Below are 144,179 nucleotides of genomic sequence, written 5' to 3'. Positions count from 1 at the left end.
AGATTACTTCAATAAGGAGTTAGAGATTCTGCACAAAAAAAAGAACAGAGATACTTGAAATGAAGGAAACAAAAAACCAAATTAAAAACTCAGTAGAAAGCATCTCCAACATAATAGATCACTTGGAAATCAGAACCTCAGACAATGAAGACAAAATATATAATCTTGAAAAACAGAACCTCAGACAATGAAGACAAAATATATAATCTTGAAAAACAAAGTTGACCACAGTGAAGATGGTAAGAAACCATGAGCAGAGGTTTCAAAAATTATGGGTAACATGAAAAGACCAAATATAACAATTATTGGGCTAGAGGAAGGCATAGAGTTACAAATCAAAGGAATAAACAATCTACTCAATGAAATGATATCAGAAAAAAATTCCAAACATGAAGAGTGATTTGGAAAATCAAATACAAGAGGCTTACAGGATGCCAAATATACAAAATCACAACAGATCCACACCAAGACACCTTATAATGAAAATGCCCAACATACAGAATAGAGAATTTTAAAAGCCACAAAAGAAAGGAATCAGATTACATATAGGGGGAAACCAATTATGATCTCTGCCGATTTCTCAATCCAGACTCTGAAAGCTACAAGATCTGGCAACAATATAAACCAAGCTTTATAAGAAAATGGATGCCAATGAAGAATCATATCTAGCTAAATTAAACTTTAGATTTCTATTTAGATGTTATTTTTATGACAAAATAAAAACCTCCCATGATACACAAAATTTTAAAGAATTTACAGCTAGAAAACCTGCACTACAGCACATCCTTGGCAAAATATTCCATGAGGAGGAAATGAAAAACAATGAAAATCAGAAAAGGGAGGTATTATTCTAAAGGAAAAACCTATCAAACAGAAAACAATTTAAATACTAAAAATAAAGAAAAAACAACTGGGAATACAAATCATGTCTCAATAATAACCCTGAATGTTAATTTCTAAAACTCAGCAATCAAAAGACTGGCAGATTGAATGAAAAACAAAAGACCCAACAATACGCTGCCTCCAAGAGACTCATCTCATAGGAACAGACATCCACAGACTGAAGGTGAAATGTTGGGAAAAATCATACCATACACATGGACTGCAGAAACAAGCAGGGGTTTCCCTCCTTATATCAAATAATGCAAACTTCAAGGAAAAGTTAATAGAAAGGTATAAAGAAGGATATTACATACTGTTCAAAGGAACCATACAGCAATAAAATCTAACAATTATAAATATATATGCCCCAAACAATGGAGCATCTATGTTGAGCAAACAAACTCTTTACAATTTCAAGAGTAAATAGACCACATCACCATAATTCTGGTGATGTTAACACACCTCTTTTACCACTCATAGATCTTCTAAACAAAAGCTAAATAGAGACACTATAAAGCTCAGTAATACAATCAATATCTTAGACTTAAATGACACATATAGAATATTTTATCCTTCAACAAGTGAATACACTTTCTTCTCAGCAGCACATGGATCCTTCTCTAAAATAGACCATATACTATACCACAGGGCAACTCTTAGCAAATACAAAACAGAGATACAACCATACATTATATCAGATCATAATGGAAAGAAATTAAATATCAATGATAAAAATAGAAGGTACTCCAACACCTGGAGACTAAACAATATGCTACTGAATGAACAATGAGTTTCAGACATCAAGACATCAAAGAGGAGATTGAAAAATTCTTGGAGGTGAATGAGAATGGTGATACAACATGTTATAATCTCTTGGACACTATGAAAGCAGTACTAAGAGGAAAGTTCATTGCATGGAGTTTATTCCTTAAAAGAAGACAAGGTCAACAAATAAATGACCTAAAATTACATCTCAAAGCCCTAGAAAAAGAACAAATCAACACCAAAAGCAGAAGACAGGAACTAATTAAAATTAGAGCTGAAATCAATAAAATTGAAACATAAGAATCAATTAAAAATTTGACAAAATGAAAAGGCGACTCTTTGAAAAAATAAATACATTGGATAAACCCTTATCAATGCTAATGTAGAGAAGGAGAGAAAAAACTCCAATTACTAAAATCCATGATGAAAAAGTAAATATCATCATGAACACTACAGAAATACAGAAGATAATTAGAAATTATTTTGGAAATTTGTACTCCAATAAAACAGAAAATATTGAAGACATTAACAAATGTCGGGAAACATATGATTTAGCCAAACTTGAGTCAGATGATATATACAAGTTAAACAGATTATTTTCAAGCAATGAAATAGAAGACACCATTAAAAACCTACCAACCAAAAAAAGCCCAGGACTAAGTAAATACAAGACCTTCAAAGAGAACTAACACCAACACTTGTGAAATTATTCCATGAAATATAAAGATAGAGAACACTTACAAACTCATTCTATGAAGCCAAAGTCACCCTGATTCTAAAACCAGGCAAAGACACAAAGAAAGGAAACTTCAGACCAATCTCTCTAATGAACATAGATGCAAAAATTATGAATAAAATCCTAGCAAATCAAATACAAAAACATCTCAAAAAGATAGTGCACCACAATCAAGTGTGGGGCTCATCCCAGGGATGCAAGGTTTGTTCAACACACAGAAATCAATAGAGTTAATTCATCAATAGACTTAAAGATAAAAATAACATGATCATCTCAAAAGATGCACAGGAAGAATTCAAGAAAATACAGCCCCTTTACATGTTCAAAACACTAGAAAAATTTGGGATAACAGAAACATCTCTCAACATCATAAAGGCTATCTATGCTAAGCTCCAGGCCAACATCATACTAGATGGAGGAAAATTGAAGATATTCCCTCTAAATTTTGGAACAAGACAGAGATGCCCTTTTTCTACTTCTATTCAACATAGCTCTTGAAACACTGGCCAGAGTAATTAGATACATGAAAGAAATGAAAGGAATAACCATAGGAAAAGAAGAACTCAAACTATCACTATTTGCTGATGACATGATTCTATACCTAGAAGATCCAAAAATTCCCACCAGAAAACTACTAAAAGTAATAAATGAATTCATCAAAGTAGCAGGTTACAAAATCAACACCCATAAATCAAAGGCAATCTGCACATCAGTGGCAAATCTTCTGAAAGAGAAACTAGGAAAAATTACCTCATTCACAATAAACTAAAACAAAACAAAACAAACTTGGGAATCAACTTAATGAAAGAGGTGAAAGCCCTCTACAATTAAAACTACAGAACACTAAAGAAATTAAAGATTACTTTAGAAGATGGAAAGATTGAGCTTGAACTTAGATAGGCAGAATTAATATTATCAAAATGACCATACTTCCAAAATCAGTATTCAGATTTAAAGCAATTCTGACCAAAATCTCAATAGCACTCCTCATAGAAATATAAAAGGCAATGATGTAATTAATCCCAGAAAAATAAAGAGACCCAGAATAGCTAAAACAGTCCTTAGCAGAAGAGTAAAGCACGGGGAATCATTATATGAGATCTTAAACCATACTACAGAGCCATAATAACAGAAACAACATGGTATTGGGACCAAAATAGAGACTAACCACATAAATACAGTTATCTCATAGTAGACAAAAGTACCAAAAACATGCATTGGAGAAAAGATAGACTCTTCAACAAATAGTGCTGGGAAAACTGGAAATCCATATTCGGCAAAATAAAGAGATCCAGCTCTTTGGGATGCAGTGTGTGGCTGGCAGCTGTCTCTAGACCCTGTCCAGTATCCCCAGGTACAGGCTACCACATGTAGCACTGTTTGCAGTGTCCCAAGATGGAGGGACACCAGGGGAGCTCCATGTTGGTAATGGGGGTCCACACAGGAATGGTGGCTGGGGATCCTGCAGGGCAGTGGCCACCAGGATTCCTGCATGGGTGGGCATCTAGGAGTCCTGAGTGTGTGCTAAATCTGGTCCTGCTTGGGTGTGGTGGCTGGAGGACCAGTGTGGGCTTTGTGGCCAGCATTCCTGCATGGGAGTAGTGTTCAGGGATCCTCTAATAACTCTCAGAGAAACAGTATATCCACTGCTTGAATCTTAGGTTACAGAGCAAAACAGCATGCAGCCTCCCTCTAGCCCCAATCTTGGGTTTATCCTGTTTTCTGCAATTTAAATTAAATTGCAATTTAAAGTGGCCAAATGCTCTTCTAATATGATAGCTGCTAAAGTTGGATAGTTGTGAAAGTTGTGCAAATATTTTCCAAAATATGATTGAAGATTACTAGATTTTTTTTTGTAATGAGCAAGACCTTGGGCACACAACTCCAACTGAAGTATTAATATTTCATGCTTCTTTCCTTAATTGCAGCTCATTTGAAATGTGAATAGCCCTTCTTTTGTCTAGATGATGTCTCATAACTTGTGCTGTAAGAAATATTCTGAAGGTAAGTGTGACAATTTTTAAAATTTGCAGTGAACAACCCGATTTAAACAAGGGGATATCTGATACTCATTTAGATTTCCTGATAACACTTGTTTTAGTTTTGGGGATGGGTGGATTCTTTGATGATTCTGTCTTCTAAATTGAGAATTGGAAATTTGCTGGCTGGTGTATCTCTCATCTCCTGGGCCTGGTAATGTGTGTTTGCAGCAGATTGTGGTCTTGTTCTCTTGGTTTCTGACTTGGAGAGAATAGTTTTGCTGAGATTCTCACCAGTATCTTTGCCTTTGTCAAGGGATAGTGCAACTCACTTGTGTTTATTGATGTCTCACTTTTGTAGTCTTTCAAGATGTGATATGAGATAGAAGTGTTTTTAAAGTGGATATTTTAAATGTAGGAGTTCAGTAAGTACTGTTAGAAGCAACAGATGAGCTCAGGTCAGTAACAAAATTCTAGATCAATCAGTTGTTTGTGTTCATAAGAAAATAAATAGCAAACATAAAATTAAAGAGACAGTTCTAATGACCATGATATCAAAAGCAAAATACTTGGGAATTTTTTGAAAGATGTGAACACTTGAACATTTAACATGACTTGCTTAGAAAATATAACATCACTCCTAAGCCATTTCCTTATTTGTGAGGACTTTAACTTCATAGAAAGAAGACAGGAATTAAAAATTTCCCCCTTGTTGTCCTGAGGAGAGGACCTAGGTGTTTTACCAGTGAGCTCTATTATCCCAGTTATATTTTTCTTGAATATGGTCTTGCCAAGTTAGGCTAGACTCAAAGTTGTGAGAATTTATCTATTCCTCCAATGTTCCCCCTCCCTACCCCACTATGAGTCAGCCTCCTTATATCAGAGAAAACATTCGACATTTTTTTTTGGTGGGGTGGTTGGCTAACTTAACTTATCATTATCTTCTCCAACTCCATCCATTCACCAGCAAATTCCATGATTTTATTCTCTTTATAGCTGAGTAAAATTCCATGGTGTATATATGTGACATTTCTTTTATTCATTCATCCACTGAAGGACATATAGGTTGGCTCCACAGTTTAGCTTTTGTGAATTGCACTTCTATAAACATTGATGTAGCTGTGTCCCTGTAGTGTGCTGTTTTTAAGTCCTTTGGGTTTAAACCAAGGAGAGGAATAGATGGGTCAAAAGTTGGTTTCATTCCCAGATTTCCAAAGAATCTCCTCCATACTGCTTTCCATATTGGCTGCATCAATTTGCAGTCCCACAAGCTGCACCAATTTGCAGTCCCACCAGCCTTTTCCCCACATCCTTGCCAACACTTATTGTTGTTCATCTTCATAATAGCTACCATTCTGACTGGAGTGAGATGATATCTTATGTAATTTTGATTCGCATTTCTCTAATTGCTAGAGATGATGAAACTTTTTTCATATTTGTTGATTGGCTCTATATTTTTTTCTGAGAAGTGTCTGTTCTGGTCCTTGGCCCATTTTTTGATTGGGTTATTTATTTATTTTTTTTGGTCCTTAGACTTTTGAGTTTTTTATATACCTTCGAAATTAGTGCTCTATCTGATGAGGGGTAAAAATTTTCTCCCAGAATGTAGGCTCAATGTTCACCTCACAGATTATTTCTTTTTGCTGAGAAGAAAATTTTTAGTTGGATTGTATCCCATTTATTTATTCTTGGTTTTAATTCTGGTGCTATAGGGTCTTATTAAGGAAGTTAGGGCCTAATCATTCATGATGAAGATTAGGGCCTACTTTTTCTTCTATTAGACACAGTGTCTGTGGTTTAATTGCTAGGTCCTTGATCCACTTTGAGTTGAGTTTTGTGCATGGTCCAGTTGCTCTTTAAAAGTGCCAGTGTTGATGTAAGAAATTCTTTCTATGGAATATTCATTTTTTATATCTTCTAAGTTTGCTCTTTTCCTTAGGATTTTCTTTCCTCTATACTTTAAGGAAATTTACTTTTTCCAATGTATTGAGATGGATAATTTGCTAATAAATTCTTAGCCATTTAAGGGCTATTGTAAGTGTATTTTTCGTTATTAACCTCAGATTTCAATGCATCTCACTTATTTTATAAACTTATGGAGGTTTAACTGACACACATTAACCTGTACATATCTAAGGTCTATATTTTTATCTTTTGTCATATGTACACACTCGTGAAACCAGCACCACAATCAACAAAATTATCACATTCACAACTAAAATGTGCTTTCTAATGTCTTTTTCTTCCCCACAACGTGTAGCCCTGGAGGCTACTAATGGAAGCCACCAGAAGGTAGGGAGGAGGAGGAAGAAGAGGAGGGAGCAAAGGCAGAGGGGCACTGGGGACCAGCGTGAGGCTCAGATGGGGCAGGACAGAGGCACAGCAGCAGCAGTAGCATCTGAAAAGGTGAAGTGAGAAGCTCTTGGTGAAGGACGAAGGTGACACCCTGGGGCAGACCCTGAGCCACAATCAGATGAAGGAGTGGCATCCTAGTGTTTTTTCAACCTTGCTTCCCAAGGGTGTCCCTTCCCAAGCCCATGTTGGCTGTCAGAACACCATGTTCTTTTTTGGCCAGCTGGGATCCACATTATCTTCATCCTCCATTTCTTATCTGCATCCCACTAACTCCCTTGTCATCCTTTGCAGTTTCTATTCCTTCATCAGCCCCCTCTCCTTCTGCTCTTCCACTTCTTTTTTTAAATATATTTTTATTAGTTATTGATGGACCTTTATTTGCATGTGGTGCTGAGAATGGAACCCAGTGCCTCACATGTGCCAGGCAAGCACCCTGCCCCTGAGCCCTGGCCCTTCTGTTCCATGTCTCTACTTTGCTCTTCCCAGCCTTTTCCTTCACCTCTTATCAGCAGGTCCTTGGCACTAAGTGACCACGGCCTTATGATCTTGTCTGAGCTGGGGCTAAGACCATACTTGGGCTGGTGTTAAAACTGGATTCCTGTGTCTGGATGGAAGGGTCCTGCAGTGTAGAGTGTGGTGGCAGCTGGAGGACTTTTCAAAGTGGTGAAGGTGGCAGTGGTGGGGGCTGGTTAAAACATCCTTATAGAACCCTTTCCCACCTCTCCTCTGTCTAGGGTAGAGTTGCTGTTTAATAGCACACACCTGAGAACAGAGCACCACACCATCTTGCAAAGTGCTTTACCATTTACCTTTGTTCATACAGGCTTGGCCTGTCCAATCACTCAATGTCACTGTGGCCATCAGTCTTATAGGTGTGTATGTTGGGTGGGTAGCGGTAAGCATGATTTGAAAAAAGTTTCATCATCTCTAGCAATTAGAGAAATGCGAATCAAAATTACATAAGATATCATCTCACTCCAGTCAGAATGGTAGCTATTATGAAGATGAACAACAATAAGTGTTGGCAAGGATGTGGGGAAAAGGCTGGTGGGACTGCAAATTGGTGCAGCTTGTGGGACTGCAAATTGATGCAGCCAATATGGAAAGCAGTATGGAGGAGATTCTTTGGAAATCTGGGAATGAAACCAACTTTTGACCCATCTATTCCTCTCCTTGGTTTAAACCCAAAGGACTTAAAAACAGCACACTACAGGGACACAGCTACATCAATGTTTATAGAAGTGCAATTCACAAAAGCTAAACTGTGGAGCCAACCTATATGTCCTTCAGTGGATGAATGAATAAAAGAAATGTCACATATATACACCATGGAATTTTACTCAGCTATAAAGAGAATAAAATCATGGAATTTGCTGGTGAATGGATGGAGTTGGAGAAGATAATGATAAGTTAAGTTAGCCAACCACCCCACCAAAAAAAAATGTCGAATGTTTTCTCTGATATAAGGAGGCTGACTCATAGTGGGGTAGGGAGGGGGAACATTGGAGGAATAGATAAATTCTCACAACTTTGAGTCTAGCCTAACTTGGCAAGACCATATTCAAGAAAAATATAACTGGGATAATAGAGCTCACTGGTAAAACACCTAGGTCCTCTCCTCAGGACAACAAGGGGGAAATTTTTAATTCCTGTCTTCTTTCTATGAAGTTAAAGTCCTCACAAATAAGGAAATGGCTTAGGAGTGATGTTATATTTTCTAAGCAAGTCATGTTAAATGTTCAAGTGTTCACATCTTTCAAAAAATTCCCAAGTATTTTGCTTTTGATATCATGGTCATTAGAACTGTCTCTTTAATTTTATGTTTGCTATTTATTTTCTTATGAACACAAACAACTGATTGATCTAGAATTTTGTTACTGACCTGAGCTCATCTGTTGCTTCTAACAGTACTTACTGAACTCCTACATTTAAAATATCCACTTTAAAAACACTTCTATCTCATATCACATCTTGAAAGACTACAAAAGTGAGACATCAATAAACACAAGTGAGTTGCACTATCCCTTGACAAAGGCAAAGATACTGGTGAGAATCTCAGCAAAACTATTCTCTCCAAGTCAGAAACCAAGAGAACAAGACCACAATCTGCTGCAAACACACATTACCAGGCCCAGGAGATGAGAGATACACCAGCCAGCAAATTTCCAATTCTCAATTTAGAAGACAGAATCATCAAAGAATCCACCCATCCCCAAAACTAAAACAAGTGTTATCAGGAAATCTAAATGAGTATCAGATATCCCCTTGTTTAAATCGGGTTGTTCACTGCAAATTTTAAAAATTGTCACACTTACCTTCAGAATATTTCTTACAGCACAAGTTATGAGACATCATCTAGACAAAAGAAGGGCTATTCACATTTCAAATGAGCTGCAATTAAGGAAAGAAGCATGAAATATTAATACTTCAGTTGGAGTTGTGTGCCCAAGGTCTTGCTCATTACAAAAAAAAATCTAGTAATCTTCAATCATATTTTGGAAAATATTTGCACAACTTTCACAACTATCCAACTTTAGCAGCTATCATATTAGAAGAGCATTTGGCCACTTTAAATTGCAATTTAATTTAAATTGCAGAAAACAGGATAAACCCAAGATTGGGGCTAGAGGGAGGCTGCATGCTGTTTTGCTCTGTAACCTAAGATTCAAGCAGTGGATATACTGTTTCTCTGAGAGTTATTAGAGGATCCCTGAACACTACTCCCATGCAGGAATGCTGGCCACAAAGCCCACACTGGTCCTCCAGCCACCACACCCAAGCAGGACCAGATTTAGCACACACTCAGGACTCCTAGATGCCCACCCATGCAGGAATCCTGGTGGCCACTGCCCTGCAGGATCCCCAGCCACCATTCCTGTGTGGACCCCCATTACCAACATGGAGCTCCCCTGGTGTCCCTCCATCTTGGGACACTGCAAACAGTGCTACATGTGGTAGCCTGTACCTGGGGATACTGGACAGGGTCTAGAGACAGCTGCCAGCCACACACTGCATCCCAAAGAGCTGGATCTCTTTATTTTGCCGAATATGGATTTCCAGTTTTCCCAGCACTATTTGTTGAAGAGTCTATCTTTTCTCCAATGCATGTTTTTGGTACTTTTGTCTACTATGAGATAACTGTATTTATGTGGTTAGTCTCTATTTTGGTCCCAATACCATGTTGTTTCTGTTATTATGGCTCTGTAGTATGGTTTAAGATCTCATATAATGATTCCCCGTGCTTTACTCTTCTGCTAAGGACTGTTTTAGCTATTCTGGGTCTCTTTATTTTTCTGGGATTAATTACATCATTGCCTTTTATATTTCTATGAGGAGTGCTATTGAGATTTTGGTCAGAATTGCTTTAAATCTGAATACTGATTTTGGAAGTATGGTCATTTTGATAATATTAATTCTGCCTATCTAAGTTCAAGCTCAATCTTTCCATCTTCTAAAGTAATCTTTAATTTCTTTAGTGTTCTGTAGTTTTAATTGTAGAGGGCTTTCACCTCTTTCATTAAGTTGATTCCCAAGTTTGTTTTGTTTTGTTTTAGTTTATTGTGAATGAGGTAATTTTTCCTAGTTTCTCTTTCAGAAGATTTGCCACTGATGTGCAGATTGCCTTTGATTTATGGGTGTTGATTTTGTAACCTGCTACTTTGATGAATTCATTTATTACTTTTAGTAGTTTTCTGGTGGGAATTTTTGGATCTTCTAGGTATAGAATCATGTCATCAGCAAATAGTGATAGTTTGAGTTCTTCTTTTCCTATGGTTATTCCTTTCATTTCTTTCATGTATCTAATTACTCTGGCCAGTGTTTCAAGAGCTATGTTGAATAGAAGTAGAAAAAGGGCATCTCTGTCTTGTTCCAAAATTTAGAGGGAATATCTTCAATTTTCCTCCATCTAGTATGATGTTGGCCTGGAGCTTAGCATAGATAGCCTTTATGATGTTGAGAGATGTTTCTGTTATCCCAAATTTTTCTAGTGTTTTGAACATGTAAAGGGGCTGTATTTTCTTGAATTCTTCCTGTGCATCTTTTGAGATGATCATGTTATTTTTATCTTTAAGTCTATTGATGAATTAACTCTATTGATTTCTGTGTGTTGAACAAACCTTGCATCCCTGGGATGAGCCCCACACTTGATTGTGGTGCACTATCTTTTTGAGATGTTTTTGTATTTGATTTGCTAGGATTTTATTCATAATTTTTGCATCTATGTTCATTAGAGAGATTGGTCTGAAGTTTCCTTTCTTTGTGTCTTTGCCTGGTTTTAGAATCAGGGTGACTTTGGCTTCATAGAATGAGTTTGTAAGTGTTCTCTATCTTTATATTTCATGGAATAATTTCACAAGTGTTGGTGTTAGTTCTCTTTGAAGGTCTTGTATTTACTTAGTCCTGGGCTTTTTTTGGTTGGTAGGTTTTTAATGGTGTCTTCTATTTCATTGCTTGAAAATAATCTGTTTAACTTGTATATATCATCTGACTCAAGTTTGGCTAAATCATATGTTTCCCGACATTTGTTAATGTCTTCAATATTTTCTGTTTTATTGGAGTACAAATTTCCAAAATAATTTCTAATTATCTTCTGTATTTCTGTAGTGTTCATGATGATATTTACTTTTTCATCATGGATTTTAGTAATTGGAGTTTTTTCTCTCCTTCTCTACATTAGCATTGATAAGGGTTTATCCAATGTATTTATTTTTTCAAAGAGTCGCCTTTTCATTTTGTCAAATTTTTAATTGATTCTTATGTTTCAATTTTATTGATTTCAGCTCTAATTTTAATTAGTTCCTGTCTTCTGCTTTTGGTGTTGATTTGTTCTTTTTCTAGGGCTTTGAGATGTAATTTTAGGTCATTTATTTGTTGACCTTGTCTTCTTTTAAGGAATAAACTCCATGCAATGAACTTTCCTCTTAGTACTGCTTTCATAGTGTCCAAGAGATTATAACATGTTGTATCACCATTCTCATTCACCTCCAAGAATTTTTCAATCTCCTCTTTGATGTCTTGATGTCTGAAACTCATTGTTCATTCAGTAGCATATTGTTTAGTCTCCAGGTGTTGGAGTACCTTCTATTTTTATCATTGATATTTAATTTCTTTCCATTATGATCTGATATAATGTATGGTTGTATCTCTGTTTTGTATTTGCTAAGAGTTGCCCTGTGGTATAGTATATGGTCTATTTTAGAGAAGGATCCATGTGCTGCTGAGAAGAAAGTGTATTCACTTGTTGAAGGATAAAATATTCTATATGTGTCATTTAAGTCTAAGATATTGATTGTATTACTGAGCTTTATAGTGTCTCTATTTAGCTTTTGTTTAGAAGATCTATGAGTGGTAAAAGAGGTGTGTTAACATCACCAGAATTATGGTGATGTGGTCTATTTACTCTTGAAATTGTAAAGAGTTTGTTTGCTCAACATAGATGCTCCATTGTTTGGGGCATATATATTTATAATTGTTAGATTTTATTGCTGTATGGTTCCTTTGAACAGTATGTAATATCCTTCTTTATACCTTTCTATTAACTTTTCCTTGAAGTTTGCATTATTTGATATAAGGAGGGAAACCCCTGCTTGTTTCTGCAGTCCATGTGTATGGTATGATTTTTCCCAACATTTCACCTTCAGTCTGTGGATGTCTGTTCCTATGAGATGAGTCTCTTGGAGGCAGCGTATTGTTGGGTCTTTTGTTTTTCATTCAATCTGCCAGTCTTTTGATTGCTGAGTTTTAGAAATTAACATTCAGGGTTATTATTGAGACATGATTTGTATTCCCAGTTGTTTTTTCTTTATTTTTAGTATTTAAATTGTTTTCTGTTTGATAGGTTTTTCCTTTAGAATAATACCTCCCTTTTCTGATTTTCATTGTTTTTCATTTCCTCCTCATGGAATATTTTGCCAAGGATGTGCTGTAGTGCAGGTTTTCTAGCTGTAAATTCTTTAAAATTTTGTGTATCATGGGAGGTTTTTATTTTGTCATAAAAATAACATCTAAATAGAAATCTAAAGTTTAATTTAGCTAGATATGATTCTTCATTGGCATCCATTTTCTTATAAAGCTTGGTTTATATTGTTGCCAGATCTTGTAGCTTTCAGAGTCTGGATTGAGAAATCGGCAGAGATCATAATTGGTTTCCCCCTATATGTAATCTGATTCCTTTCTTTTGTGGCTTTTAAAATTCTCTATTCTGTATGTTGGGCATTTTCATTATAAGGTGTCTTGGTGTGGATCTGTTGTGATTTTGTATATTTGGCATCCTGTAAGCCTCTTGTATTTGATTTTCCAAATCACTCTTCATGTTTGGAATTTTTTTCTGATATCATTTCATTGAGTAGATTGTTTATTCCTTTGATTTGTAACTCTATGCCTTCCTCTAGCCCAATAATTGTTATATTTGGTCTTTTCATGTTACCCATAATTTTTGAAACCTCTGCTCATGGTTTCTTACCATCTTCACTGTGGTCAACTTTGTTTTTCAAGATTATATATTTTGTCTTCATTGTCTGAGGTTCTGTTTTTCAAGATTATATATTTTGTCTTCATTGTCTGAGGTTCTGATTTCCAAGTGATCTATTATGTTGGAGATGCTTTCTACTGAGTTTTTAATTTGGTTTTTTGTTTCCTTCATTTCAAGTATCTCTGTTCTTTTTTTTGTGCAGAATCTCTAACTCCTTATTGAAGTAATCTTTTGCTTCCTGTATTTGGTTATGTAGATCATTATCAAAATAATGCTTTGCTGCCTGTATTTTCTCTCTTGCATCATCCTTTAATTCAGAGCAAATTTTGCCCCTCTACTACTTCTCTATCATTTCTTCTGCTGTTGTGACCATGGATCCTAATAATGGAACATCTCTGTTTGGGGCACATTCTTCCCTTGGTTTCTCATGTTGTTCATGCATCTCACCTTCTAGCTCTGGATTTTCTAGGTGTTACAGTTTTTATCTTGTAGGCTTATAGTGTTCCCAGTGGGTTCCAATACATCTCCTTTAAGTGGGAGATCAATATTCACAGATCTCAATACAATCAAAATGCAGCCTTAAACCAAATAGCTGTTGTTAAGGTGTTTGTGGTTTTATCACAATATACGAAATCATTAACTACAATATAAACAGTAGGTTTGCAAAAGGGTCTGCAGTTTCTGGTGTGGAGAAAGAGAGCCAGGGGTGGGGTGTAGGATAAGATGTTGAGGGTGTAGGAGGTGAAGATATAGAGTTATTAGGTCTTAGGAAGAGTGAAAGAGGAATGAAGTTGCATACTAGCAAGAGAAGTGATAAAGTGATTTTGGGGAGACATGTAAGTGGGAAGACAGTAGAGCAGATAAAAAAACCCATAAAATAAAAAATACATAATTTAGAAATGGGAGATAAAAGAATATACAACACAACTGTAATATATGGTTCAGACCTCCCAGACCTCAAAGGCCTAATCCATGAGAAGTTCCTCGTTTTTACAAATGTTGGGAATGTGAAAGGGAAAGAAGAGGGAGAAAAAAGAAAAAGAATGTCAAAGATAAAAGGATTGGTTTTTTTGAGGGGGAGGGGAGATTCAGTATCTTTCCTGCTTCTTATGTACCATGATATAAAGCAATTTACTAGCTGCATGATTTCAGGAACATTCTGTTTAAAATGCCAGAGGGCTGGGGATGTGGCTCTAGCGGAAGTGTGCTCACCTGGCATGTGTGCATACCGGGTTCGATCCTCAGCACCACATACAAACAAATATGTTGTGTCCGCTGAGAACTAAAAAATAAATATTAAAATTCTAAAATATATATATATATATAAAGTATCCAGTCTCAGGTATAAAAAAATGCCAATGTGAGAGACAGAGTTAGGGTTGTCTGGTGTTTGCTGGTGTCTCCACCCTTAGGATGGTGAAAGTTATTAGGGTGGGAGGGTTGGTCTTGGGGGTGGCATTCTTGGAAGTGGGGTGTAGCACTTGCCAGTCCCCATGGGAGCCTGCACCTCAAGGTTCTGGTCTGGGGCCCACCTGGAAACCTCAGAATTCCTGGTCTCTAATTTAGTCTCTGAACTCTGTCTCACGTGCCCCTCCCTTTCTGCTTCCCAGTTAGAAACCTCTCTCCCCAGAGGTCTTGTTGGCTGTGATCTGGTAGCTTCGCACCTGTCCTGGAAAGCTGTGGAGCAGATCAGGACCAGGCTTTGCAAGCTATGGACCAGCCATGTGGCCACAGGCACTGTGCCAGGTTAGTGGCTCCTGGGGAGAGGAGGTATTTGGGGACTATAGGTACCTTGATATTGCTTGTAGGCACCAGTCTGTGTCCCAAGCTGTAATTTGCCCTAACTAATGAGGGTGACAAAGGTGTCCCAAGTTGGACGTGGGTGCTTTCAGAGATGGGGGTGTCAGTTGTGTCGGGCTAGGTGGTGGCATTGGATAACATGTGAAGATCCAGTTCTGTGGCATGCAGTGTTTTGGCTGGTGACTGTTATTTAGACCCTGTCCAGTGACTCCAGGTGCAGGCTACCACATGTAGGGGACTATGGCAGTGGTTGCAGTGTTCCAAGAAGGAGGCAACTGGGGGAGCCCGACATTGGTAATGGCGGTCCACACGGGAGTGGTGGCTAGGAATCTTGTGGGCCAGTGTCCACTAGGATTCTTGCATTGGTGGGCAGCTAGGAATCCTGTGTGGTTGCTGGTGCTGATGGTCCTGCTTGGGCATGGTGGTTGGAGGACCTGTGTGGGCTTTGTGGCTGGTATTCCTGCATGGGAGCAGTGGTCAGGGATCCTCTAATAACTCTCAGAGAAACAACTTTTCCACTGCTTCAATCTTGGTTCACAGAGTGACACAGCATGCAGCCTCCCTCTACACCACATCTCAGATTTCTCCCCATTTTCTGCAGTTGAAATTAACCATGTGACCAAATGCTCATGCTAATGTGACAGATGCTAAAGCTGGGTAGTTGTTGTCAAATCTTTTCCAAAATTTGGTTAAAGGTTACTATAATATTGTGGGGTTTTTTTGTGTTTTTTTTTTTTTTTTTTTTTTTTTTTTTTTTTTTTTTTGAAGAGCAAGTCCTTGGGCAGACAACTCCAACCTGAAGTATTAATATTTTATGCTTCTTTCCTTAATTGCAACTCATTTGAAATGTGAATGATATTCTGCCCTGAGGACATAGCTCCCCCCCCCTATTTTAAGACTATGTCTCATAACTTATGAAGCTAAATGTGACATTTTTTAAAATTTGCAGTGAAAAACCCTGATCTAAACAAGGGAAGTCTAATACTCATATAGGTTTCCTGATAACACCTGTTTTTAGTTTTAAAGATAGGTGGATCTTTTTCTGATTCTGCCTTCTTCTCAATTGATAACAGGAAGATTGCTGACTGGGGTGTCTGTCATCTCCTGTTAAAGTGTTTGTGGCAGACTATGGTCTTGCTCTCTTTGTTTCTGACTTGTAGGGAATAGAGTTTTGCTGAGATTCTCACCAGTATCTTTGCCTTTGTCAAAGGGGTATTGCAAATTACTTGTAGTCTTTCTGACAGCAAGAAACACAAGTCTTTCAAAATGAGGTATGTGATAGAAATGGTTTTAATGTAGATATTTTTAAGGTGGGAGTTCACTAATTACTGTTAGAAGTGACAAATGAGCTCAGAACAGTAACAAAATTCAAGATCAATCAGTTGTTTATGTGCATAAGAAAACAAATAGCAAACATAAAATTAAAGAGACAGTTCTAATAACCATAATATCAAAAGCAAAATGCTTGGGAATTTTTCAAAAGATGTGAACACTTGGACATTTCACATGGCTTATTTTTAGAAAATATAGCATCATCCCTCAGCCACTTCCTTGTTTGTGAGGACCTTAACTTCATAGAAAGAAGACAGGAATGAAAAATTCCCCCATGTGGCCTGAGGATAGGACCTAGGTGTGTTTTGCCAGTGAGCTCTATCATGATTCCATTCTTATGATTCTTTGAGTTATGGTCTTCCCAAGTTAGTGAGGCTAGACTCAAAGTTGTGACCCTCAAGGCTCAGCTTCCAGAGAAGCTGGAGTTACATGCATGCGCCACCACGACCCCTGCTAGGTATTGTAGACTTTTTTGTTTTCTTTAATTGTAGATGGACACAGTACCTTTATTTTATACATTTATTTTTATGTGGTGCTGAGGATTGAACTCAGTGCCTCATATGTGCTAGGCAGGTGCTCTACAAGTGAGCCCCAGCCCCAGGGATTACATTCTTGACTTTCATATTACAGCTTGGCTAAGGATAATATCTAGGTTTCCAAATGTGTATAATATCCCCATTATCTTGTGAATGGAAGGTAGAGGCCACAATGAGAGAAAATGTCTATCCTCATCCTTGGAAGTGGAACAGCAAATGTGGATTCACCTGCAACTTAGTATTTGTAGATTTACCAGATATTAAAAAAATAAGCAAGAAACATGAGGTCAAGGCTCTGAGGAAGGGGAACTAGGTATTTAAAATTGTGAGGCAGCAGACTGAAAAAATCAATGCTAAGCTATTGGGGCATGGAAAACAGTGTCCCTCACATTTAATTATAAGATCACAGAAGACATAAGAAAATAAAACTTTTAGTGGGTATATTTTTAATAATGATCATGGCTAGGTCTTGGTCAGAAGTCATGATTATTACACCCCACCCACACACCCATGCCATTACATCTCTTTTACCTCTTCCCCTCTTTAGCAGTCAAGCCACATTCACTCCTCAAGGTGTATCCTTGCATGAAGAGAAAGGACTGAGCCTGGGGAGATCACAAAGGGCAGATCTTTGCCTAGCTTCTGGCAGAAACTACCAAAGGAATGGCAGAGTTCAGGAATATCTCTGTCTCTTTTTCTCTCACAAACAAATAACTAGAGATTTCAATTATAAATTGATGAATGAAGTGAACTTGGGAGTATTTGCCCAAATATTTGGAACAGTGAAAATATAAATGTTCAGCAGCCTTATGTTTTATTTCTTCTGCTTTATTTTTGTTTTTGGTGCTGGAGATTGAGCCCGGGGCAATCAACCTCTCAGCAACCTTTTTGTAATTTTGAGACAGGGTCTCACTGAGTTGTTTAGTGCTTTGCCAAGTTGTTGAGGCTGGCTTTGAACTCGCCACCAGAGACACTGGAATTACAGTCATGTACTAGCATACCTGGCTAATGTTTTATTTCATTGTTTGCACAAATGCAGTTTTTCCATGTTATATAATCTGTGTGCTCTCAAATTGTTGCACATTGTTAAAAATTCAAAGAGAATAGAATAATATCTTTGCATTAAAGTAGAGACATAATTTTATGCCTTGACTTCTTTTGAATTGATAAAATCAGGTCAGGACAGTTTCCTAGTTTCTTTATTCTTTCTTTCTTTTGTTTTTGTACTAGTGATTCATCCCAGTGTAACTCAACCACAAAGTTACTTCCCCAGTCCTTTATAAAAAGTTTTATTTAAAAGCAGGGTCTCACTGAATTATATAGGTTCCTACTAATTTTCTGAGGCTGACTATGAACTTGTGAATTTCCTGCCTTAGCCTCCCAAGCCATTGGGACTGCAGGTATGTGCCCCCACTCCCAGTTTCTTCATTCTTTTGTAGCTATTTGTCTTTTGTTATATAAATTCAGGTTCAATAATACTATGTTTATCAATATACATTCAGAGAAAAGTCAGTGATGTAGGTAAGCAATTTAACATATCCACTTGAAAGTATGTTTTATATTCACCATGGCATATTACTCAGCCATCAATACAAAAAACCCTTTAATGGTCAGCAAAATAGATGCAATTGGATGATGTCATGCTAAGTGAAGAAATATACACAGAAAAAAGTGTCACATCTCATATACATTAACTGAAATAAAATCATGTAAAAGTGGAATAGTGATTAGTATGGCTGAGGAGTGTGTGGGGGCATCAAGGGTGGAAGAGCATATTTGGATATTATGAATACATGTATATGCATATATAAAATATCACACTGAATCCCATTAATATGTGCAATTGCTATGTGATGATAAAAAATTATGATATATATCATAATTACCTAATTCTGCACTAAGAACAGAATCCTGTATTTTGGAATTTCCAGTATATGATGTGATATTATTGATGATGCTCCGTGATAACCACCAGGTTCTCCCTACACATCCATTTTTTTTCTTCCAGTCTCTGCACATAGAGTATGCAATGTATTTCTGTTCCTGGATCACCTTATTTATCCTAAAGTCCTCCAGTTTCATTTGTGTTATTGGAGAATATTCTTTTGTTTTGGGGGTTTGGACCCAGGGTTGCCTTACCAGTGAAAGATATCCACAGTCATTTTGTTTTTCAGTTTTAAGACAGAATGTTACCGAACTCCTGAGGCTGACCTTCACATTTTGCCACCACTGCCACATACATCATCCTTCTTTTGAAAGCTGAACAATAAGTGAGGTGTGGAGGTGCATTTCTTTTGTCATGCTAGGGATTTGGGAGGCTGAGGGGGGAGAATCACTATCTTGGAGCCAGCTCCACATGTTGGTGAGATCCTCTACACCTTAAAAATCTTCTCTCAATATAATTGTAAAAAACTGAAAAGGTTATATATGTATAGTGATATGTCTTGTGGAAACACAATGATAAATCTCTCTTTATTATCTATAATAAACTATAGGTTCTTCTTACTGTGTTATGCTTTGATGGAAATTTAGGTCGTGGATAGTTTTGCAGTTAACTTAGGAGTGTAGACATTCCTAAAGATGGATTGCATTTCCTTCAATTGTTGAAGTGGTTAATGTCAGCTGTCAATTTGAGTGGATTGAGATACCTTAGGGAATTGGTGTGGAAGATCTCTGCATTCGTCTGTGAGTGTGCTTCCAGAAGGCTGAGTCAGAAAGCATGGGGAATACCTGTAATGAACATATATATTTTGATTTGGTTTGGTTTGGAAAAAAGCAATAGAAGTGGTCACTGGCTCATGCTCCAAGCTTCTTGATTGGGTGATTCTCCATCTTTTGTGGACTTGCACCATTGGCTCTATTGGGGTCTTTTTTAAAAGAAATTGCTTTTAGTTATTTATCCATGACAGTGGAATACACTTATGTACTTTGATATATCATACATAGATGGGATATAATTTCTCACTTTTCTGAATATACATATTTTAGAATCACATTGGTCATATAGCCAAATACATACATAAAGTGACAGTGTCAGTTTCACTCTACTACTTTCTTATCCCCACAACTCCTCCCTTCCCCTACTTTCACTTCCTTCTACCTAATCTAACATAATGATATTCTCTTTTTTGCATTATAAATCATATATATATATATATATATATATCTCACAATTTTTGTATCTGTGTTTATATATATTGTATGTTGACACCAAATTCAAGTCTTCATAAATGTACTTTTGATAATGATGACCATCATATTCCACCATACTTGCTAATCCCCTTCCTTTCACTCCCTCCCCTATGCCCTATCTAGTATTTATCTATTCCTCCCATGCTCTCCCTCCCTACCCCACTATAGTCAGCCTCATTATATCAGAGAAAACATTCTGCGTTTGTTTTAGGGATTGGGTAACTTCACTTAGCATTATTTTCTCCAATGCCATCCATTTACCTGCAAATATCATTGATTTTATTCTCTTTTATTGCTGAGAAATATTCCATTGTGTATATATACCACATTTTTTATCCATTTTCCCACTGAAGGAGCATCTAGGTTGGCTCCACAGTTAAATGTTGTGAATTGTGCTGCTATAAACATTGATGTGGCTGTTTCCCTGTAGTATGCTGATTTTAATTCCTTTGGGTTTAGACTGAGGAGAGGAACAGCTGGATCAAATGGAGGTTTCATTCCCAGTCACTTTGTCAATTTTTAAATTGCTTCTTTTGTTTCATTTTCATTTATTTAAACTCGGATTTTAATTATTTTCTGTCCTTTACTGCTTTGGGTGGTGATTTGTTTTTGTTTTTTTTCCATGTAGGTCTTTGAGATGTAATTTTAGGTCATTTATTTGTTGACTTTTCCCTTTTTTAAAGAATGAACTCCATGCAATGAACTTTCCTTAGTAATGCTTTTATAGTGTCCCAGAGATTTTGATATGTTGTATCTGTATTCTCATTCACCTATAAGAATTTTTAATCTCCTCTTTGATGTCATCTGCAACCCATTGTTTATTCACTAGCATATTATTTAGTCTCCAGGTGCTGGAGTAGCTTTTATTTTTATCATTGATTTCTAATTTCATACTATTATGATCTGATAGAATGCAGGGCAGTGTCTTTACTTTTTTGTATTTGCTAAGAGTTGCTTTGTGGCATAATATATGGTCTATTTTAGAGAATCCATTTGCTGCTGAGAAGAAAGTGTCTTTGCTTCTTGAAGGATGAAATATTCTATATATGTTAGTGAAATATAAGTTATTGATGGTATTATTGAGTTCTATAGTTTGGCTTTTGTTTGGAAGATCTATTTATGGGTGAAAGAGTTTTGTTGAAGTCCTCCAGAATTACTGTGTTGTGGTCTATTTGACTATTGAACTTGAGAAGAGTTGTTTGAACATAGATGCTCCATTGTTTGGGGCATGTATATTTCTATTCATTATGCCTTGTTGGTTTGTGGTTCCCTTAAGCAGTATATAGTGTCCTTCTTTATCCCTTTTGATTAACTTTCACTTGAAGTCCACATTATTTGACATGAGGGTGGAAACCCTTTCTTGCTTCCACAGTCCATGTGAGTGGTAAGATTTCCCCCAACCTTTCACCTTCAGTATGCGGATGTCTTTTTTTGTGAGATGAGTGTGTGGAAGGCAGCATATTGTTGGGTCTTCTTTTTTTAATTCAATCTGCTAGTCTGTCTTTTGATTGCTGAGTTTTAGAAATTATCATTCAGGGTTATTTTTGAGACAATATTTGTATTCCCGGTCATTTTTGTTTATTTTTGGTATTTTACTTAACTTGGTTTCTCTTTGATAGGTGTTTCCCTTAGAGTGATACCTCTATTTTCTGACTTTCATTGTTTTTCATTTCCTCCTCATGGAATATTTTGCCAAGGATGTTCTGTAGTGAGGGCTTTCTAGCTGTAAATTCTTTTAACTTTTGTGTATTATGGAAGTGTTTTATTTTCTCATAAGAATAAAATCTACATTGAAATCTAAAGTTTAATTTAGCTGGATATGATTCTTGGTTGGCATCCATTTTCTTATAGAGCTTCATATATCTTGTTGCAGGATTTTGTAGCTTTCAGGTTCTCGGTTGAGAATTCAGCACACATCCTAATTGGTTTTCCCATAAGTAATCTGATTCCTTTCTCTGTTGCTTTAAAAATTCTCTATTATTCTGTATGCTAGGCATTTTCAATATAATGTGCCTTGGTGTAGATCTGTTGTGATGTACCTCCTCCACTTCTTCTCTGTAATTTCTTCTGCCGTTCTGACCATGGATTACAATAATGCAGTGTCTTTGTTTGAGACGCATTCTTCCCTTGGTTTTTCATGTCATTCATGCATCTTACCTTGAAAACAGAGTTAGAAGGGGTTACAGTTTTTAACCTATAGGATTATAGTGTCCCTAACGGGTTCCAAAACCTCTTTTTTAAGTGGAAGATTGGTATTCACAGTTCCCAATACAAACAATATTCAGCCTTAAACCAAATAGCTCTTATTTAGGTGTTTAATGATTTGTCACAATATACAAAAAAGGTGAGTTTAATCATTATCTACAATATAAACAGTATGTTTGCAAAAGGATCTGCAGTTTCTAGTGTGGACAAAGAGAGAACCAGGAATGGGATGTAGGATGAGATGCTGAGGTGTTAGAAGGTGAGGATACAGAGTTATCAGATCTTAGGAAGAGTGAAAGAGAAATCCAAAGAAGTTGTGTAGTAGCAGGAGAAAAGAGAGAAAGTGATTTTGAAGAGTCATGTAGGTGGGAAGACAGTAGAGAGAACAAAAAAAACAAGCATAAATAATAAATTAAAATGTAGAAATAGGAGGTAAAAGAATATACAACACAAGTGTAGTATACTATTCAGACCTCCCAGAGCTCAGATGCCTAATTCATGAGAAGTTCTTGGTTTTACAAATGTGGGATGTGAGGGTGAAAGAAGAAAGAGAGAGAAAAGAGAAAAAGAATATTAAAGGAAAATACAAGGATTGTTTCTGTTGGGTTGTTTTCATTTAGTGTTAACTTGCACACCTCACCAAATAATAATAATAAAAAACCTTTAATAACCTAATTTAAATATGGTAAAATACATAGATTCTGTCCTAAAAATTAAACCAGTGTGTAAAGACATATAAAAGCGACTCAAGATCACTTACTAGGCTAAATAAAATGATAATTTAGCTTTTCTGCTTCATTTGTCTCACAGTATTATAGGTGCACATTCTCTGTCATGCACAGGGCATCCTGAGACATTGGTCAATTCACAAAATGCCAGGTTCTCATTTTCCCACATTATGCTTGCTCATCATTCCATCTTAATTGCCAAGAAACTCTCCAGGCCTGAAAACAACCAAATATAGATAAATTGTTAGATAATCATGAACTTTGAAAATTACCTCAGGAATCAATAGAATACATTAGTAGACCCAGATGAGAAAAAAATAAGATAAACCTATAAATCAACTTTTAACTTAATTGCAAATATTTTTGAGAAGTTGAAAAGCTGATATGGGAGCCATTCCACTAGTCCCAGCTACCTGTGAGGCTACAAGAGGAGGAGGATTTGGGCTAAGGAATGTGAGGCCAACCTGGCAAAAACCCAGCTCCAAAAATCAACCCACCAAAAAACAAAACAGTAGTCATATTTTAAAAAGACGCCTTCACAGTTCATTTCTACCAAACATGTAATAAGGAATCAGTGACAGTAATTTATTATTACATCTAAAAGTAGAAGAAAATGGACTAATTCTTTCTGTTAGGCAAGAATTGCCAGATAACACAGCATAAGAATAGAAATTGCAATTCCTATAGATGTTGACCCAGATATTCAAACCCCTAGCAAACTGAGAATAACAACAAAAAGAAAGATTGGGCTTCATGATTAAGAGGGACAATATGGTCAGTTTCCAAAAAATCATTTTCATAGAGAAAAGTTTTTACCAGATCACTTACCGAATTACTGTAAAACCTATGGCCAATTAAGACCAGAGAAAAATTCTTTTACCATCCACTAAAGGACAGATATGAACTGTTTTCATATTTAACGGTGAGAACCTAAGTGTTTCAAAATTTGGTTTTAGAAAACAGAAGAAAAGTATGGTTTTCTGACTTCTAAATATTGTTCTGAGAACATGGAATAGGATTTTATACATCAAAAGTCAGCATATGCAGATGATTTTATTATTTCTATGTTTCTAAGCAATTTCTTGCACTAATGAAACATAAGACTTAAATTGGTTCAATAATGTCATGGGTTAAATTGTCAAATTAAGTCATGTAAATTATATACACTAGCAATGGGCAGTGTTAAAATCGAGGCATCAATCCATTCACAAATATAGGAAAAAATAATTTAAAAAGAAAGTATTAAGAACTGTTCACTGCAACGTAAAGGTGAAACTAAAATACAAAAAAAAAAAAAAAACTAAAACAAAATTGGAAAACAGCTAATATCCAATGATCAAAAGTTTGATTTTGTTAAAACCACAATATTTCATAGTGGGTCTGCAAATTCAATATAATTCAGCCAAAATCCAAAAGTCAGTTTTTAAAAATTACCCAGCTTTCTCTAAAAATCATAAAAATGCAAAAAAAATCTCAATATTAAAGTAAAAAGGTGTGACCTTTTAAATAAAAATGTACATTGTAAGCAAAATACATTGTGTAGGATATATAATTTGGGTAAATATTTCTTATTGGTAGTCTCCCTGTCTCCAAAGACTAACTTTCCCATTCCTCAAGAAGAGCCATCCAATGGTGAGCCCTGCTGGGCTCACATGATCCTTACCCACCAATCAGACTAGCCTTGCTGGCTTACATGATCCTTACCCACCAATCAGACTAGCCTTGCTGGCTCACATGATCCTTACCCACCAATCAGAAAGCACCCCATGCCAACTGTCAAAACGTTCAACCATTAAACTGTCATAACTCTCAATCCACCCCCAGTTCTATAAATATGCAGAGCTGTTCCTTAATAAATGGGCATTTTCTCTAAGACGGGCTTTGATAGTTCTTTCATTTCTAAAACTGCTAATGAGCAGTATTCCCCATGCATGTAGTGAGGGTCTGTGTTAACCTAGGAAGAATTGGGCTGGGATTGACATTTGTCATCACAGCTTCTACCTGCTGAGTTTGAGGGAAGTTTGATTGTTTTCTTCCTCCCAGATTTTCTGCACTTTTCCTACCATCGATGCTCTGTCACGTATTTCACCCAAGTATATCCCAGTAGGTATCATTATTGAAATTCACATATATCCCTGCTCTTCCTGCAGCTCACCTCTAGAACAAAAATGCAATTTAATGTCTGGGTGAGTGGTTGAAAAGATTCTTCCTTGATCCTCATGCAGGCTGAAGTGTATTTATTTTATTTTTATTTATTTTTTAAAATAAATCACAGCAGAATGCATTACATTTCTTATTACATATATACAGCACAATTTTTCATATCTATGGTTTTATAAAAAGTATGCTGTCCCCAATTCATGTCTTCATACATGTACTTTGGATGCTGATGATGATGTCCATTATATTCTAGCATCCTTGATAACCCTCTGTGCGCTCTTTTTCCCTCCCACCCCTGTTCCCTATCTAGAATTCGTCTATTCCTCCCATGTTTCCCCTCCATACCCCACTTTGCATCAGCCTCCTCATGTCAGAAAATATTCAGCATTTGGTTTTGGGGGGTTGGCTAACTTCACTTAGCATTATCTTCTCCAATGCCGTTCATTTACCTGAAAATGCCATGATTTCATTCTCTTTTATTGCTGAGTAAAATTCTGGTGTGTGTTTTTTTTTTTTTTTTTGTGTGTGTGTGTATGCCACATTTTAAAATCCATTCATCCACTGAATGGCATGTAGGTTGGCTCCACAGTTTAGCTATTGTGAATTATGCTGCTGTAAAAATTGATGTGGCTGTGCCCTGCACTTTGCTGTTTTTAAGACTTTGGGGTATAAACTGAGGAGTGGGATAACTGGGTCAATGGTGGTTCCATTCTCGGTTTTCTAAGGAATCTCCATACTGCTTTCCATATTAGCTGCACTAATTTGCAGCCCTATCAGCAATGTATGTGCCATTTTCTCCACATCCTCGCCAACACTTACTGTTGCTTTTCTTCATGATAGTTGCCATTCTTACTGGAGTGAGATGATATCTTAAGAGTAGTTTTGGTTTGCATTTCTCTGCTTGCTAGAGATGTTAAACATTTTTCCATATATTTGTTGATTGATTGAATATCCCCTTCTGAGAAGTGTCTGTTCAGGTCCTTAGCTGTTTTTTTTTCTATTGGGTTATTTGTTTTTTGTTTTGTTTTGTTTTGTTTTTTTGGTGCTTGGCTTTTTGAGTTCTTTATATACTCTAGAGATTAGTGCTCTTATGTGTGAGTGGTAAAAATTGGCTTCCAAGATGTAGGCTGTCTTTTCACATCACAGGTTGTTTCTTTTACTGAGAAGAAACTTTTTAGTTGGATTCCATCCCATTTGTTGATTCTTGGTTTTAATTCTTGTTCTACAGGAGTCTTATTAAGAAAGCTGGGGCCTAATCCCACATGATGCAAATTAGGGCCTACTTTTTCTTGTATTAGATGCCGAGTCTTTGGTTTAATTCCTAGGTCCTTGATCCATTTTGAATTTTGTGCGTGGTGAGAGATAGGGGTTTAATTTCAATTATTTTGCATATGGATTCCAGTTTTCTCAGCACCATTTGTTGAGGATGCTATCCTTTCTCCAGTGCATCATTTTAGCACCTTTGTCTAATATAAGATAATTGTAATTTTGTGTTCTCTGTGTCCTCTATTCTATACCATTGGTCTACCAGTCTGTTTTGGTACCAATACCATTTTGTTTTTGTTACTATTGCTCTGTAGTATACTTTAAGTTCTGGTATACTGATGCCACCTTCTTCTGGTATATGATGTTCCTGCTTAGAATTGCTTTAGCTATTCTTGATCTCTTATTTTTTTCAGATGAATTTCATGATTGCTTTTTCTATTTCCTTGAGAAATGCCATTGGTATTTTGATCAGAATTGCATTGAACCTGAATAATGCTTTTGGTAGTATGGGCATTTTAATATTAGTAATTCTGCCTATCCAAGAATAAGGTAGATCTTTCCATCTTCTAAGGTCTTCTTTGATTTCTCTTTAGGTTTCTGTAGTTTCCATTGAATAGATCTTTCATCTCTTAAGTTGATTCCCAAGTATTTTTTTAGATTATTGTAAATGGGGTAGTTTTCCTCACTTCCTTGTCATCGGGTTTGACACTGATATACAGAAATGCCTTTAATTTATGGGTGTTGATTTTATAACCTGCTACTTTGCTGAATTCATTTATTAGTTCTAGAAGTTTTCTGGTGGAGCTTTTTGGGTCTTATAGGTATAGAATCATATGGTTGGCAAATAGTGCTAGTTTAAGTTCTTCTTTTCGATATTGTAGCCCTTAAATTTTTTAATCTGTCTAATTGCTCTGGCAGTGTTTCAAGAACTATGTTGAAAGAAGCGGTGAAAGAGGCAGCCCTGTCTTGTTCCAATTTTTAGAGGGATTGCCTTTAATTTTTCTCCATTTAGAATTATGTTGGCCTGAGCTTAGCATAGATAGCCTTTATGATGTTGAGATATGTTCCTGTTATCCCTAGGTTTTCTAGTTTTTTGAATATAAAAGGGTGGTGTATTTTGTCAAATGCTTTTTCTGCATTTATTGAAATCATCATATGATTCTTATTTTTCAGGTCTATTGAATTACATTTATTGATTTACATTTATTGATTTCTGTATTTTGAACCAACCTTGCATTCCTGGGATGAATCCCACTTGATCATAGTAAATAATCTTTTTGATAAGTTTTTAAATTCTTTTTGCCAGAATTTTGTTGAGAATTTTTGTATATACATTCACTAGAGATACTGGTCTAAAGTTTTGTTTCTTTGTGCCCTTGCCTGCTTTGGGTATCAGGGTGATATTGATTTCATAGAATGAGTTTATAAGTACTCCCTCATTTTCATTTTCTGAAATATATTGAAGCATATTGGTATTAGTTCTTCTTTAAAGAACTTGTAGAACTCGGGGCTGTATATCCTTCTGGCCCTGGGCTTTTCTTGGTTGGTAAGCTTCTGATGGTTGCTTCTATTTCCTCACTTGATATCGGTCTGTTTGAATCAGGAAGACATACATAATTTAATCTTGGAAATCATATGAATTAAGAAATTGGTCGAAGCCTTCAATGTCTTCTATTTTATTGGAGTATATGTTTTCAAAATAATTTGTAATTTTCCTCTGAATTTCTGTAGTGTCTGTTGTGATATTGCCTTTTTCATCATGTATGCTAGTAATTTGGGCTCTCTATCTCCTTTTCTTTATTAGCAAGGCTAAGGGCTTGTCAGCTTTATTTATTTTTTCAAGGAACCAACTTATTTTTATTTATTTATTTATTTATTTATTTTTTATTGTTGGTTGTTCAAAACATTACATAGTTCTTGATATATCATATTTCACATTTTGATTTAAGTGGGTTATGAACTCCCATTTTACCCCGTATACAGCTTGCAGAATCACATCAGTTACACTTCCATTGATTTACATATTGATATACTCATGTCTGTTGTATTCTGCTGCCTTTCCTATCCTCTACTATCCCCCCTTCCCTCCCCTCCCCTCCCCTCTTCTCTCTCTACCCCCACTACTGTAATTAATTCCTCCCCCTTGTATTATTTTTCCCTTTCCCCTCACTTCCTCTTGTATGTAATTTTGTATAACCCTGAGGGTCTCCTTCCATTTCCATGCAATTACCCTTCTCTCTCCCTTTCCCGAACCAACTTATTATTGTCAATTTTTCAATTGCTTTGTTTTGATTTCATTGACTTCAGCTCTGATTTTAATTATTTCTTGCCCTTTACTGCTTTTGCTGTTGGTTTGTTCTTCTTTTTCTAGGACTTTGAGATGAAGTGTGAGATCATTTATTTGTTGACTTTTTCTTCTTTTAAGGAATGAGCTCTATGCAATGAATTTTCCTCTTAGTACAGCTTTCATAGTGTCTGAAAGATTTTGCTATGATGTGTCTGTGTTCTTGTTTACCTCTAAGAATTTTATAATCTCCTCCTTGTGTCTTCTGTAACCCATTGTTCATTCAGTAGCATATTGGTTTTTTTTAGTCTCTAGGTGTTGGCAAAATTATTATTTTTAATTTTGTCATTTCCAACTTCATCCCATTACGGTATGATAAAATGCATGGCAGAATCTCTACTTTTTTTTATTGGCTACGAGTTGCCCTGTGGCTTAGTATATGGTCTATTTTTGAGAAGGATCCATGTGTTGCTGAGAAAAAAGTGTATGCACTTGATATGGGTTGAAATATTCTATATATGTCAGTTAAGTCTAAGTTATTGATTGTGTTATTGAGATCTATAGTTTCTTTATTCAACTTTTGTTTGAAAGATCTGTCCAGTGGTGATAGAGGTGTGTTAAAGTCACCCACGATTATTGTGTTTTGGTCAATTTTATTCTTGAACTTGAAGAGTTTGTTCGAACATAGCTGCACCATTGTTTGTGGCACTTACACACCAATAAGACATAACAATCATAAATATGATTCCCTTGAGCAGTATGTAGCGTCCTTCTTTATCCCTTTTGATTAATTTTGGCTTGAAGTCTGAGTATGGACACCCCTGCTTGCTTCCACAGTCCATGTGAGTGCCATGATTTTTCCCAACCTTTCACCTTCAGTCAGTGTATATCTTTTCCTTTCAGATAAGTCTCCTGTAGGCAGCATATTGTTGGGTCTCTTTTTTTTAATCCGGTCTGCTAGCCTATGTCTTTTGTTTGGTGAGATTAATCCATTAGCATTCAGGGTTATTATTGAGACATGGTTTGTATTTTTAGACATATTTCTGTATTTTTGTTTAAATTGACTTGATTTTTCTACTTTGATCAGTTTTCGCTTTAGGGTACTACTTCCCTCAACTGATTTTCATTGTTGTTTTTCTTTTCCTCTTCATGAAATATTTTGTGACGTATGTTTTGTAGTGTCAATTTTCTAGCTATAAGTTCTTTTCACTTTTGTTTATTGTGGAAGGTTTTTATTTCATCTTCAAATAGGAAGGTTAATTTTGCTGGGTACAAGATTCTTGGTTGGCACCCATTATCTTTCAGAGCTTGATATAAATTGTTTCAGGATTTTTTATCTTTCAGTGTCTGTGTTGAAAAATCTGTTATCCTAATTGGTTTCCCCCTTATGTATTACGATTCTTTTCTCTTGGAGATTTGAAAATTCTCTCCTTATTCTGTATGTTGGGCATTTTTATTTTAACATGCCTTGGTGTGTCTGATGTGATTTTGTTCCTTTGGTGTCCTATAAGCTCCTTGAATTTGTATTTCCAATTCGTCATGTTTGGAAAGATTTCTAGTATCTTTTCATTGAATAGATTGTTCATTCCTTTGGCTTGAACTCTATGCCTTCCTCTATCCTGATAACTCTTTAATTTGTTCTTTTTATGCTATCCCAGATTCATTGATTGTTCTGCTCATGGTTTCTTGCCATCATCACTCTGGTCCATGTTCTTTTCAAGGTTATTTATTTTATCTTCATTGTTTGATGTTGTGTCATCCAAGTGGTCTACTCTGTTGGTAATGCTTTAATATGAGCTTTTAATTTGGTTTATTGTTTGTTTCATTTCAAGGATCTCTGTTTGGTTTGATTCTAGAACCTCTATCTCCCTGTTGAGGTGATCTTTTGCTTCTTAGAGTTGTTTATGTAGCTCCCTGTCAAAGTGACCTTTCACTGCTTGTATCTGCTCTCTTACATCTTCCTTGAGGTCACAGAACATTTTAATCATGTATATCCTGAAGTCTTTCCTCTGTCATTTTTTTCTGCTCTGGCTACCAATAATTTTAATGATATGTTGTCTTCATTTGTTTGGGGTACTTTCTTTTCATGTTGCTCGTGTGTCTTCCTTTCCAGCTCTGTGGGACTGCCAGTTGGGCAGCTGTTCAGTGTGACCAGGGCACACCCACCTGGCGTGAGCCTGGTTGTGAGAGATCCCACAGTGGGGAACTGCTAAGTGAGAGGGATGTGATTAAAGTTTGGAGCCCTACAGAGAGACCAGGAGCTGGGAATTCTCCAGGCAAAAGAGGGAGACAATACTGGATGCTCAAGTCAGACAAGTGGTCCCAAAAAGAGACCCGTGAGGTGCAATCTCTCTGCAGGGACTGGCGGGTAGCACTACTCGCTTCCAGACACCCTACACCAGGAACAGACTTCCCGGCCTGGTTACCCACACCATCCATAGACACCAGCTTAAAACAGACAACCTCATCTATTGGATGAGAAGACAAACAGAAAAGAAATGGATCTCTAAAACTGGCAACAACCCTGGTTTCTTCTTTAGAGCATTTTTATTTTCTGTTCTACCCTTCTATCCTCCCACCCTCACATCCCCAACATATGTGAAACCAGGAACTTTGCATAAAATAGGAGCCCTGAGTCATCTGTATAATATAATATAGAGGTATTATATAGCCCTTTTGTTTTTTTCTTCTTTCATTTTTCTTCCCCCCTCAAATTTGACTATTTAACATCCTGTGTTTTAACTACAATTATAATTAGATAATAATTGAATCCAACATTTTTGTACATTGAGACTAAACTCTAAATATCTTTATAACAACAATTTTTTCATAGGCAATAAATTGTTGATATTGGTATCAGTTAATATTGTCCTTCCCCACCAAGAAGGGATCTTAGAACACTACAAGAGCACTACAAACCTATAGAGTAAGAACACCCTAGACCCATGTGTGGAAGTGTATTTTAAACAGTGTTTTTTACATTAGAGTTTTAGGTTTTTTGGTGGGAATTGGAAATTTGCAGGGATCCAGGCAATGGCTTTATTCTAACATTCTCACCTATAGTGAGTTTTTCCAAGTGTCATTTGGCCTAGGTTTGGTGCTATTTCTTTGCAGGTAAGGATTTTTTTTAATGCTATAGGAAATATGTAAGAGGTTACTCCATAGATCTAGTAGTCAGTAGTGGTCTTAACATCAGCACCACGTTGAAAACATTCTTAAAGTATCATCCCATTTTTCTTGACACATGTTCTGTGATTCCTAAGGAATAGCATGGATGGTCGTGAGGAACATACACATGCTGGGCTCAAGGACTTTAGAATTACTCACTCAGACATATATATATTTCTGGACTGGCTGAAACATATTAATATAACTTTACTAGTTTATATAGTTTCAGGGAGAAATCAAGGATATGTAGCCTGTTTTCAAAAATCCCTTATCTTCAAAATGCCAAGTTGTCTTGTGATATCATTACTCTGATAGGCTAAGAAAAAATATATTTCATGTATTTACATTTTTAATCATTTTTTAAGTTTCATGTGTAGATGAATTTTTTTTTCTTTTTGGAAATTCTCTACCCCTACAAAACTCAGAATGTGACCACTATTTTTATTTTTTTTTTATTTTTTTTTTAAATAATTTTTATTTTTTAAAAGTAAATTATACATTACAGGGGGGAAAAACACAAGCAAAGAACAAAGTCATTCAGTCACAAGAAGCTTAGTTGGACATGTCCCTCTAGGTTGTGTGCATATATACACAATATCCCATTTTGTGTGATTGAGATTGTGGTATTATGCTTTTCCACACATCATGAATATTCACCAATTCAAAATCCTGAAGCTACATGAGTATTTTTTGATAACCAAGAATACACCAACTCAATCTGTTATCCTTTCTTGGGGACAAAAATTTCACTGAAGACAGAAATGGCAACAGGCCTCTAGATAGACATATTGGCAGAGTTACAACTAAAACAATTCATTCTCTTAATGCTCAATGTAAAATGAAACAGCAACAGAATACACCAAGCTTGTTAATCATTAACAGATTTCTACTACTAAAATATTAGCAAGAATGCATGTTCCTAGTGAATTAAAATATTCCTATAGTACAGCCAGAAGATGCACACACACCAGTGGCTCACATCAAAATGTAAATCTTTTGAGCACTTGCTTCCATCTTTCTGTGTGTCTCTCTGTGCCCCTCTGCTGCCAGCCTAATGAACAAGTCCTGATACACAATGCCCAGAGATACAACAATTCCATGTCCAAGATGCATCTTTTCTATCAATTATAACAAAAAGATATTTACAAGTTGTCTAATTCACTAGCACTACTTTTTATGATTCACTGTCACCTCAAGCATCTAGAAAGCTTAAATATTGTGAAATGAAGTATGAACTTTGCACAAAAACACAATTTACCAAAAATGTACATATAGATATATGGTTATAATCTAAACCTGTCTTCCAAATATGGAGACTTTAGCAAAGAGCACTTCCCCTCCCCCTTCCTCTTCACCACTCCAGTGACTAAATTCAGGACTATCCCTAGCTCCAAGAGCTGGATTAACAAGGGTCACTCTCAGAAGACGGTTCTTTCTAAAAGCTAACAAAAGGACATTTATATAGGGATTATTTTGCTATTGTTAACAAACTTTGGGCATTAGGACTTATCCTTTAATACCCAGCAAGATTAACTAAAATGCACATATAACAATGGCTAGACAATCTGAACTAATCTAAAGGGCACCCATTGCTTCTCTATGCATACTTTCTCCTTCCCCTACCCCGGACCCAGTGAACCTTCAACCTACCCTCCAAGACATCAAGTTCAACAATTCCATTCCCCTAAATGGCAACCATTCCTAAGTAGTAACAAAACATACTTAAAGGGCATTACTTTAGCTCTCTACTTTTCCCATGTGTTGTGCACTTTTCAACATCTAGAAACACTAGATGTTCCCAACAAGGACTTCAGTTTCCAACTATACATACAGTAGCACTGAATAAACTGCAACACTTACTTAACAAAGGCTATACTTTGAAGCAAAACTCCCCCACACACACCCCTTTTTTTAAAGGCTAAAATTTGAAAGTGTCTTCCAAACAGTTAACATTCTGGCCTAGAACCCTTCCCCTTCTAGTCTTATCAACCAATGGGTCAGTATATGCATCTGTAATGCTCAGAGATGACTTTTAACAAATTTCACTTTCTAAGTGGTTTTAATTATGAATTTAACAACATGTACTCGGTGTGTTAGTTTACTAACTCTACTTTTGTCATACACTGGCAACCTCTTTAGCATCTAGATAGACTAGATGTAAATTAGGACTCATTTGTCCTTTATATACACTATTTACACAGAATAGTAAAACAAAACCCACAAATATAAGGGACAATGACAATTCTGCTTCACAGAAAATACACTGGTATAAAGCCCTTTATATTTTCTTTTCCTTCTTCCTCTCTGAACCAGCACAGATATAATATGTACGGTTCAGAGAAGTGTTTTGATCATTCCATTTCCAAAAGACAGTTATTTCCTCACGAATTTTTTTTAAAAAAAGATATATAACAAAATGTTTTATTTACTACCTCTACTTTTAACATACTTTGTGCACTTCTAAACATCTAGAAAGACTAGATGTTTCAAATAAGGACTTAAGTTTGTCCACTATGTACATAGTAGTGTTAAATAAACTACACACATGTAACAATGGCTATATCTGAAAGTGTCTTCTAAGTAGGATCATTCTGGCCTAGAATCCTTCAATTCTTCTACTTCTTTCTCCTGTTGTCACATGTCACATCTGAGTGTCACATGATATGATGTTACAATTTCACTTCCAAAAGTCCTTTTTAGAAGACTGCCTTTCTATGAATTTTAACACAAAGTGTACAAAATGTGTGAGTTTACTAACTCTACTTTTGTCATACATTGGCAACCTCTTTAATATCTAGAGACTAGATATTATAAAATTAGGACTCCTTTGTCCAGTATATGTACAATATATACAGTACAGCAAAGTTAAATGAAATGCACGGTACAAGGCAATGGGTAAGCTGAAGTTTTCTAGCACACACTAACAATGTTAAACACCTTTTGCAACTTCTTCCCTCCCACCTCCCTCAACCCAATCAACAAGTACAACAGACAGTATTCTGTTAAGAGTGGTTTAACAATTCCAAACACAATATTTCTCATCAGTTTTTAAAAGCTATTTACAAAAAGTTTCAATTCTACTACTTTTACTTTTAAATATATCAAGCACTTCTAAATATATAGAAGGACTAGATATTCCACATAAGACCCTGTCCACTATTCACACAGCACTGGTAAATAAAATTGCACGCGTAAAAATGGTTAAATATGAGGTATCTTCTAATATGACCATTTTGTCCTTGAACCTCTCCCTCCTCATTACCTTCTATTTTCAGTCCAGTGGACAAGTACAGGCATATGTAACACTTAGAGATGGTCGAACAAATCCATATCCAAAAGTCTTTTTACAGAGAACAAGCTTTCCTATGAATTTCAATAAAAAAAATGTACAAAATGTTCTAATTTTACTAACTACTTGGTCATACACTGGCAACCTCTTTAACATCTAGAGACTAGATGTTGCAAAATTGGGACTTATTTGTCCATTATATACACTATATACACAGCAAAAACAAAATGCACAAAACATAGAAAACTGATGTCTGAAAATGTCCAAATATGAACACACTAACCTTTTGCAATTGCTTCCTTCCCACCTCCTCCACATCACTGAGCAAATACAGACAGTACTATACCGCTCACAAAGGTGGTTTAATAGTTCCATTCCCAAAAAACTATTTCATATGAATTTTAGCAAAAAGATATTTACAAAGTGATATTTTACTACCTCTACATTTAACATACATCGGGCACTTCTAAACATCTAGACAAGACTAGATGTTTCAAGTAAGGACTCAATTTGTCCACTATGTACATGACAGTCTTGAATACACTGCACACATGTAACAATAGTTCTAATTTGAAAATGTCTTCAAAATATGAGCATTCTGGCCCTTCACTGACCCAGTGGGCTACAATGCTCAAATTTTCAGAAGACAATCTTTCCTAGGAATTTTAACACAAAATATTCAAAACTGGTTTACTAATTCTACTTTTGTCATACACTGGCAACCTCTTTAACATCTAGAAAGGCTAGATGTAGATTAGGAGGACTCATTTGTCCTTTATATACACTATGTACACAGCAAAGTAAAACAAAACCCATAGACAACTCTTGGCTCTCGGTAAGCACACTGGCACGGTGCTCCCCAGGACCAGCACACAACAGTACTATTCAACAGGGGTTTGGCTATTGCACCCCCCCCACCCCGAAAAAAAGAAACCATTTCATAAGAATTTTAACAAAAAGAAATTTACAAAATGTGTCATATATTTTACCACTTCTACTTTTAACATATATCAGGCACTTTAGAACATCTAGAAAACCTAGATATTTAAAAAAAAAAAGTATTCAGCATTTTCAACTATATATACACTAATGAGGAATAAAATGCACACGCAAAACAATGGTTATTATATGAAAAATGTCTTTTACGTAAAACCAGTCTGGCACAGGACCTCCTTTTCATAGTCTCCTCCATGTCCAACAACCCACTGAACAAACGTGGACAAGTGTCGCTCCTAGAGGTGGTCTAACAAATTCATTTCAAAGTCACTTCCAGAAGACATTTCTGATTTTTTCAAACAAACGGACATTTACAAGGCGTTATTTTCTAACTCTATCATATGTCAGGCATCCTCTTTACAAATTTAGAATGTCTAGATGCAACACAAGTTTTAAAAGGTTGGGGGGCAAGTAGAGAGCAGCTTTTTCATATTATATACACAGGCCTTTTACAAAGGGCCAGGAAATCTTCCCAAAGGGTGGCGGGCGTTTCCAACTGGGTAGATGCGGCTTGTGACTCTACCGTTTCTCTCTTCGGTAGAACGAACACCAACCGCCCGAGGCCGCTAACCGTTCCACCCGTCGTCGTCTTCCGGGGCTCCGCTCACCTTCCAGGACGGTTCCGGTCTTTGTTGGCCGAGACAAGGTGCGGTCTCGAGGAGCCGGCACTGAGCGCTCACGGGGAGCCCTGGTCTGTGATAAGGGCTGTGTGTGTCAGAGCGCTCACGGGGAGCCCTGGTCTGTGCGGCTCCGCTGTCCAACGCGTGGTCGAGCTTTCAGGCGTCCATCCTCCTCCTTGGGATCTTTAAGCCCCTGCCGGCCTCCGCGGCGTTCGGGCGGCCGCCATTCTTCTCGCCATGCCACGCCCGCCGCCACCCAAAGGCGCCACGTCCTGGGTGGCGGCTTCAGCTGGGACGGGCACGATTGAGCCAGGAGACCCGGCAGCCCTCGAGGTCCGGGGCCCGACAGGTCGCCGCCGCCATCAGGTCATCCATCTGGGTGGCAGGCTCACCGGTCCTTCACAGCCAGGGCCAGCCAGTGGGCACTCGCAGCAGGAGCTCCGGGGATCTGCAGGAGAGGCCGCGTCCTGTCCTCGGGCCCCCCAGCGCACCCGCCGGCCGGGGGCCGGCGGCCCCAGAGGGCCCGGGGGAGCAGGCCGCACTCCCGTTTCTCCACTATTTTTAAGTGTACATTTTCCTCCACTATACTGTGGAAGTTATTTTAGGTCCTCATTAGTGACATTCTCCCTAAACTAGTTTCTACTAAGGATTTTCCACTATTTTTTCTCCATTTTGAAACATGATTTGTTTCTTTGTTAATATAATTTACTACATCTCACAGGAAGCCAGATTCACCCTTTAAATTTATTTCACTAATTAAATAAATAGTTACTTACTCATAACCCCTGCATTGAGGTAGCTTTGAATCACTGTGACCAAAGAACCTGAGAAGAACAACTTGGAGGGAGGAAAATTTTATTTTGGCTCATTATGGTTTTAGAGCTTCATTCCAGTCACTAACACCATAGCTTTGGGTCACAGTTGAGGAAGAGTATCAGGATGGAAAGGCGTGACAAAGGAAATCTGCCCAGAACATGACTGCCACAGAGCCAAGAGAGGATGCCATTAAACAGGGATGTTACATAAACTCCAAAGGCAGACCCCAGGAAACTACTTTCTCCAGACACAACCCATCTTCCAATTATATCACCCAGTTGATGCATATCAATGGATTTGTTTCTTGTGCTCATAATCTAACCATTTCACCTCTGAGAAGTCTTGCACAATTTCATACATGAACCTTTGGGGGAAACCTCATATATTACCCATAATACCATCTCACTTAATTGCACTTTATGGAACTGGACAGGAAAAAATAAATAAAAGTGATATTTTCTGGCATCGGGAAAGTCCAGTGCCTTGGTTCTTCAATCCATCTGTCAAGTTTTTGTGCCTTTCAATTTTGCATTACCACCTGGAAATAGAAAACACATATGAGGCAAAAGCAACAGTAGTCAGTGGAATGTGTAAACATTGTTCCATTTCCTGTTAATTATACAATGTGGTTGTTTCCATTGCAGCATGTTCTTAGAAGCACATTACAATGAGATCAATTTCACTCCTCAGTATCTCTTGGCCCTCACTGATTCCCTTCCTTTATCTTAATGTTTTATCTTCTATGCCGTTTTTTCTTTTCTATTCATTCCACCTATGAGATTAAACATACAACACTAATTGTTATAAGTCTGGCTTATTGGAGTTAACATACTGCTCCCAAATTGCATCCATTTTCTTACAAACAGTTGAATTTGCTCTTTGTGGTTGAATAAATTCCAATTGTGTATGGATACCACATTTTCTTTATCCCTTCATCAGTTAATGCATACCTGGCTAGATCTCATATCTTAGCCATTGTAAATTATCTGGTAGTAAACATGGGAATGGTTAGTGTGTGGTTTCTTTAATTCTTTGAAATATATACTGAGGAGTGATCTCATAGATTAGCTGTATCATATAATTCCAGTTTCTACTTTTCTAAGAAAATCACATAATGATTTCCATTCTGGCAGTACCAGTTCACTCCCACCCACATTATATAAGGGTTTCCTTTTCCCTACATTCTTGACAGGACTGGTGGTGGTTTTTACTCTAGATGATGGCTGTTCTGACTACAGTGAGGCAAAATCTCAGGAGAGAGTTGATTTGTATTTCTCAGATGCCTAAAGATGTTGAAATGTTTTCACAAAATAGTTGGCCATTTTAACTTATTTGAGAAGCTTCTGTTTTATTTGTTGTTGTTGTGGTGGTGGTGGTGGTTTTTTTTGGTCCAAGTGTTGAATGGGTTAATTTGTATTTTATTTTCATGTTGATTTCTTAAATATATATATAGACATTTCAGTGTGTGTGAGAGAGTGTGAGAGTGTGTGTGTCAGAGACAGGCACAGCGATTTGAGAGAAAGATTGAGAGACAGAGATTTGAGAGAGAGAGAGTTATGTGAGAGACAGATGTGAGAGCGAGATGTGAGAGAGACAGGTGTGAGAGAGACAGGTGTGAGAGAGAAATGAGAGAGTTGTGAGACAGAGATGTGAGAGAGACAGAGGGACAGAGATTTGAGAGACAGAGAGATTTGAGACAGATTTGACAGAGAGCCAGAGATTAAATAGAGAGATGAGGGAGAGACAGAGACAGACAGAGACAGACATTTCACAGAGAGACAGAAAGACAGAGACAGAGACATTTTAGAAAGACATTTCAGAAAGAGACATTTCAGAAAGAGAGCAAGAGATATTTCAGAGATGGACCGAGAGAGATATTTCAGAGACAGACCGAGGGAGACATTTCAGAGAGAGACAGAGATTTGAGACAGAGACAGACAGACAGAGATTGGAGAGAGAGAGACAGAGACTGGAGTGATTGGAGAGAAAGACATTTCAGAGACATTGAGAAATAGAGACATTTGAGAGAGAGACAGAGAGACAGAGAGACTGAGAGAGAGACAGAGAGACAGAGAGAGAGTGTGAGACAGAGACAGAGTGTGAGACAAAGACAGAGAGTGAGAGAGAGTGTGAGACTGAGAGAGAGTGTGAGAGAGACAGAGAGAGTGTGAGACCAAGAGAGAGTGTGAGACAGAGCAGAGTGTGAGAGAGAGACAGAGTGTGAGAGACAGTGAGAGACAGAGAGAAAAAGACACAGAGTGACAGAGAGTGTGAGACAGAGACAGAGAGTGTGCGAGACAGAGAGAGTGGGAGTGTGACAGAGACAGAGTGTGAGAGAGATAGAGAGAGTGTGAGACCAAGAGAGAGTGAGAGTGTGAGACAGAGTGTTAGAGAGAGACAGAGTGTTAGAGAGAGACATAGACAGAGACAGAGTGTGAGAGAGAGACAGAGTGTGAGAGACAGTGAGAGACAGAGAGAAAAAGACACAGAGTGACAGAGAGTGTGAGACAGAGACAGAGAGTGTGCAAGACAGAGAGAGTGTGAGTGTGAGTGTGACAGAGACAGAGTCAGAGTGTGATTGTGAGTGTGGCAGACTGAAACAGAGAGAGTGAGTGTGACAGAAAAAGAGTGAGAGTGTGACAGAGACAGAGACCCACAGAGAGAGACAGAGAGAGTGTGAGAGATAGAGTGTGAGAGACAGAGAGACAGAGAGAGAATGTGAGACAAGAAGTGAGAGAGTGTGACAGAGTGTGACAGAGAGAGTGACAGAGAGAGTGTTAGAGAGACAGAGAGTGTGAGACAGAGAGAGTGTGAAAGAGAGAGACAGAGTGAGAGTGTGTGAGAGAGAGAGTGTGAGAGAGACAGAGAAAGTGTGTGCGAGAGACAGAGAGAGACACAGAGACAGAGACAGAGGGAGAGAGGTTTCAGAGAGAGGGAGAGAAGTTTCAGAGAGAGAGGGAGAGAGAAGGAGAGGTTTCAGAGAAAGGGAGAGAGAAGGACAGAGTTTTCAGAGATGTTTCAGAGAGAGGGAGAAAGAAGGAGAGAGGTTTCAGAGAGAGGGAGGGAGAGACGTTTCAGAGAGAGGGAGGGAGAGAGGTTTCAGAGAGAGGGAGGGAGGGAGATACTTCAGATAGAGGGAGGGAGAGAGATTTCAGAGAGAGAGATTTCAGAGAGAGGGAGAGAGATTTCAGAGATACAGAGATATTTCAGAGAGATATTTCAGAGAGGGAGAGATATTTCAAAGAGAGGGAGAGATTTCAGAGAGGGGGAGAGAGAGATTTCAGAGAGGGGGAGATAGATTTCAGAGAGAGATTTCAGAGAGATATTTCAGAGAGAGACAGAGAAATTTCATAGAGACAGAGAAATTTCAGAGAGAGAGATTTCAGAGAGAGAGATTTCAGATATATAGATATAGATATTTCAGATATTAATCATTTGTTAGAATAGTAAATGACAAAAATTTCTCTTTCAGTATGTTGTCTCTTTATGCTGTTATTTTCCCCTTTGCTGTGCATAGCCATAACCAGTATTGGTCCTTGATATTATTTGCTGTGCTATGAGTATTTTTTAGAGTGTCACTGCCTCTCACCATGGCCCTCACAGGCAATGGTAGCTGGGTTCCCCTGCGTGGAGTGAGTTGGCTGTAAAATAAAGCTAAGCACAGGAAGGCATCAAAGCCATATGACACAGGAAGTAACTGTAGAAAGTGGAGATGGGATGGGTTTTAAGGGGTCGAGCTTCCACACTGGAAGGAGAGCATGAGAGCCCAGGTTTGGTTTATTTATATGGGGGAACAGCAAAGGTTTTCCATAGAATGTTCTTTGGCCACTTAAAGTAGGAGGTGGGCTGTCCAGGCCCAATGAGTGATGCCCAACTCCAGGGCTACCAGAGCAGCCTCCCTGGCCCAGAAAAGATTGAGGTCCCTGCTCTGCATAATCCATTAAGTGGGAGGAGCCACCAAATCGCTTGCAAAGCCAAACCAGAATGCCCTGGGCTCAGGGCCAAGTGAAGAGGCTACAGGAGCTCAGAGTGGCTCCCCATACCTGCCCACTCTAGTGCTTCCCTTAGATTTTATTTAAATAATTTTAAAGTTCTGGGGTGTATTCTCTGGTCTTCAGTCCAGTTGACATTGACCTATGAATATTCTATTTTCCCAGCATAACTTGTTAAAGAGGATTTCTTCTATTCATACTTTGGAACTTTTGTCAATAATCAACTGAAGGAAATTCTGTAGGTCTCTGTAGCTTGTATCATCTCACTGGTCTCTGTGTCTCTTTTCCCAGAAGGACTCTGCTTCTGTCCCTATGGTGCAGTCATATAATTTGAAGTCAGGAATAGTGAGGTCTCTAGGTTGACGGTTTACAGAATTTACAGGGTTCCAGAACTGCTTCCTTTTCTGGGGTTTTATTATTCCATATGATTTTTAGTATTTTCTAGTTCTGAGAATAATATCATGGGTAATTTGAAGGAGATTATATTGAATCTGTAGGTAGGTTCAGTTTATCTGATGGCTTTAATTAATCTGTCAATGATTTTAATTTTCTTATCGTTTTGTAAATTTGCTTGTAGTGGTATTCCTTATCTTTGCTAAGACTTGTAATAAAGCATTTTAAGTTATTTGGAATAGAATGAAGTTTCTGATTTATTTCTCAACAGATTATTTTGGCCAAAGGTATTGATTTTTGATTTATTTATATATTCTTCAACTTTTCTGAACTTGTTCATCAGCTCTAAAAGTCTTTTGGTGAAAACTGTACAATTTTCTAAAGTTTAGATCATATAAATTGCAAACAGAGATAATTTGTCTTTTTAAAATATTTAGTTGTAGATGAACACACAATAGCGTTATTTTTATGTGGTGCTGAGGGTTGAACCGAGTGCCTCACTCATGTGAGGCAAGCCCTTTACCACTGAGCTACAGCCCCAAACCCTTTCTTTCCTATTTGTAATATTTTATATCTGCCTCTTGCCAAACACCCCAACTAACACTTAAATACTTAATTGTAGAGGAGTGGTGATGGTGCGCATTCTTTGATTGCCCATTATTTTAGAAGAAATGCACACAGCTCTTTCCTATTTAGTAGGATGTTGGCTTAAGTTTGTTATATATAGCATTTATGATGGGAGGTAAGTTGCTTCTACTCCTAGTTTCTTTAGAATTTTTATCAAGAAGTGATGTTGAATTTCAACAAAAGCTTTTTCCAGCACCTATTAAAATGATCACATGGGTTTTATATTTTTTCTATGTGTATGTGTATTATAATTATTGACTTGTGTTTGTTGCATTCCTGAAAAGTAAACAACTGGATCATGTTGAATGATTTTTAAGGTGCTTTGAATTTGATTTGATTTGCTATTTTATTGAGCAGGCTTTCATCTAAGTTCATCAATTATATTTGTAGTTTTTTTCCTGCTATGTGGTTTTCATCATGGAATATTTTTTGTGGTACTATGGATTGAACCTAGAAACATTATAACTCTGAACTACAATTCCAGTTTAATTTTATTTTGAGATAAGGTCTTGGTAAGTTACTGAGACTGGACTTAAGCTTCTTGATCCTCCTGCCTTGGCCTCCCAATTTGCTGTGATTAGAGGTGTACAAAAGAGCTGGGCTCTTGTCTAGTTTTGATAACATCTTGATGCTGGATTCATAGAATAAATTTGAGAGAGTTCCTTGCTTCTCCATTTATGGAATAATTTGAGAAGCATTATGTTAGTTCCTTCTTAATGATCTGATATTAAGTGTTAAGTTCTTGTTGTATAGAACTGTTTTTTTTGAAGGTTTGGTATTACTGCTGCAATTGCATTCTTTTTTAGAAAACTTTGAGGACCTTTATTATTTCTTTTCTACATGACAGTAGTAGAATGCATTAAATTCATACCTCTGTATATAAAGTATGTTCATAGCAAATTATGCCATTATATATGAGCTCTTATTAATTTTTGCACAATTCTTAATACACCTTATAACACAATTTATTATGTCTGTATTTGCATATAAGGTATGCTGACACTAACTTCAAATCTTTATACAAGTATTTTGTATAATGATGACCGTCTCCTTCCACTATCCTTGCTATTCCCCTTCTCCCTCCCTTTTCCTCCCACCCCTATTCCCTACCTAGAGGTAATCTTCCTCCCTACCCAACTTTGAGTCACCCCCTTATATCAGAGAAAACATTTGGATTTTTTTTGAGGGGGGGAATTGGCTAACTTCACTTACCATTATCTTGTCCAACACCATCCATTTACCTGCAAATGCCATGATTTTGTTCTTTTTAGTGCTGAGTAACATTGTGTATAAATGCCACATTTTTTATCCATTCATTCCCTGAAGGACATCTAGGTAAGTTCTACAGTTTAGCTATTGCGAATTGTGCTGCTATAAACATTGATGTGGCTGAGTCCCTGTAGTATGTTCTTTTTAGGTCCTTTGGGTATAGTCCAAGAAGAGGGATAGCTGGGTCAAATGGTGGTTCCATTCCCAGCTTTCCAAGAAATCTCCATACTGCTTTCCAAATTGACCACACTAGTTTACAGTACCACCAGTAATGTATGAGTATACCTTTTCCCGACATCCTCACCAACGCTTACTGTTTGTCTTCATAATAGCTGCCATAACGACTGGAGTGAGATGGTATCTTAGAGTAGTTTTGATTTGCATTTCTCTGATTGCTAGAGATGATGAGCATTTTTTCATATATTGATTGATCGATTGCGTGTCCTCTTAGAAATGTCTGTTCAGGTCCTTGGCCCATTTATTGATTGGATTATTTTTAGTACTTGTTAAGCTCTTTATATATACTAGATATTAGAGCTCCATCTGATGTGTGAGAGGTAAAAAACTATTCCCAGTATGTAGGCTCCTTGTTAACCTCACAGATAAGTTTTTTTCTCTGCAAAAAGAAATATAGTATGAATTCATCCCATTTGTTGATTCTTAGTTTTAATTCTTGTGCAATAGGTGAAAGACCTTTATTATTTTTAAAATACATTTTTAAATGTGGTGCTGAGGATTGAACCCAAGGCCTCACGTATGCTAGGAAAGTTCTCTACCGCTGAGCCATAACTCCAGCTCCGCTTTTTATTTTGGGTTTGTGAATCTACCTGCTTCAATTTTGGTATATTATATACACTTATGCATTTAATTGTTTCTTCTAGATTTTTCAGTGTACTTCAATATTCCAGTAGTCCCTGGAATATTTGACAGTAGTCTCTGATTATCCTCTGAATTACATTGGTTTCTTTGGTAAGAGCTCTTCTTTCCCCTCTGATTATGAGGATTCAAACTTCTTTTTGATTTGCTTGTCTAAGAGTTTTTTTTTTTTTTCATTTTATTCATGTCAAAGAACCAACTGTTTCTTCATCAGTCATTTGTATTATTCTTTCATTCTCCATTTTCTTAATTTTATTTTTGATCTTTATTCTTCCCTTATACTGATTTGGGGAATAGTTTAACTTTGTGTTTAATAAGACTGAGGGGTTTTTTGGTAGTATTTTGCATTTTTCTTGCTGTTCATTTCTTATTTCAGGCTATAATGGCCTGATAACATACAAGGCATGAACTCTCCATGTTCATATTTGTCAGGAAGTCATTTATCAGCCTAGATATCATCTATTTTGGAGACAGTTTCATCAACAGGTGAAAATAAAGTGTAATTAACCATTGTTAAACTATCTCAAAAATATTTGTTATATCCATCTTTTGTATATTATGCTTTAACTGTAGGTCAGTTAAAATGGGGACTAATTTTGTAACAGAAAGGTAAATGTGAGCACATATAATTAGTTTCACATGATTTCAGGAACTTAGATTAAAAAATGGTGGCAAATCTGTTGGCACTGGATTTTGAGAGTGGAGTTGGTAATACAATGATCAAACTGAAAGATGATAACTGGGTTTAATGACTCACACCTGCGATTCCAGTGAGGCAGGAGGATTGTGAATTCAAAGCAAGACTCAGCAGTCAAGTGGTGTCCTAAGCAACTTGACAAGATGCTGTCTCCAAGTAAAATATGTGTTCAAAAAAGCTAGGGTTGTGCCTCAGTGAAAAAGTGTGAGGTTCAATTCCTGGTATGAAAAATTACAATGATTGTGTAAATTGGATTTTTTCATAAACACATGTGTGCGATATTCTTAAGGGCAATCTGAAAATATCATGTCAGGTTTCTCTATGTGCCACTTATGTGACAGGGTTTGGTTTGCTCCTATAGATGGGCAGCCTTACTCTTGTCTCTCACAGCTTACTGTCCTTGGGTTGTTTCTCTGTTTTGTCTTCACAGCCCTATCTTGTATCTAGGGCTGATATCCTAGTGGAAATGAGGGAGATCCACTCTGGGCTAATGTAAGAGCAAGGAGACTGGAAAGACCCTGGGACTGAATGGCTGCTGAGATTGAGGACACTGATCAGCAGGGAAACAAGATTTGGGTTTGACAAAGGCAAACCTAAAAAAATAGGTGTAAAGCAGGATAAGGTTGAGGTCGGCCACTTGGAGTTCTTACCTTGTGCAAAGAAACTAATAATACCAAAAGTATAGTGTTACTTAAGATAGGAGAAAAGGTCATTTTAATAAAAATAAATGGTATAAAACAATGGATATGAAAAGGAGGGACAAACAATGGACATTAGAAAGTCTTTCAAAAATAAATAACCAATATTAGTGAGGTACATTTGTGCTAAGGATGTGGCTCAATGATACACAATTTGCCTTGCTTGTGCAAGTACCCAGTTTTAATTTTCTTCAATTTTTTATAGTAATTAAAGAAATTAGTTTTTAAAATTTTATTTATTCTAACTTGATTTTTCACAGCAGAATGCAATTCAGCTAATATTATACTAATAGAGCACATTTTTCATGTCTCTGGTTGTACAAAAAGTAGAGTCACAACATTTGTTTTAATACATGTACTAAGGATAATGATGTCTGTCTCATTCCACAGTCTTTCCTACTTCCTTATCTCCTTTCTTCCCCTCCCACCTTCTGCCCTATATAAAGTTCGTCTATTTCTCCCATGCTCCCTTCCATCCCCACTATGAATTAGCCTCTTTATATCAGAGAAATGTTTCAGCATTTGTCTTTTTGTGATTGTCTAACTTCACTTAGCATTATCTTCTCTAACTCCATCCATTTACCTGCAAATGTCATGATTTTATTTTTTATTGCTGAGTAATATTCCATTGTGTATATGTACCACATTTTCTTTATTGATGCATCCACTGAAGGGCATCTAGATTGGTACTACAGTTTAGCTATTGTGAACTGTGCTGCTATAAACATTGATGCGGCTGTGGTCCCTATAGTGTGCTTTTTTTTAGGTCCTTTAGGTAAAGTGCTAGAAGAGGGCTAGCTGGGTCAAATGGTTGTTCCATTCCCAACTCTCCAAGGAATCTTACTGCTTTCCATATTGACTACACCAATTTGCAATACCACTAGCAATGTATGAGTGTGCATGTTTCCCCACATCCTCGCCAACAGTGTTGTTGTTTGTCTTCATAACAGTTGCCATTGTGACTGGAGTGAGATGATATCTTAGTTGTAAGTTCTGTGTCTAATTCATTTCTTTGCATACAGATGCCAAGGTGTTCATAATTCTTTAAAAAGATTGTATCATCTCCAGTGAAGTCCTGACTTTTCTTGTGTGTTTTTTGAGTTTATTTCTAGGTTTTCAGTTCTGTTCCACTGATCTGTTTGTATATTCCTTGCCACAACTCACCTTTTGAGTTACTATAAGTTCATACTAAATCTCAGCATCAGATATTTCAGTCTTGTAAACTTATTCTACAGAATTGTTGACCACTCTGTATGCCTGCCTTCTCCATATATCTTTAGAAGCAATTTTTTAACATTTGTGCAACAGGTTATTAGGATTTTATCATGGTTGTGTTTAATTCATTTATTAGAGTTGTAGATAACTAATATCTTAATATTGAATGCTCCTTTCTGTATGTGGTAGTTGTAGGGTCCCCCAACTTACAGGAAGTTGATCAGAAGTGTAGATGACATTCTGGGACTTACAAGTAGCACCAGAATGAGGTGAAGGACTACAAGTTCAAGATCTGAACTAGTGATATTTTTGCCAAAAAGTGTCAAAATATGTTCTTTTTTAAAGTATTTTTAGTTGTTGATGTACCTTTATTCTTTAATTATATGTGGTGCTGAGGATCAGCACACATGCTAGGTGCCTCACACATGCTAGGCAAGTGCTCTGCCACTGAGTCACAACCCCAGCCCCCCAAAGGTTAAAAATTTTGTTGATTTTCTGCAAATTCACACATTTTCTTTTAGAAAAATAAAATTTAAAGGACATTGTAGGTAAGGACCTTAGACTGCAGCTATGAGTCTATTAACTTGTGAGAATTGTGACTCTGGAAGACTAAGCATTTCTTTTCTTTGCAAAAGGAATCTGAGGTGTGTGGACTTTACAGAATTATTTTCTTAGCTGCCCAGAATTACATCACTCGCTGCTTAGGAATGAGCCACAGAAGGCTACAGTGTTACAGTGAGGGTGCTCCAGTTTGGAAAGTATATTTATTCTAACATGTCAGGAATTTTACTTGCGTTTTGTGAACAGTGACTACAATCATCTACTAACCTGATTTGTCTTGTTGTTCCTTTCACAAAATCTTGATACCATACAATTCCAGTTGGCTCAAGTATTTAAATATTTTGCTATTGAAGATTTTTAATTGGTTATTTGTGTAGATGAGGTGATTATGCTCTGATGTCAAGGTAATTCTTCCAATAAAGTAGCTATGTTTAAGTAATTAGGATCCATCCACATGTGGAGTTCCTACATGGAAAAACTGTGTGGACGCTTCTGGTGTGTCTTACTGATCTCATCTTGCTTTTGCACACGGAGATAACATACTGTGCCTCTTTTATGACTAATAATTTTATTATGTATTTCTCAAATCCATCATTTTCCTTGTTTATATTTCCTTGGTTGTATGAGTTTTAAGTAACTTATTGTTACCATTATTTTTCCATTACAATTACATTAAAAGGTCTTTTTTATTAACCATTTCTTTGTCCCAGTCTTTTGAACACATACATACGTGCTGCTGTCTGGGCCTCTATTGTACCAAATTTATTCACTCATTGAACTGCTTATAGAACTTGAAATATTTCAAGTCTGTCTTTTCATGAGGTGTAAGTGTCAGTTTACATGTCTCCAAACGTCAATATCTTATGAATATTTTACACATTGGGAATGGGTCATACTTGAAACTAATTATATTCGGGAGCTCAATCAATCTCACGGGTACAGACTGTTTTCAAAAGCTTTTTTTTAACCACTCTTTTGGTCTCCCTTGGGCACAATAACCTTATGAGAATATGTTTGACAAGTCTGATTTGCATCTAAAATGTCCCCAAATTTCATTCACTGATGGCAGAAAAATTAGGAGTTGGGCTTTTATTCAGTGCTTGGATTATTGTATATATCCTTCACTCACTCTGTGGAATATATATACTGTTTTTGGACTTATGTATTTTAATCTGAATTAGATAATAGAAAGTATCTTACTACATAATTAAGGTGACTCTCCTACATGACAGTCAGTTCTCCTAACTCTTAATTCAAACTAAAAACTGAATAATGGTTGGTCTGTGTGCTATTGATCTACCAATTTTTACTTCAGGAGCCATTGATATTCAGGGATGTGGCCACTGATTTCTCTGAGGAGGAATAAGAACGCCCACATCCTGCTCAGCAAAATTTATATAGATAAGTGATGTTGGAAAACTACAGCAACCTGCTCTTTGTGGCTGAGCATAACTTTCCTTCAAAATTCCTAATTATCATTATTTAATTTTCTTCCCTTGAAGTATATCTTTTGGGAACATCACCATAAGAATGAGTTTAAGATTCATGCTTTCAATAAAAAAGATGGGGTAGTTCTTGGTGCTGATGAGAAAATGTTAATGATGTTTGTTTTCATCCTTAATGTTTTCCTTCAATGGCATGATATACATCCTTCACTTGACATATGGTTTACTTAGATGAATGCAGTGATGTCAAATACTGTGGCCCACATACAGCAGGGGACATAGTTGAGGTAGAAGAGGAAGCCTAAATTCAAAAGTTGATATCCAGCAGAAAGGATTTTTGAGAAGCTTTGATTTCTTTCTCTTGTTATCATTAGAAGAACCTGTTCTGTATTTTGTGCTTTAAATTATCTAGTCTCCTGCTTTTCCTCCAGTAATGTCTTTGTACATGCAAATTAACAACAAAACACTCCCCTTGCCTGTGTCAATAGTATCTGACAGTATTTCCATAATTTTTTAAAATGTTTTTTAGTTCTTGATGAATTTCACATTTATCCATATATGGTGCTGAGGATCTATCCGAGGGCCTCATACATGCTACATAAGCACTCTACTACTAGCCTACAACTGCAGCCCCTCTTCCATTATTTACAGGAAATTTTTGCACATTTATGGAGACCTCTAGGTCAACCCATTATAATACATTACTATCATGTGTCAGTTTCTCTAATCTTATTTGTACATTTTTTTTCACTAAAATTTCCTTATCAGAGTTCTTTCTGAATATGTGTAATGGATTTTCTGTGAAATTATCTGCCATGGAATGAATGTCAGATTGACAAACACTGCTCTTTTGAGAGATGGTGTAAGTTTTACTTGAATAAGGGGATTTGTAAAATAACACATCTGTGGATATTTACAGTTTGGTTGGTTTTTTCTTTATTTTTTCATTTTTACAGTAAGTTCCATGTTATAGACTGGTTTTCCTCATATTAGTTAATTGATTCACAAATTAAGATATGCATGACTCTTGTTTATATTACCAATAATATTATATGTGCTTTTGCTTGGATAAATATTAAGCCTCTTTTGTCTATGACTTTTGTATTTTATCTTGATTGGCCTTTCATTCTGCCCATGTATGTAGAAATTGAAATTTTCTATATGTAAAGGTAATGGGGATTGATGGCAGTGATACTTGAATGCTGAACTATATCCCAAGCTCCTTTTCACTCATAGTTGGAAAGAGGTTCTCACTAAGTTATTGAGGATGTCTTGAATTTGCAATTCTCCTGCCTCCCACTTCCTAGTAGCTGAGATTACATGCATGTCCATCATTTGTATATTGATGAGTTTGTTCTTATTTATAGGATATATTGATGAGTTTGTTCTTGTTTGTAGGATAAAGACCACATTATTTTAAATGTAGCTTTGAGAAACGTTGCAAATCTCTTTATCTTTTAACTTTCACTGTAATCAAAACCACAAAATAAAACTTACTGTCTCCAAAATTTTAAATACTCGGTAACATTAATTCTAATTGTTATGCAATATATCTCTAAAAAGTTTACATCTAAAAAAAAATCAATTCCTAGGAAGCAAGGGCTCATTTCTGTCTCTCCATCACAAAACCATTCTCTTTTGTTCAGAAAGCTTCTTTTTTCGTTTAGAGATATCATGTCTGTAGAATTCTGCAGTATTCTTTCTGTGACAAATTTCAGATAACCTAGTGTACTTACATTTTGTAATTAGAATAAATTGTTTGACTTCAAATTCTATAGTTTTGTATTCCAAATTGTCTCATCTGTTCTTTTCAAGTATATTTTATTTGCATCCCCCATGATGGCTTTGTTGAATAATAGTGTAACAACACTGGTATGCAATGTTTTAATTTGCTATTGATGTTTAGGGCTTAATATCACACTCAGAACTCCATGTACCTAACTCTGTATCTGCATTTACAATTGAATGCTGTAACTTTTAGTATATTTTTTTAGCAGGGAAATATTCTTCTAATTTTATTTGTATTTTGGGAGATATTCATACAATTTAAAAGATAGATTTCTCTGTAAAAAAAAATAACAATGGGAGTTTGATGAATATTACCTGGAGCCTCAAGTTAAAATTAAAAGATGTTGGGCTGGGGATGTGGCTCAAGTAGTGGTGTGCTCACCTGGCATGCATGCGGCTCAGGTTCGATCCTCAGCACTACATTGAAACAAATGTGTTGTGTCTGCCGAAAACTAAAAAATAAATATTAAAATTCTCTCTCTCTCTAAAAAATTTAAAAGATGTATACTACTACTTCAAGTTATCTTTCAATTCTTGAACAACAGGATGCCCAAGAGTGTTGAATAAACTGACACATATTTATGGATTTTTTGAACATCCCTATAACTTTTTACTTCAAATTTTTATTCCATGTTGGTTACAAATAACTATCATTTAAATATCTATTAACCTTTGTTTTAATACATAAAATTGTTCAATCCAATATAATATCCCATTTGTGATTAAGAACAGGGATTCTATAAGTCCAATAGTTTCAAAATATTTTCAAAGTCTTATGCTTTACAATTACCATTTTGCTTCACTGTATTTTCCTTTTCAGTAAGCGGGGATTGATGTCTCCTAGGATGACAGTGATTCTTGGTTTTCATTCAACTCTCTCAATTTTTTCTTTGTGCACTTGGGAAGTAGGATGTTCATTGTGAATGTATTTACTTTTAATGCAGAAACTAGGGAAAGGTTCCCTTTCTCTATTTTGCCTCTTAGAAGATGTTTTAAATTAAAAAAAAAAAAAACCTTTATGTCCTGCAACTCTCTTAAACTATGTTTTGTGTACTATAATTTAGACAACCCAGGTTTTGTTTGGTCACTTTTGTATGTGTCATTCTAATATCCCTTTGCTTTCAGTATGTGTGTTCTTAGACTTAGAGTATCCTGTGGACAACCTCGAGTTGTAATTTTGAGAGTTAATTCAGATAGCCAAGGTTTGTTTTGATCAGAATTTTTTAATATTGCATTTGCCAACAAAAAAGTCTAAAAATGAAGAATTTCCTACTCATACTTTGTATGAGTATCAACTTGACTTCACTTTATTAAAAAATTGAATATATTTATGTGTCCTCTAAAATTATATTATTGTTACAGGTATATATGCCTATTAACAGTTTTGTTTTTATGCTTTTGTCTTTCAAATTATAATGCAAAATTACATGTTTTGAGACACATCATACAATAAAATAGAATTGTTTGTGCCAATAAATGTAAAATTTCATATGACTTGTGTTGCTGTGCACACTTATATTTTAGAATAAAGGATTACCTTTAGTGCTTTGTGGAGAACAGATCTAGTATTGATGAATACTGTGTAATTTTTATATCTTTAAAGTCTTCAGTTTCCTTCTCATTGAAAGACAGAAGCTGGGGCTGAGGATGTGGCTCAAGCAGTAGCGCGCTCTCCTGGCATGTGTGCGGCCCAGGTTCGATCCTCAGCACCACATAGCAACAAAGATGTTGTGTCTGCCAAAAACTAAAAAAAAATAAAAATAAAAATTCTAAAAAAAAAAAAAAAGACAGAAGCTGTGAATATAATGTCTTGGTTGATAATTTTATTCTTTTATCCCTTGAAAATAGCCCTGAATTCCTTTCTGTGTTGTGAAGTTTCAACTAAGGATTTCCCAATTATATAGTTACACATTTCTAAGTGACCCATATTTTTCTCTTGGATGCTCTCAATATTCTGAGTTTTAAAACTTGGATTAAAACCTGTAATTTTGAGATAATTGAGCTACTTGGATGTTTTATTTTTCCTAATTTATGAGATGTTTTTATTAGTACTGGAAAGAGAACTTAAGGGCACATTACCACTTTGCATTTTTTGCTTTGGCTGGCTTTGAAATTTTGATCTTCTGGCTCAACCTCCTATGTTGCTGTATACAACAACCCCTGACTCTTTCCAACATTTTCTAAAGAAAATCTTTAAACACACATTTTCTTCTTATTACTATTAACAATTCTTGACTAAATTTCATTCTATTTTTTTGTGTTGGTTTAATTCAGTAAACTCCTTTTAAATGATAGTTTACTATTCCTATTTAGTAATTCATAACTCTTCTTACACTTGATTTAGCCATGTTTTATTTCTGTTGGTAAGCAGGAACCCCTTTTTGAACAGTCCCCAAATATTTGCATGTTTCAAATTTTTCTTTTTTAATGAAACAGAAGAAAGTTGGTATATTTTTAAAATATATTGTGAAGGAGAAAAGGCTTTGTGTAACACAATCGATTTTCCTCTTCTATATTACTCTCCATAGTAAGGTACTCATCTTGGATACTGTGAACACTAAGATGATTTGGAAAGTTCTCAAGGTAATTTTCTGTGTACATTTTTATTTGATTTACATATTTCTGCAGTAACGATGGCCTTAGATTTAATACCCTACTCCCCTGATGATGTTCCTTTATTGCTGTAATTTCCTATGATTGCAAAATATACTCTGCCCAGTACAGTAAGTAAACATGATCATTATTTTTATTTCAGCCATGACTTCTCAACATCCTCAAGAAATATTACCAGAGCAAGGAATAAAAGGGAGAGAGAGAAGATATAGAAAGTATCATCTTGACCATTTACAACTAAGAAAACAATGGGAAAATATAGGTGAGTAATTATTTTGAGGAGCTGTATATGTCTTTAAGAATATATCCACAGCCATTTTGAAGACTATATTTCCTCTGAAAGGAAATGTGGAAAATTTGAAAACAAATATGGTCCATGCATCAGTTTTTAACTTGGCCAATTATAAATGTAGCACTGAGTTAAATTTCCAGTCAAACATTTGCACAGAAAAGATATTTAAGACAAATTTCTAAAAGTGATACTTTTGAGAGTTTCTTTAAAAAATGTCCATTTTTCCACAACAAAAGAGTAATTTCTCCTTTTGCCCAAGTAGACAATATTAAGAATTGTAGAAAGGTTTCTACTTCCCAACTATTGCTCAATGACAATTCTGATACAGATTTCCGAAAAGTGCACTATATAGATAATGCTATAAAGTAACACCATTAGCCATGTCTCTACCCTGAGTAATTACCAGGATATTTACATTGGTGATAAAATTATGAATATAGAGAAACTCCTAGTCATTTTCTAAAAAAAAAATTTACCAAAATGAAAAATTTGGGAAAGTCTTGCTTCAGTGCTCAGAAGCTATTACTCATCCAAATATTCATAGTCAAGACAAAACGTGCAAGTGAAAGGGCTCTTAATCACAGTGCAGAGTTTGCTCAATTCAAGAGAATTTATAGAGAAAGAGAGCCCTATAAGATTAGAAAATGTTGAGCAAGCTGATATATTCTTTAAACATGGTAGATATTATGACAGTGATAAACTCTACAAATTTAAAAGAAATCAGAAAAACGTTTAGTGAAAGGTTACAACTTGTTAAGCATCAGGGGATTTATACTGAAGAAAAGACCTTTAAATGTAAAAAGTGTAGCAAAGCCTTAAAAGATTGTTCAACTCTTACTAAACACCAAAAACTGTATTCTGCAGAGAAGACCTACCAATGTGAAGAATTCAACACACTCAAAAACTTTACTCAACATCGCAGTGCTCATACAGGAGATATTCCATGCGAAGAATGTGACAAAAGTTCTAATAAAAGCTCCAATCTTATTTGTCACCAGTGGACACACACACTGGAGAGATGTCCCACACATGTAAACAAATTTGTGAAGCTTTTAGTCAAAAACAAAGCCTTAAAAATCACCAGAGAATTCATACTGGAGAGAAGCCCTACAAATTAAAGTGTATGGCAAAAGTTTTAACACAAACTCACAGCTTGATAGACACAACAGGATTCATACTGGAGAGAAGCCCTACAAATGTAAAGAATGTGGCAATCTTTTAATAGCATCTTACACTGTAATTATCACAAAAGGATTCATACTGGAAAGAAGCTGCACAAAGGTGAAAAACGTGGCAAAGCTTTTAATAGCATCTCACATCTTGGTTGCCACAAGAGGATTCATACTGGAGAGAAGCCCTACAAGTATGAAGAATGTGGCAAAACTTTTAGGCAAAGATTGTCACTTACTCAGCACCAGAGAATCCACACTGGAGAAAAGCCCTACAAATGTAAAGAATGTGGAAAAGCTTTTAATAGCATCTCACATCTTAATTGTCACAAAAGGATTCATACTGGAGAGAAGCCCTACAAATGTAGAGAATGCGGAAAGCTTTTAAACTGTCTCACAGCTTAGTTGCCACAAGGGGATATACTGGTAAGAAGCCCTACAAATGTGAAGGATTTGGCAGGGATTTTAATCAAAAATCATCACTTACTCAACACCAGAAAACCCATCCTAGAAAGAAGTCCTATAAATGTGAAGAATGGCAAAGTTTTTGAAATTGAAGATCACATATTAGTAAACATTATAGACTTTATACTGGAGAGAAGTTTTAAAATGAAAACATTGCATCAGTGTCTTTAAGGATGAATCAACCCTATTTCACAGTAGTTCAACACTATTTCACACCAGAGATATGATAGCACAGAAATTATATAAGTGTAAAATAGGTGAAAGAGTCTCCAACAGTTTTTCACACCCTATGCAGCACCCCAGAATTAATTCAAGTGAGAGGACATGTGGAAAAATTTTTGCAAAGCTTTTGGACATTGATCAAACATTTTTGAAACACTGGAGGATTGATAGTATATAGAAACCCAAAGAATGTGTCCAAGACTGTATTCAAATTTCAGGCATTTTAAAATTTCTGCCCTTATATCTGTAGCAAATGTGGAGTAGCATTTGTCCAAAGTATGTACCTTTTTTAACAACAAACTATTTACAAAAACACCTTAACAAATAAGAAATTTACTAAAAATTTTTATATCTATAGCCTATCCCTAGAAGTATTCAGGACCTAGGAGAGGAAAAAAATCATTTAAATGTAGAAAATAGGTAATTGCTTTTGACATTCGCTGAGAATTTTCTTAACATCTTTATCTGATAGTGTAGAAATAAGGAAATAAAAATATAGAATAGTGCATCCCTAAAAGGGTATAATTTTACTATGAATCAACAATTACTAAATATTCTCATTTTTCACAACTGGAGAAAACATAATTCTCATTGTTTATTATTACAGAAGTCTCTGTAAAGTTTATATGAAATTTTAAATTTTTGGTTTTTATTTTTGTACTTAAGTGTCCCTAAGTTTATCAGTAAACTGCATCCCCAGATATTTTTTTCATCTTTATTTAGAGATAGGGTTTGGTAAGTTGTTTAGGGCTTCACGAAGTTATGGAGCCTGGCTTTGAACTTGAAAACTTCTCACATCCCAAGGATCACAGGCATGGACCACCATGCCCATTTTACAGGACATTTTTATTTATATTTGCATTAGGGATGCAATTTGTTACTAAATAAAGTGTAAATTTCTTAATGTTAACCTTATCATGCATTTAATGATGTTAGGTCACACATCTTCCACTATTCACTTTGATAATGGATCGACGCAATAGTAAAACATTCTATTGGGTAAATAATGCTATAACGTCTCCATTAATTATTTCATATGTTTTTTCAAGTTTTATTTGGTAAATATAATTTACGTAAATTATATACTCTTTTATTTGTAATTATACAAAAAATAAGTTACAAGAAGGACCTAGGAATACTAAAATAATGTCCAGATATCTCTAGTTTGAATTACAACTTTAAAATTTCACCTGATAGAGTTGCAGTACACCTAAGGGATCTACAACTTTGGAGAGTTATATAAGCTCCCAATCAGGGAGATGAGAAAGACCCAAAAGCCTAGGAGCCAACATGCATATTCAGGTAAAAAAGGAGGGTTGGGCTGAAGGGGGAAATATTCTCAATGTTTTCTTGGGAAATCACATGGTCCACAGGCACATCATAATGCTTGGACTGAAAAAATTATGCATTTCCTCATGAATTCCATGGCGTTCATCACTGAGGCGACTAGACTGACCTCAAGTGTAGGAAAAACATTCCAATACAGGACCACCTCTTTAGTCTTATATACCCAGTAGAAAAGTGTAACCATAAACATGAAAAATGATGACTGTAAAAAGAAAAAAAAAGACGTACTATAGGAGCATTTATGCCCCCACATTTTTATTTCATTATATATTTTTATTGTGTAGACCTTTTCTGTTCTACTTAATAACTTACAATATCATGTTTGTTATACTTATTGGATTAGATGATAGATAGCATGTGTCATGGTTTCCCAGACCCCTCAGCAACACAGTAATTATAAGATACTATAACCTGACCCTGTCCCTGCTCAGATCTTACAGCTCCAGGAACCCATGACACCACAGAGAGAGAAACACAATTTTGATTGAAATAAACCCCTAGAATCTCATCTACAAGTCCTGTTCAAAAAGTAAAAACACAATATTCTCGTCATATGTGAGCCCTTTGGGTCAACAAAACACCACCCACAAACATTTGATTTAACTTTATTTGGGAAAATAAATATTGAAATGATAAGTTCTAGGAGAATAATATTCACACCATTCTTTACTCCAAAGGGTAAATCTCTAGGTTTCATGCTTATCTCCACTCAATGTTATTTTACAGAGAAAACTGGCGTCTTTTTACTATCAGCTCTAACAAACAAAACTTCTGATTTTTTTTTGAAAATTTCTTTTTCATGTATGATCTGTTTTTTCTCATCTCCTCACTTGGCCTTTCCTTCCTCTTACCATATGTGAATTCTTCAAATGTAACCTATTTCAGAAATCTGTGTTCGATTCCCTGTGATTTACACATCCTTCCACAAAGAATGCCCACTCTGGGAGGCAACTTGATTTCTCCAGTGCATAAAGGACATGAGTGCCTAGTACGATAGGGCATCCCTGGACCAAGCTGGAAGCATCACTCTGTAGACCCTTGTTTGAGGATTGTTTCTCAGATTATGATGTCAGAGAGCTTGTGTTATGTCTCATGATCTCCTGGACTATGTTGTGCCAGGCATAATGTGCACAGCTGGGAAGGTACATAGCTCAGGATTTCAGTCATCTATGAATCATTCCCATTCCCCATGATGCTTCTTAAAAGCAATGGAACCTCAGCATGGACATTACTATAGATAGTTCTTCACAACACTACCATGATATATTTACACAATTTTAATCATACTTGATGCACATCATTTAGTGACAATTGTGGTTCAGAACTGGAGCTAGCAGAATGACCAGACTGGGCTTTCTCCTGGCACTACCTGTATGAAGATTAGTTCTCATTATTACCATGATATATGTTTTAATCATATATACTTGATGCACATTATTTAGTGATATGATTGTAGTTCAAAACTGGAGATTGGTCATTCTGCAGACTGCTTTCTCCTGACACTACCTGTATGAAGATCAGTTCTCCTTATGATTGCATGAAATTGTGTCTCTTTCTTTGAAGCATACTATCAGGAAAGGGTCTAAATTTTTCCTGATACTGTTATCGAAATTTACCATCAGAAAACAATTTTCCAACAGTTTCAAGGCAATGAACAACCCATCCATGAGTTATTGACTATTACTGCAAATTCATGGCACCTGCACACTCCTGTAGGTATGACTGAAGATTCCTCAGCCACACTGAATTTAAATTCATCCAATGGCCTTGAGACACGTGATTAAAACATGTCATTTAATGAGTGATAGAAAACTTGTATTGTGTAAGATTCAAATGTTTAAAATGAATTAAAGCAGATTCTGTGTGTCACAGAAAAGTGATAGAATGCATTTTTTCATTTTAAATACACATTTTTTTGTTGTTGTTGAGACAAGGCAATTTTAAAATCCTGTTTCTTTCCTTTGTACCACAGATTGAACCCAAGGCACTTCATCATTAAACTATCTCATCAGCCACTTTTTATATTGGAGGAAAATCTTGCTAAGTTACTGAGCTTTGGCATTGCAACCCTCTGACTCCTGAGCCAATGAGATAGTAGGCATTCAGCCTCACCTAAAACAATTTTAAGTTATTTTTACATGCTAATATAGATCTATTTAAGCTTATACTATAAAAATATTTATATAATATTTGACTTACATAAAATAAATTCATAAGAATTGGCATATACCATTTATATATAGATCTCACTAAGAAAGACCTAAGGCCTAGTGACTAAATGTGAACCCTAAAATATTTGGGGGATACCAGGGATTAAACTCAGGGGCACTCAACCAGTAAGCCACATCCCTACTTCAATTTTATATTTTATTTAGAGACAGCATCTCACCAAGTTGCTCAGGGCCTTGCTGTTGCTGGATTTGAACTCACCATCTTCCTGTCTTAGCCTCACAATGCACTGGGATTATATTTTACAATTTTTAAATTTATATTATTTTTTATGGACTTACCATGGGAGATTGTCTTTTTCTAGTGATTTTTCATATTTCACAAAACGTGTATGTTTGCACTCATATGTTGAAGCTGGAAAAGTTGATCACAAAGAACAACAAAAGAGAAAAGCTTTTTATATCTGTTATAAGAGACAGTTGGCAAGAAGTGCTGAAATGCAGTTAAGAGGGAAAAGTAATTATTAGACTGTGGATATTCTAACAAGAGTTTGCAGGTTTCAAATATCAAAATGATATTTTAGAAGGTAGAAATTGCACTGATTTGATCACTATACATGTTCAATTAAAATGCTGGATCATATATGTAGATAAAAATTAAAAATTAAACAATAATTAACACTTCAAGTAGCAAAAATAAACAAAGATGGCTGTAAATACAAACCATGTCTCAATAGTAACCCTAAATGTTAATGGCTTAAGCACACCAATCAAAAGACATAGGCTAGTAGCCTGGATTAAAAAAAAATACAATATGCTGCCTCCAGGAGACTCATTTGATAGGAAAAGACAGACTGAAGGTGGAAGGTTGGGAAAAGCATTCCACTCACATGAATCGTGAAAGCAAGCAGGTCTCCATACTAATGTCAAATAAAGTAGACTTCAAGTCAAAGTTAATCAAAAGAGATAAAGAAGAACATTACATACTGCTCAAGGGAACCATACACCAACCAGACATAACGATCAAATATATATACCCCAAACAATGGTGCACCTATGTTCAAACAAACTCTTCTCAAGTTCAAGAGTCAAATTGACCACAACATGATCTTGGACGACTTTCACACACACCTCACCACTGGGCAAATCTTCCAAACAAAAGTTGAATAAAGAAAATATAGAACTCAATAACACAATTAATAACTTAGACTTAATTGACATATATAGAATATATCAACCAACATCAAGTGGATACACTGTATTCTCAGCAGCACATGGATCCTTCTCAAAAATAGAGAAGGATATTATGCCACAGGGAAACTCTTAGAAAATACAAAAAGTAGAGATACTACCATGCATTTTATCATATTATAATGGAATAAAATTGGAAATCAATAAGAATAAAAAAATCCTGCCATACCATAGATACTGAACAATATGCTACAGAATGAACAATGGGTTACAGAAGACATCAAAGAGGAGATTAAAAAAGTCATATACATGAAAATATAGACACAACATATCAAAATCTCTGGGACACTATGAAAGCAGCACTAAGAGATAAATCCATTGTATGGAGTTCATTCATTAATAGAAAGAACTTAATAGAAAGAGCCAACAAATAAATGATCTCACATTACATCTCAAAGCCCTAGAAAAAGAAAAAAAATCAGCTGAAATCAATGAAATTGAAACAAAAGAAACAATTGAAAAAATTGAAAAAACTAAAAGTTGGTTCTTTGAAAAAAATAAAATTGACAGATCTTTAGCCATGCTAACAAAGAGACAGAGAGAAATCAAATTACCAGAAGTCATAAAAAAAGGAAATATCACAGCAGACACTACAGAAATATAAAGGATAATTAGAAAGTATTTTGAAACCATATACTCTAATAGCTTTTAAAGGAATAGAAGATAGTGAAGACATCAATAAATTCCTTAAGTCATGTGATCTGCCCAGATTGAGTCAGGAAGATATAACACAACTTACACAGACCAATATCAAGTGAGGAAACAGAAGAAGCCATCAGAAGATTCCGAAGCAAGAAAAGCCAAGTACCAGATCGATATGCAGCCAAGTTTTACTAGACCTTTAAAGAAGTAATACCAATACTCTTCAACCTATTTCTGGCAATAAAAAAAGAGGGAGTACTTCCAAATTCATTCTACGAGGCCAATATCCCCCTGATCCCAAAACCAGGCAAAGACACTTCAAAGAAAGAAAACTTCAAACCAATATCTCTAATTAATATAAATGCAAAAATTCTCAATAAAATTCTGGCAAATTGAATACAAAAACATACCAAAAAGATCGTGCACCATGATCAAGTGGGATTCATCCCAAGGATGCAGGGTTAGTTCAACATACATAAATCAGTAAGTGTAATTCATCACATCAATAGAATCAAAGATAAGAACCATATGGTCATCTCAACAGATGCAGAAAAAGCATTTGGCAAAATACGGCACCCCTTCATGTTCAAAACACTAGAAAAACTAGAGAAAACAAGAACTTACCTCAATATTATAAAGGCTATCTACACTAAGCCCCAGGCCAACATCATTCTAAACGGAGAAAAACTGAAGGCATTCCCTCTAAAATCTGAACAAGACAGGGATACCCTCTCTCATCACTTCTATTCCACGTAGTTCTTGAAACACCGGTCAGATCAATTACATGAAAGAAATTAAAGGAATAAGTAGAGGAAAAGAAGAACTTAAACTAGCACTATTTGCTGATGATATGATTCTATACCTAGGAGACCCAAGAAACTCCACCAGAAAACTTTTAGAACTAGTAAATGAATTCAGCAAAGTAGCAGGATATAAAATCAATACCCATAAATCAAATGCATTTCTGTATATCAGTGACAAATCCTCTGGGAGGGAAATGAGGGAAACTACCCCATTCACAATATCCTAAAAATATATATATACTTTGGGATCAACTTAACAAAAGAGGTAAAAAGATCTACACAATGAAAACTATAGAACCCTAAAGAGTGTAATCAAGGAAGATGAAAAGGTCTATCTTGCTCATGGATAGGCAGAAATAATATTATTAAAAATGACCACACTACCAGAAGCACCACACATATTTAATTCAATTCTGATCAAAATCCCAATGACATTCCTCATAGAAATAGAAAAGGCAATCATAAAATTCATCTGGATAAATAAGAGACCCAGAATTGCTAGAACAATTCTTAGCAGGAAGAGTGAAACAGGTGGTATCGCTATACCAGACCTTAATCTATATATACCACAGAGCAATCGTATGATATTGGTACTAAAACAGGTTGGTAGACCAAAAGTACAGAATAGAAAACACAGACACTAACCGGCATCAAGTGGGTACTCTTTCTTCTCAGCAGCGCATGGACAATTCGCAAAAGTAGACCATATACTATGCCACAGAGCAACTCTTAGCAAATACAAAGGAGTAGAGATACTACCATGAATTTCATCAGATCTTAATGGAATCAAATTGGAAATCAATGACAAAATAAAGAATGAAAAATTCTGCACCTATGGAGACTGAACAATATTCTACTGAATGAACAATGGGTTACAGAAAACATTGAGGAGGAGATTAAAAAATTCTTAGAGGTCAACAACAACATACACACAATATAGCAAAATCTTTCAGACACAATGAAAGCAGTACGAACAGAAAACTTCATTGCATGGAGTTCATTTCTCCAAAGAAAAAGCCTACAAATAAATGACATCACACTACATATCAAATCCCTAGAAAAAGAACAAACAAGGAGCAAAAACAGTAGAAGGCAAGAAATGATTAGAGCTAAAATCAAAACAAAAAGTTGGTTCTTTGAAAAATAAAATTGACAGACCCTGAGCCATGTTAATGAAGAGAGAGAGAGAGAGAGAGAGAGAGAGAGAGAGAGAGAGAGAGCCAAAATTACTAGCATATGTGATGAAAAAGGCAATATCACAACAGACACTACAGCAATACAGAGGATAATTAGAAATTATTTTGAAAACATATTCTCCAATAAAATAGAAGACATTGAGGCATAGACAAATTTTTTAAGTCATATGATTACCCAGATTGAATCATGAAGACATACACAACTTAAATAGACCAATATCAAGTGAGGAGATAGAAGATGCCACCAGAAGCTTACCAACCAAGAAAAGCCCAGGACCAGATGGATACACAACGAGTTCTATAAGTTCTTTAAGGAAGAAAAAAATATGCTTCAATTTATTTCAGGAAATAGAAAATGAGGGAGTACTTCCAAACTCATTCTCTGAGGCCAATATCACCCTGATCCCCAAACCAGGCAAGCACACAAGGAAAGAAAACTTTATACCAATATCTCTAATGAACATAGGTACAAAATATCTCAACAAAATTATGGCAAATCGAATACAAAAAGATTGTGCACCATGACCAAGTGGGATTCATTCCAGGGATGCAAGGTTGTTTCAACATACAGAAATCAATAAATGTAATTCATCACATCAATAGACACAGAAAAAGCATTTGACAAAATACAGCATGCTTTCATGTTCAAAACAGTAGAAAAAATAGGGATAAAAGGAACATCTCAACATCATAAAGACTATCTACGCTAAGCCTCAGGCCAACATCATTCTAAATGGAGAAAAATTAAAGGCATTCCCTCTAAAGACTGGAATAACACAGGGATGCCCTCTCTTACAACTTCTATTCAACATAGTTCTTGAAACACTGGCCAGAGCAATTAGAGAGATGAAAGAATTTAAAGGGATACACATACAAAAAGAAAAACTTAGCACTATTTGCAGATGATACGATTCTATACCTAGAAAACCCAAAAAGATCCACCAGAAAACTTTCTAGAATAAATGAATTCAGCAAAGTAGCAGGTTATAAAATCAACATCCATAAATCAAAGGCATTTCTATATATCAGTGACAAATCCTCAGAGAAGGAAGTGAGGAAAACTACCTCATTTACAATAACCCCAAACATAAAAAAATACTTGGGAATCAAGTTAACTAAAGAGGTAAAAGATCTATACAATAAGAACTACAGAACCCTAAAGAGAGAGATCAAAGAAGACCTTAGAAGATGGAAAGATCTACCTTGTTTTTGGATAGGCAGATTTACTGTTGTCAAAATGACCATTCTTCTGAAAGCACTATACAGGTTCAATGCAATTCCAATCAAAATCCCAATGGCATTCCTCATATAAATTCAAAAAGCAATCATGAAATTCATCTGGAAAAATAAGAGACCCAGAATAGACAAAGCAATTCTAAACAGGAAGATCAAAGCAGGTGGTATTGTTATACCAGACCTTAAACCACACTACAGAGCAATAATATTAAAAACAGCATGGTATTGGCACCAAAACAGGCTGATAGACCAATGGTACAGAATAGAGGACAGAGACTAACCCACAAAATTACAACTACCTTATATTAGACAAAGGTGCCAAGAACATGCACTAGAGAAAAGATAGCCTCTTCAACAAATGGTGCTGGGAAAACTGAAAATCTATATGCAACAAAATGAAATTAAACCCTTCTCACCATGCACAAAAGTAAACTCAAATGGATCAAGGACCTGAGAATAAATCCAGAGACTCTACATCTAATAGAAGAAAAAGTAGGCCCTAATCTTCATCATGTGAGATCAGGCCCCAACTTCCTTAATAAGACCCTATAGCACAAGAATTAAAACCAATAATCAATAAATGGGATTTTATCCAACTAAAAAGTCCCTTCTCAAAAAAAAAAAAAAAAAGAAAATCTGTGAGGTGAACAGAGAGCCTACATCCACAAATTTTTACCCCTCACACATCAAAACACTAATTAAGGGTATATAAAAAACTAAAACACACACACAAAAAAAATCAAAAGATGAGCCAATGACCTGAACAGACACTTCTCAGAAGAGGATATACAACCAATTAACAAATATATGAAAAAAGTTTCATCATCTCTATCAATTAGAGAAATGCAAATTAAAACTATATAAGATATCATCTCACTCCAGTCAGAATGGCAGCTGTTTTTAAAGACAAAACAATAAGTGTTGGCCAGAATGTGGGGAAAGGCACACTAATACACTGCTGGTGGAACTGCAAATTGGTGCAGCCAATATGGAAAGCAGTGTGGAAATTTCTTGGAAAACTGGGAATGGAACCACCATTTGACCCAGCTATCCCACTCCTTGGATTATACCGAAAGGGCTTAAAAACAGCATACTACAGGGAAACAGCCACATCAATGTTTATAGCAGCACAATTCACAACAGCTAAACTGTGGAGCCAACTAGATGCCCTTCAGTGGATGAATGGATAAAAAAAATGTGGCATATATACACCATGGAATATTGCTCAGCAATAAAAGAGAATAAAATCATGGCATTTGCAGATAAATGGATGGCATTGGAGAAGATAATGCTAAGTGAATTTAGCCAATCCCAAAAAACAAATGCTGAATGTTTTCTCTGATATAAGGAGGCTGACTCATAGTGGGGTAGGGAGGGGGAGCATGGGAGAAATAGATGACTTCTGGATAGGGCAGCAGGGTGGGCAGGGAAAGGGATCAGGGGATTAGCAAGGATTATGGGATGTGATAGACATCGTTATTCAAAGTATATGTATGAAGACATGAATTGGTGTCAACCGACTTTATATACAGAGATATGAAATATTGTGCTGTATATGTATAGTAAGAATTCTAATGCATTCAGCTATTTGTTTTTTTTTAAATAAATATTTTTTAAAATTTCACAAAATGAAAAGCTGGCTCTTTGAAAAAAATAAATACATTTGATAAACCTTTATCCATGCTAATTTAGAGAATAGAAAAACTCAAATTATTAAAATCCATGATGAAAAGGGAAATATCACCATGAACATTAGAGAAATACAGAAGATAATTAGAAATTATTTTGAAAATTAGTACTCCAATAAAACAGAAAATATTGAAGACATCAACAAGTGTCTAGAATCATATAAAATTAACCAAACTGAGTCAGGATTATATTCACAAGTTACACAGATCATTTTCAAGCAATGAAATAGAAGACACCATCAAAAGCCTACCAACCAAAGAAAGCCCGGGATTCAATGGATAGAAGACCTTCAAAGAAGAACTAGCAACAACACTCCTCAAATTATTCCATGAAATAGAAAAAGAGGGAGCACTTCCAAACTCATTCTATGAGGACAAAATCATCCTGATTCTAAAATCAGACAAAGATATATTAAAGAAAGAAACCTTCAGAGCAATATCTCTAATGAACATAAAGCCCTAGGAAAAAAATTCTGAATAAAATTCTGGCAAGTTGAATACAAAAACATATTTAAAAAATGTGCATCATGATCAAGTGGGATTCATCCCAGGGATGCAAGGTTGGTTCAACATACAGAAATCAATAAAGGTAATTTGCTGCGCCCCTCCCCTGACTCAGGCAATGGCAAGGCCCTACTGAGGTGGATGGTGCAAGGCGTCCATCCTCTGGAGGAGTGCAGTATGTTTCTGGGAATGGGATGGTTTGTTTTTGTATTCTTTTAATAAGTGTAGTTGCGATTTCTCATATGACCATTAAGTATGAAGGAAAAAAAATGACTTTCCCAATTAATGCAACTACTTCTAAAGCATAGATCTGTTTGCTCTAAATGCAATGATTCAGCTGTGGAGTGTAAATTGTTAATGTCTAATGAAAAACTCCCTGTGTTCCTGTCAAGGAAGTTTTTGAGAAATTAAATTAAAATCTAGAGAAGAAAAATTAATGTTAAGAAGACATATTAATGCTTAGTACTGGGCAACTTGTTCTTGTTCCTGTGCACAATGGTTTGTGCTCTTACTTTTGTTTGATTAAAAGTAATAACAAGTCAACCACTTACTGTAACCATGGCACCGGTTCCAGTCAGTAAGTCAAGAAAGAATAGTCAAGGTATAGGCCAATAGTTTGGGACATTTCTAACTATTATTAAAAGTTTACTAAGCAGAAACAGCTCAAAACAAAACTCTAACTGAAAGTACAAATGCTTGCTTATGCATAAGCCAAGATACATTCTTCTATTCTAATTGTAGCTACGTAATATTTTGTTTCTTTGAATAATGATTCATGTTTTGTAACCACAAAGTACTGTGAGCCTGCCAAAATGAAAAGTATATATGATCAACTTCACAAGTAAAGATTGGGATCAACACCTTCACTTTGGTGTCTGTGTTGTTTCTCCACCCCCTCTTTCACTGACTCCTCACCATCTATTCAGACCCCCTGTTGGAGCTGGTCTCCGACAGTAATTCATCATATCAATAGACTTAAAGAATCATATGATCATGTTAACAGATGCAGACAAAGCATTTAAGAAAATACAGCACCCTGTTGAGGGCCGCAACCAAATCAAGATAGCACCTGGCAGTTTTCCAGGAGGAGTGGTTTGTGAGGCAAGACCACCGAGCCATTAAGATGATGGAGATTCCTTATTGGCTGATTGCTGTATCTAGATGATGCTAATTGAGTCAAGCTGTGTGTAATCAGTTAGGAATATATACCTCTGCTGTCTTGCTCAGTTCCTGCTGAGTTTCCCCACAATAAAGCAGTTCCCGCTTCAACCTTCAAGTTGCTTGTCACCTCCCATTTTGCCCAGCCGGACTGCAGCATATGATGGCCCATACGGGGAGCTCCAGGTCGCTTGGGAGTAAGTGACATGGTAAACTGCTCACCCCTGAGGAGAGGATGGGTGACCATTTCAAGAAACAGTGTGTTCTTGTTTTGTTTTGTTTCATTTTTAAGCTGCCTGTCCCTAGAAATAAATAGAATGAGAGAAAAGGTGTTTGCCCCTGAGAAAGGCATGCGTGTGACCTCGCCCCCAGGGGATGCGGTGATATCATCCGCTGCTCAGGGTGGGGCTGGCAATGTAGAAGAACAGATAGGGCAGGAAGACGGATGGACATTTCAAGAAAATAGAAAAATGATACAATTTATTTTTGTTCTGTTCTTGTTTCGTTGTGTTTCTTTTGTGTGTGTGTGTGTGTGTGTGTGTGTGTGTGTGTGTTATCTTAGTGGGTTGCATTATCTTTGTTATGGAAACATAGGATCAGAAGTTAGTAAAAACCAAACTGCCAGGTGCTATCTTGACTTGGTTGCAGCCCTCAACAGCACCCTTTCATGTTAAAAACACTAGAAAAACTAGGGATAACATGAACATATCTCAACATCGTAAAGGCTATCTAAGCTAAGCCCCAGGCCAACATCATTCTAAATGGAGAAAAATTAAAGGCACTCCCCTCTAAAAACTGGAACACAGGGATGCCCTCTTTTACCACTTCTATTCAACATAGTTCTTGAAACATAGGACAGAGCAATTAGATGAAAGAAATTAAAAGAATTCAAATAGGAAAAGAAGAACTCAAATTATCAACTATTTGCTGATGATATGATTCTATACCTAGAAGATCCCCAAAAAATTCCACCAGAAAACTACTAGAATTCAGCAAAGTAGCAGGATATAAAATCAACATCCATAAATCACAGGGAATCTGTACATCAGTGACAAATCCTCTGAAAGGGAAACTAGGAAAACTACCCCATTTAAAATAGCCTCAAAAAATTTGGGAATCAATGTAATTAAAGAGGTGACAGACCTCTACAATGAAAACTACAGAATGCTAAAGACAGAAATCAAAGAAGATCTTAGAAGATGGAAAGATCTACCTTGTCCTTGGATAAGCAGAATTAGTATTGCCACAATGACCATACTACCAAAAGCACTATACGGATTTAATGCACTTCCAATCAAAATCCCAATGACATTCCTCATGGAAATAGAAAAAGGAATCATGAAATTAATTCTGAAAAAATAAAGAGACCCAGTATAGCCAAAGCAATCCTTAGGAAGAAGAGTAAAGCAGGTGGCATCGCTATACCAGACCTTAAACTATACTGCAGAGCAATAGTAACAAAAACAGCATAGTAGTGGCACCAAAATAAACATGTAGACCAATGGTACAGAATAGAGAAGACAAAATAACTCACATAAATATGGTTATGTCATACTAGACAAAGATACCAAAAACATATTGGAGAAAAAGACTCTTCAACAAATGGTGCTGGGAAAACTGGATATCTATATGCAGCAAAATGAGTCCCTATCTCTCACCATGCAAAAACTCAACTCAAAGTTGAGATTGAAATTGAGGACCTAAGAATTAAACCAGAGACCCTGTACCTAAGAAAAAGTAGGTCCAAATCTTCATCATGTTGGATTAGGCCCCGACATCCTTAATAAGACTCCTATAGTGTAAGAATTAAAACCAAGAGTAAATAAGTGCAAGATCAAACTGAACAGCTTCTCAGAAAAAGAAACAATCAATGAGTTGAAGAGAGAGCCAACATCCTGGGAGCAAACTCTTACCACACACACGTCAGATACAGCACTCATCTCTAGGGTATATGAAGAACTCAATCTTAACCCCCCCCCCAAAAAAAAATCAATAAATGGATCAAGGAAATGAACAAGCAGTTCTAAGAATATGACATACAATTGAGCAACAAATATATACATAAAAGTTCAACATAGCAATTAGAGATTTGGAAATCCAAACTAAGATTTCACCTCACTCCGGTCAGAATGGCAGCTATTATGAAGACAGACAACAACAAGTGTTGGAGAGGATGTGGGAGAAAAGGTACACTCATACATTGCTGGTGAGACAGCAAATTGGTGCAGCCAATGTGTGAAAGAGTGTGGAGATTCCTTGGAAAATTAGGAATGGAACCACCATTAACTCAGCTATCCCTCTCCTCAGACTATACCCAAAGGACTTAAAAACAGCATACTACAGGGACACAGCCACATCAATGTTTATAGCAGCTCAATTCACAATAGCTAAACTAGATGCCCTTCAGTGGATGAATTGGTAGTGAAACTGTGGTGTATACACACCATGGAATATTAGTCAGCCATTAAAATGGAATAAAATCATAGCATTTGCCAGTACATGGATGGAGTTGGAAAATATTATGCTAAGTAAGCAAATTCCCCCAAAGGATGAATGCTTTCTCTTATATATGGAGGCTGATTCATAATAGGGAGGGGGGAGCATGGGAGGAATGGAGGGACTTTAGGTAGGGCAAATGGGAGGGAGCATGGGGGTAAAGAAACTGGTAGAATGAGATGGACAGCATTACCCCAAGTACATGTATGAAGACACAAATGGTGTGACTTAATTTTGTGTATAATCACAGAAATGAAAATTTATGCTCTATATGTATATTATAAATTGAAAGGCATTCTGCTGTCATGTATCATAAATATGAAAAATCAATAAATTACAGAAGACAGTTTTGTATTGCTTTTGAAAGAAAACATCACAAATATTATCACTTAAAAATAATAGTTAATGCATTATTTTACAACTTGAATGTTTTAAGTATCCTAAAAATGAAACAATGTCAGTGTTAACAGAGTCACCCTCCTTCAAGAGTATGTAAAAAAAAAATCCGAGTTTCTAGTGATTGCTGGAATCTCCTTTATTTTGATGTAGTTTTCAAAAGTGAGATGATTTTTTTGAGAAGCCCATCTCATATAAAACACAAAGGTCCAACGATGGCTACCCTTAACCTTCACACAGCCTAGTCCCTCTGGAATAGGAACTGGAAAGTCTCCAGTGAGCTTGTTCTTACTCAAAATATTTGCCAGAAACTCAGAAAATGCAGCTGTAAGCTTATGGGGAAAAATCATGGGACCCTCATCTGAAAACTCAGAAGAGCAGAGACAGATCCCCAACACAGTGAGATGGGGAGACATCTGCATGGGACAGTGTCACCAAATACTTAATAGAGAATTTAGAGCTCTCAAAATCTGAAAGTGCTCCTAGGAGGGAGGAACACCCAGAAGTTGAGCGAGAATGGAGCCATGGTTAGAGAGTAGGTGGGACCATGATCTCGACTAGACCTGATCACTTTCCCAGTTGCTGTAACCTTGTGTCAAACCACTTAGTGTTGTCCTCATCCACAATGCAGGTCCCTGGTTGCCTCATCACAGGGCATGTGGGCCACAGTACTCATGTATACACTCTGGGGTTTGGATTCATTCTTCTGATTTTGTCACTTTCTCTTTTCCAAGATTCTCCCCTGAATAGTTCTAGGACTTCAGCTCTGTGGAATCTACTTTGGTCATTTTAAGTCAGGGGACCTCAATGTTTAAAGGAAGGTCTAGTAAGGGAGATGTTGTCCATGAACAATTTTAGTGAAGTACTTAGAGTGCAGAATATTCAAAGTATTTCACATTTCTTTGGGGGGAAAAAAAAGACATCCTAACAGAGCCCAGCACAGATAAGAATTTTTTAAAAGAGTTTTCACAAAGGAGAAAATATGCAGATGGCAAATAAATATATGAACATGAGTATTGAGCAGGATTCTTCAAGGAAGTTAATAGTGAAGGCAGCAGAGACTACTGTAGATCCACCAGGAAGGGTGAAAAACAATGACACTGCCCACACACAACTGTAAAACTGATGGTCACAGGGACACTGAGTGATTGGAATGGACAAGCCTGCAGTGGTGAAGGTAAATGGTAAAGCATCTTGGAAGATGGTATGGTGCTCTGTACTCGGGTGTGTGCTATGAAAGAGCAACTCTACTCTAGACAGAGGAAAGGTGGGAAAAGTGTTTTATGAGGGTGCTCCAACTGGACCCCACCACTGCCAACTTCACCACTGGGAAACGTCCACAAGCTGCCACCACACTCTGCACTGCAGGACCCTTCTGTCCAGATACATGGACCCAGTTTTTACACCAGCCCAAGCATGGCCTCAGCCCCAGCTCAGACAAGACCATGAGGCTGTGTTCACTTAGTGCCAAGGACCTGATGATAAGAGGTGAAGGATAAGGCTGAGAAGAGCAAAATAGAGACATGGAACAGAAGGGCCAGGGCTCAGAGGCAGGGCATTTGCCTGGTACATGTGAGGCACTGGGTTCCATTCTCAGCACCACATGCAAATAAAGGTCCATAAATAACTAATAAAAATATATTTTAAAAAAAGAAGTGGAAAAGGAGAAGGAGATGGGGCTGATGAAGGAATAGAAACTGCAAAGGATGATGAGGGAGTAAGTGGGATGCAGATAAGAAATGGAGGATGAAGATAAAGTGGATCCCAGCTGGCCAAAAAAATATGTTGTTGTGACAGCCAACATGGGCTTGGGAAGGGACACCCTTGGGAATCGAGGTGGGAAGAACACTAAAATGCTAACCCTTCATTTGCTTGTGGCTCAGGGTCTGCCCCAGGGTGTCACCTTCGTCCTTTACCAAGGGCTTCTCATTTCCACCTGTTCAGATGCTACTGCTGCTGCTGTGCCTCTGGCCTGCCCCCATCTAACCCCCATGCTGGTCTCCAGTGCCCCTCTGCCTTTTCTCCCTCCTCTTCTCCCTCCTCCTCCCTACCTTCTAGTGGCTTCCATTAGCAGCCTCCAGGGCTACACATTGTGGGGAAGAAAAAGACATTAGAAAGCACATTTTAGTTGTGAATGTGATAATTTTGTTGATTGTGGTGCTGGTTTCATGAGTGTGTACATATGACAAAAGGTAAAAATATAGATCTTAGATATGTACAGGTTAATGTGTGTCAGTTAAACCTCCATAAGTTTGTAAAATAAGAAAGATGCATTGAAATCTGAGGTTAATAAGGAAAAATACACTTACAATAGCCCTTAAATGGCTAAGAATTTGTTAGCAAATTATCCATCTCAATACTTTGGAAAAAAGTAAATTTCCTTAAATTATAGAGGGAAGAAAATCCTAAGGAAAAGAGCAAACTTAGAAGATATAAAAAATGAATATTCCATAGAAAGAATTTCTCATGTCAACATTGTCACTTTTAAAGAGCAACTGCACAAAACTCAACTCAAAGTAAATCAAGGACCTAGTAATTAAACCACAGATGCTGCATCTAATAGAAGAAAAAGTAGGCCCTAATCTTCATCATGAATGATTAGGCCCTAACTTCCTTAATAAGACCCTATAGCACCAGAATTAAAACCAAGAATCAATAAATGGGATAGAATCCAATTAAAAATTTTCTATAGAAATAATCTGTGAGGAGAACAGAGAGTCTACATTCTGGGAGAAAAATTTTACCCCTCATCAGATAGAGCACTAATCTCAAAGGTATATAAAGAACTCAAAAAGCTAAGCACCAAAAAAAAAAAAAAACCACCAAATAACCCAACCAAAAAATGGTCCAAGGACCAGAACAGACACTTCTCAGAAAAGGATATAGAGCCAATCAACAAATATGAAAAAAGTTTCATCGTCTCTAGCAATTAGAGAAATGCAAATCAAAATTACATAACATATCATCTCACTCCAGTCCGAATGGCAGCTATTATGAAGATGAACAACAATAAGTGTTGGCAAGGATGTGGGGAAAATTCTGGTGGGACTGCAAATTGGTGCAGCTGGTGGGACTGCAAATTGATGCAGCCAATATGGAAAGCAGTATGGAGATTCCTTGGAAATCTGGGAATGAAACCAACTTTTGACCCATCTATTCCTCTCCTTGGTCTAAACTCAAAGGACTTAAAAACAGTACACTACAGGGACACAGCTACATCAATGTTTATAGCAGTGCAATTCACAAAAGATAAACTGTGGATCCAATCTAGATGTCCTTCAGTGGATGAATGGATAAAAGAAATGTCACATATATACACCATGGAATTTTACTCAGCTATAAAGAGAATACAATCATGGCATTTGCTGGTAAATGGATGGAGTGGAGAAGATAATGATAAGTGAAGTTAGCCAATTCCCCCCGCCAAAAAAAAAAAAAAGAAAAAAATGCCGAATGTTTTCTCTGATATAAGGAGACTGACTCATAGTGGGGTAGAAAGGGGGAACATTGGAGGAATAGATAAATTCTCACAACTTTGAGTCTAGCCTAACTTGGCAAGACCATATTCAAGAAAAATATAACTGGGATGATAGAGCTCACTGGTAAAACACCTAGGTCCTCTCCTCAGGACCACAGGGGGAAATTTTTAATTCCTGTCTTCTTTCTATGAAGTTAAAGTCCTCACAAATAAGGAAATGATTTAGGAGTGATGTTATATTTTCTAAGCAAGTCATGTTAAATGTTCAAGTATTCACATCTTTCAAAAAATTCCCAAGTATTTTGCTTTTGATATCATGGTCATTAGAACTGTCTCTTTAATTTTATGTTTGCTATTTATTTTCTTATGAACACAAACAACTGACTGATCTAGAATTTTGTTACTGACCTGAGCTCATCTGTTGCTTCTAACAGTACTTACTGAACTCCTACATTTAAAATATCCACTTTAAAAACACTTCTATCTCATATCACATCTTGAAAGATTACAAAAGTGAGACAGCAAGAAACACAAGTGAGTTGCAATACCCCTTTGACAAAGGCAAAGATACTGGTGAGAATCTCAGCAAAACTATTCCCTGAAAGTCAGAAACCAAGAGAACAAGACCACAATCTGCTGCAAACACACATTACCAGGCCCAGGAGATGAGAGATACACCAGCCAGCGAATTTCCAATTCTCAATTTAGAAGAAGACAGAATATGCAAATAATCCATCCATCTCCAAAACTAAAACAAGTGTTATCAGGAAATCTAAATGAGTATCAGATATCCCCTTGTTTTATTTAAATTGGGTTTTTCACTGCAAATTTTAAAAATTGTCACACTTAGCTTCAGAATATTTCTTACAGCACAAGTTATGAGACATCATGTAGACAAAAGAGGGGCTATTTCCTCAGGGTAGAATATCATTCACATTTCAAATGAGCTGCAATTAAAGAAAGAAGCATGAAATATTAATACTTCAGTTCGAGTTGTGTGCCCAAAATCTTGCTCATTACAAAAAAAAAAAAAAAAAAAAAAAAAAAAAAAAAAGCTAGTAACCTAACCTTCAATCATATTTTGGAAAATATTTGCACAACTTTCACAAATACCCAGCTTTAGTAGCTATCAGATTAGCATGAGCATTTTGTCACTTGGTTAATTTAAATTGCAGAAAACAGGATAAACCCAAGATTGGGGCTAGAGGTAGGCTGCATGCTGTGTTGCTCTGTAACCTAAGATTCAAGCGATGGAAATACTGTTTCTCTGAGAGTTATTACAGGATCCCTGAACACTACTCCCATGCAGGAATGCTGGCCACAAAGCCCACACAAGTCCTCCAGCCACCACACCCAAGCAGGACCAGATTTAGCACACATTCAGGACTCCTAGATGCCCACCCATGCAGAAATCCTGGTGGCCACTGCCCTGCAGGATCCCCAGCCATCATTCCTGTGTGGACCCCCATTACCAACATGGAGCTCCCCTGGTGTCCCTCTATCTTGGGACACTGCAAACAGTGCTACATGTGGTAGCCTGCACCTGGGGACACTGGACAGGGTCTAGAGACAGCTGCCAGCCACAACACTGCATGCCAAAGAGCTGGATCTCTTAACATGTCACTGAATTCCATCACCCAGCTCGACAAAACTAACACCCCATCTCTGAAAGCAGCCACCTCGAACTTGGAACATCTTTTTCATCACCTTAAGTTAGGGCAACTTTTAGCTTGGGACAGAGGCTGGGGCCTAGAAGCAATATCAAGGTACCTGGAGTCCCCAAATCCATCCCCCTCCCCAGCAGTTGCTATCCCCGCCCAGTGCTTGCAGCCACATGGTCAGTCCATAGCTTCCAAAGCCTTTTCCTGATCTGCTCAATGGCTCTCCACAACAGGTGCACAGCCCTCAGGGCACATCCCACAAGACTTCTGGAAAGAGGGGTTTCTGATTGTCTTAAGTACCCCTCCCTTTCTACTTCCCAGAGTTCAGAGACTAAATTAGAGACCAGGAATTGTAAGGTCTGCAGGTGATCCGCATACGAGATCCTTGGGGTGCAGTCTCCCATGGGGACTGGCAAGTGCTACACCCCAATTCCAAGAACTTCCCCCCAAGACCAACCCTCCCACTCTAACCTTTACCATCCTGAGGGTGGAGACACCAGCAAACAAAAGACACCCCCAACAAGAAGGTGAGAAAAGAAGTGGGAAAGATATATCACTGGAAGAAAAAACAATCCTTGTTTCTTTGAGATTCTTTTTCTCTTTTCCCTCTCCCTCTTCTTCTGCCCTCACATTCCCAACATTTGTAAAACCAAAAACTTCTCATCGATTAGGCTACAGATGTCTGGGAGGTCTGAATAGTATATTACAGTTGTGTTGTATATTCTTTTATCTCCTATATTTACATTTTGTATTATTTAATTTGTATGTTTTTTGTTCTTGCTACAGTCTTCCCACTTACATATTTCCCCAAAATCACTTTCTCTCTTTTCTACTGATACTATTCAACATTTCATTCCTCTTCTTAAGACCTAATAACTCTATATCCTTAACTCTTACTACCTCAACATCTCATCCTACACCCTACTCGTGGTTCTCCCTTTTTCCACACTAGAAACTGCAGACCCTTTTGCAAACCTACTATTTATATTGTAGATAATGATTGAACTCTCCTTTTCTGTATATTGTGAAAAAGGCATAAACATCTTAATAGGAGCAATTTGTTTTAAGTCTTCACATTGTTTGTATTGGCTTCTGTGTATATTGATCTCCCCCTTAAGGGAGAGGTATTGGAATCCTGCAGGGAAACTATAAGCCTACAGGGTAAAAACTCTAACACCTTGAAAACACAGAGCTAGAAGGGAAGATGCATGAACAACAAGAAAATCCAAGAGAAGAATGTGCCCTAAACAAGATGAGCCTTCAAAAGAATCCATGGTTAAAACAGCAGAAGAAATGACAGAGAAGGAATGGAGGATGTATATAATTTTCTGTGAATTAAAGGATTATATAAGAGAGCAAATACAGGCAGCAAAGGATTTTTTTTGACAAAGAGCTACATAAGCAAATACAGGAAGCAAAAGATTCCTTCAATAAGGAGATAGAAGTTCTGAAAAAAATAAATAGAAATCATTGATATGAAGGAAACAATAAACCAAATTAAAAACTCAATAGGAAGCATCTCCAACTGAATACATCCCTTGGAAGACAAAACCTCATAAAATGAAACAAACTATATAATCTTCAAAAAAGAGGTTGACCACACAGTGAAGATGATAAAAAACCATGAGCAGAACATTCAAGAATTATGGAATAACATGAAAAGACCAAATTTAAAAATCATTGGGATAGAAGATGGCATAGCGCTCCAAACTAAGGAAATGAACAATTTATTCAATGAAATAATACAGGAAAAATTTCCAACCATGAAGACTGAATTTAAAAATCAAATACAAAAGAGCTTACAGGATGTCAAGTGTACAAAATCACAAAATATCCCCACCAATTCACCTCATAATAAAACTGCCAAGTGTACATAATAAGGAGAGAATTTTCAAAGCCACAAAATTAAGGAATCAGATTATATATAGGGGAAAATGATTAGAATCTCTGCTGATTTCTCAACAGAGACCCTGAAAGCTATAAGATCCAGCAACAATATATACCGAGCTCTAAATGAAAGTGGCTGCCAAACAAGAATCATATCCAGCAAAATTAATCTTTAGATTTTGATTTAGATGTTATTTTTATGACAAAATAAAAACTTTCTAGGATACATAAATGTTAAAAGAATTTGCAACTAGAAACCTGCACTAAAGCACATCCTTGGCAAAATATTCCATGAAGAGGAAATGAAAAACAATCAAAGTCAGAAAAGGGAGGTATTACTCTAAAGAAAAAAACCTATCAAAGAAAACAAGTTAACTACCAAAATAAACCAAAACAACTTGGAATGCAAATCATGTCTCAATAATAATCCTGGATGTTAATTTATAAAATTCAACAATAAAAAGACATGAACTGGCAAATTGGATGAAAAAAAAAAAGAAGACCCAACAATATGCTGCCTTCCAGAGACTCATATCATAGGAAAACATATCCACAGACTGAAGGTGCAAGGTTGGGAAAAATCTTACCACTCACCTGGACTGCAGAAGCAAGCAGGGGTTTCCATCCTTATGTCAAATAATGTGGACTTCAAGTGAAAATTAATCAAAACAGATAAAGAAGGACACTACATACTGCTTAAGGGAACCACACACCAACAAGATATAACTATTAGAAATATACATGCCCCAAACAATGGAGCATCTATGCTACGCAAACAAACTCTTCTCAAGTTCAAGGACCAAGTAGACCACAAGACAATAATTCTGGGTGACTTTAACACACCTCTTTCACCTCTGGATAGATCTTCCAAACAAACGCCAAACAAAAACTACAGAGATCAATAATACAATCAATAACTGAGATTTAACTGACACACATAGACTATTTCATCCTTCAACAGGTGACTACACCTCAGCATCAAATGGATTCTTCTCTAAAATAGACCATATATTATGCACAAAGCAACTCTTATCAAATACAAAAGAGTACAGATACTACCCTGCATTCTATCAGATCATAATGGAATGAAATTAGAAATCACTGATAAAAATAGAAGCTACTCCAACACCTGGAGACTAAATAGGATTCTAGTGAATGAACAATGGGTTGCAGAAGACATCAAAGAGGAGATTAAAAAATTCTTAGAGGTGAATGAGAACACAGTTACAACTTATCAAATATCTGGGAAACTATGAAGGCATTACTAAGAGGAAAGTTCATTTCATGGAGTTCACTCCTTAAAAAAAAAAAAAAAAAGGTCAACAAACAAATAACCTAAAATTACATCTCAAAGCCCTAGGGCGAAAAAAAGGAATCAACACCAAAAGCAGTAAAGGATACAAAATAATTAAAATCAGAGCTGAAATCAATGGAACTGAAACAAAAGAACCAATTTAAAAATTGACAAAATAACTGGTAAAGGAAACACCATTTGACCCAACCATCCCACTACTCAGACTATACTGAAAGGACATAAAAAATCAGCATACTACAGGGACACAGCCACATCAATGTTTTAGCAACACAATTCACAATAGCTAAACTGTGGAGCCAAATTAGATGCCCTTCAATAGATGAATGAATAAAAAAATGTAGCATTTGTACACAATGGAATTTTACTCAGCAATAAGAGAATAAAATAATGGCATTTACAGGTAAATGGATGACATTGGAGAAGATAATGCTAAGTAAAGTTAGTCAATTCCAAAAAAAGCAAATGCTGAATGTCATCTCTGATATAAGAAGCTGACTCATAGTGGGGAAGGGAGGGGGCATGGGAGGAATAGATGAATGAGACAGTAGAGTAGAGGGGTGGGAGGGGAAGGGAGGTGGCAGGGAATTATCAAGGATGGTGGAATGTAATAGGCATTGTTATCCAAAGTACATGTATGAAGACATGAATTGGTGTCAAACTACTTTATATACAGATATGAAAAATTGTGCTGTACATGTGTAGTAACAAGTGTAATACATTCTGCTGCCATTTATTTATTAAATTAACATTTTTTTCAAAAACCTTGCAAAATAAAAAGTTGGCTCTTTGAAAAAATACATTTGATAAACCTTTATCCATGCTAATGTAGAGAAGGAGAGAAAAAACTCAAATGACTAAAATCCATGATGAAAAAGGAATATCACCATGAATACTACAGAAATACAGAATTAGAACTTATTTTGCAAATGTTTACTCCAATAAAACAGAAAATATTGAAGACATCAACAAATGTTTAGGATCATATAAAATTACCCAAACTGAGTCAGGATGATATACACAAGTTACACAGATCATTTTCAAGCAATGAAATAGAAGGTGCCATCAAAAGCCTACCAACCAAAAAAATCCCAGGACTCAATGGATACAAGACCTTCAAAGAAGAAACTAACACCAATACTCCTTAAATTATTTCATGAAATAGAAAAAAGAGAACACTTCCAAACTCACTCTATGAGGCCAAAATCACCCTGATTCTAAAATCAGACAAAGAAACAAAGAAAAAAACCTTCAGAGCAATCTCTCTAATGAACATAGATGCAAAAATTCTGAAGAAAATTCTGGCAAATTGAATACCAAAACATTAAAATGATTGTCACCATGATTAAGTCGGGTTTGTCCCAGGGATGCAAGACTCCCCATATGAAAATCAATAAAGGTAGTTCATCACATCAATAAACTTAAAGAATCATAGGACCATCTCAATGGATGCAGAAAAATCATTCAACAAAATACAGCACACTTCATGTTCAAAACACTAGAAAAACTAGGGATAACAGGAACATATCTCAACATCATAAAGGCTCTCTATGCTAAGTCCCAGGCCAACATCATTCTAAATGGAGAAAAATTAAAGGCATTCCCTGTAAAAACTGGAGCAACACAGGGAGGCCCTCTCTCACCACATCTATGCAGCATAGTTCTTTAAACACTGTCCAGAGCATTTAGATGAAATAAATTAAAAGGATATGGTTAGAAAAAGAAGAACTCAAACTATCACTCTTTGCTGATGACATGATGCTATACCTAGAAGATCCAAAAAAATCCCACCAGAAAATGAACTAGTAAATGAATTCAGCAAAATAGCAGGATATAAAATCAACACCCATAAATCAAAGGGAATCTGTACATCAGTGACAAAACCTCTGAAAGAAAAACTAGGAAAACTACCTCATTTATGATAGCCTCAAAAAAATGGGAATCAAGGTAATGAAATAGATGAAAGCCCTCTACAATGAAAACTACAGAATGTCAAAAAAAAAGAAATTAAATGAGATTTAGAAGATGAAAAAAGCTCTCTTGTCCTTGGATAAGCAGAATTAGTATTGCCAAAATTACCGTACTACAAAAGCACTATACAGATTCATACAATTCCAATCAAAATCCCAATGACATTGCTCAAGGAAATAGAAAAAGGGATCATGAAATTAATCCTGGAAAAACTAAAGAGACCCAGAATAGCCAAACCAATTCTTAGGAAGGAGAGGGAGGCAGGGGGCATCACTATACCAGACCTTAAATTATACTTCAGAGCAATAGTAACAAAAACAGCATAGTACTGGCAAAAAAATAGACATGTAGATCAATGGTGTAGAATAGAGGACACAGAGACAAACCCACATAAATACAGTTATCTCATACTAGACAAAGGTACCAAAAACATACATTGGAGAAAAGATAGCCTCTTCAACAAATGGAGCTAGGAAAACTGAAAATCCATATTTGGCATAATAAAATTAAGTCCCTATCTCTCACCATGCACTCAACTCAAAATGGATCAAAGACCTAGGAATTAAACCAGAGACACTGCACCTAAGAGAAGAAAAATTAGGTCCAGATATTCATCATATTGGATTAGGCCCCAATATTCTTCAATAGTATAAGTATTAAAACCAATAATCAGTAAGTGTATGGATTCAAACTGAACAGCTTCTCAGCAAAAGAAACAATCAATGAGGTGAAAAGACAGCCTACATCCTGGGAGCAAATTCTTACCACACACACGTCAGATACAGCACTCATCTCTATGGTATATGAAATACTCAATCTTAACATACACACATACACACACACACACACACACACACAAACACACACACACAAATTAACCCAATCAATAAGTGGGTGAAGGAACTGAATAAGCACTTCTCTGAATATGATATACAATTGAGCAACAAATATATATGAAAAAGTTCAACATAGCAATTAGAGGAATGCAAATCAAAACTAAGATTTCATCTCACTCCAGCCAGAATGCCAGCTATTATGCATATAAACAACAGTGTTAGTGAGGATGTGGGGGAAAAGACACACTCATACACTGCTGGTGGGACTGCAAATTGGTGCAGCCAATATGAAAAGCAGTATGAAGGTTCCTTGGAAATCTAGGAATAGAACCACCATTTGACCCAGGTATTCCTCTCATCAGTTTATACCCAAAGAACTTTAAAACAGTGTACTTCAGGGACATAGCCAGGTCAATGTTTATAGCAGCACAATTCACAATAGGCAAACTGTGGAGCCAACCTAGATGCCTTTCAATGGATGAATGGATAAAAAAATGTGACATACATACACAATGGAATTATTACTCAGCAATAAAAGAGAATAAAAACATGGTATTTGCCAGTAAATGGATGGAGTTAGAGAATATTATGTTAAGTGAAGTTAGCCAATCCCCCAAAAAAACAAGTACCAAATATTTTCTGATATATGGGGGGGTGATTCACTGTGGGATAAGGAAGGAGAGCATGGGAGGATTAGATTAATTCTAGATAGGAAAGAGGGAGGAAAATGGAGGGGGAAGGGGATTAGGAAGGATGGTGGAATATGATCAATATCATTATTCAAAAACACATGTATGAAGATTTGAATTTGGTATCAGCATACCTTATATACAAACAGATATGAAAATTTGTGTTATGTATGTATTAAGAGTTGTAATGCAGAAAGAAATTAGTACATGTATAATGGCATAAATTAGCATGAATTTACTTTATATATAGATATGAAAAATTGTGCTGTATGTGTGTAATAAGAATTGTAATGCATTCCACTGTTGTATATTTATTTAAAAAATAAATTTTTAAAAAAGAAAGGTATTGGAACCTGTTGGGGACACTATAAGCCTACAGGGTAAAAATGTAACACCTTGAAAACACAGATGGAAGGGAAGATGCATGAGCAACATGAAAAACCAAGAAGAATGTGCCCAAACAATGATGCTACATTATTTGAATCCAGGGACAGAACAGTAGAAGAAATGACAGAAGGAGTAGAGGAGGTACATAATTTTCTGTGAATTAAAGGATGATGTAAGAGAGCAAATACAGGCAGCAAAGGAACATTTTGATAAAGAGCTACATAAGCAAATACAGAAAGCAAAAGAGATAAGGAGATACAGATTCTGAAAAAAACAAATAGATTTTTGAAATGAAGGAAACAGTAAACCAAATTAAGAACACAATAGGAAGCATCTCCAACAGAATAGATCACTTGGAAGACAGAACCTCCGACACTGAAAGAAAAATATATAATCTTGAAAAATAAAGTTGACCCAGTGAAGATTGTAAGAAACCATGAGCAGAACATTCAAGAATTATGAAATAACATGAAAAAAACAAATTTAACAACTATTGGGACAGAGGAAGGCATAGAGGTCCAAACTACAGAAATGGACAATATTTTCAAAGAAATAATATGAGAAAAATTTCCAAACATGAAGACTGAATTGTAAAATCAAATACAAGAAGTTTACAGGATGTCAAATGAACAAAAATCACAACAGATCCACACCAAGGCACATCATAATAAAACACCTAGGAAACAGGAAAAGCAGAGTATTTTAAAAGCCATAAGAGAAAGGAATCAGATTATATATGGAGGAAACAAATCAGGATCTCTGATTTCTCAACTGAGACCCTGAAATCTACAAGATCCTGCAACAACATACACCAAGTCCTGAAAGAAACAGATGCCCACCAAGAATCATACCCAGCAAAATTAAATTTTGATTAGCAATTAGATTTCAATTTAGATATTATTTTTATGACAAAATAAAAACCTTTCATGATACACAAAAGTTAAAAGAATTTTAATCTAGAAACCTACACTACAGAACATCCTTGAGGAAGAAATGAACAATTAAAAAATCAGAAAAGGGAAGTATCACTCTAAAGGAAAAACCTATCAAAGAGAAACCAAGTCAAGTTAAATATCAAAAATAAACAAAAATAACTGGGAATACAAATCATGTCTCGATAGTAACCCTGACTGTTAATTTCCCAAACTCACAATCAAAAGACAGATGGCAGATTTGATTAAAAAAAAAGACGCAACAATACGCTGCCTTCCAGAAACTCATTTCATAAGAAAAGACACCCACAGAGTGAAGGTGACAAGTTGGAAAAAAAATATATCACTTGGGCTGGAGCTCAGGGGTAGAGCACTCATCTAGCACGTGTGAGGCCCTGGGTTCGATCCTCAGCACCACATAAAAATAACTAGCATTGTGTCCATCTATAAAAAATAAATATTAAAAAACATACCATTCACATGGACTGTGGAAGCAAGCAGGGGTTTCCATCCTTATATCAAATAATGTGGACTTCAAGTGAAAGTTAATCAGAAGAGATAAAGGAGGACCTTTCATACTGCTTAAGGGAACCATACACCAACAAGACAGAACAATTACAAATATTTATGCCCCAAACAATGTTGCGTCTATATTCAAACAGACTCTTCTCAAGTTCAAGGGCCAAATAGACCACAAGACAATAATTCTGGGTGACTTTAAACACCTCTTTTACCACTGGATAAATCTTCCAAACAGAAGCCAAACAGAAACTACAGAACTCAGTAATACAATCAATAACTTAGATTTAATTGACATACATAGAATATTTTATCCTTCAACAGGCAAAGATACGTTCTTCTTAGTAGCAAATGGATCCTTCTCTAAAATAGACCATATATTATGCCAAAAAGCAACTCTAAGCAAAACGGAAAAATAAAGATACTACCCTGCATTCTATCAGATCATAATGGAATGAAATTATATATCAATGATAAAAATAGAAGTTATTCCTATAACTGGAGAATGAACAAAGGTTTGCAGAAAACATCAAAGAGGAGATTTAAAATTCTTAGTGGTGAATGAGAACACAGATACAACATGTCAAAATCTCTGGGACACTACGAAGGCATTACTAAGAAGAATGTTCATTGCATGGAGTTCATCACTTAAAAAAAGAAAAAAGTCAAAAAATGACCTAAAATTATATTTTAGTAAAAATTAATCAACACCAAAAGCAGTAAAACAATTAAAATCAATTAAAATCAGAGATGAAATCAATGGAACTGAAACAAAAGAAGCAATCAAAAATTGACAAAGTGACTGGGAATGGAACCACCATTTGACCCAGCTATCCCACTCCCTAGTCTATACCCAAAGGACTTAAAAACAGCATATTACAGGGACACAGCCACAATGTTTTTAGCAGCACAATTCACAATAGCCAAACTGTGGAGCCAACTTAGATGCCCTTCAGTGGATGAATGGATAAAGAAAATGTGGCATATATACACAATGGAATATTACTCAGCATTAAAAAAGAACAAAATCATGGCATTTGCAGGTAAATGGATGGCATTGGAGAAGATAATGCTAAGTGAATTTAGCCAATCCCAAAAAACAAATGCTGATTGTTTTCTCTGATATAAGGAGGCTTACTATAGTAGGGTAGGGAGGGGGAGCATGAGAGGAATAGATGAATTCTAGATAGGGAAGAGGGGAGGGAGGGATAGGGAGGGGCAGGGGATTAGCAAGGATCCTGGAATGTGATGGACACCATTATCCAAAGTACATGTATGAAGACTTGAATTGGGTGTCAACATACATTATATATGTCGATACAAAAATTGATATATATGTGCATTAAGAATTGAAATGCAAAAAAGTACATGTATAATGGCATAAACTGATGTGAACATACTTTATATACAGAGATATGAAAAATTGTGCTCTATGTGTAATAAGAATTATAATGCATTCCACTGTTGTCATGTATTTAAAAAAAATAAAATAAAAAATATAAAAAACCTAAAAAAATAAATCATGACCTAAAAAATATGGAGAGACAGAGAGAGAGAGAGAGAGAGAGAGAGAGAGAGAGAGAGAGAGAGAGAGAAGGAGAGATACAGAGGGAGAGAGACAGAGAGAAAGAAAAAGAGAAAAAGAGAGAGAAAGAAAGAAAGAGAGACAGAGCCAGACAGAGACAGAGACAGACATGGAAAGAGAAAGACAGAGAGACATAAAGAGAAAGAGAGAAAAAGAGTGTGTGTGTGTGTGTGTGTGTGTGTGTGAGAGAGAGAGAGAGAGAGAGAGAGAGAGAGAGAGAGAGAGAAAGATAGAAAAAAAGAAAGAAAGAAAGAAAGAAAGAAAGAAAGAAAGAAATTGTGAGACAGAATGCATGTGGTGCTACACACCTGATATATCCAGTGGTCTGGAAGCTGAGGCGGGGGGATCACAATTGTGAAGCTGACCCCAGCAACCGAGTGAAATCCTTCCTAAATTAAAAAAAAAATAGGTAATAGTAATTTTAAAAAATTAAGACAAAATTTAAAAATTCAAATTTTTAAATAAAAGGGCTGAGGGTATAATTCAGTAATAGGACACCCTGGTTCCAACCGCCCATTTTACAAAAGGAAAACAAGAACAGAAAAAAAGTCTTTTTTTCCCAAAGGTACAGGGGAAAAAATAGTTTTAAATTTATAAATTGTATTGAAAACAAAAACTCTATTCCTCAAATGACTCCATTAAAGAGTACAAGGATAAGTGACAGATGAAAGAAAACAATTGCCTCACCTTTAACCAAACTCTTCTAAGAAAGTAGAACAGAGACTTCGAGAGAAATGCAGGTAAGAGCAATGAACAGACCCTTCAAATAGCAGGTATCTAAATGTCCCATCATCACAAAGCAATCAAAGTCTTTAAAAAGGAGGGATTGTACAATAAAGTCACATTGTACACACAAATTGAGACAGTGTTGAAGAACATGTGGGATTATCATGAAGGTCCACAGAAACAGATGTGGACACTACAGCACCTGTTCATATGGGGACACAGCGTGCTCCTCCAGAGCTGAGACCCAGGGCCTGGTGACAGAGGATGTCCATTGGGAATAGATAAATAAGAAACTAAGGAAAATAACCATTTCTGACAATCAGTCACATTTTCTTTGCCATATTGCATACAGTTTGACAAATACTATGGAACAATGTCAGTTTTATATGGATGTTATATACATATCACATTTCACATATAAGCATACATAAATAGTACATCTGCAGAATTTGAAGAAATGCAAATACAGATCAGCACATAAAAGACTGAATGATAAAATTCCTCCTTATAAAGATGGCCACATCCCTCAGGTTCATCTAGGACAACACACCATCAAAATTTTACCATGATTTCCTTTTCATTGAAAAATGGACCGAAGCAAAACAGTTTGAAAATTCTCCTGGAAGGTTAAATCGAAATGAAATTAGCCAAGAATTTTGAACTCGAAGAGCAGAAGCTGGAGCTATCATTATCAGGCACTAATGCATGTTATAAAATTATCATATTGCAGTAATTTGAGGACCAAAAACATCACAATGCAGAAATTTTATAGATGACTCCACATGTATGTAAATGTCATTTTTATTATTAAGTGCAATGACAAGTCCTAGATAAACGCAACCATCTCCAGCAGAGGACTTGATGTGAATGAACAAGACAACCCAACAGGAAGAGAGGTGTGGGAACTGGAGGCCCAGAGCACTGGTATGGCTTGGGTTCAGGAAATGTGTGGTACTGGATTATACTCCCGCACTCTGAAAAAGCACGTAGTGGTAGGATTATGTTTCAAAATAATACCAGAATAGGAGGCTCCTGGATTGTCTCCACACATGGATATACCAAATAAATACTTCTGTTTTGAGTCCCTCTTAAATAAAGTTATACCTGGATTGAGAGACCTATGCATTGGACCACTGAGAAAATATCTACCATCCGAAGGGCAGGCAAAGTTGGGGGACACTTGGGCATTAGTCCTGCCTTGAACAATGTGCCATATAATTGGGACAGAATACCCCAATCCAGTGTCACCCAGGGTAGAGGAAGACTGCTTGGAGTAACAAATGGAGCACAGTGGACACTAAATGATTTGTAGCTGGAAACACAATTTGTCTGGTGCTCATAGAAGAAAGAGCTGGATATACACAAGTATCAGGACGAGAGAAAAGGGGTGGTTTTCTATGGCTCTGGTGGGTCATGAGCTTTATCCATGGGAGCAGGGCAGAAGGGGAGTGAGATCAAGGGTCCCAGTTTATCCCTAGAAGGGATTTGCCAGCATGATCTGCAAACTGTGATTGCTAACAGTCTAGCTCCTCTCTAGCCAGTCCCTGAAGGTAGACAGGACAAATGCAGTCCACCTAGCAGCCCTGCCTGAGCCCTCTCCCCTCTACCTCAGTAATAACTCCAGGCCTGACCAGTTCTTTCTGAAAGGAGTATGTCCAAGCACTCAGAGTCCCAACATTTTTCCCCATCCCATGGACTCCATTCTAACCCACCAAGCTTTGGGAGCAATGGCAACTGTGCATGTGCAAATCTCCCTGGATCCCAAAGGAAGGGCTTCACATTGGCTGCAAGCACTTCCATGGACTACGATCTCCCCCCACACACACACCAGGATTGAAGAAAAAGGATTAATACCACAGCTCCCCGTTTCTTTCTAGAATAGGCTCACACCACCTTCTTGCGGTGAGCACAGGAAGTCTGGGTTCTAAACAATTGCATCAGGAATTCAGTCATCAGCCAATTAGGAGACCTTCTGCAGCCTGAGCCCCAGCAAAAAATTATAAGAGCAAAAAAAAAAAAAAAAAAAAAAAAGAAGTCATTACCTAACATATGCATTGGGAAGCTGTACTGTCACAATTGACATCGAGAAATCACAACGTAAACAAAGTCCACTCACGAACCCACGTTGATGTAAAAATCATACACTTAATTGCAATGGAAAAGTCATTATCAATCAAACCCTAACCAGGCCACCCTCAGCAACTTAGCTAGACCTGCGTTCAGAATAAAAAGTAAAAACTACCAGGGACAGAGCTGAGTGGTAAAGCACCCTTCTGTTAACTACCAAAACAAAACAAAACAAATAAAAATAAACAAATAAACTCCACAAAACTAGCTCAGGAATAAGCGAGATCCCTGTTCACTGCAGTTCCCTTCCTCCAGGAAAACGGGGTTTGAAGATTTGATTTTTTTTTTTTTGGTGTGGGGGGGTACCTGGCATTGAATTCAGGGGCACTCTACCACTGAGCCCCATCCCCAGCCTATTTTGCATTTTATTTTGAGGCAGGGTCTCACTGAGTCTCCAAGTGCCTCGCCAAGCTGCAGAGGCTGGCCATGACCTCGCAGTCCTTCTGCATCAGCCCCCACCCCCAGCCACTGGGATGACAGGTGTGTGCCATTGTCAGGCTCAGAGATTGGAGTCTTCCAGTGGTCCAACCTGTCAATCAGCACAGCCCAGGAAGACACCGGGCAGCCCGGCTCACCTGTCAGATAGGACTCAGCAAGGGCTGAGGCTGCAACTTGGGATGGGGAGGCTGCAAGGGGTCTCCGCCACTGTCACGCTCCTAACCCGGCTGGCCAGGGGGACTGATGGGCGCTGTCCCCAATGGGTTCAGGCCTGTGGTCTCAGAGAGCTCCCGGAATCCGGGTCGGACAGCTCGGTTCCCGCCACAGCAGGTCCCCACTGGACAGCCTCCATGCAGAACCTCCCTGTCCAGGAACCAGGTGCCACTGCACACTCGCCATTTTCTGGTGCCCAGCAGGCAAGCCTGGACTGGGGAGCTTCAGCCCCTGCATGGCAGGGCCACCCGGGATCCTGGGCACGAGGGAAGGCTGGAGTCCAACTGCAGCAATCTGAGTGGAACCATGGACCCCAGAGATATAAATCCCACTCCAAGCGCGGAGGCCCGCCCCCTGCTCGCTGGCTATACTCAGGATTGGACAGCGCTCAGCACGGAGGCTTCTGATTGGACAGGGAATCAGTCAGTCTCCGCTCTCCACAGCCTGAGCCCAGGGAGCCTTCTTTTTTGAGTGATGGGGGTGGGGTGGGGTAATATCTGCTCCAGGCAAGGAGGAAACAAGAATGGCAGGGTTTGGATGCAGCTTTTTTCTTTTCCTTTTGAGGTCTCAGCATTGGGTCAGAGTTAGGGTGACCAGAATTCTAAGTTCTGTTGGGTTTTGATGTAAGGAAATTGAAGTCATTTCTGGACAGTTTCATCACCTGGGCCTCCTCCTATAATAACACCACCCAGGGGTGCTGACTTGTCCTCTGTTTAACTGCAAAATTCTCCAAGCAGAACTGGCCTTTTGCCCCTTGGAAATTGCCCAGTGGTGGAGGCTCTGGACTGGGCCTGGCAGGAGCCCTGGAGGAGACTCCAACTAGGTTGGCAGCACTGGAGCTGATTTTCCTCCACCTGAGTTGAATCTGTATCTCCAGCCCACGTTGAGGCTGGAGGCAGAGTAATTAGATAAGCACAGAAGAGACCCAGAGAACATAGACCTGGGTAAACCCCAGCTGCACTGGGCTCCCTTGCTCTCTGGACACTGGGGGTTGAATTCAGAGGACTCGACCTCTGAGCCCCTTCCCCAGCCCTAGCTTGAAGTTTAGAGACAGGGTCTCACTGAGTTGCTTAGCACTTTGTTTTTGTGAGGCTGGCTTTGAATTCCCCATCCTCCTGCCTCATCCTCCCCAGCGACTGCAATGACAGGCATGTGCCACTTTTTTCTTTCTTTCTTTTTGAGAGAAATACCTGTGGTGGCCACAGGACAACAGCCTTGCACAGATCAAGGCCACCCTGGGTGCTCTCCCTGGTACTTGCCAGGCCCCTGGATCCCAGGCAATGGGATCCTGCCTCCTAAAACCAGAGACCCCCTTCCCAGGTGTGCATTCTTAGTATCAGCTGAATCTGCACTTGACAAGAAAAAAGAAATAGAAAAAAAAGACATACCCTACCTGCTTGTCTTGATGTAAACAAAGCCAATGTGTTTCCAAAGAGAGCTCTGGTATTGTCCCCCCCAATTCAGGGATGCAAAAAGTCACATAATACAGAGATGACTTCTCGTTAAGAGGGGCTCAAGGGTCTGTCTCTTTAAGGAAAAACAATTTGGGTTGGATTGGGAGTCCAGGAAAGCCAATTCCAGGTTTTCCTAATTTGGTAAATAACTCTATAGACTCAACACACCCTGCTCCACTCTGCCTTAGTTAACTGTGGAGGCTTCGAGGTTACCTGCCCCCTGGGAGCCCTGCACCTGCAGATGAATGGGGGGGGTCCTTTCTTCTCCATGCAGCGCCCTGAACTTCCACCTTTCCACAGGCTCCAACACCTTTGGCAGCATCCAATGGGGGAGCGGTTTAGAAAATTCTGGAATGTACCTAAAGACATTTCCTAATCTGGCTATGATGCTATCAATTTGGTCCCATGGACCTTTTCAGTACGTTTTATCTTCTTCTGTTTTATTGGTTCTTCTTAGATATAAATGACCATAGAGTCCATTTTGGTAAAATTATCCAAACATAAAATATAACTTATTCTCCTTAGGACCCCATTCATGAGGGTGGCATGATGGGCCGATTCACTTAGGTCTTTTCATATACTTAAATAGGAACATTATCGTCCATTCATGCTACTGTCTTTCCTGTTCTTATCTCCCTTCCCTTCCTGTTTTCCCTGGCCTTTATCTCATCTACTGAACTTCTCTTCTTGCCTCCCACCTTCCTTGTGATATAGATAACACATATCAGGGAAAATATGTGATCTTTGGGTTTGGGGGAATCTTATTTTACTTTAGCATGATAATCTCCATTTACTGGCCAGTGTTATGAAGTCATCCTTTTTTTAAAGCTGAGTAATATTCCACCATGTATATATACCAAAATTTATCTATTCATCTGTTGATGGGCATTTAGGCTGGCTCCATAGGTTAGCTAGTGTGAATTGTGCTATCATAAACATTGATGTGGCTGTGTCCCTGTAGTAGGCTGATTTTAAATCCTCTGGATATATATACTGAGGAGTGGGACAAGTGAGTCAGAGGGTGTACCAGTGCTAGTTTCTTGAGGAATCTCTATCCTGCATTCCAGAGAGGTTACACCAATGTGCAGTTTCTCCAACAAGGTGTGGGCATTCCCTGTTCCCCACATCCTCACCAATTTATTGTTACTGTATTCTTGATAATTGCCATTCTGACTGGAGTGAAAGCTCAATGCAGTTTCAATTTGCATTTCCCTAATTGCTAGATACATTGCCTTTTCAGTATTTATTTTTCAAAATATTTTTTTTCTAGTTGGAGTTGGACCCAATACCTTTATTCTATCCATTTATATTTTTGTGGTGCTGAAGATGGAACCCAGTGACTCGCACGTGCTAGGCGAGAGCTCTATGGCTGAACCCCAGCCCCAGCCCCCATTTTCACTATTTTTTACTTTTGCTTCTAAAAGCAGCCCAGGTATTTGGGGGACCAGTTTTGCTGCATTTGTGAAATGGGAACATTTCTCTCAAAGGAAGAGAAATAAGGTGAAGGCACATGCCCAAGATTCCAGAGATTTGCAGTACAGGGTTGTCTTGCCCAGGATGAGGAGAAGATTATGTGGGTGAGAAGAGGGAAAAAGCTAGGGACACCTTGGGGCCAGAACCCTGCCTTCGATCAAGAGGGATATTATTATTGCTGTTGGTTTTCTTAACCAAAATGATTTTCCTAAGCTGCAGTGCCACTAGATATAGGACCGTGGATGGAGCTCAGATTTGTCGTGAGAGGCAAGGAAAAGTGAATAACCAACCCAGTGGTTCCAATAACCAACAAGCTAGACCTTGGGCTCCTTGGGGGCAAAACACTGGGTTTTACCCAATAATTAACAATCCAACAGCACCTGACACCCAATTAATGGGGGATGGAGAATTGGATCAGTTGGTGTGGGGGTCTGTGGGTGGTCAGCTGCAGGAGCTTGCTTCTGGGGTGCATTCCTTGCATCTGACAGGTTTTTCAGCACAAATGAGATAAACAATGTGGCAAGAAAACTGGCAAAACCCTCTGCAATATTCTAGCCAGGAAAATTCATGAGCACTTTAAAAGCATCTTAATATTTACCCTTGGTAAAATGTACCTCTGTCAGAATGCAACTATTTTAAAATAGCTGTCAACGTGAAAAGTTTCTGAAATCTGCCAGTTTGTGGACCAGGTTTGTGGATCACTGCAAAAAACAAAAGAGTCCATGGATAAATACATAAGTAAAAATAGAAATCTAATAATGAGCATTCTCTTAAGACTTCCATCCTGAAAACACTGCCCTATTTGCTTTGAAAACTAAATCATCATTTAATCATTCCTCTAGTTACACTTGAGGTCCAAAAATAACTGTGGAACATGTCTGGTTGGGACAGAAATGCTGGGATGCCAAGAAGAAAGTTACAATGAACCTTAAAGGAGAAGGTTCATAAATCACCAGAATGAAAGAATGCCCACAAAACTTTGAAATTATAAACAAGGGACTGGGGTTGTAGCTCAGTGACAGAGCACCTGCCTGGCACCTGTTAGGCACTGGATTCGATCCTCAGCACCACATTGCAAAGAAATATATAAAATAAAGGTATCCTGTCCAACTAAAAACTATTTTTAAAAATAAAAATAAAAAAGAAAGGATTTTAGATAATACATAAAATATAGTCAAAGTAGAGGAAATTTTATTGGCCCAGAAATCACTATCAAAAGAAAGGGAGGAAACAGTGAGGCTTCTCTGACATCTCTAGGCCTCACACCCGATTGGATCCTCAACTTTATGGGAGATCCTGTGTGTGATTCCAGAGGCCTGCCCATGGACAAATTCCTAGTTCATAACTGGCAGTAGGATTACATTGTATTTGTAGGTTCCTACTCCACAGGGTCTTGTCCAGAGACACCAAAGCTAAACCCAAGTGTGTGTGTGTGTGTGTGTGTGTGTGTGTGTGTGTGAATTTACTGTTTTAAAACTTTTATTTTGGCAGCTATTATGAAGACAAATGACAATAAGTGTTGGTGAGGATGTGGGGAAAAGATACACTCATACATTGCTTGTGGTACTGAAAATTGGTGCAGCCAATATGGAAAGCAGTATGGAGATACCCTGGAAATCTGGGAATGGATCCACCATTTGACCCAGCTATTCCACTCCTCAGTCTAAACCCAAAGGACTTAAAAACAGCATACTACAGGGACACAGCCACATCAATGTTTATAGCAGCACAATTCACAATAGCTAAACTGTGGAGCCAACCTAGATGCCGTTTAGAGGATGCATGGATTAAAAAATATATGCGTAATACATACATAATGGAATTTTATTCGGCAACAAAAGAGAATAAAATCATGGCATTTGCAGGTAAATGAATGGTGTTGTAGAAGATAATGCTAAGTGAAGTTAGCCAATTCCAAAAAAAACTAAATGTGGAATATTTTCTCTGATATGAGAAGGCTGATTCATAGTGGGGTAGGGAGGGGGAGCATGGGAGGAATAGATGAATTCTAGATAGGAAATAGGGGAGGAAGGGAAAGGGAGGGGGCAGGGGGTTAGCAAGAATGGTGGAATGTGATGGACATCATAATCCAAAGTACATGAATGAAGTCACAAATTGGTGTCAACATACTTTATATATAAATAAGCAATGAAAAACTGTTTTATATGTGTAATAAAGAATTGTAATGCATTCTGTTGTCATTTAGTTTTTAAAAAATCAACAGAAAAAACTTATTTAAAAAAAGTTGAAGATGATATTCTAAATATATAAATGCAACCCTTAAGTCACCTTGGTCTGCACTGACCAGTTTTCATTGGAATGTTTCTGGGACCAGTAGGAAAATAGGGGCACAACATACTATCAGAGAGGACATTCCCACTTGAGAGTGTACCTCTTTCCCTTCCCTATGTCTTTAAATAAGCTAATACCTGATAGAGTGAGGGATGTGTCTGAAATAGTAGTTAGCAGATGCACATTAGTGACAGGAACAGGAAGTTGACATGCCAAAGATCCAGGACAACTAGGTCACTTTGGCCCATGCTGGTCTGGAATGGTTCTTACATACATTCAATCATCCTATCTCCTTGAGTTCTGGAGTCTGGTCTGTGAAAGTGTCCCAGAACTTATTCCCTCCAGGGTAACTTGTGTTCTCAAGCAGAGTAGAAATCACTTCTAACAGAAATCACAGGTTGTTGGCTGAGGAATGGAAGATTGGACATTGACTTGGCCCAGGCAGGACTCTAGGTAAATTACTTTTCTAAAAGAAAATTGGGGGTCTGTACAGAGGGCCAGGTTTATAAAATGACTCCTTGACCTGCATGATCCCATCAATCATGTCTGCATGTTACACATCTATCAGCATCAGTATGTAGCTGAGTGGTAGAGCCACCACCAGCACTAAAAATAGGCAGATAGATAAACTAAAGCAGGGATGAGCTGCACCTTTGAGAACCAATTATGTATCACCCTATAGAGTTCCATAATAATTTTGCATTTTAAAAATATAATCACTGGCTTATAAATTTACTATCCACCATTAGGCCAGGTGTTAGATATTCATGAAAAATGGAAAAAAGTAGAGACCAATACTGTGTGACCAGCAACTAGAGAAAACCTTAATTATGGGCCATAAATCATCTTTCAAAACCAGTGAACAACAAAAACAAAACAAAACAAAACAAAACCCACTATGTGTTCTGCTCAGAAAGGGAAATGCAATCTTCTGGAATGGAGGAGGAGTTTGAATGTCAAGACTTCCTGAGCTTCAAAATCTATTCTGTCCTCATTTTTAATTTTATTAATGGTGACATCTTTTCTCTCCATCTGCTTCCTCAAGAATTCAGTGTTTCCCCATCACAATACCTGTCCACCGTCCCTGTGTCCCCAGAGGTTCTGCCTGTCCTCTTTGCCACCCCAAAACTCAAGGCTCTGCTTGTCACCCCCTGCTTTCCCAGGTGCCATCTCTGACCCTGACCCTCTCCTTGCCTCTCTCTCTGGGCCAGATGTTATTGGAATTCCTACAATATATTTCTAAGCCTTTTCTAAACAACCTGTCCTGGGTGTTCTCCAGGGATTGGAAATACCTGCAGCCACATGCCTGGATTCTGCCCCCAAGGTCTCAAACCCTGGTATATGGGAAGGATTTGAACATGATTTGCTCATGTACCAAGTAAATGTATAGACTTTCTCCCAAGTAATGACAATAGTATAATGGTTACTTACATAGTGGTTACTTTGTACCAGTTTTTTTTTTAAAGATATTCTTAGTTGTAGATGGATACAATACCTATTTTCAATTTATTTATTTTCATGTGGTGATAAGGATCAAATCCAGTGCCTCACAAGTGCTAGGTGAGCACTCTGTAACTGAGCCCCATCCCAAGTCCTGTATCAAATTGTATTAGTGACCCAGAGATAATTTAACTTACAGGAGGATGTGAGCAGGCTGTCTGCAAACTGTATACATAAATTCATGCACTTTGCAATCCTTTGGGGATTGCTGGCCTGGAACAAATCACCCACCTATGGTGAATGAAAACTGCAAGGCATCTCCACTGCTGGACTTGGTCTTCACTTTTCTCCTCCCACAAACTTATTTTTATCTGGGTTTTCACATTTTGTCACCAAGACATTTGAAGTGGCCTTTGACTCCTTGTTCTTGGCCAGATATCCATTCTATTACTTGCAATCAACTTCATATGGATGTTTTTCTATAACTTTCTTCTCATCCAGCACTGGTACAGACACTTACTGGCTCTTGCTTTAACTGTTGGAGACTAAAAATAAATCAAAAACAACTTCTCTGACTTCTTGACTTTAACCCTTGTCATCAAAACAATTATTATTTTTATCATTAAGGAAAATTAACTGAGCCATGCAGAATGGTACATGCCCATGATCCCAGCAACTTGGGAGGCTAAGGCAGGAGGATCCAGAGTTCAAAGATAGCCTCAGAAACTTAGAACTAAGTAACAAAGTGATACCCCTGTCTCTAAATAAAGTATATATTTAAAAAGGGGGGCCGGACTGGAGATGTGGCTCAGTGGTTAAGCAGCCCTGGGTTCAATCCCCGGTGCCAAATACAAATAAATAATGAGCAGAATTGACCACTGAAATTCCTTCTAAGAAGCTTTCAAACTCTCAGTCTAGTAATCGGTAGACGTTGCAAAATGTTAGCCCAGGATCACGAGAAATATGTGCTTCTGAATGTATTACATGGCATGAGAATGAGGCTTAAATTCTTTCATGGATGATGACTATAGCATTTTCCTTTTGGAGAGAACAAGGGCCTCCACTGGCTCCTCGTATTGTCCAGGGACTGATACCTCATCCCTCAGATCATGGTGCCATTGTGGCGGGGGTGGAGGGATACCTTGCATTGTCAGATGAAATCAGGTTCAATCCTGGGAGTTAGGCATGCACCACACTGCATTGGTTACATAGGAGCCATTCTTAAGGACACTTTGGCATACAACCATATACTATAGAAACATGGTTAAACTTCCTTCCTGATTGGACATTTTAGCATTAAAATGAAGTAGAATTGACTTCCTAGTCACTGGTACTTTCTCTTGAGGTTATTTGTGAAACAGGATCATCTTAAACTTATTAAACACATCTCAACTTCTTGGGTCATAGTCTCGTGGGAAATCATGTTTTCCATTAGGAGAGGGTGAAGGTGTGTCTTCTATTAATAGGCTCCAAGATGCTAACAATGCAACATGGGCACAGAGAGAATTTGGTGCATGAGTAATTGGAGAGATGTTCTCTTCTACACAAGTGGAGCACTATCATGACAGTCAGTCTATCAACAAAGATGGCAACTCGCAACTAACAGAAAGGTATTACAAAAACAGTATATCAACTGGGAAACTGCTGGAGAAGGCAGAGGCTCATGCCCTGGAGGAGTGAGGTGGGATGAGATTGCATCATGCTACTCAGAACACTTTGCAATTTAAAACTCATGAGTTTCTCATTCTGGAATTTTCTATAGCTTACAGAAAGGGAAACCACAGATAAGAGAAACTATAGTAGTCAAACTGCTGTAAAACAAATAGCAAGGGGCAATTTCATGAGTGGTCAGAGAGAAACAATTGATCAGGAACAAGACAGAATTAGTGGGTTTCTCAAGAGAATCCAAGAAGCTGGAAGGCAATGGGAGGACATAATGGAACTTGTTTCTTTTAAACAATCAATAATTTTATACCTTGCAAAACTGTGCTTCAAAAGATAAGGGGAGATTTGTACAAGGAAAGGTTTGTGGTGAGTAAACAACTCTTCAAGAAATGCCAATAAAGCCATCAAGGTTAAAGGAAATGAAAAAAAGACAGAACCTTGAGCCCATGTGAAATAATGAGAAAAAGTGGTAGATATAGCTCAGTAGCTCAATATGGTAGCTTACTGTAGCCAGTGCCATGGAGTATGTAGTTTCTAACTCTTTACTCTTTGTTTTAAAAATATAAGTGTAAAAAATTGTACTCTATATGTGTAATAAGAATTAAAATGCATTCCATTGTGGTGTATTTTAAAATATAAAATTAAATTTTTTAAAGATAAATGAGTGCAAAAGTAACACCTAGAACACAAAAATAACATAACAGTAGGATCAAACAAACATTGATGCTGAATGACTATGAGACTCCATTTTTCATTGCTATCAGAAAATACCTAAGGCTGAGCAGTTTGTGATTAGAAAGTCATTTAGGTCAGAATTTTAGAGTCTGGGAGTCCAAGATAAAGGGATGCCATCCACTTGGCTTTGGGGGAGTACGCATTTTGCTCTATTCCAGCATGGTGGCTGTCATCAGATTGGGGACAAGTGGAAGACGAAAAAATCATATGGACTAATATGAGCCATAGAGCAGAGAGGGGCAGTCTTGATTTATCATAACCACTCATTTTCTCAAAAAGTCATTCCAAGAGACTAGTGTCCATTCCTCCTGAGGGTGGTGTCCCCAATGACTAAATTAACACCAAACAGACAGCACATTTGAAAGGTTCCCCTGCCTCAGTGCTACCATAATAAGGAACAAGTGTCCAAAACATAAGCTTGTTTGGGGAAAAATGCTATCAAGCCATAGGAGACATACAATGCATGAAGTTATATTTTATGACAAAGATAAAAATAGGACTGAGGGACAAATCTGTAAGATCAGCAAAATTTTTCTATATTATTAAAACTAATTTGGCATTAATAAAAACTGATTGTCATAAATGTAAGATGTTAGAGTTCCCGGAACAGTCACTAAGGAAAAACTAAAACATGTGCCTAAAGAAAAAATAAAATAAAAATGGTACACAAGAAAAATGAATCATTAATAGGCAATAGTGGGAAAATTGATGAACCAAAAACATATAGGTAGAAAACAAGTGGCATCATAGAAGAAGCATTTTGTTCATTACTATTACTTTTTTCATTATTATTAATGCATATAGATCCAATTTGTTCCAATTTTAGAAAATATATTGATCAAGTTAGGCATGCAGCACACCTCTGTGACTCTAGAAACTCAGGAGGCTGAGGTAAGAGGATTGCAAGTTGGAGGGCAAATTTGGTGACTTATGTAGAGCCTGTCTAAATCATCATCATCTGAGCACAGTGGAACAATGCTGTAACTAAGCTACTTGTGAGACTGAGGCTAGGGTATCACAAGTTTGATGCTGGAATCTGAAACATAGCGTAACACTGTCTGAAAATAAAATACAATAATAGTAAAAAGTGGCTGGGGATGTAGCCCAGTGTTAAGGCACCATTGGGAATAAGATCTAGAACCAAACAAAATTGTTCTACTGTCTACATAAGATTCACTTTATATTCCAAAACACAGATAGAATGAGAATAAAAAGTGCTAAATAAAAATAGCAATCAAGAGCTCAGCATAGTAGTGCAGGCCTATAATCACAGTGACTTGAGAAGCCGAGGAAAGAAGATCATGAGTTCAAAACTGCAGGTGGTAAAAATAGAGTTCCTCTTGGTGGAATGGTCTGGCTGCAAAATAAAAGCTAAGAAAGGTAAAGCAGAAAAAACTCCACAGGATACGGAAAGTAATTTTAAAAGTGGGGCTGGGATAGGCTAGCCACTCTTCATCTGTGGATGAAGCTTCCACACTCAAAAGAGCAAAATGGAGCCCATGTTTGCTTTATTTATATCAGGGAATATCAAAGGTTTTCCATGGAATATTCTTTGACAAATAAGGTAGAAGGTGGGCTTTGCTGTTCCCAATGGGTTATGCCCAACTCTGGAGCTACAAGAGGGGTCTTGCTAGTAGAGCAGATTTAGGGTCCTGTGTCTTGGGCAATCCAGTGCACTCTGGGGAGCAGTGGATAGTTCCCCAGGTTAGATCTAAATCTCCATGGCTCCATACCCAGAGAAGACCCTCAAGTAATTCACGGGTGGCACCCTGAATATTCCCCTTTTTGACTTTGCAATAGAAAATGATGAGCTGTTATTTTAAGTTTCTGGATTCTTGTCTGAGGGTGTGATAACCTATATCACAATACAAAAAAGAACTAGTAGCAGACATCTCATTCCAATAATATACCATGCAGAGTGTTTCAATGTGTTTCCAGTGTTAAAGCCATTCCATTCTTGAAGTATTTCCAGTTAGAGAAGTAGGATTCAAAGGATTGATTTTGCTTTTTTGGATATCCTGAATGTAGTGATGTAACCCCATAAGATCCAGGATATCATTATTTTCTATGCCAAATGCCCATTAGATAATTTCACCTTCTCCAAATCCCATTGGTAAGGTTTATATTTGGCTGCAGTAACACAGATCTTCATAGTCAGATGGCATTTAAGCCTTTCCTTAAACTTGAGAGCAGAAAGCTCATTACTGATATTTATGACAGAAGTTTCTAAGGCATTCAAGTTAGCTTCAATACTTTCATCAATATTTATGATTATTGAAGGCCTTGGATGTATTTTGAGTCAAATTATTAAGAAAATCTGCATGTTGAATGTTCTGAGATACAGCCACTGAGATGATAAATGTGGAGTGATGAATGAGATTAAATAAAAAATTATAACCAAGAATTATGAGTCCAAAAGCTTTCTTAAGTCTGATCACCTGAACATGCGTCTCTTGTAAAACTTGAACACCCGCATCAGCTTACCATGGCTCTGAAATTTTGGCTGGTAGTAAGACAAAGGAAGACTGGTGAAGGATTAATCTTCCCTTCCCTCTGTTATATCTAGTGATGCAATTAGGTAAATTGCACTTTTTACAGGCTACAAGATATTTATCATCCTTTCTCTTAACTCTCATATTTCCAGTAATTAAAGCAATTAAAGCATAAGGAGATTGAATACAGGCCTGAAGGCCATACCAGGAACCCTCTTTACACCCCCTGCCTACAAAGTCAGGCATAGGGTTGTCAGTGTAATACAGGAAATCAGAGACTGCAATTAAGTACCAAACATCTTTTTGGATACCACCTTCACCGTAACTTACTGAGGCCCTAACCAACTTAGCAGACCATATCTCTAAATAAAAATGATGAAAAAAAAATCTGGGGATGGAGTTTACTGATTAAAAGCCCCTAAGTTCAAATCTAAAAATTTAAAATTTAAAACTTCATATAAATCTAAGACATTTCTGAAATAATCAACTAAGAGAAATATGTTTTCTCCAGTTGTGAGAAGTGAGAATATTTAGTAATTGTTGATTTATAGTAAAATTATATCCTTTTTGGGATGCACTATTCTATATTTGTATTTCCTTATTTCTACAATATCAGCTCAAGATGTCAAGAAAATTTTCAGCAAATATCAAAAGCAATTGCCCATTTTCTACATTTAAATAATTCTTTCCCTCCTAGGGATGGGCTATAGATAAGAAAATTACAATTGTTATATTTGTCAAGGTATTTTGTAATTATTTTGCTGTTATCTAAGGTACACACTTTGGACAAATGCTACTCCACATTTGCTAGAGGTATGAGGTCAGAAATTGAAAAATGTGTGAAACTGAAAACAGTCTTGGACACATTCTTTGGGTTTCTATATGCTATAAATCCTCCAGTGTTTTAAAAATGTTTGATCAATGGCCAAAAGCTTTGCAAAAATTTTTCCACATTTCCTCTCACTCATGTGAATTCTGAGGTCCTGAGTAGGGTGTGAACAACTGTTGGAGACTATGACATCTATTTTACACTTGTATAATTTCTGTGCTACCATATGTCTGGTTTGAAATAGTGTTGAACTACTGTGAAATAAGGGTTGATTCATCCTTAAAGACACTGATGCAATGTTTTTCACTTGTAAAACTTCTCTCCAGAATAAAATCTATAATGTTTAGTAATATGTGATCTTCAATTTTAAAAGCTTTGCCGTTCTTCACATTTTAAGACTTCTCTCTAGTATGGGTTCTCTAGTGTCAAGTAAGTGATGATTGTTGATTAAAATCTTTGCCACATTCTCTACATTTGTAGGGCTTTTCTCCAGTATGAATCCTGTTGTGGTCATCAAGATATGACTTTCTTTTAAAAGCTTTGCCACATCCTTTACATTTGTAGGGCTTCTCTCCAGTATGAATCCTGTTGTGGCGATCAAGCTGTGTGTTTGTAGTAAAACTCATGCCACACAGTTAACATTTGTAGAGCTTCTCTCCAGTATGAATCCTGTTGTGGCAATCAAGATGTGTGTTTGTAGTAGTAAAACTTTCGCCACACACTTTACAATTGTAGGGCTTCTCTCCAGTGTGGATTCTCTGGTGCCGATTAAGTGATGGTTTTTGATGAAAACTTTTGCCACATATGTTACAGTTGTAGGGCTTCTCTCCAGTGTGGAGTCGCTGGTGCTGAGTAAGTGATGATTTTTGATTAAAACTCTTGCCACATTCTCTACATATGTAGGGCTTCTCTCCAGTATGAATCCTGTTGTGGCGATGAAGATGTGACTTTCTTTTAAAAGCTTTGCCACATTCTTTACAGTTGTAGGGCTTTTCTCCAGTATGAATCCTGTTGTGGCCCTCAAGGTGTGACTTTATTCTAAAAGCTTTGCCACATACATTACAGGTGTAGGGTTTCTCTCCAGTGTGGATTCGCTGGTGCACAGTAAATGATGATTTATGATTAAAACTCTTGCCACACACTTTACATTTGTAGATCTTTCCAGTATGAATTCTCTGGTGATTTTTAAGGCTTGGATTTTGACTAAAAGCTTCACAAATTTGTTTACATATGTGGGGCATCTCTAGAGGGTATGTGCACTGGTGACAAATAAGATTGGAGCTTTTATTAGTTTTGTCACATTCTTTGCATTTGCATGGCGTATCTCCTGTATGAACACTATGATGTTGACTAAAGTTCTTGAGTGTGTTGCATTCTTCACATTGGTAGGTCTTCTCTGCAGAATAAATTTTTTGATGTTGAGTAAAAGTTGAAAAATTTTTAAAGGCTTTGCAACACTTTTTACATTTACAGGACTTTTCTTCAGTAAAAATGTTCTGATGCTTACAAATTGTAACCGAATTTCACTAAAAGTTTTTCTGCATTCTTTAAATTTGGTTTGTCACTGTCATCATATCTACTGTGTTTAGAATTTGTTGAGCAAGCCAATGCTTTGATATATTCCTTAAACTTATAGGGCTCCCTTTCTCTATAAATTCTCTCGTATTGAGCAAGCTCTGCACTGTGATTAAGAGCCCTTTCACATGCCTTACACTTGCAAGTTTTGTCTTGACTATGAATATTTGGATGAGTAATAGTTTTTGAGCACTGAAGCAAGACTTTCCCACATTTTTCATCATGGTAAATTTCCTTTAGAAAATGACTAGGAGTTTCTCTATATTCATAATTTTTATCACCAATGTAAATATACTGGTAATTACTCACGGTACATACATGGCTAATGGTGTTACTTATAGCACTTTCCAGAAATCTATCATAATTGTCATTGAGCAATAGTGGGGAAGTAGAAACCTTTCTACAATTCTTAACATTGTCCATTTGTGAACAAGGAGAAATTACTGTTTTGTTGCAGAAAAATGGACATTTTGTAAAGAAACTCTCAAAAGTATCACTTTTAGAAACGTGTCTTTCAGTTTCAAATATCTTTTCTGTGCAAATATTTGACTGGAAGTTTAACTCAGTGCTACATTTATAATTGGCTAAGATAAAAACTTATGCATGGATCAGATTTCTTTTCAAATTTTCCACATTTCCTTTTGGAAAATGGCTGTGGATATATTCTTAAAGACATACACAGCTCCTCAAAAGTAAGTGGAATGGATTGAATTTTTTTCAGATATTGTTTCTGGTGTCTTGTGACCATAAATAGGGACTACTAATTGGTTTTTTCCATTATAATACAATTTTTGAACTTTACTCTCACCTATATTTTCCCATTGTTTTCTTAGTGGTAAATAATCTAGGGCCGACTTTCCATATCTTCCCTCTCCCTCTTTTATTCTTTGCTCTGGTGAAATTTCTTGAGGACGATGAGAAGTCATGGCTGAAATAAATAAAAATAACAATCATGTTTACTTGCTGTACTGGGCTGATTATATTTTGCAAACATAGGAATTTACAGCAATAAAGGAACATCAGCAGGGGAGTGGATTATTAAATCCAAGTCCATCGTTACTGCAGAAATATATAAATCAAATAAAAATGTACACAGAAAATTACTTTGAAAACTTTCCAAATCATCTTAGTGTTCATAGTATCCAAGATGAGTACCTTACTATGGAGAGTTATATTGTAGAAGACGACAAATTGTGTTTTATAAGCCTTTCCTCCTTCACAATATATTTCTTCTGTTTCATTAAAAAAAAATAAGAAACATGAATATTTGGAGATTGTTCAAAAAGGGGTTCCTGCTGACCAACAGAAAAAAATGGCAAAATCAACTGTAAGAAAAGTAAAAGTTATTAATTACTCAGGGGAATATTAAATTATCATTTAAAAGAAGTTTACTGTACTAAACCAACACACAAAAAACAGAATAAAATTTAGTAAAGAATTGTTAATAAGCAAAAAATGTGTGTTTAAAGACTTTGTTTAGAAAATGTCTGAAAGAGTCAGGGGTGGTTTTACATAGCAACATAGGAGGTTGAGCCAGAGGATCAAAATTTCAAGGCAGTCAAAGTAAAAATGCAAAGTGGTAAAATGCCCTTAAGTTCTCTTTCCAGTACTAATAAAAACATCTCATAAAATAGGAAAAATAAAACATCCAAGCAGCTCAATTATCTCCAAGTTGTAAAGACTCAAAGCAGGTTTTTAATCCAAGTTTTAAAACTCAGAATATCGAGAGCATCCAAGAGAAAAAGATGGGTCACCTAGAAATGGGTAACTATATAATTTTTAAATCCTTAGTCAAAACTTCACAAGAGAGCTATTTTCAAGGCATGAAAGAATAAAATTATCAATGAAGACATTATATTCAAAACTGCTATCTTTCAAAAGAGAAGGGAAATAAAGACTTTAAAGAGATAAAAATGAACAGAATATTCATCAACATTAGATCTGTTCTCCACAGAGTACTAAAGGTAATCCTTCATACTAAAATGTAAGTGTGCACAGCAACACAAGTCATATGAAATTCTAAACATTTCTTGGCATAAACAATTCTATTTTATTGTAATGATGGGTCTCAAAATATGTAATTCTGCAATAGAATATGAAAGACAAATGCATAAAAACAAAACTGTTAATAGGCATATAAACCTGCAACAATAATATAATTTTGAAAGGACACATAAATATATTCAATTTTTTTAATAAAGTGAAGTCAAGTTGATACTCATACAAAGTATGAGTAGGAGATTCTTCATTTTTAGATTTTTTTTTGTTGGCAAATGTAAGATTACAAAATCTGATCAAAACAAACCTTGGCTATCTGAATTAATATAAAAATTACAACTGAAGGTAGTCCACAGGATACTCTAAGTCTAAGGACACACACATACTGAAAGAAAAAGAATATAAGAATGACACATACAAAAATGACTGAACAAAACCTGGGCTGTCTAAATGATAGTACACAAAACATATTTTAAGACAGTTACAGGACATAGGAGACATTTTAAATTTTAAAAAACCTCTGAAAAGAGGAAAAAATTGAGAGAAGGAACCTTTTCCTAGGATTAAGAGTAAATACATTGGCAATGTACATCCTACTTCCCAAACACACAAAGAAAACATTGAGAGAGTTGAATGAAAACAAAGACTCACTGTCATCCTAGGAGACATCAATCCCCACTTACTGAAAAGGGAAATACAGTGAAGCAAAATGGTAATTGCAAAGCATGAGACTTTGAAAATATTTTGAAACTATTGTAGACTAATAGAATCCCTGTTTTTAATCGCAAGTGGGATATTATGTTGGATAGACCAATTTTATGTATTAATACAAAGGTAAATAAATACTTAAGTGATAGTTATTTTGTAACAAACATGGAATAAAAATTTAAAGTGAAAAGTGATAAGGATGTTCAAAAGTCCCTAAATATGTGTCAGTTGATTGAACACTCTTGGGCATGCTGTTGTTCAAAAATTGAACGGTAAAATTAAAAGATGCTTATACTACTTAAAGTTAACAACAGGCTCCAGGTAATATTTGTCAAACTCCCATTGTTAATTTTTTTTTTTTTGCAGAGAAATCTATCCTTTAAATTGTATGAATATCCCACAAAATACAAATATAATTAGAAGAATATTTCCCTGCCCAAAAATATACTAAAAGTTACAGCATTCAATTGTAAATGCAGGCATGGTGTTAGATACATGGAGTTCTGAGTGAGTGTGGTAATAAGCCCTCACATCAATAGCAAATTAAAAACATTGCACACCAGTGTTGTTACCCTATTATATAACAGAGCCATCATGGGGGATGCAAACCAAATATTCCTTGAAAAGAATAGATGAGACAATTTGGAATATAGAAACTATAGAACTTTGAAGTCTAATTATATATTCTACAAAATGTATGTACAGTAGGTTAACTGAAATATGTCACAGAAAGAATATCGCAGAATTCTATGAATATGACATTTCTAAACTAAAAAAAGAAGCTTTCTGAACAAAAGAGAATGGTTTTGTGATGGGGAGACAGAAATGAGCCCTTGCTTCTTAGGAACTGATATTTTTTTGAGATGTAAAGTTTTTAGAGTTACATAGCATAACAATTTGAATTAATGTTACTGAACTGTCTATTTAAAATTTTGGAGACAGTAACTTTTATTATGTAGTTTTGATTACAATAAAAATTAAAAGATAAAGAGATTTGCAACATTTCTCAAGCTACATTTAAAATAATGTGGTCTTCATCCTATAAATAAGAACAAATTCATCAATATACAAATGATGGGCATGCATATAATCTCAGCTACTAGGAAGTCTGAGGCAGGAGAATTACAATTTCAAGACATCCTCAATAATGTAGTGAGAACCTCTCTCCAACTATGAATGAAAAGGAGCTTGGGGTGTAGATCAGCTTTAGAGTATCACTGCCATCAATCCCCATTACACTTACATATAGACAACTTCAATTTCTACATACATGAGCAGAATGAAAACCCAATCAAGATAAAATACAAAAGTCATAGACAAACGGGGTTTAATATTTATATGAGCAAAAGCACATATAACATTATTGGCAATATCAACCAGGGTCATGCATATCGTAATCTGTGAAGCAATTAACTGATATGAGGAAACAGTCTGTAACAGGGAACCTACTGGACACAATGAAAAAATAAGAAAAAAAATTAACCATCCAAATTGTAAATATCCACAGATGTATTATTTTACAAATCCTCTTATTCAACTACAACTTACACCATCTCTCAAAAGAGCAGTCTTTGCTATCTTGACATTCATTCCATGGCAGATAATTTCACAGAAAATCCATTACACATATTCAGAAAAAACTCTGATCAGGAAATTTTAGTGAAAAAATGTACAAATAAGATCAGAGAAACTGACTTATGATAGTAATGTATTACAATGGGTTGACCTAGAGGTCTCCAGAAATATGCAAAAATTTCCTATAAATAATGGAAGAGAGGCTGGAGTTGTAGACTAGTGGTAGAGCACTTGCCTAGCACATATAAGGCCCTGGGTTTGATCCTCAGCACCACATATGAATAAATGGAAAATTCATTAACAACTAAAAAATATTTTTAAAAATTATGGAAGAGCTGTCAGATAATATTGACACTCACAAGGCATGGGGAGTGTTTTGTTGTTAATTTGCATGTATGGAGACATTACTAGAGGAAAAGCCAGAGTCTAGGTAATTTTGAAGCACAAAACACAGGACAGATTCTTCTATGATAACAAGAGAAAGAAATCAAAGCTTCTCAAAAATCTTTTCTTCTGGATAACTTCTCAATCAACCTTTTTGAATTTAGGCTTCCTCCTCTACTTCAACTATGTCCTCAAAGCTATATGTGGGCCACAGGATTTGACATCACAGCATTCCTCTAAGTCAACCATATGTCAAGTGAAGGATGTATATCATGCCAACAAAGGTAAACATTAAGGATGAAAAGAAACATCATTAACATTTTCTTGTCAGCACCAAGAACTTCCCCATCTTTTTTATGGAAAGCATGAATCTGAATCTCTTTCTTATGGTGAAGTTCCCAAAAGATATACTTCAAGGGAAGAAAATTAAATAATGATAATTAGGAATTTTGAAGGAAAGTTATGCTCACCCACAAAGACCAGGTTGCTGTAGGTCTCCAACATCACTTCTCTATATAAATTCTGCTGAGCAAAATCCAGGCATTCCCATTCCTCCTCAGAGAAATCAATGGCCACATCCCCGAATGTCAATGGCTCCTGAAATAAAAATTGTTACATCAATAGAACTTGGACCAAACCATTAATCAGTTTTTAATTTGAAATAAGAGTTAGAATTGCCTGTCATGTAGGAGAGTGACTATAATTATGTAATAAGATACTTTACATTATCTAATTAAGAGAAAAATACATAAGTCCAAAAACAGTATATATACTCCATATCAGAGTGAAGTGAAGGATATATACCATAATCCAAGCACTGAATAAAAGTCCAACTCCTAATTCTTCTGCCATCAGTGAATGTGAAATTTGGCAGACATTCCAGATGCAAATAAGACTTGTCAAAGATATTCTCATAAGATAATTGTGCCCAAGGGAGACAAAAAGAGTGGTAAAAAAGCTTTTGAAAACAGTCTGGTTGGTATTCTCTCTGCTTTGTATCCATGAGATAGATTGAGCTCCCCAATACAATTAGTTTCAAGTACGATCCATGACACATTCCCAATGTGTAAAATATTCACAAAATATTAATATTTAGAGACATGTAAAGTGACACTTCCACCTCGTGAAAAGACAAACTTGAAATATTTCAAGTTCTATAAGCAGTTCAACGAGTCAATCAATTTGGTACAAAAGAATGAACGATCGGTTATAGAAGACTTCAAGGAGGAGATTAAAAAATTCTTAGAGGTAAACAAGAACATAGACACAACATATCAAAATCTCTTGGACACTATGAAAGCAGTACTAAGGGGAAACTTCATAGCATGGAGTTCATTCCTTAAAAGAAGAAAAAATCAATAATTGATCTCATACTTCATCTCAAAGCCCTAGAAAAACAAATCAACAGCAAAATCAGTAGAAGGCAAGAAATAATTAAAATCAGAACTGAAATTTAATTAAAAGAAACAATTAAACCTTGAAAAAAAGTTGGTTCTCTGACAGAACCTTAGCTATGCTAATGAAAAGAAGGAGAGAGAAAATTCAAATTACCAGCATACATGATGAAAAAGGCAATATCACAACAGACACTACAGAAATAGAGGGGATAATTAGAAATTATCTTGAAAATGTATAACCCAATAAAATAGAAGACATTGAAGGCATCAACAAATTTCTTAAGTCACATGATATTCCCAGATTGAATCAGGAAACATACACAATTTAAACAGACTAATATTAAATGATGAAATAGAAGCTGCCATCAAAAGCTCACCAACCAAGGAAAGCCCAGGACCAGATGGATACACAGCCGAGTTCAACAAGACCTTTAAAGAAGAACTAAAAAAGCACCAATGCTCTTCAATTTATTTCAGGAAATAGAGAAAGAAGCAGCACTTCCAAACTCTTTCTATGAGGCCAATATCACCCTGATCCCAAAACCAGGCCGGGACAAAGGAAAGAAAGAAAACTTCAGGCCAATATCTCTAATGAACATTGATGCAAAAATTCTGAATAAAATTCTGGCAAATTGAATACAAAAACATATTTAAAAAGTTGTACACCAAGATCAAGTGGGGTTTGTCCCAGGGATACAGGGTTGGTTCAACATACGGAAATCAATAAAGGTAATTCATCACATCAATAGACTTAAAAATAAGAATCATGATCATCTCAAGAGACACAGAAAAGCCATTTGACAAAATACAGCACCCTTTCATGTTCAAAACATTAGAAAAACTAGAGATAACAGGAACATATTTCAACATCATGAAGGCTATCTACACTAAGCCTCAGGCCAACATCATTCTAAATGAGAAAAATTAAAGGCATTCCCTCTAAAAACTGGAACAAGACAGGTATGCCCTCTTTCACCATTTCTATTCAACATACTTCTTGAAACAGTGGCCAGAGCAAGTAGACAAAAGAAGTTAAAGGAGTAACTACAGGAAAAGAACTTAAATTAGCACTATTTGCTGACAATACGATTCTATAACTAGAAGATCCCAAAAGCACCACCAGAAAACTTCTAGAACTAAAAAATAAATTCAGCAAGGAAGCAGGATATAAAATCAACACCCATTAAACAAAGGCATTTCTGTATATCAGTTAGAAAGCCTTGAGAAGGAAATGAGAAAAACTACCCCATTTACAGTAACTTTAAAAAAAGAAAAAATAAGATACTTGGGAATCAACAAAAGAGGTGAAATATCTATACAATGAAACCTACAGAACCCTAAAAAAAAGAAATCAAAGACGACCTTAGAAGATGGAAAGATCTACCTTACTCTTGCATAGGCAATATTAATATTATCAAAATGACCACATTACCAAAAGCACTATACAGATTTAATGCAATTCTGATCAAAATCCCAATGATATTTCTCATAGAAAAAGTAAAAGCAATCATGAAAATCATCTGGAAAAATAAGAGACCCAGAATAGCTAAAGCAATTCTAAGCAGGAAGAGTAAAGCAGATAGTATCACTATACCAGATCTTAAACTATACTACAGAGAAATAGTAACAAAAACAGCATGGTATTGGCACCAAAACAGCTGGTAGATTGACCAATGATACACAATAGAGGACACAGAGACTAACCCACAAAATCACAATTATCTTATATGAGACAAAGGTGCCAAGAACATGCATTGGAGAAAAGATAGCCTCTTCAACAAATGATGCTGGAAAAACTGGAAATTCATTTGCAAAAAAAAAAAAAAAATGAAATTAAACCCCTAACTCTCACCATGCACAAAACTCAACTCAAAGTGGACCAAGGACCTAGGATTTAAACCAGAGACACTGCATCTAATAGAAGAAAAAGTAGGCCCTAATCTTCATCATGTGGGGCTAGGCCCCAACTTCCTTAATAAGATGCCTATAGCACAAGAATTAAAACCAAGAATCAACAAATGGGATGGATTGAAACTAAAAAGTTTCTTCTCAGCAAGAAAAAGAAAAACAATCTGAGGTGAACAGAGAGCCTACATTCTGGGAGCAAATTTTTATCCCTCATACATCAGATAGAGAACTAATATCAAGGGTATATAAATAACACAGAATGCTAAGCACCAAAAAACAAAAACAACAACAACAAAAAAAACAGATAATCCACTCAAGAAATGGGCCAAAGACCTGAACAGACACTTCTCAGAAAAGGACATAGAATCAATCAATAAATATATGGAAAAATGTTCATCATCTCTTGCAATTAGAGAAATGCAAAGCAAAATCACTCTAAGATATCATCTCATTCCAATCATAACAGCAGCTATTTTGAAGACCAACAACAAGTGTTGTTGAGAATGTGGGGGAAAAGGTACACTCATACACTTCCGGTGCGATTGCAAGTTGGTGCAGCCAATATGGAAAGCAGTATGGAGATTCCTTGGAAATCTGGAAATGAAACCACCATTTGACCCAGCTATTCCTCTTCTCGGACTATTCTCAAAGGACTTGAAAACAGCATACTACAGGGTCACAGCCACGTCAATGTTTATAGCAACACAATTCAGAATAGCAAACTGTGAAGCCAACCCAGATGCCCTTCAGTGGATGAATGGATAAAAAATATGTGGCATATATACACAATGGAATTTTACTCAGCAATAATAAAATCATGGCAATTGCATGTAAATGGATGGTACTGGAGAAGTGAAGTTAGTCAATCCCAAAAAACAAATGCTGAATGGTTTCTCTTATATAAGGAAGCTGAATATAGTGGGGAAGGGAGGGGGAGCATGGGAGGAATAGATGAATTCTACATCTATTAGAGGGGTGAAAGGGGAGGGGAAGTAGGTAGGGGATTAGCAGTGATAGTGGAATGTGATGACATCATTATCCAAAGTACATGTATGAAGACACAAATTGGTCCCAACATCCCTTATATACAACCAGAGATATGAAAAATTGTGCTGTATACATGTAATAAGAATTGTAATGCATTCCACTGTCATTGTTTTAAATCAAAAAATAAAAATAAAAAACACACTTCAACCTGTGTGAAGATCAAGGACAAATCCTTTCAACCACTCACCAAGACATTGAACTGCATTGTTTTTTTAGTTCTCAGCTGCAGGAAGAGCAGGAATATATGTGAATTTCAATACCTGACACCCACTGGGATATATTTGGGTGAAATACAAGAGGCAGAACATGGATGGTAGGTAAGGTGCAGAAAATCTGGGAGGCAGAAAAAAGTTATCATCAAAGCAATAGACATTCTCAAGCTCAGCAGGTAGTACCTGTGATGACAAATGTCAATCCCAGCCTAATTCTTGCCTACATTAACACAGACCCTCACTTCATGCATAGGGAATACTGGTCATCAGCAATTTAAGAGGTATTTAACCAAGTTTAATATCCTACACAATGTATTTTTGCAATGCACATTTTCAATAAAAGTCACACAATTTTTACTTCAATATTGAGTTATTTAATTTCTTTTACATTTGTTATGATTTTAGAGTCAGCTGGGTAATTTTTACAAAATGACTTTTGGATTTTGGCCTCATTATTTTGAATCTGCAGACCCACTGTGGAATACTGTGGTTTTAACAAAATCAAACTTTTGATCATTGAATATTAACTGTTTTCCCAATTTTTTTTTTTGCATTTTATTTTCCCCTTTATTTTTACTTTGCAGTGAACAGTTCTTTTGTTATTACTTTCATTTTAAATTATTTTTCCTATATTTGTGAATGGACTTATGCCTCAATTTTAACACTGCCCATTGGTAGTGTGTATAAATTATATGACTTAATGTTGACCATTTAACCCATAACATTATTGAACTAATTTAGGTCTTATGTTTCATTAGTGCATGGAAATTGCTTAGAAATATTATAGAAATAAGAATATCATCTGCATATGCTAATTGACTTTTGATGTATAAAATGCTGTTCAATATTCTCAGAACAATATTTAGATGTCAGGAAACCATACATTTTTTTTTTTCTTTTTCTAAAACTAAATTGTCAAACACTTAGGTTCTCACCATTAAATATGAAAACAGTTCACAGCTGCCCTTTAGTGGATTGAAAAAGAATTGTCCTCTGGTCTTAACTGGCCATAGATTTACAATAAATTACATAAGTATGTAATCTGCCAAAAGCTTTTCTCTATCAAAATGATTTTTGGAAACTTACATATTGTCCCCCTTGGTCATAAAGCCCAATCTTTCTTTTTGTTGTTATTCTCAGTTTTCTAGGGGTTTGAATATCTGGGTCAACATCTATAGGAAGATGGTCTGCAATTTCCATTCTTTTGTTGTGTTATTTGGTATTTCTGGCCTTACAGAAAGAATTAGTCCATTTTTTTCTTCTATTTTTAGATGAAATCATGAATTATTCTTACTGATCTCTTATTACATAATTGCCAGAAATCACCTGTGAAGGCACCTTCTTTTTAAAAAATGTGATTACTGTTTGGTTTTTTTGGTGGGTTGATTTTTGGAGCTGGATTTTTGCCAGGTTGACCTCACATTCCTTAGCCCAAATCCTCCTCCCACTGTAGCCTCACAGGTTGCCAGGACTAGTGGCGTGTGCTACCATGATCAGCTTTTCAGCTACTCATAAAAATATCTGCAATTAAGTTAAATGTTAATTTGTAGGTCTACTTTATATTTCTTCACATCTGGGTCTACTAATGTATTCTATTGATTCCTGAAGTAATTTTCAAAGTTGATGATTATCTTGCAATTTATCCATATGTTGTTGTTTTCCAGGTTTCAGACTTTCTTGGCAATTAAGGTGGAATGATGAGAAAGCACAATGTGGGGAAATGAGAACCTGGCATTTTGTGAATTGAACAATGTCTCAGGATGCCTGTGCAGGACAGAGAGTGTGCACACGTAATCCTGTGAGATAAGTGAAGCAGAGAAGCTAAAGTAAATTATAATTTTAGTTAGCCTAATTAATATTCTTGAGTAGGTTTTATATGTCTTGAAACACTTGTTTAATTTTTAGGGCAGAATCTAAGTATTTTTCCATATTTAAATTAGGTTATTAAAGGATTTTTTTTTTATTTTTGGTGAGTTGTATAAATTTCATATATTTTGGATGTTGAGCTTTTATCAGACATGTGGCTAGCAATGATTTTCTTTCACCCACAGTCTACTTTTACATTTCCTTGATTGATTCCTTTGCTGCACAGAAGCATTTTTAGCTTTATATAGTCTCATCTATCTCTATTTTTCCTTGCACATTCTCAAGAGGTTCTATTTAAAACCATTGCCAACGTGAATGAAAAAAATTCTTCTCATTTTCTTCTAGAAATTTTATGATTTCAGGTTATATCAGAATGAACTATAACCACATGCTCGTGGGCTATTCTCAAAATGTTGGTAGGTAACACATACTGCAGAAGATATGCAGAAAAGGAAACACTTTGACATCCTTGCCAGAAATATAAATTTGAATAGATATTCAAAAAACTATAAGGGCTATTTTTCAAAAAATTAAAACTAGAGATGCCATATGACCCAGACATTTTGTTGAGAATATGCCTGTATTTTTCAAGGTTCTTCAGAAAATGAGAATAAAATACATAAAGATGGATGTGTGTATAGAAGGGAGCTTCTTATATTTACTTACATAATTATGGGATGAATAGTCACCAAATGTTTGCCTGCAGAATGGCAACACTGGGAAACTGGTAAGAGCTTGGTCCAAGATGCTGGAAGCTTCATAATGTGAGGAATCAAATGAAGCAGCTGTGGTCCAGGACAGAGGACTTAAAAGACCCTGGTAAATGAAAAAACAAATAACCCAATCAACAACTGGGCCAAGGACCTGAACAGACACTTCTCAGAAGATATACAATCAGTAAATATATGGAAAAAGGCTCATCATCTCGAGCAATCAGAGAAACACAAATAAGAAGTACTTTAAGATATTATCTCACTCCAGTCAGAATGGCAGCTATCATGAAGACACATAATAAGTGTTGGCGAGGATGTGGGGAAAAGGTACACTCATATACTCCTGATGGGAATGCAAATTGGTGCATTGACCCAGCTATCCCACTCCTCAGTCTATACCCAAAGGACTTAAAAACAGCACACTACAGGGACACAGCCACATCAATGTTTATAGCAGCACAATTCATAGTAGCTAAACTGTGGAGCCAACCTAGATGCCATTCAGTGGATGAATGCATAAAAACAAATTTGGCATTTATACACAATGGAATATTACTCAGCACTAAAAGAAAATAAAAACATGGCATTTGCCAGTAAATGGATGAAGTTGGAAAATATTATGCTAAGTGAGTTTAGCCAATCTCAAAAAAACAAATGCCAAATATTTTCTCTGATATATGGGGGTGACTCACAGTGGGGTAGGGAGGAAGAGCATAGGAGGATTAGAATAATTCTACATAGGGCAGAGGGGTGGGAGGGAAATGGAGGGGGAAAGAGATTAGCAAGGATGGTGGAAGGTGATGGTTATCATTATACAATGATATGATCGACATCATTATTCAAACTACATGCATAAAGACTTGATTTGGGTGTCAACATACCTTACATACAAAGAGAGGTGAAAAATGGTGTTATACATGTGTATTAAGAATTGTAATGCAGAAGAAATGAGTACATGTATAATGGCATAAGATGACATGAATGTACTTTATATACAGAGATATGAAACATTGTGCTCTATGTGTGTAATAAGGATCATAATGCATTCCACTGTTATCATGTATTAAAAAAATAATAAAAACAATATATAAAATTAAATCATGACCTAAAAAACATCCTAAAAGAAGAAATTGTGATATAGGATGCATGTGGCGCTACATACCTGATATATCCAGTGGTCTGGAGGCTGAGGCAGGGGGATCACAATTGTGAAGCTGATCCCAGCAACTGAGTGAAATCCTGCCTAAATTAAAAAAAAAAAAAATATATATATATATATATGGAATAGTAATTTTAAAAAATTAAATTAAGAAATAAATTAAAAATCTAAATTTTTAAGTAAAAATTTAAAAGGGGCTGAGGATATAGTTCAGTAGTAGGACACCCTGGAAATTCCATCCAGCAATAACCATTTCTGGCAATCAGCCACATTTTTTTTTTGCCATATTGCATACAGTTTGACAAATACTATGAAACATATCAGTTTTATATTGATCATATAAATGTCACATTTTGCATATCACCATATTTTTAAAAGGACACCTGCAGAATTTGAAAAAATGCAAATGCAGATCAGCACATAAGAGACTGAATGATAAAATCCCTCCTTATAAAGATGGCCACTTCCCTCAGGTTCATCTAGGATAACACCCCATCAAACTTTCAGCATGATTTCCTTTTCATTGAAGAAGGGACCAGAGCAAACAGTTTGAAAATTCTCCTGGAAATTTAAATTGAATGAAATTAGCCAAGAATTCTGAACTCTAAGAGCAAAATCAGGAACTAACATTACCAGGCACTAATGCATGTCATAAAATTATCATTTTGCAGTAATTTGAGGACCAAAAAAATCCAAAATGCAGAAATTTCATAGATGACTCCATATGTATGTAAATGTCAATTTTATTATGAAGTGCAATGAAAAGGCCTAGATAAATGAAACTATCTCCTGGAGAGGATTTGATGTGAGTGAACAAGACAACCCAGCATGAAGGGAGGTGTGGGAACTGGAGGCCCAGAGCACTGGTAGGGCTTGGGTGGAGGACGTGCACGGTTCTGGATTATACTCCAGCACCCTGAAGAAGCACATGTTGAGCAGGATTAAGTTTCAAAATTATACCAGAATTAGGAGGCTCCTGGTATAATTTGGTATAACTGTTACAATTATCATCAAGGAATCATGACGTCAACAGAGTCCACCCACGAACCCACGTGGATGTAAAAATCATACACTTAATTGCAATGGAAAAGTCATTATCCATCAAACCCTAACCAGGCCACCCTCAGCATCTTAGCTACACCTGCGCTCAGAATAAAAACTAAAAACTACCAGGGTCAGAACTGAGTGGTAAAGCACCCTTCTGTTAACTACCAAAACAAAAAACAAACTCCACAAAACTAGCTCAGGAATAAGCGGATCCCTGTACACCGCAGCTCCCCTGCTGCAGGAAAACGGGGTTTGGAGGATTTTGCATTTTATTTAGAGGCAGGGTCTCATCTAGCTGAGTCTCTAAGTGCCTCGCCAAGTTGCCAAGGCTGGCCTTGACCTCACAGTCCTCCTGCATCGGCCTCTCCCCACCCTTCCAGGCCTCTGGGATGACAGGTGTGTGCCAACGCTGGGCTAGGAGATTGGATTCTTCTAGTGGTCCCACCTGTCAATCACCTCAGCCCCCGAAGAGGCCAGGCAGCCACGCTCACCTGCTACATAAGACTTGAGCGGGGGCTAAGGCTGCCCCCAAGGTATGGGGAGACCGCGAGGGGTCTCCGCAACTGTCACGCTCCCCACCCGGCTGGCCAGGGGGACTGAAGGGCACTGACCCCGAGGGGCTCAGGCCTGCTGCCGCAGAGAACGCCCAGAGTCGGAGTGGGCCAGCTCAGGCTCCCGCCACTGCAGGTCCGGCAGGACCGCCTCCCTGCCTGGCCTACCTCCCAAGCCTCCCTGTCCAGGCACCAGGTGCCACTGCACACTCACCATTTCCTGGTTCCCAGCAGCCAAGCCTGCCCTGAGGAGCTTCGGACCCTGCATGGCAGGGTCACCCGGGGTCCTGGGCAGGAGTAAAGCCTGGAGTCCAACTGCAGTAAGGGGAACCGCGGACCGCAGAGAAATAAAACTCTTCCGGATCGCGGAAGCCCGCCCCTTGCTCGCTGGCTGCGCTCAGGATCGGACAGCGCTCAGGGTCGGACAGCGCTCAGGATTGGACAGCGCTCAGAACCGGGGCTTCTGATTGGACAGGGCGTCAGTCAGTCTCCGCTCTCCCCAGCCTGAGCCCAGCCAGCCTTCTTTTTGAGTGACAGGGGGGTGATATCCGCTCCTGGCAAGAAGGAGACCAGAATGGCAGGGTTGGGCTGCAGCTTTTTTCTTTTCCTTTTGAAGTCTGGGCATTGGGTTAGGGTTAGGGCACCAGAATTCTAAGTTCTGTTCGGTTTTGAAGTTAGGAAATTGAAGTCATTTCTTGAAAGTTTCACCACACAAAGCATCTTTGAGCTGCCGAGTTGTCTCTTGTTTATCTGTGCAAAATTCTCCAAACAGAACTGTCCTTTCGCCCCTTGGGAACTGTCCAGGGCATCAAGGCCTGCGCTGGTTGAGGCTCATGGGGGGCCAGGCAGGCTCCCTGGAGGAGGCTGCACCCGGTTGGCAGCATGAAAGCTGATGTTCCTCCAGCTGAGTTGAATCTGTATCTCGGCCCACTGTTGAGGCTGGAGGCAGAGTAAGGAGATCAGCACAAAAGAGACCCCCAGAGCGCAGACCTGGGTAAACCCCAGCTGCACTGGGCTCCCTAGCTCTTTGGCCACTGGGGGTTGAATTCAGAGGACTCGACCTCTAAGCCCCATCCCCAGCCCTAGTTTGAATTTTATTTATAGACAGGGTATCACTGAGTTGCTTAGCACTTTACTTTTGCTGAGGCTGCCTTTGAATTCACCATCCTTCTGCCTCAGTTTCCCCAGCGGCTGCAATTACAGGCATGTGCCACTTTTTTTCTTTCTTTCTTTTTGAGAGAAGTACCTGCAGTGGCCACAGGATAACAGCCTGGCACAGATCAAGGCCACCCTGGGTGCTCTCCCTGGTTCCTGCAGGTCCCCTGGATCCCAGGCAATGGGATCCTGCCTCTTGCTAAAACCAGAGACACCCTCCCCAGGTGTGCATCCTTAGTATCAGGTGAATACTCTGCACTTGACAAGAAAGAAGATGCAAACAAAGTCAATGTGTTTCCAGAGAGATCTCCGAGTCTTGTCCCCCCAATTCAGTGGTGAAAAAAGTCACATAATATAGAGAAGACTTCTTGTTAAGAGGGCCTCAAGGGTCTCTCTCTTTAAGGAAAAACAATTTGCGTTTCATTGGGAGTCCAGGAATGACAATTCCTGGTTTTCCTAATATTTTAAATAACTCCTTAGACTTGAATGCACCCTGCTCATCTCTGCCTTAGTTAACCGTGGAGGTCTCAAGATTACCTGCCCCCTGTGACCCCTGCACCTGCAGATGAATGGGGGGTTCCTATCTTCTCCTTGCAGCACCCTGAACCTCCACCTTCCCACAGGCTCCAACACCTTTGGCAGCATCCAATGGAGGAGTGGTTTAGAAAATTCGGGAATGTACCTAAAGACATTTCCTCATCCAGCTATGATGCTATCAGTTTGGTCCCATGGTCCTTTTAGTACTTTTAACTTTTTCTGTTTTATTGGTTCTTCTTAGATATAAATGACCATAGAGTCCATTTTGGTAAAATTATCCAAACATAAAATATACCTTATTCTCCTTAGGACCCCATTCGTGTGGGTGGGCAAGATGGGTGGATTCACTTAGGTATTTTCATATATTTGAATAGGAACATTATGGTCGATTCATGCTATGGTATTCTCTGTTCTTATCTCCTCTCCCTTCCTGTTGTTCCCCTTTGTCTAATCTACTGAAATTCTCTTCCTACCCCCCACATGCCTTGTGATGTAGATAACACATGTCAGGGAAAACATGTGACCTTTGGTTTGGGGGGAATGCCTTATTTTACTTTAGCATGAGAAGCTCCAGATCCATTCATTTACTGGGCAATGATATGAAGTCATCTTTTTTTTAAACCTGAGTAATATTCCACCTTGTATACATACCACAATTTCTTTATCTATTCATCTATTGATGGGCATTTAGGCTGGCTCCATAGCTTAGCTATTGTGAGTTGTGCTATCATAAACATTGATGTGGCTGTGTTTCTGTAGTATGCTGATTTTATCCTCTGCATTTATGCTGAGGATTGGGATAACTGACTCAGAGGGTGGTTCCAGTCCTAATTTCTTGAGGAATCTCCATCCTGCATTCCAGAGAGGTTACACCAATGTGCAGTTTATCCAACAAAGTGTGGGCATTCTCTGTTCCCCACATCCTCACCAATTTATTGTTACTGTGTTCTTGATAATTGCCATTCTGACTGGAGTGAAAGAGAATCTCAGTGCAATTTCAATTTGCATTTCCCTAATTGCTAGAATATGTTGCCTTTTCAGTATTTTTAAAAAATATTTTTTCTAGTTTGAGTTGGACCCAATACCTTTATTCTATCCGTTTATTTTTCTGTGGTGCTGAGGATGGAACCCAGTGCCTCACACGTGCTAAGCAAGAGCTCTATGGCTGAGCCCCAGCCCCAGCCCCCATTTTCAGGGGGCTCAAAGTTTTTTACTTTTGCTTCTCAGTAATAGCATCCCAGGTATTTGGGGGACCAGTTTTGCTGCATTTGTGAAATGGGAACATTTCTCTTCAAGGAAGATGGAGAAGATAAAGGCACATGCCCAGAATTCCAGGGATGAGCAGTACACAGTTGTCTTGCCCATGATGAAGAGAAGTTGTATGTGGGTGAGAAGAGGGAAAGAGCCCGGGACACCTTGGGGCCAGAACCCTACATTCTCCCAAGAGGGAAATTATTAATTATTCTTGCTGTTAGTTTTCTTAACCAAAATGCAAAATTTTCCTAAGCTACCAGTGCCACTAGATATAGGTCTGTGGATGGAGCTCAGATTTGTCTTGAGAGGCAAGGAAATGTGAATAACAAACCCAGTGGTTCCAGTAACCAACAAGCTAGACCTTGGGCTCCTTGGGGGCAAAACACTGGGTTTTACCCAATAATTAACAATCCAACAGCACCTGACACCCAATTAATTGGGGACAGAGAATATGATTGGTGGGTGTGGGAGTCTGTGGGTGGCCATCTGCAGGAGCTTGCCTCTAGGGTGCATCCCTTGCATCTGAGAGGTTTTTCAACACCAATGAGATTTTTTAAAAAGTGGCGAGAAAACTGGCAAGACCCTCTGTAATATTCTAACCAGAAAAATTCATAAGCACTTTAAAAGCATCTTAATGTTTATCCTCATTCAAATGGGCCTCAATCAGAATGCAACCATTTGAAAATAGCTGTCAACATGAAAAATTTCTGAAATCTGCTGGTTTGTGGACCACATTTGTGGATGACTGCAAAAACATATCAGTCCACGGCTAAATACATAAGTAAAAATAGAAATCTAATAATGAGCATTCTCTTAAAACTTCCATCCTGAAAACACTGCCCTATTTGCTTTGATAACTAAATGATCATTTAATCATTCCTCTAGTAACACTTGAGGTCCATAAAGAACTGTGGAACATGTCTGGTTTGGGCAGAAATGTTGGGATGCCAAGAAGAAAGTTACACTGAACCTCAAAGGAGAAGGTCATAAATCACCAGAATGCAGGAATGCCTACAAAAAATTTGAAATTAAAAACAAAGGACTGGGGTTGTGGCTCAGTGAGAGAGCATCTGCCTAGCACCAGTGAGGCATAGGGTTCAATCGTCCGCACCACATTAAAAAGAAATATATAAAATGAAGGTATCCTGTCCAACTAAAAAATATTTTTAAAAATAAAGATCAGATTTTTATTTTTAAAAAAGGCAATACCTGCAATGCAACATTTCTCCTAGACCAGCTTCCTGGACCCCCAAATACTAGCATGGTATGAGCAAGCTTGAAAAAATGGGTGAGAAATTACAGAAGTCTGCTCTGGCCCCATCTCTAGTCCATCCTGAGTTAAATGTCCCTCTCCAAATAGCAACACCTCCAACCTTGAATTTGCTGTCTCTCCCTTTAGAGTTTCTCACATTTTTTCCTTTCTTTCTTCCTGTGGTGCTGGGGATTGAGCCTGGGGCCTTGTGCATGTGAAGCAAGCTCACTACCGACCTCACTGTATCTGGGCCCCTCACATTCTTTCCTGAATGTGTGTCTGCTTTTCTAAATAGGTCTGTCTATGTGCCTGACAATTGATGTAGTATTATTCCATAAGTAACGACTGTAGAATTTTCCTTTTGGAGAGAACAAGGGCCTCCACGTGGCTCCTCATTATGCCCAGGGACTGATACCTCATCCCTCAGATCATGCTGGCATTGGGGGTGTGGGTTACCTTGCTTTGTCAGATGAAACCAGATTTGATCCTGGGAGTTAAGCATGCACCAGACTGCCTTGTTTACACACAAGCCTTTCTTAAAGGACACTTTGGCATACAACCATATACTATGGAAACATGGTTCAACTTCCTTCCTGGTGGACATTTTAGCATTACAACGAAGTAGAATTGACTTCCTAGTCACTGGTACTTTTTTTTGAGGTTATTTGAGAAAGAGGTTCATCATAAACTTATTAAACACATCCCAAATTCTTGGGTCATAGTCTCATGGGAAATCATGGTTTCTATTAGGAGAGGCTCAAGGTGTGTCTTCTATTCTTAAGCTCCAAGGTGCTAACAATGCAATGTGTGCACACACAGGATGTGATGCATGAGTCATTGGAGAGATGTTCTCTTCTACACAAGAGGAGCACTATCACAACAGCCAGTCTCTCAACAAACATGGCAACTAGCAACTAACAGGAAAGTATTACAAAAACATTATATCAACTGGGAAATTGCAGGAGAAAGCAGAGGCTCGTGCCCCTGGAGGGCTGGGGTGTGATGGGGTGAGATTGCATCATGCTACTCAGAACACTTTGCAATTTAAAACTCATGAGTTGCTCATTCTGGAATTGTCTATAGCTTACAGAAAGGGAAGCCATTGATAAGAGGAACTATGAGAGTCGAATTGCTGTAAAACAAATACCGAGAGGCAATCTCCTGAGTGGTCAGAGAGAAACAGTTGATCAGGTACAAGACAGCATTAGTGGTTTTCCCTAGAAATCCAAGAAGCTGGAAGACAGTGGGAGGACTGTTTTTAACCATCAATAATTTTATACCTTGCTAAACTGTGCGTCAATTGATAAGGGAAGATTTGTAAGAGGAAATGTTTGTGTTGAGTAAACAACTTTTCCAGAAATGCCAATAGAGCCATCAAGGTTAAAGGAAATGAGAAAAGACAGAATCTTGAGTCCACATAAGATAATGAGAAATAATGGTAGATGTAGCTCAGTAGCTCAATTTGGTAGCTAAATATAGCCAGTGCCATGGAGTATTTAGTCTCTAACTCTTTTCTATTTGTTTTAAAAATATAAGTGTAAAAACTTGTACTCTATATGTGTAATAAGAATTTCAATGTATTGCACTGTTGTGTATTTAAAAAAATAAAATTAAAAAATAAATGATTGCAAAAATAACACTTAGAACACTTAGAACACATAAATAACACTTAGAACCAAACAAACATTGATGCTGAATGACTACAAGACTACATTTTTATTGCTATCAGGAAATACCTAAGGCTGAGTAGTTTGTGATTAAAAAGTTCTTTAGGTCAGAATTTTTGAGTCTGAGAGTCCAAGATAAAGGGATGCCATCCACTTTGCTTCTGGGGACTACCCACTGTGCTCCATTCCAGCATGATGGCTGTCATCAGAGTGGGGACAAGTGAAAGAGGAAAAATCATATGGACCAATATGAGCCACAGATCAGAGAGGGGCAGTCTTGATTTTTCATAACAACTCATTTTCTCAAAAACTCATTCCAAGAGACTAGCATCCATTCCTCCTGAGGGTGGCTTCCCCAGTGACTGAATTAATGCCCAGTAGACAGCACATTTGAAAGTTTCCCCTGCCTCAGTGCTACTGTAATGAGCACAAAGTGTCCAAAACATAAGCTTGTTTGGGGACAAATGATATCCAAGCCATACAAGACACACAATGCATGAAGTTATAGTCTATGAGAAAGATAAAAATCAGGACTAAGGGACAAATCTGTAAGATTAGCAAAATTTATCTATACTATTGAAATTAATTTGGCATGAATAAAACTGATTGTCATAAATTTAAGATGTTAGGGTTCACAGAACAAACACTAAGGAAAAACTAAAACATGTGCCAAAAGGAGAAAATAAAATAAAAATGGTACAGAAGAAAAATTAATCATTAATAGGCAATAACGGGAAAATTGATGAACCAAAAATATATAGGTAGAAAACAAGTGGCAACATAGAAGAAGCATTTGCTTGGTTACTATTACTTTTTTCATTACTACTACTGCATATAGATCCAATCTGTTCCAATTTTAGAAAATATATTGTTCAAGTTGGGCATGCAGCACACATCTGTGACTCTAGAAACTCAGGAGGCTGAGGTAAGAGGATTGCAAGTTGGAGGGCAAATTCAGTGACTTACGGAGAGCCTCTCTAAGTCATCATCATCTGGGCACAGTGGTGCAATGCTGTCACTAATCTACTTGTGAGACTGAGGCTAGGGCATCACAAGTTACATGCTGGCTTCAGCAACTTAGCGTAACACTATCTGAAAATAAAACATAATAATATTAAAAAGTGGCTGGGGATGTAGCTCAGTGTTACACCCTTGGTTATAAGACCTAGAATCCAACAAAAATTATTCTGCTGTCTACATAATATTCACTTTAGATTCCAAAACAAATACAGGATGAGAATAAAAATAAATATAAAAATATAAAAGTAGCAATCAATAGCCCACCACAGTGGTTCAGTGACTTGGGAGGCTGAGGCAAGAGGATCATGAATTCAAAACTGCAGGTGGTAAAAATAGAATTCCTCTTGGTTTAATGGTCTGGCTGCAAAATAAAATCTAAGAAAGGTAAAGCAGGGGAAAAAATGCACATGATACAGAAAGTAATTTTAAAAGCGGAGGTGGGATAGGCTAGCCAATCTTAGGGATGAAGCTTCCACACTCAAAAGAGCAAAATGGAGCCCATATTTGCTTTATTTATATCAGGGAATATCAAAGGTTTTCATTGGATTGTTCTTTACCAAATAAGGTAGAAGGTGGGCTTTGCAGTTCCAATGGGTTATGCCCAAATTCAGAGCTAGAAGAGGGGTCTTCCTGGTAGAGCAGAAATAGGGTCTTGTGCCTTGGTTAATCTAGTGCACTCTGGGGAGCTTCAGGTAGTTCTCAAGGTTAAACCTAAATATCCATGGCTCCATACCCACAGAAGACCCTTAAGTAATTCACGGATGGCACTCTGAATATTCCCCCTGTTTGCTATGCAATAGAAAATGATGAGCCATTATTTTTAGTTCCCGGATTCTTGTTCTAAGGGTGTGACAGCCAACTATTATCACAATACAAAAAAGAACCAGTAGCAAATACCTCATTCCAATAATATTCCATGCAGAGTGTTTCAGTGTGTTTCTAGGGTTAAAGCCATTCCATTCTTGATGTATTTCCAGTTAGAGAAGTAGGATCCAATAGATCGATTTTGCTTTTTTGAATATCCTGGATGTTGTGATGTAACTCCATAAAATCCAAGCTATTATTATTTTCTATGCAAAATGCCCATTAAATGATTTAACCTTCTCCAAATCCCATTAGGAAGGCTTATATTTGGGTGCAGTAACACAGACCTTCATAGTCAGATGACATATCTAGTGATGCAATTAGGTAAATTGCACTTTTTACAGGCTACAAGATATTTATCCTCCTTTCTCTTAACTCTCACATTTCCAGTAATTAAAGCATAAGGAGATTGAACACAGGCCTGCAGGCCATACCAGGAACCCTCTTTACACCCCTGCCTATAAAGCCAGGCATAGGATTGTCAGTGTGATATAGGAAATCTCAGTCTGCAATTAAGCTCTGAACACCTATCTGGATACCACCTTCACTTAAGGTTAGAATATTACCAACAAAACCTCCAGGGATCATGACATCTTATGTGATTGTCTTTTGTCAATTCCTGGAGACCAGTCTAGAATATGTCCACTATTTCTAGAACTTTTTTGTTGTACTGGCAAGACATTTGCACAGTTTATCCATTTAGGAAAGTTGCCAAATTCTATTGCAGAATGATTAGGACAGTAAGGTATTGGCAGACATTCTGTGGCAATGACTGGCTTGCTATGAGAAAGTCTCATTTTAATAACAGTTTAGACATATTGCTTAGAGTCACAGGGTCCAGTACGATTGGCCAATCTAGACCCCCATATGCTGTCTTTTCTTCAAAAGATACCCCGAGATAGCCAGCTTGCTTATCATGGGACCAATATATACTTAGTTGTCCACTGTAACCAGTATAATTAAATCCAGTCACAGTTCTCCTTTCCTGTCCATATGGTGTTTTAACTCATTTTGTCTCTCTAATTTATCTGGCTAAAATTCTAAGAACTATATTAAATAGAATTGGTGAAAGAGGGCATCCCTGTCTTGTTCTAGTTTTCAGATGGAATGTTTTCAATTTTTTTTTTTTTTTATTTTAGAATGATTTTGGCCATTGGGTTAGCATAGATAGGTTTAAAATATTGAGATGTCTTTCTATTATCTCTAGTTTTTCTAGATTTTTTTTAGATTTTTGATTTTTTCTTTTTAAAATTAATCTATTTATTTTTGAATTACAATTTTTAATACACCATTATACCACAATTTATCATATCTCTGTATACAAGATATGTTTACACCAAATTCACATCTTTACACATGTATTTTGCATAATGATGAGGGTCTCTTTCCACCATCCATGCAAATTCCCCTTCTCCCTCCTCTTCCCTCCCACCCCTCTTCCCTATCTGAGATAATCTTCTTCCCATGCGCTACCTCTCTACCCCATTTTGTGTCAACCCGTTATATCAGAGATGACATTCAGAATTTTTTTTTGATTGGCTAACTTCACTTAGCATAATATGTTCTAATTCCATCTATTTCCCTGCAAATGCTGTGATATTATTTTTTAGTGCTGAGTAACATTCCATTGTGTATAAATGTCACATTTTAAAAATCTATTCATCCATTGAAGGGCATCTAGATTTGCTTCACAGTCTAGCTATTGTGAATTGTGCTTCTATAAACATTAACGTGGCTGTGTCCCTATAGTGTGCTGTTTTACTTTGGGTAAAGTCCGAGAAAAGGAATGGCTGGTTCACATGGTGGTTACATTCCCAGATTTCCAAGGGATCTCTATACTGCTTTTCATATTGGCTGCACCAATTTGCAGTCACACTCATACACAGCAGGTGAATCTTTTCTCCCATATTCTTGCCAGCACTTGTTGTTTATGTTCATAATAGCTGCCATTCTGACTGGAGTGAGATGGTATCTTAATTTTTATTTGCGTTTTGCTAATTGCTATGTTGAACTTTTTCATATATATTTGTTGCTCGATTGTATATCATATTTTGAGAAGTGCTTATTGAGTTCCTTGGCCCATTTATTGATTGGTTTATTTGGGCAGGGCGTGTTTGGTGTTAAGATTGAGTTTTTTAAATATCCTAGAGATGAGTGATGTATCTGATGTATGTGTGGTAAGAATTTGCTCCCAGGATGTAGACTGTCTCTTCACCTCACTGATTATTTCTTTTGCTGAGAAGCTGTTCAGTTTGAATCCATCCATTTATTGATTCTTGATTTTAATTCTTGTGCTCTAGGAGTCTTATTAAGGAAGTTGGGACCTCACCAAACATGATGAAGATTTTGGCCTGCTTTTTCTTCTCTTAGGTGCGGGGTCTCTGGCTTAATTCCTAGGTCCTTGATCCACTTTGAATGAGTTTTGTGCACTCTAAGAGAGAGGGATTTAATTTCATTTTGATGCATATGATTTTTCAGTTTTCCCAGCACCATTTGTTGAAGATACTATCTTTTCTCCAATGTATGTTTTTGGTGCCTTTGCCTAGTATGTGGGTTACTCTCTGTGTCCTCTATTCTCTACCATAGGTCTACATGTCTATTTTGGTGCCAGTACTATTCCGTTTTTGTTACTGTGGCTCTGTAATATAGTTTAAGGTCTGGTATAGTGATGCCACCTTCTTCAGTCTTCCTGCTAAGGATTGCTTTGGCTATTCTGGGTCTCCTGAATTTTTGGGATTAATTTCATGATTTCTTTTTCTATTTATATGAAGAATGCCATTGGAATTTTGATTGGAATTGCATAAAATCTGTATACTACTTTCAGTAGTATGGTCATTTTGATGATATTAATTCTGCCTACCTAGGAACAATGGAGATCTTTCCATCTTCTAAGGTCTTCTTTAATTTCTCTTTAGTGTTTTGTAGTTTTCATTGTAGAAGTCTTTCACCTCTTTCATTATGTTGATTCCTAAGTATTTGGTTTTGTGGGGGTTATTTGAGACTATTGTAAATGGGGTAGTTTTCCTATTTTCCCTTTCAGAGGACTTCTCATTGATATACAGATTTCCTTTAATTTATGGGTGTTGATATTATATGCTGATACTTTGATGAATTCTATTACTAGTTTCTAGGAGTTTTCCGTTGGAATTTTTGGATATTCAAGGTATAGAATAATATCATCAGCAAATAATGCCAATTCTAATTCTTCTTTTCCTATGTGTATCCCTTTAAATTATTTCATCTAATTGCTATAGCCAGTGTTTCAAGAACTATGTTGGATACAAGTGATGAGAGAGGGCATCCTGTCTTGTTCCAGATTTAGAGGGAATGCCTTTAATTTTTCTTCATTTAGAATTATTTTGACCTGGGGCTTAGCTTAGATAGCCTTTATGATGTTGATATGTTCCTGTTATCCCTAGTTTTTCTAGTGTTTTGAACATGAAGTGGTGCTGTATTTTATCAGATGCTTTTTCTGCATCTATTGAGATGATCATGATTCTTATCTTTCAGTCTATTGATGTAATGATTTATATTTATCGATCTCCGTATGTTGAATCAAACTTGCATCCCTAGTATGAACTCCACCTGATCATGGTGCACAATATTTTTAACATGTTTTAGTATTCAATTTTCCAAAACTTTATTCAGATTTTTGCATCTATGGTGATTAAAGATATTGTTCTGAAGCTTTCTTTGTTTGATGTGTCCTTGTCTGATTTTAGAATCAGGATGATTTTGGCCTCACAGAGTTTGGAAGTGTTCCTTCGTTTTTTTATTTAATAGAAAGATTTCAGGAGTATTGGTGTTAGTTCTTCTTTGATGGTCTTGTAAAACTCATCTGTGTATCCATCCAGTCCTGGGATTTTTTTTTTTTTTTGGGTTGGTAGGCTTTTGAAGGTGTCTTCGATTTCATTGCTTGAAAATGACCAGTGTAACTTGTGTATATAATCCTGACTCAGTTTGGGTAATTTTATGATTGTAGACACTTGTTGATGTCTTCAACATTTTCTGTTTTATTGGAGTACAAATTTTCAAAATAATTTCTAATTGTCTTCTGTATTTCTGTAGTGTTCATGGTGGTATTTCCTTTTTCATCATGGATTTTAGTAATTTGAGTTTTTCTCTCCTTTTCTACATTAGCATGCATAAAGGTTTATTGATTTTTATTTATAAAATTTTTCAAAGAGCCAACTTTTCATTTTGTCAACTTTTTAATTGATTCTTTTGTTTCAAATTCATTGATTTCAGCTCTGATTTTAATTATTTCCTGTCTTTTACTGCTTTTGGTGTTCATTTGTCTTTTTTTAGGGCTTTGAGATGTAATTTTAGGTCATTTATCTGTTGACTTTATCTTTTTTTTAGGGAATGAACTCCATGCAATGAACTTTCCTCTTAGTACCACCTGCATAGTGTCTCAGAGATTTTGATATGTTCTATCAGTGTTCTCACTAACCTCTAAGAATTTTTAAATCTCCTCCTTGATGTCTTCTGCAATCCACTGTTAATTCACTAGCATATATTTTTAGTCTCCAGGTGTTGGAGTAGCTTTTATCTTATCACTGACTTCTAATTTCATTCCATTATGATCTGATAGAATGCAGTGTAGTATCTCTACTCCTTTTTATTTGCTAAGAGTTGCCCTGTGGCATAGTATATGGTCTATTTTTGCATAGGTTCCATGTGCTGCTGAGAAGAAAGTGTATTCACTTCTTGAAGGATGAAATATTCTATATATGTTAAATCTAAGTCATTGATTGTCTTATTGAGTTCTATAATTTCTGTTTCTCTTTTGTTTGGAAGATCTATCCAGGGGTAAAAAAATATGTGTTAAAGTCACCCAGAATTATTGTGTTGTGATTTGTTTGACTCTTGAAATTGCAAAGAGTTTTTATGATGAACATAGATGCTTTATTGTTTGGGGAATAAATATTTATAATTGTTGTCTCTTGTTGGTATATGGTTCCCTTGAGCAGTATGAAATATTATTGTTTGTCCCTTCTGATTAATTTTCACTTGAAGTCCACATTATTTGATATAAGGATGGAAACCCCTGCTTGCTTCCACAATCCATGTGAGTAGTATTTTTTAATATTTATTTTTTTAGTTGTACATGGACACAATACCTTTTTTACTTATTTTTATATGATACTGAGGATTGAATCCAGGGCTTCACACATGCCAGGCAAGTGTTCTACCCCTGAGGCCTATCCCCAGCCCAAGCAATATGGTTTTTTAAATATTTATTTTTTAGTTGGACACATTACCTTTATTTTATTTACTTATTTTTATTCAGTGCTTAGAATCTAACCCAGGGCCTTGCACATGCTAGTCTAGTTCACTCCCACTGACCCACAACCCCTGGCCCTGAGTGATATGTTTTATTCCAACCTGTCACCTTCACTCTGTGAATGTATTTTCCTGTAACATGGGTCTCTGGAAGGCAGCATATTTTAGGGTCTTTTTTAACCCAATCTGCCAGTCTATGCCTTTTGATTGCTGAGTTTTGGAAATTAACATTCAGGATTATTATTGAAACATGATTTGAATTCCAGTTATTTTTGTTTATTTTTGATAGTTAACTTGACTTGGTTTCTCTTTGTTAGGTTTTTTCTTTGGTGATATCTCCCTTTTCTGACATATGCTGTCTTTCATTTCCTCCTCATGGAATATTTTGCCAAGAATTTTCTGTAGTTCAGGCTTTCTAGCTGTAAATTCTTTTAACTTTTGATTACCATGGAAGGTTTTTATTTTTGTCATAAAAATAACCAATAAATCTAAAGTTTAATTTAGCTGGATATGATTCTTGATTGGCATCCATTTTCTTATAGAGCATAGTATATGTTTTTGCAGGATCTTGTACCTTTCAGGGTCTGGGTTGAGAAATCAGCAGAGATCCTAATTGGTTTCCCCCTATATGTAATTTGATTCCTTTTTCCTGTGGCTTTTAAAAATTTCTCCTGATTCTTTATGTTGGGCATTTTCATTATAATGTGCCTTGGTGTGGGTCTGTTGTGATTTTGTACCTTTGGCATTCTGTAAGCCCCTTGTATTTGATTTTCCAATTGTCCAATTGACTTTTTTTTATTGGTTGTTTGAAACATTACAAAGCTCATGGCATATCATCTTTCATACATTTGATTCACTTGGGTTATTAACTCCCATTTTTACCCCAAATACAGATTGCAGAATCACATCGGTTACACATCCACGTTTTTACATAATGCCATATTAGTGACTGTTGTATTCTGCTACCTCTCCTATCCCCTACTATCCACCCTCCCCTCCCCTCCCATCTTCTCTCTCTACTCTATCTGCTGTTATTCGATTCTCTCCCTTGTTGTTTTTCCCCCCTTACCCCTCACAATCTCTTATATGTAATTTTGTGTAACAACGAGGCCAATTGACTCTTAATGTTTATAAATTTTTCTGATATCATTTCAATGAATAGTTTATTCATTCCTTTGATTTGGACCTCTATGCCTTCCTCTATTTCAATGATTGTTTGATCTTTTTTGTTATCTCATAATTCTTGAATGTTCTGCTTATGATTTCTTTTTTTTATTTTTTTTTATTGGTTGTTCACAACATTACAAAGCTCTTGACATATCATACTTCGAACAATAGTTTCAAGTGAGTTATGAACTCCCATTTTTACCCCAAATACAGATTGCAGAATCACATAGGTTACACATTCACATTTTTACATAATGCCATACTAGTGACTGATGTATTCTGCTACCTTTCCTATCCTCTACTATCCCCCTCCCCCCATCTTCTCTTTCTATCTCATCTACTGTAATTCATTTCTCTCCTTATTTTTCTTCCAATTCCCCTCACATCCTCTTTTATGTAGTTTTTTATAACAATGAGGGTCTCTTTCCATTTCCATGCAATTCCACTTTTCTCTCTCTTTCCCTCCCATCTTGTGCCTCTGTGTAATGTCAATCTTTTCTTCCTGCTCTTCCTCCCTACTCTATTCTTAGTTGCTCTCATTATATCAAAGAAGACATTTGGTATTTGTTTTTTAGGGATTGGCTAGCTTCACTGAGCATAATCTGCTCTAATGCCATCCATTTCCCTGCAAATTCCATGATTTTGTCATTTTTTAGTGCTGCGTAATACTCCATAGTGTATAAATGCCACATTTTTTTAATCCATTCATCCATTGAAGGGCATCTGGGTTGGTTCCACAGTCTAGCTATTGTGAATTGTGCTGCTGTGAACATCGATGTGGCAGTATCCCTGTAGTACGCTCTTTTAAGGTCTTCAGGGAATAGACCAAGAAGGGCAATAACTGGGTCAAATGGTGGTTCCGTTCCTAGCTTTCCCAGGAATCTCCATACTGCTTTCCAAATTGGCCGAACCAATTTGCAGTCCCACCAGCAATGTATAAGAGTACCCTTTTCCCCACATCCTCGCCAGCACTTGTTATTATTTGACTTCATAATGGCTGCCAATCTTACTGGAGTGAGATGGTATCTTAGGGTAGTTTTGATTTGCATTTCTCTGACTGCTAGAGATGGTGAGCATTTTTTCATGTATCTATTGATTGATTGTATGTCCTCCTCTGAGGAGTGTCTGTTCAGGTCCTTGGCCCATTTGTTGATTGGGTTATTTGTTGTCTTATTGTCTAATTTTTTGAGTTCTTTGTAAACTCTGGATATTAAGGCTCTATCTGAAGTGTGGGGGGTAAAAATTTGTTCCCATGATGTAGGCTCCCGATTTACTTCTCTTATTGTTTCTCTTGCTGTGAAAAAACTTTTTAGTTTAAGTAAGTCCCATTTGTTGATTCTTGCTATTAACTCTTGTGCTATGGGTGTCCTGTTAAGGAATTTGGAGCCTGATCCCACAATATGTAGATCGTAGCCAACTTTTTCTTCTATCATACGCAGAGTCTCTGATTTGATATCAAGGTCCTTGATCCATTTTGAGCTAATTTCTGTGCATGGTGAGAGGAGGGGATTCAGTTTCATTTTGTTGCATATGGATTTCCAGTTTTCCCAATACCATTTGTTGAAAATGCTATCCTTCCTCCATTGCATGCTTTTAGCCCCTTTATCGAATATAAGATAGTTGTAACTTTGTGGATTAGTCTCTGTATCCTCTATTCTGTACCATTGGTCTACCCGCCTGTTTTGGTACCAGTACCATGCTGTTTTTGTTACTATTGCTCTGTAGTATAGTTTGAAATCTGGTATTGCTATACCACCTGATTCACACTTCCTGCTTAGAATTGCTTTTGCTATTCTGGGTCTTTTATTTTTCCATATGAATTTCATGATTGCTTTATCTATTTCTACAAGCAATGTCATTGGAATTTTGATTGGCATTGCATTAAACCTATAGAGGACTTTTGGTAATATCGCCATTTTGATGATGTTAGTTCTGCCTATCCATGAACAGGGTATATCTTTCCATCTTCTAAGATCTTCTTCTACTTCTCTTTTTAGGGATCTGTAGTTTTCATTGTATAAATCTTTCACCTCTTTTGTTAGGTTGATTCCCATGTATTTTATTTTTTTTGAGGATATTGTGAATGGAGTGGTTTTCCTTATTTCCATTTCAGAGGTTTTGTTGCTGATATACAGAAATGCCTTTGATTTGTGCATGTTGATTTTATATCCTGCCACTTTGCTGAATTCATTTATTAGTTCTAGTAGTTTCTTTGTAGACCATTTTGGGTCTTCTAGGTATAGAATCATGTCATCTGCAAATAGTGATAATTTAAGTTTTCCTTTCCAATTTTTATGCCTTTAATTTCTTTCGTTTGTCTAATTGCTCTGGCCAGTGTTTCGAGGACTATATTGAATAGAAGTGGTGATAGAGAGCATCCCTGTCTTGTTCCTGATTTTAAGGGGAATGCCTTCAATTTTTCTCCATTCAGAATGATGCTAGCCTGGGGCTTAGCATAAATAGCTTTTACAATATCAAGGTAAGTTCCTGTTATCCCTAGTTTTTCTAATGTTTTGAACATAAAGAGATGCTGTACTTTGTCGAATGCTTTTTCTGCGTCTATCGAGATGATCATATGGTTCTTATCTTTAAGTCTATTGATATGGTGAATAACATTTATTGATTTCCGTATATTGAACCATCCCTGCATCCCAGGGATGAATCCTATTTGATCATGGTGCACAATTTTTTTGATGTGTCTTTGTATCCGATTCGCCAGAATTTTATTGAGGATTTTTGCATCTAGGTTCATCAGAGATATTGGTCTGTAGTTTTCTTTCTTTGATGTGTCTTTGTCTGGTTTTGGAATCAATGTGATGTTGGCCTCATAGAATGAATTTGGAAGGACTCCCTCTTCTTCTATTTCCTGAAATAACTTGAAAAGTATTAGTATTAATTCTTCTTTAAAGGTTTTGTAAAACTCCGCTATATACCCATCCGGTCCTGGGCTTTTCTTGGTTGGTAGTGTTTTGATTACTATCTTCAATTTCATCCATTGATATTGGTCTGTTCAAATCGTGTGTGTCCTCCTGACTCAGTCTGGGCAAATCATATGTCTTAAGAAATTTATTGATGTCTTCACTATCTTCTATTTTATTGGAATATAGGTTTTCAAAATAGTTTCTAATTGTCTTCTGTATTTCTGTGGCGTCTGTTGTGATATTGCCTTTTTCATCCCTTATGTTAGTAATTTGAGTTCTCTCTCTTCTTCTCTTCGTTAGCATGGCTAAAGGTTTGTCAATCTTGTTTATTTTTTCAAAGAACCAACTTTTAGTTTTGTTAATTTTTTCGATAGTTTCTTTTGTTTCAATTTCATTGATTTCCGATCTGATTTTAATTATTTCTTGCTTTCTGCTGCATTTGCTATTGTTTTGCTCTTCCTTTTCTAGGGCTTTGAGATGAAGTGTGAGCTCATTTATTTGTTGGTTTTTCCTTTTTTTGAGGAATGACCTCCAGGCGACGAATTTCCCTCTTAAAACTGCTTTCATTGTGTCCCATAGATTCCGATAGGTTGTGTCTGCATTTTCATTTATCTCTAAGAATTTTTTGATTTCCTCCTTTATGTCTTCTGTAACCCTTTGATCATTCAGTAACATATTGTTCATTTTCCATGTGATATTGAATTTTCCCTTCCTTCTTTTATCATTAATTTCCAGTTTCAATCCATTATGATCAGATAAAATGCATGGTATAATCTCTACCCCTTTATATTTATTGAGGGTTGCCCTATGGCATAATATATGGTCTATTTTTGAGGATTCATGTGCTGCTGAGAAAAAAGTATATCCATTCGATGATGGTTGGTATATTCTATATATGTCAGTTAAGTCTAGGTTATTGATTGTGGTATTGAGGTCTATAGTTTCTTTATTCAACTTTTGCTTGGAGGATCTGTCCAATGGTGAGAGAGGTGTGTTGAAGTCACCCATAATTATTGTGTTGTGGTCTATTTGATTCTTGAACTTGAGGAGAATTTGTTTTATAAACTTCGAAGCGCCATTATTTGGTGCATAAATATTGATAATTGTTATGTCTTGTTGTTTAATGGTTCCTTTTAACAGTATATAATGTCCTTCCTTATCCCTTTGGATTAACTTAGTCTTGAAGTCAATTTTATTCGATATGAGGATGGCCACCCCTGCTTGCTTGCGAGGAGCGTGTGCGTGGTATACTTTTTCCCAACCTTTCACCTTCAGCCTGTGTATGTCTTTTCTAGTCAGGTGAGTCTCCTGGAGACAGCATATTGTTGGATTTGTTTTTTTGATCCATGTTACCAGCCTATGTCGCTTTATTGGAGTGTTTAAACCATTAATGTTTAGAGTTACTATTGATATATGGTTTGTACTTCCAGCCATATTTGATTATTTATCTCGTTTTTTTTTTAATTGCGTTTGTTTCTCCATGATTAGTTTTCCCCCCTCCTTCTGTCTTTACTGAGGTACATCCCACTGTTGGCTTTGGTTATTGTTTTCCGTTTCTTCCTCGTGAAGTGTTTTGCTCAAGATGCTTTGCAACGCTGGTTTTCTGGCTGCAAATTCTTTTAGTTTTTGTTTATCGTGAAAGATTTTTATTTCGTTGTCGTATCTGAAGCTTAATTTTGCTGGGTACAGAATTCTTGGTTGGCATTCATTGTCTTTCAGTGTTTGAAATACGTTATTCCAGGATCTTCTCGCTTTCAGCGTCTGAGTGGAGAAGTCCGTTGTTAACCTTATTGGTTTATCCCTGAATGTAATCTTTCTCTTTTCTCTTGTAGCTTTTAATATTTTCTCTTTGTTCTGTATATTGGATATCTTCATAACAATGTGTCTTGGCGTTGGTCTACTGTGATTTTGTATGTTCGGTGTCCTGTATGCATCTACAATTTGTATATCTGTTTCCTTTTTTAATTCTGGAAAGTTTTCTGTGATTATTTCATCTAGTAGATTACTCATTCCCCTTGTTTGAATCTCTATCCCTTCCTCTATCCCAATGACTCTTAAATTTGGTTTTTTTATATTATCACATATCTCTTGTATGCTTCTCTCATGATTTTTAACCAGCCTATCTGAGATGGCTAGCCTCTTTTCCAGATGATATATTTTGTCTTCATTATCTGATGTTCTAGCTTCTACTTGCTCCACTTTATTAATGATACTCTCATTTGAGTTTTTAATTTGGTTTATAGTTTTTTTCATTTCTAAGATTATGGTTTGATTCTTTTTTATAGTCTCTATCTCCTGATAAAGATGCTTAACTTCTTCCTTTATCTGTTTGTGTAATACATTCTCAATGTGTTCTTTCGCTGCTTGAATTTGCTGTCTTGTATCCTCTTTAAGGTTCCGTTCCATCTGTCTCAGGTGTTCCATGAGTTCTTTATATGACCATTTTTCTGGTGATTCTATATCCTCCTGAATATTTAGGCTGCCCTGCATTGTTTGCACTCCTTTTCTTCCTTGCTTTTTCATGCTGTTCATATTGTTTCTTGTTCTGTTTGACTGCTGAGTTACTGTTTACTCCTATAAATATATTTGAAGCTTGGGAGGAAAGGTATTAGAAGGGATGGGTAGAAGCCACTAAAGAGATTAAGAGTAAGCAGGTAGAATTCAAGGAAGGGGGAATAAGAAAATTAAAAAGAGATGTAAAGACAGGAGAAAAGAGGGATAGAAAAAAATAGAACATTAAAAGGGATTTAAAGAAAAATAATAATAGTAGAAATGGAAAATGAGATTTAAAAAATAGAATAAAATAAAATAAGATGGATTAAAAAACATTTAAAAAGACAGCAAAAAAAAAATTTTATAAATGCAGTCCTAGAGTTCGATTAACTGCTCTTCCAGTGGGTGGAGCTATGCCCACCGGGCCAAGTTTCTCCTCTCAGTAGGCGGGAGTCAATCACTGTGCAGTGGTACTTCCTCCTGGATTGGGCGGGTCTCCATTCCTGCTGTTCGCTGTTTGGGCGGGGCCTTTTGCAGAGCTGGTCAGGGGTCGTTTGCAGCACTGGGTTGGCAGGTGGAGGGTGGTCGTCTGCAGCTCCAAACCGCCAGAGGAGGTTCACAGAGTCGGGCCCTCGGGGCCGGGCAGGCAGCGCCTGCTCCACCACTCACTGCAAGGGTGTAGGCAGCGGCCGCTTGGCCGTAGCCAGCGGCAGTTCACAGAGCTTGTCTGCGGGGGCCCAGGCAGCCAAGCAGGCAGTGCCAGCCCCAAGTTCACTGCACCGTGTGAGCAGCGGCCGGCTGAGGTTCACCAAGCCAGCCCGGGGGAGGGGGGGGGGACAGGCAGACAGCCAGCAACGGCTCCCAAGTTCGATGCTACGTGTGGGCAGTTCACAAAGCCAGGCAGCGGGGGCCCAGGCAGGCAGCTCCTGCTCCTAAACTCGCTACAGCGTGTGGCCTGCGGCCGGCTGCGATTCACAGAGCCAGCTCGAGGGGACCCGGGCAGGTCGCTCCTGCTCCTAAACTTGCTGCAGCGTGTGGGCGGTGGTCGGCTTGGGTTCACAGGGCCCGCCCGCGGGGGTCCGGGCAGGCAGCAATGGTTCCCAAGAACAATGCAGCGTGTGGCCTGCGCAGGCTGCGATTCACAGAGCCAGCTCGAGGGGACCCGGGCAGGTCGCTCCTGCTCCTAAACTCGCTGCCTCGTGTGGGCGGCGGTCGGCTTGGGTTCACAGGGCCCGCCCGCGGGGGTCCGGGCAGGCAGCAATGGTTCCCAAGAACAATGCAGCGTGTGGCCTGCGCAGGCTGCGATTCACAGAGCCAGCTCGAGGGGACCCAGGCAGGCCGCTCCTGCTCCTAAACTCGCTGCAGCGTGTGGGCAGCGGTCGGCTTGGGTTCACACGGCCCGCCCATGGGGGTCCGGGCAGGCAGCAATGGTTCTCAAGAACAATGCAGCGTGTGGCCTGCGCAGGCTGCGATTCACAGAGCCAGCTCGCGGGGACCCAGGCAGGCAACGACCGTTCCCACAAATGCTGCAGCGTGTGGGCAGCGGTCGGCTTGGGTTCACAGAGCCCGCCCGCGGGGGTCCAGGCGGTTAGTGTCCGCTTCTATGCTCACTGCAATGTGTAGGCAGTGGCCATTCGGCGGCCTTGGCGGGACTGTGCCCCTGCTCTGGGTTGCCGAGATTTAGTATTTTGTGACAATCTGACACCTCCTATTAAACTTACTAGTTCCAGGAAGGTCTCCTTTCAGAGGAAATTTGCTTGAAGTTTCCCAGCAGGACGCATGTGGGTGTATTAATGAGTCTCTCTGATCCCCTTACCACGGAGGCATTGTATGTGCTGCCTCTTCGCTGGCAGCCATGTTCCAGTCTCTGCTTATGATTTCTTATCATCTTCAATGTGGTCAACTTTGGAAATTTTTCTGATATTATTTCAATGAATAGTTTGTTCATTCCTTTGGTTTGTACCTCTATGCCTTTCTCTATCCCATTAATTGTTAAATTTGGTCTTTTCATGTTATTCCATAATTCTTGAATGTTCCGCTCATGGATTCTTACCATCTTCACTGTGATCAACTTTATTTTCAGGATTATATATTTTCTCTTTATTGTCTGAGGTTCAGTCTTCCAAGATGGAAGCCTATTCTGTTGTAGATGCTTCCTATTGAGTTTTTAATTTGGTTTATCATTTCCTTCATTTCAATGATTTCTGTTTGTTTTTTCCAGAGCTTCTATCTCTTTATTGAAGTCATCTTTTGCTTCCTGTATTTTCTTATGTAGTTCTTTGTCAGAAAATCCTTTGCTGCCTGTATTTGCCCTCTTATATAATCCTTTAATTAAGAAAACATTTAATTATGTACCTCCTCAACTCCTTCTCTATCATTTCTCCTGCTGTTCTGGCCATATATTCCAATAATGTAGCATCTTTTGGGGGGCATATTTTTCCCTTGGTTTCTCATGTTCATCTTCCTTTCCAGCTCTGTGTTTTCAAGGTGTTACATTTTTTACCCTGGAGGCTTGTAGTGTCCCTAATGGGCTCCTATACCTCTTCTTTAAGGGAGGGATCAATATTTAAGGATCCAAATACAAACAATATGCAGCCTTAAACCAAATAGCTACTATTAAGATGTTTCTGGCTTTGTCACAATATACAGAAATGGAGAGTTCAATCATTATCTACAACATAAACAATAGGTTTACAAATAAGTCTACAGTTTCTGGTGGTGGACAAAGAACCAGGAGTAAGGTATAGAATGAGATGTTAAGGAAATGGGAGGTGAGAATATAGAGTTATTAGATCTTAGGAAGAGTGAAAGAGTAATAAAAAAGTAGCATGAGGAAAGAGGAAGTGTTTTGGGGGAGACATGTTAGTGAGAAGTCAGTAGAGGGAATACAAAACACAAACATAATAATTAAGAAATGAAAAATGTAGAAATAGGAGATAAAAAAGTACAACCCAACTGTAATATACTATTCAGACCTCCCAGACCTCAGTAGACTAATCTATGAAAAGTTCTTGGTTTTACAAATGTTGGGGATGTGAGGGCGGGAGAAGAGAGAAAAGAGGGAAAAAAATCTCAAAGGAAGATACAGGATTGTTTTACTTGGAGTTCAGTATCTTTCCTGCTTCTTTTCTCTTCTACTAGTTGATATTGTCTGTTGTTTGCTGTGTCTCCACAATCAGGATGGTGAAGGTTATTAGGGTGGGAGTGTTGGTCTTGGGGGTGGAGTTCCTGGAAATACTGTGTAGCACTTGCCTGTTCCCAAGGGAGACTGCACCCCAAGGATCTCATCTTGGGCCAAGCTGGAGACCTCACAATTCCTGGCCTCTAATTTAGACTCTGAGCTCTTTTTTATTCACCCATTTCTACTTCTCAATCAGAATCTTTTCTCCCCAGAGATTTTGTGGGCTATGCTCTGGGGGCTGCACACCTGTTGTGGAGAGATGTTGAGCAGACCAGGACCAGGCTCTGCAAGCTATGGTCCAGCCATGAGGCTGGAAACACTGTACCGGTTTAGAAGCTGCTGGGCATAGGGGAGATTTGGGGACTATAGGTATTTTGATATTGCTTCTAGTCCCTACCCTGTGTCCCAAGCTAGGAGTTGCCCTTACTAAAGATGGCAACAAAGGTGTCTTAAGTTGGAAGCAACTGATTTCAGAGATAGGGTGTTGGTTGTGTCTGGCCTGGTGGTGGCATGATCTACCTCTGTGGCATGCAGTGCTGTGGCTGGCAGCTGTCTCCATACCCTGTCCAGTGTCCCCAGAAGCAGGCTACCACGTGTAGTGGACTATGGCAGTGGTTTTAGTGTCACAAGATAGAGGGACACTGGGGGATCCCCACGTTGATAATGGGGGTCCAAACAGGATTGATTACTGGGGATCCTTTGGGGCAGTGAACACTAGGTTTCCTGAATGGGTGGGCATCTAGGAGTCCTGTGCGGGTGCTGATGCTAGTGTTCTTGCTTGGGCATGGTGGCTGCAGGACCTGTGTGGGCTTCGTGGCCAGCATTCCTGCATTGGAGTAGCAGTCAGTGTCCTCTAATAACTCTCAGAGAAACAGTATTTCCACTGGTTGAATCTTAGGTTACAGAGTGACACAGCATGCAGCCTCCCTCTAGCCCACATCTAAGATTTCTCCCTGTTTTCAGCAATTTATATTAACCATGTGACCAAGTGCTTATGCTAATCTAAAAGCTGCTAAAGCTGGGTAGTTGTTGTAAAAGTTGTGGAAGTCTTTTCCAAATTATGGCTGTTTATAAAAACACACAGCAAGACCTTGGGCAGACAACTCCAACCTGAAGTATTAATATTTCATGCTTCTTTCCTTAATTGCAACTCATCAGAGATGTGAATGATATTCTACCCTGAAGAAATAGGCCCTATTTTGTTTAGAATATGTCTCATAACTTATGCCAAAAGAAATATCATGAAGCTAAATATGACATTTTAAAAAAATTGCAGTGAAAAACCCTGATTTAAACAAGGGGAAGTCTGATACTCATATAGATTTCCTAAGAACACTTGTTTTAGTTTTAGAGATAGGTGGATTTCTTTCCTGATTCTGTCTTTTAAACTGAGAACAGGAAGTTGCTGGTTGGTGTATCTCTCATCTCATGTGCCTGGTAATGTGTTTGTGGGAGATTATGGTCTTGTTCTCTTGGTTTCTGACTTGTAGGGAATAGAGTTTTTTTCTGAGATTCTCACCAGTACTTTTGCCTTTGTCAAAGGGGTATTGCAACTCACTTGTGTTTCTTGCTATCTCACTTTTGTGGTTTTCCAAAATGAGGTATGAGGTAGAAGTGAATTTTAAGAGGATATTTTTAAGTAGGAGTTCACTAATTACTATTAGAAGCAAAGATGAGCAAAAAACAGTAACAAAATTTAATATAATCAGTTATTTATGTGCATAAGAAAATAAGTAGCAAACATAAAATTAAAGACAGTTCTAATGACCATAATATCAAAAGCAAAATACTTGGGAATATTTCAAAAAAAATGTAAACACTTGAACTTTTAACATGGCTTCTTTTTAGAAAATATAACATTATCCCTAAGCCACCATCTTCTTTTGGTGACTTTAGCTCATAGAAAGAAGATAGGAATTTAAAACTTTCCCCTGTGATCCTTAGGAGAGGACATAGATATGGTCTACCAGTGAGCTCTGTCATCATCCCATTTTTATTTTTCTTTGAGATATGGTCTTGCCAAGTTAGTGAGGCTAGACCCAAAGTTGTGACCCTCAATGCTCAGCTTCCAAAGCAGCTGGGGTTACATGCATGTGCCATCACAACCCCTGGCAGGGGTTGCAGTCTTTTTTGTTTTCTTTAGTTGTAGATGGACACAGTACATTTATTTTATATATTTATTTTTATGTGGTGCTGAGGATTGAACCCAGTGCCTCACATGTCTAGGCAGGTGCTCTACCCCTGAGCCCCAGCCCCAGGGATTACATTCTTGACTTTTATATTACAGGTTGGCTCAGGAAAATACCTAGGTTTGCAAATGTGTATAATGTCCCCATTTTGCAAGTAGAAGATAGAGGCAACAATGAGAGAAAATGTCTATTCTTATCCTTGGAAGTGGAACAACAAATGTAGATTCACCTGCAACTTAGTATTTGAGGATTTCCCAGATATTAAAAAATATAAGCAAAAGAGACATGAGGTCAAGGCTCTGAGGAAGGGGGACTAGGTATTTCAAATTGTGAGGCAGAAGACTGAGAAAAACAATGCTAAGCTAGCTGGGTATGGAGAATAGGGTCCCTCACCTTAATCTGTAGGATCACAGAAGATATATAAGAAAACAAACCATTTGCTGGGTACATTTTAAAAAGATGATCATGGGTCGGACTTGGTCAGAAGTCATCATTATCACACGCCACCCACACACCCACACACATTACTTCCCTTTTACCTCTTCCCCACTTTAGCAGTGAAGCCACATCCACTCCTCAAGGTGCATCCTTGCATGAAGAGAAAGGACTGAGCCATAGTACCCTGTGGATCACAATGGGCAGATCTTTGCCTAGCTTATGGCAGAAGCTATCAAAGGAATGGCAGAGATCAGGAACATCTCTGTCTCTTCTCTCACAAACAAATAACTAGAGATTTCCATTATAAATTGATGGATTAAGTGAACTTGGGAGTATTGAGCCAAATATTTGGAACACTGAAGATATAAATGTTCAGCAGCCTAGTGCCTTATTTCTTTTTCATCTCTTTTTTTGTTTTTGGTCATGTGAATTGAGCTCAGGGGCACTCAAACTCTCAGCAATATTCCTGATTTTTTTTTTGGATTTTAGTTAGAGATAGGGTTTCACTGAATTGCTTAGTCCTTTCCTAAATTGTTGAGGATGGCTTTATCAGCCTCCAGAGGCACTGGGATTACAGTCATGCACCCGCACACCTTGTTAATGTTTTATTTTATTATTTGCACAAGAGCAGTTTTTCGTATAACATAACCTACTGAATGCTCTAAAATTATTGCACTTTGTAAAAA

General features: G+C 37.2%; 1 protein-coding gene across 1 annotated transcript; it reads right to left on the bottom strand.

The window, feature by feature from the left end:
• Window positions 1-32,462: 32,462 nt before the first annotated feature.
• On the bottom strand, window positions 32,463-118,463 carry LOC110596984 (zinc finger protein 85-like). The gene is made up of 8 exons (XM_078017211.1): window positions 118,284-118,463; window positions 116,475-116,555; window positions 115,266-115,415; window positions 108,640-108,766; window positions 104,313-104,432; window positions 86,354-86,434; window positions 59,761-59,833; window positions 32,463-38,119 (listed from the first exon to the last, which is right to left on the bottom strand). The coding sequence occupies exons 1-8, from the start codon at window positions 118,335-118,337 to the stop codon at window positions 38,113-38,115; spliced, it is 693 nt and encodes a 230-aa protein (XP_077873337.1). The 5' UTR covers window positions 118,338-118,463; the 3' UTR covers window positions 32,463-38,112.
• Between the last annotated feature and the right edge of the window lie 25,716 nt (window positions 118,464-144,179).

This window comes from Ictidomys tridecemlineatus, chromosome 7, assembly GCF_052094955.1.
Source record: "Ictidomys tridecemlineatus isolate mIctTri1 chromosome 7, mIctTri1.hap1, whole genome shotgun sequence".
NCBI lineage: Eukaryota > Metazoa > Chordata > Mammalia > Rodentia > Sciuridae > Ictidomys > Ictidomys tridecemlineatus.
The sequence above is the reverse complement of the archived record's forward strand: the minus strand, read 5'-3'. Positions and strand labels throughout refer to the sequence as shown.

What these genes read in the sequence shown, in the direction of transcription:
- LOC110596984 (XM_078017211.1), bottom strand. Translation starts at nt 118,337, where the DNA reads ATGCAGGGTCCGAAGCTCCTCAGGGCAGGCTTGGCTGCTGGGAACCAG. An exon ending in CTGCTGGGAACCAGGAAATG is followed by an intron (nt 116,556 to 118,283) that starts GTGAGTGTGCAG and finishes TTTTTAATTTAG; the next exon opens with GCAGGATTTCACTCAGTTGC. An exon ending in CAGACCACTGGATATATCAG is followed by an intron (nt 59,834 to 86,353) that starts GTGTGTAGCACC and finishes CAACTTTTCCAG; the next exon opens with CTTCAACATATGAGTGCAAA.